Source organism: Microcaecilia unicolor, chromosome 3 (genome assembly GCF_901765095.1).
Source record: "Microcaecilia unicolor chromosome 3, aMicUni1.1, whole genome shotgun sequence".
NCBI classification, from domain to species: Eukaryota; Metazoa; Chordata; class Amphibia; order Gymnophiona; family Siphonopidae; genus Microcaecilia; species Microcaecilia unicolor.
In genome coordinates, this window is record NC_044033.1 from 107,435,712 (window position 1) to 107,545,575 (window position 109,864).

The window sequence follows — 109,864 nt, forward strand, 5'->3', positions numbered from 1 at the left end:
AAAGTATAGCTCAAGTTATCTGCAGCAGGGCCCATTTTATACCCCTTTAATGCATGGTTGAGATGATGGTGCAGGGATGAGGGATTTAGGTTTGATAGGAACTAGAGAACATTCTGGGAAAAGGGAAGCCTATTCTGAAAGGATGGACTGCACCTTAACCGAGGGGAAGTCGACAGTTGCCTAGGAGCACATGATTCAGTGTGGAGTATCCTTGAAAGTTACTACTGAAACAGGACGTTAACGGAATCCCAATAGAGAGGTTTCAACAACGGTGAAAGCAAGTCAGGAGTGTTTAAGGGAGAGCAGAGTAAAAGGATGCACGTTATCCCCATCAACTTCTAAGCAGCTTGTTAATGCAAGGAAAAAAATACAATTTTAAGTGTCTGTATACAAATGCTAAAAGCCTAAAAAATAAGATGGGATAGTTGCAGTAAATGATGAGGTAGATATAATAGGCATCTCAGAGACCTGGTGGACAATCAATAGGACACTGTGTTAACAGGGTACAAATTATATCACAATGACATAGTGGATCAAATTGGAGAGGGGTGGGTGTGCTATATGTTAAAGAGAGAATTGAGTCAAACAAAATAAACATTCTACATGAAGCATATAGCAGCGTGAAATCCTTATGGATAGAAATTCCTTGAGTGAAGGGAAGGAGTATTCTTGTAGGGCTGTACCGCCAGAACAGAATGAACAGACAGATGAAGAAATGTTTACATAAATTAGGAAAGCTGGCAAATTGGGCAACAGTATAATAATGGGTAATTGCAATTAGCCCAATATTAACTGGATAAATGTTGTATCAGGGAGCGCTAGGGAGGTAAAATTCCTAGAAATAATAAATGACTGCTTCTTGGAGCAACTGGTCCAGGAACCGACAAGAGGGGGAACCATTTTAGATCTAGCTCTCAGTGGAATGCAGGGCATAGTACGAGAGGTAACAGTGTTGGATCCGCTGGGAAACAGTGATCATACTATGATCAAATTTGAACTAACATCTGGAGTGAAGCCACAAAGGAAATTTACTGTAGCAGCATTTAATTTTCAAAAGGCCGATTATGATAAAATGAGGAAAATGATTAAAAAGAAGCTAAAAAGATCAGTTGCAAAGGTTAGGACTTTAAATCAGGCATGGGCATTGTTTAAAAATAGTATCCACTAAACGTAATTGAATTTAGAATGTGGAAAAACACACACAATCGCTAGATCTAAACAAACAATATCTTCCACGTGATGAAAATGTACTTGAATGCACTTTATATAAACTACTATGTATACCGAAGGAAAAAATGGCCTCACAGAGCTCCCAGATTAACACAATCTACTGGAGCTTAAACGGATCATGTTCATCATTGGGCCCCCTAAAAAACTTTTTTTCACTCAATGAATAGTTAAGCTATGGATCTTGTTGCCAGATAATGTGGAAACAGTAGTTAGTGTATCTGGATTTAAAAAAGGTTTGGATAAGTTCCTGGAGGAAAAGTCCATAGTCTGCTATTGAGATAGACATGGGGAAGCCACTGCTTGCCCTGGGATTGGTAGCATGGAATGTTGCTACTATTTGGGTTTCTGCCAGGTACTTGTGATCTGGATTGGCCTTTGATGGAAACAGGATACTGGGTTGAATGGACCAGTATGACTATTTTTATGTTATTAATACTAGCTTAACAGGTCAAATTCACGCCTATATTTTAATCGCAAGGACTTACACCAGCCACAGAGGTGGTGTAAATGCTGGTGCTTTGATTGCTGAAAACCATGCATAAATTATAGTATTCTACAATTTATGTACCTGTGTGCCCTGCCCAAGTTCTGCCTAGATTCCACCTATGTGAATGCCCGCCTTCAAAGTATGCTCCTTGGCGCCACGTTACAGAATAATGCCTAGCCAGAATATTGGCATTTTCATGTGTATATGCACATATATACCAGTAATCTTGGTGTATACATTTTGGCACCTTGGGTTGGATTCAGTAAATGCAGTTCAAAATTTGGCGTTGAACTGTATTCTATAAAAAGCCTTTTGGGATTGGCGTCTATAATGCGTAGCACCGGGATCCGCGCTCAGCTTTGGACACGAAGATTTACACAAGGATTTTCCCGACGCACAAGTTAGGTGCGGACCTGCACTATTCTATAACTCTGCACGCATCTTAAGGGAATGCCCCTGTCCCTCCCACTTAGGCGCTACTCCTATATGTGTGCGTGTGTTTTTGCACAGATCTGCCCTGTTTTGGCACCTTACATCCATCAGAATGCTTTTCTGCGCTGAAAACATGGTGCGCAATTAGTACCTAATGTTAGGTACCATATATAGAATTCCCCCGCTTTTGGCAGTGACGGTGTTAACCCCCACACACACACACACACACAAATACAATTTAGTAACAGCAGATAAAGACCAGCGTTGTTCATCTAATCTGCCTTGAGTCCTACCTACCACTCTGTGCAGAACATGCAAATTACTTCCTCAATGCCTTTGTTTAGGATTGCACCTGCCTCTCTGTGCAGGTTATGCTCCTCTATGTCATTTGTTTTGCTTTGATCCCATTCTTTTACTATTTATTGTCCCAACCACCTTCACCGGGAGGTTGTTCCAGGCATTCACCAGCCTTTCGGTGAAAAAGTATTTACAAAACAAAATAAGAGAGGCTTTAGGGTTAACAAGCATGTGAGAAAATGCTGTACATGCTTTCCTAAAAAACTCCAGAACGTCCATGCTGTCAAATAATGAAGACCACACGGCTCATTGTCTGCTTTGTCACTAGATCACTGGTCTTGTGCAAAGAATGATTTTATTTATTGACTACAGCAGCTTCCTTCTTTCATTTAGGCTTACAGTTCAATTCAAACTGGCCCCTGCTGGGGCAATGATTATTCCTTTGCAACTCCTCAGGTTCTCTCATCCATTTTTAACTTTGTCTAGTCTTTGTAGTAACAGTCCTTTGCCCGAGATGCACAGAATGCAGCAGCTTCTAGCACACATCAAGAACACGCTCCTAGTCAGCCAATGGCTGGGACTTTCCCCACTCCTATGGGATGTGAACTTGAGATTACACACTTCATTAAAGCAAGACATGATATTTTTACTGCCCCCCCCCCCCCCCAACACAACAAGAACTTGTTGAAAAGTGTACGCTTTTCCCTTCCTTCATTTGTAAGCTCGTGCATGTCTGTTCAGGGACTGGGTGCAAAAAGACACAGTAAAGTGTGTCTCATTAGGGTGACAAAGATTGTATGAGGCACATGTGTGTGTCTGAGGCTCTGTGCCTATGCTAACAGATGGAGAGACAGACCGTTGGATAGAGCCTTCCCAATGGGCGTTATCACTTGGGCAAAACATGCCTAAAAAATGCTGTAGGCTTTCTCTGCACTAATGCCACCTGAACCAGGGTAGCTGATTGAACCTAATTGTGGAGTTTTCAGTTCTATCTTCACAAAAGCAAGAAACACACATGAGGTTCCAACTGAGAGCCTTAACGACTCTCAAGTTCTATTTATGGGGTTACAGGGTCCAAAGAGTTACAAAAAAGCCTTGAAATTCCTTCCTTTACAGAGTAAGTTAGCTCTGAAGCATTTCTTGCTCTTAGACCTCACATGCTTTGAGCATGTGATCTGGAATCTTCGCCCTCAAGGCCCGACTGTCTTTACAGTATGTACCCAATGTGAAGAGAAGCAGACTCCTGGCAGGTGATAAAATGGCAGCTCTTGGCAATCAACTCAGTCTTGACATGAAACTTGTTCTCCTTGTCTCATCGTCGCAATCTCAGAAAGAATGCATGCTTGCATTCTTTGCTGTCCAAGGGGTAGTATTTGTCATAAAAATCCAAGATATACTCCTCAGTCTTAAATCCAAATTTCTGGTACAGCAGCATAGCAGGATTGCTTGCAGAAACGTGAAGGGTTACATCTTTACCCATGCAAGTCTGCCAAAGAAAAAAAAGACAATAAAAAAACCAGAACATGATAAAACAGACATATTAATGCAGAGAAAGTCCAAGCAGAAACAGGTTGAGAAAATATTGGTGAGCTCTTACACTATAGAAAGTCAGGGGCACTGAAAGGTGAAGACATATGGCACACATACAGAGAAATAATTTCAAATGTCAATTTGGCTTCTAGGGACTGAAATTGCTAATCAGCAAAAAGTACTTTTACAAGGAAAAATGACAATGTTCCCAATTTGCATTTTAATCTGCCTGACAAATCTCTGACTCTTCTTGAACTTCTAAGCTAATCAAGGCATATTGAAGGTGGGGACTGAAACTAAGACACTGTAGTCTGTCATTTTCATCTCATCTCGTTGATTAGCAGAAGATAAAAAGATGAGATGAGATCAACAATGAAAACAGATTCAGTTACTATCTAACTCCCTGAAGAAGCCAGCTGACAGTGAAACACAGTACTGCACTGGAGCTTTTGTTTGGGTACATGTAACATACATACGTATTTTCAAAGCACTTAGACTTACAAAGTTCCATAGGTTACTATGTAACTTTGTAAGTCTAAGTGCTTTGAAAATGAGCCCCATCGTAACATAGTAGATGACAGCAGATCAAGACCTGTATAGTTCATCCAGTGTGCCCAAGTAGATAAACTCATTTCATAAAGGTATGAGGTGATACAACATGTGTATACCTGATCTTGATATGTTCATTCCATTTTCAGGGCATAGACCGCAGAGGTCTGCCCGGCACTGTCCTTGTTCTAAAACTTCTGAAGATGTCACTGAAGTCCTTGAAAAGCTCCAGTCCAGCCTATCCATATCTATCCAGGCCACAATCAGGGCACAGACCGTAGATGTCTGCCTAGCAATGGCTTTACTTCCCAATTACCAGTGTTGCCACCTAGTTTCCACTAAGCTTCTTTGGATCGATTCCTACTTAACAGGATTCCTGTGTGTTTATCCCACACATGCTTGTTGTTATGGCTCTTGAAAGTTTTTGAGTTAAAGAAGAGGATAATTAACAGACTTAGGTAAGTGACCATTTTGTTTTGTTTATTCTCCGACTAGTCACGATATACATTTTCGAAATGGAGGAGGTTTATTCCATGCACAGTGATGATATATGATCAATATATTTAATTAGCCTTTTTATGGACATGGATGGTTGTTTTAAGAGTGCATGGTTTTTCCTTCATGAAAATTTATGATAATAATATTGGGATTTCTTTTGTGTTAAACTTTTGCCTAGAATGGTATTGTATTATGGCAGTAGTTTGAACACCTTTCCCTTTAAATTTTGGACACTCACCTGACTCAGCTTTTGCATATAACGCTGCTGCTGCAGAGCCACTGAGTACACCTGCTATATTTCTGAAACATCTTTCATCCAAACGAACACACTAAACTGCCCTGGAATTACTGCACACTGTAAAAAAATGTGCATCAAGCCACCAATGGAGTAGATGGCTTGACAGTACATTTTTGGATAATATTAGAGTCCCGCACCACTTAATATTTATTTAAATAACTTTACAGTACATGGCTGCTCATGGCATGCTAGTAAGCTGAGAACCTCTAAGAAAACCTATTAAATCAGTTCCATCATGAACTTTCAGAGTGTAGTGCATAAACACAGTGCCTCTGTTTTTCTACACTTCAATTAAAATAGCCAGTGCAGACCTGTTTATTCTTTCCAACCCAACGAATGTTGGAAAGAAAAATTATATATAAAGGGTTGAGAATGTGTTTGTGGGGAATGGGCTCAAATCTGACGTGGAGGGAATACTGGTGAAGAGAGACATTGAATTTGAAAGCGGGTCAAATTAACCCCAGGGGTGGAGAATTCTTGTCCCTTGGGTGCTAAATTTATTACACAGAGATTAATCAATTTTTTCACATCAAACAATTCAGATTGAGAAATGTCACAAAAAGCCAGTCCCACACACTGACTCCACTACTTCACCTTGACAAAAGCTATAGTAAGATGTCTAAAACATTAAAGGAGTCCATTTTATCTTATTTGATTTTTCTAAATGTGAATGACTGCTTATATTTTGGAAAGTACAGTAGTTAGTCCCTTAAAATTTACATGTCACATAAGACACCAATGAGCATAAAACGTCAGACACATGAAATAATGCACTAATAAATTAAAGGTAAACAATCTAATGACCCTTGTGGTACTTCTGGTGTTAAAACATCTTAATAGACAGCATAGGGTGTAAGCAGAGGTGGTAAATATACACAGATAAGATAAAGTAACAGATGGACAGAAATAAGAGTGACTAACTTAAGAAAAAATTGTAACTGAAGTCAGAAAAGGGGTGAGAAAATGGTTTCAGCCATAGTGGGAGCAGGGGCGTATCTGAACTGCGGCGGTAGGGGGGGCCAGGGCCAGAGTGAGGGGGCACATTATAGCCCCCCCCCCCGCCGCCGCCGCCATTGCCGATCCCCCTCCCCCCAGCCGCTACCATTGCCAACCCTCCCCCTCCGTTGCTCGCTTACCTTCGCTGGCGGGGGACCCCAACCCCCGCCAGCCGAGGTCCGCGTCCTCCTGCCGCTGCCGGCTGCCTTTGGTGCTTTCATTTGTCCATTGAAGCTGGCGCCAACTAAAGTTTCTTTTGACTCTGACGTCGCTGCACGTTGTACGTGCAGGACGTCAGACTCAGACAGAAAATGTTTCTGAGTCTGACGTCCTGCACGTACAACGTGCAGCGACGTCAGACTCAAAAGAAACTTTCATCGGCGCCAGCTTCAATGGACAAATGAAAGCACCAAAGGCAGCCGGCAGCGGCAGGAGGACGCGGACCTCGGCTGGCGGGGGTTGGGGTCCCCCGCCAGCGAAGGTAGGCGAGCAACGGAGGGGGAGGGTTGGCAGCGGTAGGGGGGTCCAGGGCGAAATCTGCGGGGGCCCAGGCCCCTGAGGCCCCACGCAGATACGCCCCTGAGTGGGAGTAGATAAGTAAGTCTTGCTCTGTATGTGCTCCTGATGCTAGTACTTGTGTGTGTGACTTGCTTGCTAGTTACTTCTTCAAGTAAAATCTTGGGAGAAAAGCCAAGCTTTCACCTGCTTCCTGAAGTACATATGGTCTTGAAGCCTTTCTGGGAGGGTGTTCCAGAAAGGCGGAGGTGGGGAGGGGAGCTACTGGAAGGGAAAGCTTCTTGCTGGGTGTCACTTCACGTGATTTCCTTTGAAGAGGGTGTGGTTAGGGAAAATTCACACTAAAATGCATTTTTTATACATCTGATCATGAAAAATGTACAAAGCACTGATACTCCTTCTTTCACCTGCTATCTACTGGTGATTGATCATTCTCAAATTGGCACAGTACTTAGCAGAAAACTGACATTCAAAATATTTCAAGAAATTCATGCAATCAGGTTGAAAACAATAGGGTTTTTAAGGTCATCATAAGTACATAAGTAATGCCACACTGGGAAAAGACCAAGGGTCCATCGAGCCAAGCATCCTCTCCACGACAGCAGCCAATCCAGGCCAAGGGCACCTGGCAAGCTTCCCAAACGTACAAACATTCTATACATGTTATTCCCGGAATTGTGGATTTTTCCCCAGTCCATTTAGTAGCAGTTTATGGACTTGTCCTTTAGGAAACCGTCTACCAAATGGACTGGGGAAAAATTCACAATCAGAAAAATCAGAACTTTAAAAACTGAATACACACATACATAATAGCATATAATACAGCAGTTGCCAACAAGTGCCGTACAGGTATACTGAAATGCTGCTTTAAATACTTTAGGATGTGATGTTGATTCCATTGTCTGGATAAACCAAGAACACATTTTTACAAGTCTGCCTCTCATCTTCCTGTTAAACTGAATGCCTGCCGTAAATTAATGATACATTCTTTACAAGAACAGAAGGAGCCACCCTTCATTACCTGAATAAGGTGGTAAATCATAAATGTTGCAATTCCTGCTTTCCTCCACTCGGGGTGAACAAAGAGGAATGAAATGTAAGCTTCGTTGTATTTGACATCTGGTACCATGAAGCCAAAAGCAATAATGACCTTCTTATAGAGGACGACAACGCTGAAGTCTGGATATTGAAGGCACTCTGATAGATCAACGCCTGAAGTGGAAAAAATACACTGCTTTACTATAAACTGTCAGCTCAAAGAAGAACCAAGAAAATCACAATGAATAACAGCATCCAACTGCTAGAGAGATTATGTGGTTCTAAGGCCTTCAGAATATATATGGCCTGAATTACAGAGTTTCTTCTCATTTCATGCCCAGAGGGATAGGAAAGGGGGGGGGATCTTTTACAAATATGGCACGTTTTTACTATTAATTATAAAATCTTTTCAGAAACATTTTGATTTCCCTAGTGAAGACAGTGCATCAAGAACTTATCTAATACTTAAGCTGTCTAATTGACTTTGGTGACACAATACTTTAAATGCCTGTTAAGGAAACAGCGTTCTCTGTATTTATGGGTTCAAAATGTGTATATTTTTGTGGTAGGAGTTCCCACCTGGCCACAAGAATTCCTGACACATGGAGTTGACAGCGGGGATGTGGCCAGGGCGCACATAACAGTAGTCGATGGGAGGCTCGGATTCAGGCACCCAATCAGCATTGTGCCTGTGCTGGTAAGCTCGGATCTCTGCCAGCAGCTGGAGTTTGAGGGGTTTTGTTTCATAGTCACGTCTGCATGTACAGAATCAAAAGGAACAAAGGTTTAAAACACATTCTAATTTTTTTTAAGTCTCTGTAATTTATTGAAGATTATTTAACAAACAGCAGAATATAAAGAAAGCAACTATATCAATACATGATAAAAGATAGGAACAAACTGACATAGCATGGGTTCCATATTGCAGATATATTTAAAGAACTATATTATTGGTGCTTGTCCTTATCTGAACATACAAATTACATTTTAGGGCAAGCAAGCTCTCTTTGCTTCCTTGATAACCAAAATAAATAGAGGAAAAGACTAGCAGTAATTATTTTACATTTTTTCAATTTTTCTTATACATGCTGTGTAAAATAATTACTGCTAGTGCGCTAGAGGTAGTAGAATAATGAGGATTCTCGCCAGCGTGAACTTAATATTGAGCCACTCCGGGTAGTGTCGTCAGCGGTCTTGTTACAATTAGGACCAGCTGGCGTGGAGTTTCTGAAGTCTTTTCCTCTATTTATTTTGGTTATCAAGGAAGCAGAGAGAGCTTGCTTGCCCTAAAATGTAAGATATATTTAAAGAAAATGTGTCATCTGTAATCAATATTATTATGTAAGCCGCATTGAACCTGCTTTAAGTGGGAAAGTGCAGGGTACAAATGTAATAAATAAATAAAAAATAAGCATGATAACATGGAAAGTTCAAAACTGACTTTCAAATTTAAGTGGAAATTAACTAGCATTAGAAATATAAGTTCTCATAGTAGACCATTTTTGAGAGACATTATTCGGTATTTTAGCTTTTTTTTAACTAAAGCGAATGCTACATACCTGTAGAAGGTATTCTCCGAGGACAGCAGGCTGATTGTTCTCACTGATGGGTGACGTCCACGGCAGCCCCTCCAATCGGAAACTTCACTAGCAAAGGCCTTTGCTAGTCCTCGCGCGCCCATGCGCACCGCGCATGCGCGGCCGTCTTCCCGCCCGAACCGGCTCGTGTTCGTCAGTCCCGTATGTAGCAAGACAAAGACAAGGGAAGACACAACTCCAAAGGGGAGGCGGGCGGGTTTGTGAGAACAATCAGCCTGCTGTCCTCGGAGAATACCTTCTACAGGTATGTAGCATTCGCTTTCTCCGAGGACAAGCAGGCTGCTTGTTCTCACTGATGGGGTATCCCTAGCCCCCAGGCTCACTCAAAACAACAAACATGGTCAATTGGGCCTCGCAACGGCGAGGACATAACTGAGATTGACCTAAAAAATTTACCAACTAACTGAGAGTGCAGCCTGGAACAGAACAAACGGCCCTCGGGGGGTGGAGTTGGATCCTAAAGCCCAAACAGGTTCTGAAGAACTGACTGCCCGAACCGACTGTCGCGTCGGGTATCCTGCTGCAGGCAGTAATGAGATGTGAATGTGTGGACAGATGACCACGTCGCAGCTTTGCAAATTTCTTCAATAGAGGCTGACTTCAAGTGGGCTACCGACGCTGCCATGGCTCTAACATTATGAGCCGTGACATGACCCTCAAGAGTCAGCCCAGCCTGGGCGTAAGTGAAGGAAATGCAATCTGCTAGCCAATTGGATATGGTGCGTTTCCCCACAGCCACTCCCCTCCTATTGGGATCAAAAGAAACAAACAATTGGGCGGACTGTCTGTTGGGCTGTGTCCGCTCCAGGTAGAAGGCCAATGCTCTCTTGCAGTCCAATGTGTGCAGCTGACGTTCAGCAGGGCAGGAATGAGGACGGGGAAAGAATGTTGGCAAGACAATTGACTGGTTCAGATGGAACTCCGACACGACCTTTGGCAAGAACTTAGGGTGAGTGCGGAGGACTACTCTGTTATGATGAAATTTGGTGTAAGGGGCCTGGGCTACCAGGGCCTGAAGCTCACTGACTCTACGAGCTGAAGTAACTGCCACCAAGAAAATGACCTTCCAGATCAAGTACTTCAGATGGCAGGAATTCAGTGGCTCAAAAGGAGGTTTCATCAGCTGGGTGAGAACGACATTGAGATCCCATGACACTGTAGGAGGCTTGACAGGGGGCTTTGACAAAAGCAAACCTCTCATGAAGCGAACAACTAAAGGCTGTCCTGAGATCGGCTTACCTTCCACACGGTAATGGTATGCACTGATTGCACTAAGGTGAACTCTTACAGAGTTGGCCTTGAGACCAGACTCAGACAAGTGCAGAAGGTATTCAAGCAGGGTCTGTGTAGGACAACAGCGAGGATCTAGGGCCTTGCTGTCACACCAGACGGCAAACCTGCTCCATAGAAAGAAGTAACTCCTCTTAGTGGAATCTTTTCTGGAAGCAAGCAAGATACGGGAGACACCCTCTGACAGACCCAAAGAGGCAAAGTCTACGCTCTCAACATCCAGGCCGTGAGAGCCAGGGACCGGAGGTTGGGATGCAGAAGCGCCCCTTCGTCCTGTGTGATGAGGGTCGGAAAACACTCCAATCTCCACGGTTCTTCGGAGGACAACTCCAGAAGAAGAGGGAACCAGATCTGACGCGGCCAAAAAGGAGCAATCAGAATCATGGTGCCTCGGTCTTGCTTGAGTTTCAACAAAGTCTTCCCCACCAGAGGTATGGGAGGATAAGCATACAGCAGACCCTCCCCCCAATCCAGGAGGAAGGCATCCGATGGCAGTCTGCCGTGGGCCTGAAGCCTGGAACAGAACTGAGGGACTTTGTGGTTGGCTCGAGATGCGAAGAGGTCTACCAAGGGGGTGCCCCACACCTGGAAGATCTGTCGCACTACACGGGAATTGAGCGACCACTCGTGAGGTTGCATAATCCTGCTCAACCTGTCGGCCAGACTGTTGTTTACGCCTGCCAGATATGTGGCTTGGAGCACCATGCCGTGACGGCGAGCCCAGAGCCACATGCTGACGGCTTCCTGACACAGGGGGCGAGATCCGGTGCCCCCCTGCTTGTTGACGTAGTACATGGCAACCTGGTTGTCTGTCTGAATTTGGATAATTTGGTGGGACAGCCGATCTCTGAAAGCCTTCAGAGCGTTCCAGATCGCTCGCAACTCCAGAAGATTGATCTGCAGATCGCGTTCCTGGAGGGACCAACTTCCTTGGGTGTGAAGCCCATCGACATGAGCTCCCCATCCCAGGAGAGACGCATCCGTGGTCAGCACTTTTTGTGGCTGAGGAATTTGGAAAGGACGTCCCAGAGTCAAATTGGACCAAATCGTCCACCAACACAGGGATTCGAGAAAACTCGTGGACAGGTGGATCACGTCTTCCAGATCCCCAGCAGCCTGAAACCACTGGGAAGCTAGGGTCCATTGGGCAGATCTCATGTGAAGGCGGGCCATGGGAGTCACATGAACTGTGGAGGCCATGTGGCCCAGCAATCTCAACATCTGCCGAGCTGTGATCTGCTGTGACGCTCGCACCTGGGAGACGAGGGACAACAAGTTGTTGGCTCTCGCCTCTGGGAGATAGGCGCGAGCCGTCCGGGAATCCAGCAGAGCTCCTATGAATTCGAGTTTCTGCACTGGGAGAAGATGGGACTTTGGATAATTTATCACAAACCCCAGTAGCTCCAGGAGGCGAATAGTCATCTGCATGGACTGCAGGGCTCCTGCCTCGGAAGTGTTCTTCACCAGCCAATCGTCGCGATATGGGAACACGTGCACCCCCAGCCTGCGAAGTGCTGCTGCTACTACAGCCAAGCACTTTGTGAACACCCTGGGCGCAGAGGCGAGCCCAAAGGGTAGCACACAGTACTGGAAGTGACGTGTGCCCAGCTGAAATCGCAGATACTGTCTGTGAGCTGGCAGTATCGAGATGTGTGTGTAGGCATCCTTCAAGTCCAGAGAGCATAGCCAATCGTTTTCCTGAATCATGGGAAGTAGGGTGCCCAAGGAAAGCATCCTGAACTTTTCTTTGACCAGATATTTGTTCAGGGCCCTTAGGTCTAGGATGGGACGCATCCCCCCTGTTTTCTTTTCCACAAGGAAGTACCTGGAATAGAATCCCAGCCCTTCTTGCCCGGATGGCACGGGCTCGACCGCATTGGCGCTGAGAAGGGCGGAGAGTTCCTCTGCAAGTACCTGCTTGTGCTGGAAGTTGTAAGACTGAGCTCCCGGTGGACAATTTGGAGGTTTTGAGGCCAAATTGAGGGTGTATCCTTGCCGGACTATTTGGAGAACCCACTGATCGGAGGTTATGAGAGGCCACCTTTGGTGAAAAGCTTTCAACCTCCCTCCGACTGGCAGGTCGCCCGGCACTGACACTTGGATGTCGGCTATGCTCTGCTGGAGCCAGTCAAAAGCTCGTCCCTTGCTTTTGCTGGGGACCCGAGGGGCCTGGCTGAGGCGCACGCTGCTGACGAGAGCGAGCGCGCTGGGGATTAGCCTGGGCCGCAGGCTGTCGAGAAGGAGGATTGTACCTACGCTTGCCAGAAGAGTAGGGAACAGTCTTCCTTCCCCAAAAAAATCTTCTACCTGTAGAGGTAGAGGCTGAAGGCTGCCGGCGGGAGAACTTGTCGAATGCTGTGTCCCGCTGGTGGAGCTGCTCTACCACCTGTTCGACTTTTTCTCCAAAAATATTATCCACACGGCAAGGCGAGTCCGCAATCCGCTGCTGGATTCTATTCTCCAGGTCGGAGGCACGCAGCCATGAGAGTCTGCGCATCACCACACCTTGAGCAGCGGCCCTGGACGCAACATCAAAGGTGTCATACACCCCTCTGGCCAGGAATTTTCTGCACGCCTTCAGCTGCCTGACCACCTCCTGAAAAGGCTTGGCTTGCTCAGGGGGGAGCGCATCAACCAAGCCCGCCAACTGCCGCACATTGTTCCGCATGTGTATGCTCGTGTAGAGCTGGTAGGACTGAATTTTGGCCACGAGCATAGAAGAATGGTAGGCCTTCCTCCCAAAGGAGTCTAAGGTTCTAGAGTCCTTGCCCGGGGGCGCCGAAGCATGCTCCCTAGAACTCTTAGCCTTCTTTAGGGCCAGATCCACAACTCCAGAATCATGAGGCAACTGAGTGCGCATCAGTTCTGGGTCCCCATGGATCCGGCACTGGGACTCGATCTTCTTGGGGATGTGGGGATTAGTTAAAGGCTTGGTCCAGTTCGCCAGCAATGTCTTTTTTAGGACATGGTGCATCGGTACAGTGGACATGGTGCATGGGTACAGTGGACGCTTCCTTAGGTGGAGAAGGATAGGCCAGGAGCTCAAACATTTCAGCCCTGGGCTCGTCCTCCACAACCACCGGGAAGGGGATGGCCGTAGACATCTCCCGGACAAAGGAAGCAAAAGACAGACTCTCGGGGGGAGAAAGCTGTCTCTTAGGAGAGGGAGTGGGATCGGAAGGAAGACCTTCAGACTCCTCGTCAGAGAAATATCGGGGGTCTTCCTCCTCTTCCCACGAGGCCTCACCCTCGGTGTCAGACACAAGTTCACGGACCTGTGTCTGCAACCGTGCCCGACTCGACTCTGTGGAGCCACGTCCACGATGGGGGCGTCGAGAGGTAGACTCCCTCGCCCGCATCGGCGAAGCTCCCTCCGCCGACGTAGTCGGGGAGCCCTCCTGGGAGGCGGCGGCAGCCGGTACCGCACGCGGCACCGACGCCGGAGACCTCACCTCGGGCGATGGGCCAGCCGGCGCCACGCTCGACGGTACCGGTGGCGCAAGCACCGCCGGTACCAGAGGGTTAGGGCGCAACAGCTCTCCCAGAATCTCTGGGAGAACGGCCCGGAGGCTCTCGTTCAGAGCGGCTGCAGAGAAAGGCATGGAGGTCGATGCAGGCGTCGACGTCAGAACCTGTTCCGGGCGTGGAGGCTGTTCCGGGCTGTCCAGAGTGGAGCGCATCGACACCTCCTGAACAGAGGGTGAGCGGTCCTCTCAGTGCCGATGCCTGCTGGGTGCCGACTCCCTCGGCGACCCAGAGCTCTCGGTGCCGACACGGGAAGGAGACCGATGACGATGCTTCTTCGACTTCTTGGAACGAAGCATGTCACCGGAGCTTCCCGGCACCGACGAGGAGGACGTAGAATCCAGCTGTCGCTTCCTTGGGGCCGAGGCCGAAGGAGGTCGGTCTCGGGGGGGCTGTACCGCAGGAGCCCTCAGCGTAGGGGGAGACCCACCCGAAGGCTCACCGCCACCAGCAGGGGAATGGACAGCCCTCACCTGCACTCCAGACGAAGCACCACCGTCCAACGACATCAGCCGACGAGGTCCCGGTACCACCGACGTCGATGCAGCTGTCCGATGTCTCAGCGCCGATGCAGAGGGCCGATGCCTCGATGCACTCGATGCACTGGCGGCCGAGGATGAAGTTCTGGACGCTGAAGACGTCGATGCACTCGATACCCCCGGTGCCGATGCCGACGAAGAGCCCGAGAACAAAACGTTCCACTGGGCCAATCTCGCTACCTGAGTCCGCTTTTGCAAAAGGGAACACAGACTACAGGCCTGCGGGCGGTGCCCAGCCCCCAAGCACTGAAGACATGACGCGTGCCTGTCAGTGAGCGAGATGACCCGGGCGCACTGGGTGCACTTCTTGAAGCCGCTGGGAGACTTCGATGTCATGGGTGGAAAAATCACGCCGGCGAGATCAAAAGTCGAAATGGCGGAAAAGGCACCCGAAAAACAAGGGGAAGAAAACTTCGACCCGAGGCCTAAAAGCGGCCTACCCCGACGACAAAAGAAAACTTACCAGGGCGAAAAAGCTGAAAATAGCGGGGGGAAAAAAGACCAAAGAGTCTTTTTCCACACAGAATGGTTTTTTTTTTTTGAAAGAACACGACGAACGCGCGAGGTCGACTTTGCGGGGCCCCACACAGCGAAAACACGACCGTACCGAGCGCAGACAAAAGAAGACTGACGAACACGAGCCGGTTCGGGCGGGAAGACGGCCGCGCATGCGCGGTGCGCATGGGCGCACGAGGACTAGAAAGGCCTTTGCTAGTGAAGTTTCCGATTGGAGGGGCTGCTGTGGACGTCACCCATCAGTGAGAACAAGCAGCCTGCTTGTCCTCGGAGAAATATAGTTCAAGTCTATAAGTTAAACATACCAAATTACACCATTTAGTGTGCTCTACTAGAGTCAAATCTTTCCAGAAGGCTACAACAATTTTGAGAGTGAAGGAAAGTAAAGTATCTAACAGGCGGTAGTCATATTCTTTAAGATTTTAAAAAGAGACATCTGTAGCATAGAGGATCCTGAATGCCAAAAATTACATATAGGGTCTCATTCTCGAAACAGAAAAATGTCCAAAAAAGTGGCACAAAGTGGCAGATGAACATTTTTTTTTCCAAAATGTCCAAAGCACTATTTTAGAAACCCATTTAAAAGATGTTTTTCTATGCAGTTTGTATGCAGTGCGTCCAAATTACAAGGGGGACATGTTGGGGGAGGGATTTGAGTGTTCCCAAAACTTGGATATTTTTTTTCTTTGCCATAATGGAAGAAAGCAAAAACGTTCAGGGCTAGAAGTTAGAAATTTTGGTCTAGACCTGTTTCAATCACTACTAAGTCACAAAAAGGTACCCTAAATGTCTAAATGACCACTACAGGGATTAAGGAACGACTAACAGTGGTCACTGACTCCCTCCCTCCCCCACCCCCAAAGATGTGAAAGAAGCAGTACATACCAGCCTCTATGACAGCTTCAGATATTATGGTCATGCCTATTAGAGCAGCAAGCAGGTCCCTGGAGTAGCCTAGTGGTCAGTGCAGTGCACTGTATAAGGAAACACAGGCCCATAATCCACTCTGTTACACTTGAGGTGGAAAGCGTGAGCCTCCCAAAAACCTATTGTACCCATATATAGGTGACACCTGCAGGCATAAGGGCTATTAATAGTAGTGTATAGTAGGTTTTTGATGGGTTTTGGAGGACTCATCCTACAATACAAGGGGTTAACAATGAGATGTGTACCTGGGACCTTTTATATGAATTCCACTGCAGTGCCCCCTAGGGTGCCCCACTGCTCTACTGGGATGTCTGTGTGGCTAGTCTACTAAGAATGCTGGCCCCCAATTACATCCCAGTGGCTTGTTTTTGTGCTTTTTTCCCTTAGACTTTTAGAAAATGTCCAAAAAGATAGACGCATTGAACACAAAAACATCTAGCAAAAGGCCATTTTAGAAAAAGATAGATTTTTTCTGGTTCAAAAATCACTATGGGACCTTTTTACCAGGGCCACCAAGAGACTGGGCCCGCTGCCGCTCCCCCCTTCCGGGCCAGGCCCCCTGCACTGAACTCACAGCACCTCTCACCTCCGTGTGAAAGCGCTGCAGGCAGCAGCAGATCACCTCCCTTCGGGCCTCCTTCCCTCCCCTGTGTCCCGCCCTCGCGGAAGTTAAGTCAGACGAGGGCAGGACACAGGGAGGGAAGGAGGCCAGAAGGGAGGCGATCTGTTGCTGCCTGCAGCGCTTTCACACGGAGGTCAGAGGTGCTGTGATTTCAATACAGGGGGCCCGGCTCGGTGGCAGACGGTTGATGACGGAGGGTGGCCCTGCCTTTTACTAAGCTGCATAGATGCCTACGCGCGCTCCAATGTGCGTAAATTTTGAGTTACCGCCTGGCTACCATGTGGCCCTTGTGGTAATTTCATTTTTGACGTGCGTCCGTTATGCGCGCCAGAAAATATTTTTATTTTCTAGAGTGCGGGCGGTAATCGGCATTTTACGAGTGTAGACCATTACCGCCTAGTTACCGCATGAGACATTACAGCCAGGTCAATGGTTGGCAGTAAGGTCTCAGACCCAAAATGGACGTGTAGAAATTTTCATTTTTGGCAAAAATTTTAAAAAAGGCATTTTTACAGGTGCGCTGAAAAATGATTCTGCGCGTGCCTAAAACACGCGCCTACACTACCACAGGCCATTTTTCAGCGCGCCTTTGAAAAAGGGCCCCTATGTTCGCCACTTGATTTTTGGACATTTTCAATAAATTGTCCAAAAATGAATTTAGACGTCATATCGAAAATACCCCTCATATCAGACCAAACTGACTTCCAAAATTTGTGTAAACAAGTACGATCAAAGATAAATGTTTAACTGTACCTAAATGACCTTTACCAGATCAACAATTTCTAGATATTGAGGGATCAATGTAGTGAGATTTTATAGGAGTCCCTAAGGACCTATGTGCAATGACGTACATCAACTGGACTACAGAAGATGATCTAGATGAGTGAAATACAAGTTTCCAAAATGACTTCCAATCATCATCAGTAAAGACATGTTCAGTTTCTTCTTCCCAACTTTTTCGCAGACCTGTGCACCTGGAGGGAGCCAAACCATTTAGAAGTTTACAAAATTGGGAAGCAATAGGACCCAATTTATGAAATTTTGTACAATAAGAAATAAAGATCAGGTATTTTCTTTAGGTCACAATATAGCAGCTCGTAGATGAAGCCACCTAAAAAATTGAGATTTTTTTTGTATATGAATGCAACCTTTTATTTTATTTATGATTTATTTATTTATATAATGTATTTTATTAGTTACTAGTAAAAAAGGCCCGTTTCCAAAACCAATGAAACGGGCGCTAGCATGTGGTTTTTTTTGTGTGTGTATGTGTCACCGAGTTATTTTTTTTGTGTGTGTGTGTGTGTGTGAGGGTGGGGTGTGTGTGCAGGTTGTTGATGTGTGTCTTTTTTTTTTTTTTTTTTTTTGCTTGGGGGGTTGGGGGATGTGCTGTGCTATGCTGGCAAAGTGGGATGGATTGGTGTGTGGCTTTGAGGGTGTGTGTCTGTTGTATTGTGTGTGTGTGGTTTTGTCTGTCAAGGAGGTTTGTGGAGGGTGGTCTTTCTGTTGGTGAAATGTAAATGTGGTTGTAGTGGGGTCAGCCTTTGCTGAGTGGTGGATTGTTTTTTCTGTTGTTTTTTTTTTTTTTTTTGTGTTGTGCTGAGGCAGCAGTGTTGTTTTAGATGGGCGGAAGGTAGAGGAGCACGTTCTTGGTCTGTCGGTATTTTTTGGCCATTTCAGGGCTGCTGTAGGGGAACACTGGAAGAGAAATGTGCTGTGGGAAGCAGCGCCATCTTTTTCCGTTGGGCTGGGGTTCTGGGCATCCTGGAGGTGGGAGACAGCTTGCCTGAGGACGGGGATGGTTGTTTTAAGTTGGCGGAAGGGAGAGGAGCACGGTCTCGGGCCATTGGGTGGTGATCCGGTATGTTCGGTCCATTTCAGGCCGGCTGCAGGGGATTGCTGGAACATGCGCTGCGGGAAGTTGCACCGTCTTTTTCCGGGTGCTCGGGGAATCCCCGAGGTGGGAGACGGCTTGCCTGAGGCTGGGGATGGTTGGGCACGGCCGCTTTGGCAAAAGGGGAAGAGGAAGGGGGTGGGGAGTTACCTGTAGTTGCGTGAGAAAACGGGTATTCTTTGTTTTATATTATTAGTTTGCATTTCTGTTGAAGAAAGAGTGGATGCCTTTTGAATGATGGAGGTGGTGCGTCGGTGTGCGGTTGTTTCGTTAGTTTGGCAGCCAGTCTCCAGCGATTCCTAGGCAGGGAAGGAGTAGGGAAACACGCGGAGCGTGTTTCCCTACTCCTCCCCCTTCCTTGATCGCTGTTTGCTGCTGGCTGGGTTGCGGGTAATCCTTCCAGCTGAGCTGCAGCTTGTCCTGTTCGCCCACGTCCCAGATGGTGACGGGCACGTTGTTTTCTGGCTCCTCTGACTCCATGTCAAGCGATCCCAAATATAGTCTTTGCTATGGGCCCTCTATTTTTGCACATACCCACAGCAGGAATATTCTTCTCTCGTTCCAGCGGTGGTTCTGTGCTCTCCGTGCTGCACAGATAATGAGCCATTCTGCTGGGGAATGCTCCTCCCTTATTGTCATGTAGTTTCCTCTGATTGGTCCGTCTTACATTGCCTAGTGTTGCCTGGGAACGGTGTGTTGTGATGGTCCTTTGTGTTTCAGAATGTTGAGGGTGTTTTTTCTGATTGGTCCGTCATGCAAGGGCGGGGCAGAGAGACATGGTCAGTGTTCTGGCTTCACCACCATGAATCCATGAACCCTTCAGGGAGTGACTGAGTGACTTCAGAACGTTGTCTTCAGAATGTTGAGGGTGAGTTTTATTATAGTAGATATTGCAACATATTATAGTATTAATATTGATTTATTATTGGATCCATACATTTTACTTATTTACTCTAATAGTTTGTATTTTCATGTATATATGTTTTTTTAAGTTTTATTGCACTAGATTTGTTGGCAAACTCAAAATATTGTTGTTTGAGCTTAGTTCTCATAAAATCAACCTCTGCCATTTGCAATTGTGATATTTCCCCTCTCACTTGTTTTAAAGGTCTGTTCATACCTGCGGTGTAGGGTTTCTTTTGTGCCGCTGTTCTAAATGCAATAACCTCTCCTGCAAAATCAGTGAGTGCTGCCCTTTTTCCCTTTTCTTGCGTGACCCCCACTTAATCAAGGCACCCTTCATCACTACCTTCAGCGCATCTCAAAACACCCCATCTGTCACTTCCCCATTGTCCAGCAATTTCTCCTCTCTCCCTGGGCCATGCCCTCCCATCCATGGCCATCCTTGTCCCTCTCTGCCCTGCCTTCCTCCATCCATATCCAGCAATTCTCCTCTCTCCCCTCCCCTCCATGTCCAGCAATTTCTCCTCTCTCCCTGGGCCATGTCCTCCCATCCATGGCCATCCTTGTCCCTCTCTGCCCTGCCTTCCTCCATCCATATCCAGCAATTCTCCTCTCTCCCCTCCCCTCCATTTCCAGCCATTTCTCCTCTCCCTGGGCCCTGCCCTCCCATCCATGTTCCTCTCTGCCCTTCCCTTACCTCAGCTCCACGCCGCCCTGGGGGCTTTAAATCTGAGCAGCGTCAGTGAAAGCGCTGCCAACGTCTCCAGCCTTCCCTTCGCGCTCACTCATTTGTTCCCTCAGTGTCCCGCCCTCGCAAGGAAATGATGTCAGAAGAAGGCGGGACAGTGAGGAAACAAACGAGCAAGCACAAAGGGAAGGCTGGAGACGTCGGCAGCGCTTTCACTGACGCTGCTCAGATTTAAAGCCCCCAGGGCGGCGTGGAGCTGAGGTAAGGGAAGGGCAGAGAGGGACATGGATGGGAGGGCAGGGCCCAGGGAGAGGAGAAATGGCTGGAAATGGAGGGGAGGGGAGAGAGGAGAATTGCTGGATATGGATGGAGGAAGGCAGGGCAGAGAGGGACAAGGATGGCCATGGATGGGAGGGCATGGCCCAGGGAGAGAGGAGAAATTGCTGGACATGGAGGGGAGGGGAGGGAAGAGAGAGGAAGGAGATGAGATGAGGGAAAAGGAAGAGAGGAGAAAAACTGCACATGGATGGAGAAAATAGGCAGAAGCTGGATCCACTGGACAGTCAAGTCTGCGGAGGACCCAGCTTTTACTTATGGATATAGAGCAAGAAATTAAGAAGAAAGGAGGAAAGTAAAGAAATAAATGGAAAGGAAGCCCTGGAAACGGAGTTAAGAGAACAGATAGCAGCAGAATCAGATACAGGGCCAGCATGATCAGAAAAAGTCACCAGACAACAAAAGTAGAAAAAAAATCATTTTATTTTCATTTTAGTGTTTGGAATATGTCCACTTTGAGAAGTTACATCTGCTATCTTATTTTGCAATGTATAGCAATTTGTTTCTAAGAATATTGCTGACAACTCCTGTCAGTGTGGCAAGTGGTGAGCGATCATTTTCACGGTTAAAAATCATAAAAAATTATTTGTGATCAAATATTTTGCAAGAAAGGCTTGTAAGCCTTGCCATGATTGCTATTGAGAATGATATATGTGCCCAGTTAGATATCAAAGATTTAATTACTAATTTTGTGAACATGAAAGCATGAAAAGCTAAGTGGTTGTAAACCCTCTACTTGTTGAGCAATCCCACAAAGATGCACTCCATCTTTCAGCTCCTATTTCCTTTGCATCTTGTGCCACCGGGGGGGGGGGGGGGGGGGGTGGGGGGCGGTCTGCAGGGGGGCACCAGAGACCCTAGGCACAGCCCTGGCTCCACTTTTAAGCTGCCATCTCGGTCCACGACTTCATTTCTTGCAGATTTTATTAAATTCTTATCAGTTGAATTTAATCTGAGCCGGGCACACTGTCCAGGCCCAGAGCTCTACCAGCCGTCGCCGCAGACCCCTCTCAAGGCCTGTGAACGATGCTGCCGGCGGAGCGCGAACAGCGGATCTCTGAGCACACGCGGGGTCCTTTCAGCTTCTCCTCGACCAGCCCCGCTCGTCCACTTCCACACTCAGCCTCTCCTTCGCTGCACACTCTGTTCCAGGCCCCAAAGATCAGGATCCCACCGCAGTCGTCGCTATCCCTGCGTTCCAGACTCTCCTCTGCTGCAGGGAATCCCCTGGGAAAGGGCCAGCCGCCTCCGGTGGTTCGGCCTCGCAGCTGGATTCTGGGCTGCCTACAGGGATCACCTTCCCACCTCACTCTGGGGATGGCGGCCTCCAATTCAGAGGGCCCAGTTCCTTTCCCGCCACCTGCAGTCGCCGCCCTGAGCCTCCACCACGGCCTACCAGACAGCTGCGCGCTCTCCCCAGACAGCGTGCAGCCGCGATCGCCGACTCCGTCCTGTCCGCTCCTCCTGCAATCGCCGACTCCGTCCTGATGATATTTAAAAAATTAATTTCCAATGCAGCCCGTCCGGAGCTTCAGCCCCGAGCTGCCATTCCTGGAGCTCATGATTGCGATTCTTGACAGACTTTCTGGTCAGAATCAATGTATAATTTAGATTCCAAAGCATGTATTTCATTTTCTAGTGATTCGATGGAGGAGCTCAGCTTTTTGCATTAGAAGGAAGAAAAGCTAATAACTCCCCCCCCCCCCCAAAACCAAGCTTTATAAGATTCCCAAATCGTAACCTAGGAAAGGTCGGGGTTCTGATTGCATACAAAAGTGATCAGATGCCTCATGGATGTGAGAGATAAATGAGTCATCTTTGAGCAGAGTAGAATTTAATCTCCGTGCTCAAGAATTAGGACATTCCTTTGACCAATTCAGAGTACAAGAGATGGCAGCATTGTCAGAAATAGATATTTCATGAATTTTAGCTGAATGAGGCATCGGAATCAGATCTCTGGACCTAATAAAGTAATCCAGTCTTCAACATGTATGATGTACATTAGAAGAGAAGGAATAGTGTCTTGCTGTCGGATGTAATAAGCACCACGACTCAGACCATCCATTTAGTTGCATAAGTGAAGTCACAGAGGCTCTCCCTTTTAGTTTAGCTGGATCCCATTGTCTTAAATGGGATCATTGGGTAAATTGAAATCTCTCCCAAGCAGTGTGTGAGCTGACAGTGAAGTGTTTCCAGGTATATTTAATTGCTGAAAGAAATTATGGTCATCGCTGTTAGGCACATAAACATTAATGAAAGTTATGGGTTTGCCTTGTATATACTGCCATCAATACGGGACCAGCAACCCCTCAGGGTCAAACAAATGACAAGAAAGATGAAATGAGAAAGATTTCCGTATGAGAGTGATAACATCATTTTTCTTTCCTTTAGCTGGAGCAGCAGAACACTGATCAAATCATCCTCCGTTGAGTTTATGAGCTTCCAGAAGATGTAGATGGGATTCTTGTAGGAAATAAAGCTTTTTCAAGTATAAAAGGATCTCCTTCTACTTAACGGGGATTGAGATGCTTTTTACATTTAAAGATGTGAGATGAATCTTCATCATTTTACAAAGATGTACGACTCATTATTCCATGTAGTATGCTGACACAATGAAAGCTTATTCATAATTTTAATAAGAACGCATGCTAAAAGAACAGCAATATAGATGAACACGGAACAACATAATCATTGGGCTCATGTGCATCCAGCAGAAGCAGGCTGAAAAATTCTGCCAGAGATAAAATATTGAGGAGTTTAGTAAGCCAATTTGCAGGAATAATGTCATAAAAATTTTACATTATATTATATTGGTCTTACATTCTGCAACATCTTCAGTTCAGTAAAAAAACAGCATATTCAGATAGGAATATACATTAAATGTATATAGTTCATTATATTATGTGTAATATAATGAACTATACATCAACCCACAGACTGCGCAAACAATGCAAACAATACTGCTTTAAGTTGCTTATGAAACAACAGATAATTAATTATTGAGAAAACAGCTACCGGAAGAGAATTCCTCAATGAAGCAGCCTGATAGGGAATGGAAGCAGAAAGTTGTCTAAAGTACCAAACTGATTTCAGTGACGGAAATTTTAAAGAAACCTGTCCTCTCAACAACTGTCTATCTAATAAAGGGAAAAGACATTAGATAAAAGGGTACGTTTCCCTACAAAACTGGAAAATTAGTGTACATAAACTGTGATTGGGCAATTATTGGTAACTAGTGTAACTTATAATAATAAAGCATAACAGATTCTTCCCTTCTCAAAGAAAAGATAACTCTAATTGCCATATTCTGTACTGTTTGTAGCCTCTTCATTATTAATTTTGTACAGCATATATACACGACGTTACAATAATCCATCTTTGAAAGTACCAACGACTGCACTATTAAACGAAAAACAGGCAATTCAAAAAATTTTTGTACAGATCTTAATTTTTTCAATAGCACAAAGGAATGTTTGACCACCTTATTTACCTGATTAATTATAGTTAGTCGCCTATCCACCTCTACTCCTAAGACTCGAGTTCAGAAATCACATTTAAACTGTAGGTTTCCCCTAGTAAAATTCTCTTTTCCCTTTATAACTCCAGATGGACCCAATCATAAAAATTGTAGGAGACGACATATCATGCATCCAAGAATGTCATTTAGAAATTTTTGCAGTGCTGCAGGGACATCATAATTCTTCATGGTGTAGTAGTATGCAACCCGCATTCTGGCAGGGTAGAACAGGCCATATTGAGCTCCTACTGCTTAGGATGCAGCTTTAAGAAGAGCTTACATTTCTTTACTGTAGATTTAGATAAATATGGGGAAAAGAACAAGTTGTATCCATTGAATTACAAAGATTTTTGTCGTAGCAGGCTGCAAAATTTGGAGCGATTGTGGGTAGTGAAGTAGTTTTATAACAATTGGTCTAGGGTAATATTTCCCTGTAATGGGCCTATAGGGGTTGTGATGAGCTCATTCTATTTCTAGAGGAGGATCGAATTTTTCAACCAGCAGCTGGGAAAGAAATGATCGTGGAAAGCAATCATATTCATACCTTCAGACAGGTCTGGAAAGCCCAATAGGTGAATATTGTTCCTCCTCATTCTGTTCACCATGTTTTCAATCTTGTTGTGTAGCAAATCAATTTATTTAAGTGACGCTGAACACCTGCGGCCTGTAAATCACGTGCTCTTCAAGAAATTCCATTTGTGCATTTAAATGTGTAAGTTGAGTAAACATCGCTACATTTTCAGATTTAATTTCCATGGTGTTTTAAAGACTTTATTGCATAAGCCAGTGGTTCCCAAACCTGGTCCTGGAGGCACCCCAGCCAGTCAGGTTTTCAGGATACCCAGAATAAATATTCATGAGAGAGATTTGCATGTAGTGGAGGCAGTGCATGCAAATCTGTCTCATGAATATTCATTGTGGGTATACTGAAAACCTGACTGGCTGGGGTGCCTGCAGGACCAGGTTTGGGAACCACTGGCATAAGATCTTTTATGGAACTTGTATCTTCTGATATGGCACATTCTTTTCTGGTGGGGAGGGGAGACGTTAAGGCCTTCTGTGGTGTAAGTAGCTCGTGTTTTGATCGTTTGGTTGCTGAGTGCACGGCAAAAGCAGCATCATTCTTGGAAGCTTTAGCAGACATTGAGGGCATTTTCGAAAGAAACGCCTAAGTTGGAATTTGGACGTCTTTGTAGGACGTCCAACTTCGGAAGCAGGGAAAAGGTCACTTTCGAAAAAAGATGGATGTCCATCTTTGTGTTCGAAAATACCCTGTACGTCCTTGATTTTCAGCCATTTTCGAAACCAAAGACGTCCAAGTCTAAAACATCCAAATTCAAGCCAATTGGACGTGGGAGGAGGCAGCATTTTTAGTACACTGGTCCCCCTGACATGCCAGAACAGCAATCGGGCACCCTAGGGGGCACTGCAGTGGACTTCATAAACTGCTCCCAGGTACACAGCTCCTTTACCTCATCTGTTGAGCCCCTCCAAACCCAGTACCCCCAACTGTACACCACTAACATAGCCCTTACGGGTGAAGGGGGGCACCTATATGTCAGTACAGAGGGTTTCTGGTGGGTTTTGGAGGGCTCGCTGTTTCCTCCACAAATGTAACAGGTGGGGGGGGGGGGGGGGGGCCTGGGTCCACCTGTCTGAAGTGCACTGCACCTACTACTAAACTACTCCAGGGACCTGCAAGCGCTGTCATGGACCTGAGTATGACATCTGAGGCTGGCATAGAGGCTGGCAAATAATATTTTTGATCATGTTTTTTTGAGGGTGGGAGGGGGTTTGTGACCACTGGGGGAGTAACGGGAGGTCATCCCCAATTCCCTCCAGTGGTCATCCAGTCATTTTGGGCACCTTTATGTGCCTTATTCGTAATAAAAACAGGTCTGGGTGAAATTTCCAAGTTTTAGTACTGGACGTCTTTGATGTTTTCCATTATGGCTCAAAGATGTCCAAAGTCTTAGGAACGCCCAAGTCCCGCCTCGACCACGCCTCTGATACGCCCCCTTGAGATCTGGACATCCTTGCGACGGACTTCAGAGAAAGACATCCAAAATCGGGTTTTGATTATACCGATTTGGACGTCTCTGTGAGATGAATGTCCAAATGCCGATTTATGTCACTTTTTGGACGTCCATCTCTTTCAAAAATGAGCCTGAAAGTAATAGAGATGTGATAGAGCCAATTTGTGACAAAACAAAAAAAATAGCGTCTAAGAATGATTTTACTAGTAGCTGACAGAAGAGATCATCCTAAGTGTCCATGCTGAGACTGGTCATGTGGCTTCCGCCAAAAGACATTCTAATTTTAAAACAGTGTTTTTCATCGCTGATCATTCATTTCATATAATCTGTTCACTAAGCTTGTGAGCTATTCCTAAGTACAGCATGTTATTTAGAGCAAGCTAAATGAAATAGCATGTACTAATCTAAAATAAAATAATACAAAAATACACATCTCCATTCACCAGATAGCATAGGTATATCAGAAAGGGGACAGTATATAAATAAAATTTGCTGATCAACTGGAATACTGTATTATTCTGTTTGTCTATGTATTTTTTTATTTTTAATTATGCATGTTGATTTTGTTACCCGCCTAGTTGTAGGCAGGTTAGAATTTTGTAAATAAATAAATATCGGATCTAAGTCAAAAGCCATTTCTACTTTAAAGGGGTTGAAGAACATCAAGGAATTCTACTGCACAAAAAAGTATACGATAAGAAAATCTAAACACGTCTCAATGCACTAAGAGCCAGGAACCAGACACTGAATGCCATGGGCCCCTGAAAAGCACAGGCCTCTAACAGATAAAGGTCACGCGGTATTAGAGGGACCCACATAAGGACAATTCTTTAAGAAAGATTCTAACATCTATGCTCCCATCTATGCTACTCTGTAACTACCCTTTTAACTTATAGTGGGTATTTGCAAAGGGGGAGGCTCCCACTTATGCAGATTACCTACAGAATACTGTACATGTATATACCTGGTTACACTACCATAGTAGTCTATAAAGGAAAGTATGTGCCCACACTCCTTTATACAATAGGCTCCTAGCAGGCGCACTGTTACAGATTTGCCCTCATGTTGGCTATGTTGTTGGACTGTCGATTTTTATTTATTTATTTATTTGCTGCACTTGTATCCCACATTTTCCCACCTATTTGCAGGCTCAATGTGGCTTACAAAATGTTACAACGACATATACATATTATAGAATAAGAATTTCGGAACATAGATACAGATAGGTACATAAGAATATCATAGCAATCATATTAACGGAATAATAATTTTACAATTGTTACAAATAAGAGTGCATGAGTAAATCACATTGGAATAGAAGTGGATTGATATATAAACATAGCATAATGATATCAGGACAAGATATAATATTCAGTCATGAGGATGTAATTAAGATGAATAGGAGGGCTCCGTAATAGTTATAATAGGAATAATGGGAATAATTTTAGGGTAGCTCTGCTCTGTTTCATACTGAAAATAATTTTTTGGAACTTAACTACTGCACAATAAACATGCATTAAGCCTTAGGACAGTGATGGCGAACCTTTCAGAGACCGAGTGCCCAAACAGCAACCCAAAATCTAATTATTTATCGCAAAGTGCCAAAAGGGCAATATAACCTGAATAACAGCAACGTGGGTTTTAAACTGGTTCCAGCCAGTTTAGAACGCAAGTAGTAAACCGGGGACATGCACAAAAGGGCATTTTCCTGTCACAGTAGCAGCCAACGAAAATGGTATGCAAATGAGCAAATTAGTATTAAAATACTAATCCGATGCGATGCACTACCGTTTTCCGAGGAAGTCACTGTGGAAAACCTAACGGGAGGTCTGCACCTCCCGTTAGGTTTTTCTTGTTGGGGCTGCTGCCCTCCCGCTTGCCCTCCCTCTCTCCCAGCACACCAGGCATCCCTGCATCCCTCCCTCCCTCCGAGCACCAGGCAGGCCCTCCGAGCACAAGGCCGCCTGCCTGCCCGCCCGCCCACCCTCCCTCCGAGCACCAGGGCCCCCCTCCGAAACTTAAAAGTCATACCTGCTCGGGGTTAAGGCAGCGTCGGCAGCGGCAGTGAAAAGTGCTGGCTCGGCGAGCTTTCAGCCTTCCCTTCTGTCTCTCAAGCTCTGGTCCCGCCCTTGCGGAAACAGGAAATGAGGGCGGGACCAGAGCTTGAGAGACAAAAGGGAAGGCTGAAGGCGCGCCGAGCCAGCGCTTTTCACTGCCGCTGCTGCCTTAACCCCGAGCAGATATGACTTTTATTCGGAGGGGGCTGGAACTGGCTGAGGGGACGGCGCGTGTGCCAACAGAGAGGGCTCTGCGTGCCCTCTCTGGGTTCGCCATCACTGCCTTAGGAACTGACATTACCAGGCAGTGTCTTTCTAGTGTCTGATATCAATGCCTGAAAGAATCAGAACTCTATTTACACTATACCTTGATACCAAAACTAAAAGAAACCTGCTTTTAAGACAAAGCTCCCCCTTTTTCACCTTCATCATGGTATGCCTGGGTGGTTCTGGGAATCCTCAGTGGCCACATGTGTCTCCCCTAATGTGCACCATCAGCCATGTGTGTCACAACTGGAGGTGTGGGGCCACAAGAGCCCTGAGCTCATCAAATTTTGCCACCAGCTGCCTCATTCTCTTACCTGCAAAGCATAGGCACAGTTTATTTGTTGGGGGGGGGGGGGGGGGGGGGGAAGAAGGAGCAGGAGTGAGGAACAAGGGTTTCTCTCCTGCCCAAATGGTCCAGACATCCTCCCTACTTGCATTCTCCTCAAACCTCGGTCTCTGCTACAGCTCCGCCAGCATGGTTGCAACAGCATTAGCAATACAAGGACCGATTAAGGGGCCCCAGGGCCTCAGTGTTCAGGGACTCTACCAAGCTCTGTTGGCCCTGCCCCTGTGACGAACATTTCCTGCTACCATAGGGATGGGGCCACATAAAATTCAATGGCGGGCCACATTTGGCTCATAGACTGCAGGTTGCTCGCCCCTGAATTAATATGTAAGCCCTTTTGAGCAGGGAAATAGCTGTTATACATGAATTGTGCAACTCACCTTGAGCTTGGATTTGGACTAGATGAACAGTTAAATCTACCCTACCCCCCATTAAAAACAAAACCATAATCCTCTCCCTACAAAAGTCTCTCCTTGTGTTAGGTTTACCTGATATAAGGCTTCAGAACTCGAGCTGTATAAGGACTGACAATGCTGTGGTCCGACACCATTTCTTCTGATCCAACCAGTCGATAGAGAAATTTTGTAGTTGGTTCCCGGTATCCCTTCACAGTGGGCAGTGCTGTCTGTCAAACAGGGGGTGGAAAAAAAATCAAGAAGCTTAAAATGTAAGGACTGCATTCTCAGCAGATGAATACCAGGAGATTATATGATGCTCAAGATCAGAAACTGCATAGCCATATGGTTTCTCTACATAAACTGGCAGTGCCACACAGGTGTTAAATATTATTATATAGAACCTTTCCACACACTGAATCAAGAAGCTGTACTTAGGACATCAATAACTTACTTCCTTCTATTCATATAAAAACTATAAGGGAGGGGTGCCTGATTTACCTGTAGGATGTGACCTGGGCAACCAGTAGGACCCCTTCAAAAATGTAATAAGTAAGGTTATGGACAGTGGTAGTACCTGGTCCGGGACCTACAGAAGAAATGGATTTAATTTTCAGATCAGATCTTCTGCTACTTGGGCTGGCTAGGGGTTGAGGATGCTGTGAAAGCAAAATTCACAACCATTGGGCTGCCTCCCCCAATTGCAACAGCGGCATCTAGTAGATGGATTTATGGTCTACATTAGCATTAGGCTCTGGAAGAGGCTGTGCTTGGTGCCTGCCCCTCCACCCCATTTAATGCAGGCATTTATAATCTGCTTAACCATCAAGTTCAAAGCGAAGAACAATTTCACACTATAAGAAGGTACTATCTCTGTCCCTAGAGGGCTCACAATCTCAGTTTTTGTACCTGAGGCAATGGAGGGTTAAGCTACTTGCCCAGAATCACAGAAAACTGCTGTGGGAATTGAACCCAGGATGCCAAGATCAAAGCCTGCTACACTGACCATTAGGCCACTCCTCCCATAGGGCTTTTAAGGGCTTTTGCTATGATGACTGGGAGGAATGAGATAAAAAAAAAATAGGGGGACATCCATAGTGCAGATGAAGGTTTGTGGCAAAACAGAGGTCAGTTCAGATTTAGCTGTCAGCCTAAAGGAGCAAAAAGGAAAGTACCAGGCCATAAACATATCTAATGTGGGCAGCAGTACTCCTGAAGATGAGCCTTCAACCATTTAGCTGCCAAGTCTCAGCTTCTACCATGGCAAATCTAGGCCAGAGATCTGTCTGGATTTGATATTACAACTTAGAAAATGTATATTTATTTATTTGGATCTAGTAACTGACTTTTCATTATGAAGAGATTTACCCAAGGCAGGTACAGCATGACATAAAACAATTTTAACAGCATAATAATAAACCAAATATAAGCATAAATACAATCAATGAGGTCAACTTGGAAATGACAAATAGAATCCCAGAAATAGGACTATAGCTGTGTCCCCGGTGTGTCACCTATTATGACCTGACTAGGCCAAGATCCATCTTTTCTGAGCAAGACTGACATGGCAGCCTGAACATTTCCTGCGTCTCAGCCAGCCCAAGGACACTGACAGCACAGAGAACATCTTCTGCACTCCATCTTTGGGAGTGAAGCTGGTAACAAGCCAACACTAGTATGTGATAAGACTCGTGGTCCCCTTGGTTGGCGCCAGCTCTCGCAGGGAGAGTGCTGGTATTAACACTGGACATGATTGTATTCAAGGCCTGCATTTCATCTGCCGGAGAGGACGATCTCATTGGGCCAAAACAGTCACCTGAGGACGGTGGACAGAGGTCTGAAATGGGATTTTTGGAAGACAGAGAGAAGAGTTTTGATAGCTCTGGAGAGTGTCTCTTAGTACCTAAGTCCACAGCCTCCCTGCACCCTCTCTAAGGGGAAGTAAGCTAATAATTATGGCTGCTAAATTGAGCTGGACATAGCTGTCTGGGCTGTCATCTCTCTATACAGACCAGATGCATTGGTAAGCTTGCTGTACAAACAGCTTGAGATGGAATAAGGAATCCTGCCTCTGCCAGAGGTCAGCTAAGAAGCAAGTGTCTTATGGTGAGAATCTGGGATTCATTCCTATAGCTTGGGGAATAGTTATTTCTAGTTGCCATAGGCTGCGTTAGATCATTAGCATGGTTTATTAGCCGAGATATATTTGGCGTTTGGTATTCTTAGGTATAATTCTCAGCACTGTAACAGATATATATATATACAGATTTCTATATTTGTGTTATTCTTAGTGATATCTATATCTATCTATATAAATCTCTGGTGTAATCCTAGTGGTAGCTATTTTGTGTTTGCTTGCTGTTTCACTAATTATTATTATATAATAAAGATATATATATTTTCCATATTGCTTCATTGGGTATTACCAGTCGGAAGACAAATCCCATTTGGTTCTGTAGTATCACCCCTAGACCGAGTCCAGATAATTGCTATACTAGGTGAGCTCTGTCTGTTGGCAATTAGCTGTTCTTTTCACGTTGCTCAGCAATTACAGGCATTCAATTCTGGTCGCCGTATCTCAAAAAAGATATAACGGAACTAGAAAAGGTTCAAAGAAGAGCGACCAAAATGACAGAGGGGATGGAACTGCTCTCATATGAGGAAAGGCTAAAGAGGTTAGGACTCTTCAGCTTGGAAAAGAGACAGTTGGGGGGGGAGGGGGGGATATGATTGAGGTCTATAAAATCCTGAGTTGTCTGGAGCAGATGGCGGTGAACTGATTTTTCACTCATTCAAAAAGTATAAAGACCAGGGGACAGTCAATGACATTGCATGGAAATACTTTTAAAACAAATAGGAGGAAATATTTTTTCACTCAAAAAATAATTAAGCTCTGGAACTCATTGCTGGAGGATGTGGTAACGGTGATTAGTGCATCTGGGTTTAAAAAAAGGTTTGGACAAGTTCCTGGAGGAAAAATCCATAATCTATTATTGAGATGGACATGGGGGGAGCCACAGCTTGCTCTGGGACTGGTAGCATGGAATGGTGCTAATTGGGTTTCTGCCAGGTACTTGTGACCTGGCCACTGCTGCAAGAAGGACACTGGGCTAGATAGACCACTGGTCTGACCCAGTATGGCTATTCTTATGTTCTTATGATACAGTATCAGAAATATACACATTAAATAACCTACAGTAGAATAATCATATAACAGAAATATGATGTCATCAGAATAAGAAAAGTGAAAGCTTAAAAAAAAAAAAAAAAAAATATATATATATATATATATATATATATATATATATATATATAAATAGATAGATAGTATTTTTAATGCTGAAATTCAGTATATATAGAGGCCTATCTTCAAAGCACTTAGACTTACAAAAGTCCAAGTGCTTTGAAAATGAGCCCCTTAATGTTTTATATTGCAACTTGCCTAGAGCTGTTTTTCGTGAGGAATGTCCACAAATAAAGAAAGTACAGTAATTGAGATGATTCTCACAATGTCAGCACAATACAAATGAAACCCCTTAAAAGAGGCACACATTAAGAACTTCAGACAAAAGATACGATGCAATTGCTGTTCGTACACCAGTCTCCTAAGCTAGAAGCACACTATAAACCTTTTCTTTGGCTGTTTTAGCCACAGTATCTCCAGTGTGGGAAAGGACCTGCCAGCTTCAATATGCCTATGTTCTAGAACAGTGATATACAGAGAGGAAAGTGGGAATGAGAACCAGGATTTCCAAAGACAGGACCACAAAAGTAGTGCAGTGAAAGGGGACAACCGGCGGTGAGCCGCTGATGGCCAGCGTTTTATCCCCTGAGCAGCAAGCGTGGGACCGCTGCGTGACGAACTGCCCACAGATGAAAGGGTTGACGAGTCCTTTGATTAGCGCCAGCGAAGGAGCGTCGACGCTCTTGGACCTGGAAAAAACAACTCCATCGCTCCTGAATTATTCAACCACCATGCCCAAAGGAGTGGAGGAGTGAGTTAGAGGTATATGCTGAAACAGAGGACGGTACAGCAGAACCCGAATCGGCGGAACCACTCCTAAACACCTATGAGAAATCAACTTGGAGTTTTTGGCTCCCGTGGAGGTTACATTGAATACCATCTGGAAGGTGCTTCGGGACCTAACGGTGGCAGTAAATAATTTTGTTTCAGATATAATTTTATTATTCATCTGAACCCTTTGAGAGTAAAAAATTGATATAACAAATGATTCTACATGAGCAAGAAGTGGTTATGATTTTGAAAATGATAATAGACCAGAAATTTTGAATAATAAAATGAATATTATTATAGATGATTAATATCGAGATTATTGTTTTTCCCATAGTTCCGGGTATGACTCCAGTTTTCCTCAGAAATATTTCCTCAAATTATTACTTTAAAAGGAGTGAAGCCTGTGAAAACTGGGATTACTTTAATCAGTGGGATTTGAATTAGAGACTTAAGTATATGTATTGTTAAATAACTTCTGTTTTTTAAAAGAGAAAGAATGCAATCAGATGTATTATTTCTAACTAATATTGGATAATAAGTATGTTTTCAATGAAATGATTTGACTATACACCGTATTGGCCTTGAAGAAGCCAACCAGATGATCAATGTGGAATAATGAATTAGACGAGTAATATCTGGGGATAATCAGGTTAATACCACGGGGTTTTTTTTCTGTTTACTGTTTAATTGATCTCCTTATCTTGTTTCACTCTCCCTATTTAGTGGTCAAAGGAAGAGAATAGAATTACCTGACTGAAATAATTCCTACATATTACTTTCTCTGTATTTCCAGCAAGTTGTTTTAATCGCTTGTAAAAATTTAAATGGTTATAAATAAAAAATTAAAAAAAAAAAGTAGTGCAGTGAAGCAAGGTTTATTAAAAAACAAAATGACTCGACACAACGTTGTGTTTCGGCCGGAAGGCCTACATCAGGAAGTCTGTATGTTTGATTGAAAATGAAAGGCCAAAAGTGGCAACAATTGATTGTACTGGTCTTTAAAAAGACCGTTGATGTAAAGTCTGGCTGGATCGCGAGTAAGGCAATGTAGTCAGCAATGTTGAAAGACCATTACAAATCAATCGTTGCCACTTTTGGCCTTTCATTTTCAATCAAACATACAGACTTCCTGATGTAGGCCTTCCGGCCGAAACACAATGTTGTGTCGAGTCATTTTGTTTTTGAATAAACCTTGCTTCACTGCACTACTTTTGTGGTCCTGTCTTTGGAAATCCTGGTTCTCATTCCCACTTTCCTCTCGGTTTGAGTTTCTCCATGGGACCTCTTGAGTTCTCTACGCACGTAGATTCTCTTTTGCTAGACCAGTGATATGACATGAAGGCCAAATTCTAAAAGATATTTCCACGCATTAAAGGTGTGTGATAACACAGAAATAAGCTTTTATAAATTTGCCCTCCTGCTATGTGGAATATGTGCATAAGCTAATTAATTAGAATGAGTGGATGCGTTACTAGGGGTGAGGTTGGGCAGGGTTAGCGATTATATGCATACTTTATGTATGTGTGTCCGTAAATTAAGCTGTAAAATATATGCACACCACACAGCAAGTGTAAAAGTGCATAAATTTGCTGGGTTCATTTTCAAAGCAAAAGTGTGTGCATGCCTTTGTTTTGAAAAATTGCCAGTATCTGTACAGGGAAAGTTATGCATGTACTGTACATGTATAAGCACAATTATCAAATTACCCCAATACTTATCGGTAGGACAACAGGAAACATGCAATCAGATTATGGAACAACAGAATTCAAGCTTGTTTACATTTATAGATGGCCTTTCCAATAACAGCTCAAGGTGGTTCACACCTTAAAATAAAGAAAAGGGAAACTTATCCAGGATCGGTTTAGGATCCTTAAAAAATGAACACTTACCTGGTACCTATCGAGGATCCTGAAGTCCTGGCTAGTTGTCCGATACATTGTACTTGTCAATGGTAACCTGCTACTTCCTTCCTTAGCACCATAAACCCCTCCAACCAATAAAAGTGTGGCATTCACGGCTTGATCTAAATCAAAGAGTGGAAGGCCCCTCTCCCTCTTAGCTTGTCTGACCAGCAGCTTCCGCCGGAGCCTCCTGGCTTCAGGAGTTGCAGCTACAGCCTCAGAGCACCTCTCCAGCCTCTTCAGCAGAAGATTTTCTTCATAAAGATTGAGTGGGATGTCCTTGGGTGTTCTGGGCTTATCAGCTCTCTCCGGTTGTGCCTTCCTCTTGTCTCGTGCACGGGCCTGCAGAGACAAATTCGAGCCCTCGGAGCTTGAGCAGTCAGCAGCCATCCTTGCCAGTTTTTCCTCCTCACTTTCCATCTCTTGTTTGATTTGCTCTGGGGCTTTCATCTTCTTTCTGTTCATGGACATAGTGCCCCCACCAGCGTGGGATGCGCTTGGAGGAGGAATATATTCTATTCCAGGGTCAATCATCCCATCTCCTTCCATCTCTTCATCATCTGTAACAGACAAAAATGGTTGTAGAAGTCAGCCAATGTAAAAATTACAGCACTGTCTGTGTTTCCTGTGGCTTCACACACTCCGAAAGCCATTTGAGATCATGATCTCACAACTCTTTTTAGATATTTTCTTTTTGAGGATTATTTAACCCCCAACAACAGACTCTTGTGGTTAGAACTATTCAGGTATGTGCATCAAAAACCCATATATTATAAAAGTTTTTAATCTTTACTTACTTGCTATTCTTTTTACATAATTGGGGTGTTTTAACTAAACAATTAACACACATGGGTGGGTACTTTCATATATTTCTCATTAATAGCTATTGTTGAGTAGCAATATAAGTACATAAGTACATAAGTAGTGCCATACTGGGAAAGACCAAAGGTCCATCTAGCCCAGCATCCTGTCACCGACAGTGGCCAATCCAGGTCAAGGGCACCTGGCACGCTCCCCAAACGTAAAAACATTCCAGACAAGTTATACCTAAAAATGAGGAATTTTTCCAAGTCCATTTAATAGCGGTCTATGGACTTGTCCTTTAGGAATCTATCTAACCCCTTTTTAAACTCCGTCAAGCTAACCGCCCGTACCACGTTCTCCGGCAACGAATTCCAGAGTCTAATTACACGTTGGGTGAAGAAAAATTTTCTCCGATTCGTTTTAAATTTACCACACTGTAGCTTCAACTCATGCCCTCTAGTCCTAGTATTTTTGGATAGCGTGAACAGTCGCTTCACATCCACCCCGATCCATTCCACTCATTATTTTATACACTTCTATCATATCTCCCCTCAGCCGTCTCTTCTCCAAGCTGAAAAGCCCTAGCCTTCTCAGCCTCTCTTCATAGGAAAGTCGTCCCATCCCCACTATCATTTTCGTCGCCCTTCGCTGTACCTTTTCCAATTCTACTATATCTTTTTTGAGATACGGAGACCAGTACTGAACACAATACTCCAGGTGCGGTCGCACCATGGAGCGATACAACGGCATTATAACATCCGCACACCTGGACTCCATACCCTTCCTAATAACACCCAACATTCTATTCGCTTTCCTAGCCGCAGCAGCACACTGAGCAGAAGGTTTCAGCGTATCATCGACGACGACACCCAGATCCCTTTCTTGATCCGTAACTCCTAACGCGGAACCTTGCAAGACGTAGCTATAATTCGGGTTCCTCTTACCCACATGCATCACTTTGCACTTGTCAACATTGAACTTCATCTGCCACTTGCACGCCCATTCTCCCAGTCTCGCAAGGTCCTCCTGTAATCGTTCACATTCCTCTTGCGACTTGACGACCCTGAATAATTTTGTGTCATCGGCGAATTTAATTACCTCACTAGTTATTCCCATCTCTAGGTCATTTATAAATACATTAAAAAGCAACGGACCCAGCACAGACCCCTGCGGGACCCCACTAACTACCCTCCTCCACTGAGAATACTGGCCACGCAATCCTACTCTCTGCTTCCTATCTTTCAACCAGTTCTTAATCCATAATAATACCCTACCTCCGATTCCATGACTCTGCAATTTCTTCAGGAGTCTTTCGTGCGGCACTTTGTCAAACGCCTTCTGAAAATCCAGATATACAATATCAACCGGCTCCCCATTGTCCACATGTTTGCTTACCCCCTCAAAAAAAATGCATTAGATTGGTGAGGCAAGACTTCCCTTCACTAAATCCGTGCTGACTTTGTCTCATCAGTCCATGTTTTTGTATATGCTCTGCAATTTTATTCTTAATAATAGCCTCCACCATCTTGCCCGGCACCGACGTCAGACTCACCGGTCTATAATTTCCCGGATCTCCTCTGGAACCTTTCTTAAAAATCGGAGTAACATTGGCTACCCTCCAGTCTTCCGGTATTACACTCGATTTTAGGGACAGATTGCATATTTCTAACAGTAGCTCCGCAAGTTCATTTTTTAGTTCTATTAATACTCTGGGATGAATACCATCAGGTCCCGGTGATTTACTGCTCTTCAGCTTGCTGAACTGACCCATTACATCCTCCAAGGTTACAGAGAATTTGTTTAGTTTCTCCGACTCCCCCGCTTCAAATATTCTTTCCGGCACCGGTGTCCCCCCCAAATCCTCCTCGGTGAAGACCGAAGCAAAGAATTCATTTAATTTCTCCGCTACGGCTTTGTCCTCCTTGATCGCCCCTTTAACACCATTTTCGTCCAGCGGCCCAACCGACTCTTTGGCCGGTTTCCTGCTTTTAATGTATCTAAAAAAGTTTTTACTATGTATTTTTGCTTCCAACGCTAATTTCTTCTCAAAGTCCTTTTTTGCCCTCCTTATCTCCGCTTTGCATTTGGCTTGGCATTCCTTATGATCTATCCTGTTACTTTCAGTTGGTTCTCTTCTCCACTTTCTGAAGGATATGTGGTGATTCAAATTTTTATTTAAAAATAGTACACTATTTGTTCAACATTTAACCCATTGTGTAATACAGTAATTTAGTATCTCTAGGTTTAAAACTTTATGTAACATTTATATCCACTGTATATCTATTCAAAAATGTTATAGTTCATTCGGCTTTTTTTGTTTGTTTTTTTTATCTTTTGCACATTTTTTTGATTGTCTTTGCATTTGTGGTTCTAGATTTTTGTGACTCCTAATGCAGGCAGTTGCGCCGAAACATATCATCGTGTCAAATACTTCTTCTGAACCTCCACTGCTTTAGGAAATTGTTTACACAGACCTGTTGGTCTATTTTCTATCATAATTAATTTTGTGTTTGTCATTCCTTGACTCCTAAGTTCCTCTTTTCATAGATTTTTCATTGGTCCTCCCCTACGTTTTTCCTCCTTTTGGGGAATCATTCCGTTGTAAGTAATATGGACTACTGCCCCCCTCTCCATTCTCCACTGTTCACTGTAACCCCTGCTGCCAGGAACCATCATGGTCATCCCCATACACCACTGCATTCATTACAATACACTTCCTAGTTTCATTCTGGGCATTTTATATGTTTCTTTCCATTGCAAAGAGATTACATTTTAATATAAGAATTTTGTATGAAAAGTTTAAGCATAAAACTTCAGGAGCATGGAAATCACCAGAGACTTTGTGTGTCAGATATAGTAGATTAGGATTCTCCTGTAACTGAACTCTGGAAAAGAATTCCAGATATGCAGGTGAAGACCCTACAATAAAACAATTTGAAATTGCACTTCATGTTCACAATTACCTGACTTTAAATAAACTGCAGCATCCAAGGTTTACTATTTGACAGTATTAAGTCCAATTATGCATTTTTACAGAATTGTTCTGGGAAGGGGTGGCACTGAGGTGATCATAACTGCTGAGTTTAATTACTGAAATGCCAGAAAGAAGTTCTGGGAGCCCGAAAGTTAACTGAGGGTTGCACAAGGCTGAGAGCTATCCTAGGATGCCTAATACCCTTGCACTGTCCCTGGCCTTGGTGTATAGCCCCCCCAGGTGAGGATTCTCACTGCAGTGACTGTAATTTAAGATATGTAATGCAATGCTGGAATGCGGAGAGCCACCAATGACTGGCTTGAGCCCATCCTGCTCTGGGTTGGCCTAGGGTAAGTCCCCAGGGATATCATTTGCGTGCATAATTTTACCATAAAGCTGCAGATAGGAGAACCTTGCTATGGGAGGGACATAAGGTCTCAATTCTGTCAGATCTGGCGACATTACAGAAGAGATGGGAACATATCAAGACCTCCAAGAAGAATATGGATTACCCCCACACCAGGTCTTTCGTTATGGGCAAATTGGAGATTATATCCTAAGGAAAGCCCAAGGAAACATTAGTTTAGATGAGACTCTCTTAGACAGTGCAATGTATGATGGTAGGGGCGGGGCTGTATTTCTTGCCTCTATCAGGCCTTGCTTTTGGCTTATTCACCTTTAGATTCTTATATTCATCGCTGGAAACGTGACCTAGGGGACACGTATGAGGGGAAGAAATGGGAAATGAGTTTCAAATTTCTACTTAAACCATCTGTCAGTACTGCACTAATTGAAAATTGACAAAAAAATGTTGTACAGTTGGTATTATGCATCACAGCGCCTGTTGCAACTTTTTAAATACGGTACGGGACTTTGTTTGTGTAACTGCAGACTGCCAGGGGATATGTACCATATTTGGTGGACTTGTCCCCTTGTCCAACCATACTGGCAGAATGCTCATTCTTTGGTGCAGCAGCTTTTAGGGGGTTCTTATCCTTTGAAGGCAGAACACTGTTTGTTGCATCACAGACCTTTGGGGGTACAGCCCTTGCAACATAGCTTGGTGATTCATCAGTTCACAGCAGCACGACTAGCTTTGGCAGCAGCCTGAAAGAGTTCAACGATACCAGCTTGCTCATTATACCTGCATAAATGGGATTATCTTTGCTTAATGTCTGAGTTAACAACGATTAAGAATGGCCAACTTACAAAATTTCATAAGATCTGGGACTGCAATTGAACATGAAGGTACAACCCACAGAATCGAGGATGACTGAAACCCTGTTTACTTGGATTATATCCCCTGGAGCAATACATACAGACTGAGTGCTTTTGTCTTAGGAGAGAGCCCTACTGGGGTATTTTGGGGTGGGGGGAAGAGGGAGTTTGGGGATTTGTTTCTTATAGCTGTTGATCTTTAGATTCTATTGGATGTATTATTAATAACTATTAATAAAGTTTTTTGAAAATGGAATTTAAAAACAAAACAAAACAAAAAACTAAAGAGATGGGAATTTAGAAAGATTATTTCTAAGTTCCAGAGTGAGAAGTACCAATGGCTCTTTCCATGTGGGCTGGCTTTTACTATCTAGGGGTTACTAGGATAGTAAAAACTGTTCAAGAGGCCCTGATAGCAGTGAGGGAAGCTGGGATTGAAGGCCTGGTACTGCCTCTCTCCAGAGAACTTGTGAGACCCCAAAGGTTAGAGACTAAATGACAGAAAGTGACCAGAGGAAAGAGAATGAGGAGGCAAATCAGGTAGCAGTGAAGATTTGGAAGCAGATAGAAGATCTCACACCTGAGACACCCAGAATTTGAAGGCACCTAAGGACAGCAGTGGAAGAGCAACTTAGGAGAAACACATACAATGGAATGAATGGGGGGCATATGAACAGGGAATATTGATGGTAGAATGGAAAGGCAAGGAGTGTGTATGGAAGAGTGAATGGAATGGTGCAAGGGGTTGGGGTAGGAATCACTGTTGGGGCTATGGTTGAGAAGACTGGGTTAGGTAACAGATCCTCTGGAGAAAAACCTGCCAATGTTTGGGTTGAATATGGGAGGGGAGGAGAGGGGCAGAAGAAGTAGAGGAGACGAGGATGCAGGGGAGAAGAACAAGACTATTGGCAGGACATGGAGGGGAAGGGGGGAGGAGAATTATAGATAGAGAACCCAGCATAAATGATGGGACATAAACTAGGACAACACACAATTTTTGACAATGTAAAGGGGTTAAAATTGGGGTAAAAGGCAGCGTCTGGAAGAGCAGCTGATGAGTATTGCTAAATAACAAGGCATAACCATATAAATAGCAGTTATTTAGAACCCCCCCCCCCCCTCAAAAAAAAAAAAAAAAAAAAAAAAAAACAAGGATACGAATTCGGATAACAAGGAACGGATGGTGAATTTACTACTAGCTAAAAGAATGTCACAAAAAAATGGGTGGGTGTGTCTTCTTCATGTAGACACACTGGTCTCAACTCATCCCATGTTCTTACTTGTCCCTGTTTTGAAGCATGAATATCCCTGGTGTCACTCCCCACTGTGGGGCCACCAAGTTGAGGTGGCTAACTGCCTGCCAGAAACGAGACACCCACTTACCCACCCCAATGGGGCCTGAGATAAGCTGCCACATTGCTAATCTTCCTCTGAGCCTGTCTGCCAGCATTCAGCAAAACAAACCAGACTCCCACAATTCCTCTATTCCCTTTTACATACAGAGAATGATTCATACATGGCTTTGCATAATTCTTATGCTGATTCAATAACAGGTATCAGAGGTTGCAAAAAAAAAAAAAAAAAAAAATCAGTATTCTTCAGCACCAATACAGCTACTCAAATTCTACATCAGAAAACATATATCAATTAGGGCTAGGCAGGCCAAAATGTTTATTTTTGTTTCTTGTGTTGTCTGTGTGATTTTTCATTTTATTTGTTTCACTTTTTTTCCCCATTTTGGAGGCAGTGTTTTTGATATGTCACTCTACTGCATAATAGTGTGAACTACTGACAAAAAAAGTGACACCTCCCCAAATTTTGCTTGTGTCATTTCAGGTTAAAAACTATTGTCTCAAATGAATTCACATCCCTTTAATTATCTATACACTTTTCCCCTTTCTCTTATGCTAGATCTATTATAGAAAGGCACACAAAATATGGGGAATGAAGTGCGCTCTTACCGTGAAACAAGGCTTGTGGCGGCATCACATCTGGTATGAGATCAGCTTCAGACAGCAGGCTAGGAGTGGCTGAATGAGAAGCTGGTGTGCCTGGAGCAGAAAAGTCCAAAGAAGGAGAAGGAGAGGGGCTGGTCATAGGTGTGCGATCTGAGGAGCTCATGGAGGAGAAGTCTATCACCTCTCCCCTCTCCAAAATCATGTCTGGCCGACGGACACGGCTCATGAATTTCACTGGGGTGGAGGACGTGCTGCGGTCAAGAAAGCTGGCTGCCTCCTTCTGTGCACGACGGATGTCTTTGGCTTCCTGAGTGCGGGACCTCTTCTCCTTCAGCTCCATGGCACATTCTACTGGATTGCGACTTCCTCGCTTCCTCAGCCCTTCCACTGTGATGATGGGATCCAAGGGCGGCTTGCTAGCTGTTGTAGAAAAAGGATATCGATTATCTCAAGAGGCTCCCCCACCCTGCCCAGAGATGAGGTTTTTTTTGTCTTTGTTCCCCCACCCTTCCACCTACATCCCTAATCTTGCTTTCACTGGAAAATCACATAAGATGAGCTGCAGAAAGTTGGGTGAGGAGTCATTAGCTAGCTACCTCCCTCCACCCTTATCCCTTCTTAAGCTGAGCTCATTTGTGTCAGTCCACAGCCAGCAGAGCCAAAGTCAGCTATAGTCCTCCTACCATATCTAGAAACATTATTCCCCTTTGTGAATTATGTCCCTGGAACGTGGGTGCCTAACCATACAGTTTTTATCTCAGATTGTCTCTGAAGCAATAGCAGGGATGTTTTCTTCTACTGCCTTCCTCAATACCTTCCCCTACAGCTGAACAAAAATCAGAACATAGAAAGAGAACAGCATAGAGACAAAGGCAGCTTATTTTCATATGTGGGTGATGTCCCCAGTGTGGACATTGAATTGCTAGCACTAGAGAAAGTTCTAGCAGTGTCCCACCGTGCATGCGCTGGTGCCTTCCTGCCCAACGCTCAAGCACGGGTCTCTCAGTCAGGTGAAAAGCACATAAGAGTACAACCGAAACCAATTCTTAGGGGAGGTGGGAGAGTATGTGAGAATAAGCTGCCTGCTGTCCTTGGACAACATCAGCTACAGGTAAGTATCTTTGCTTTCTCCGAAAACAAGCAGGCCACATTATTCTCACATGTGGGAATTCCTAGCTACTAGGCTCACCGAAAACAAAAAAGCTAGGATAATGAAGTCTCGAAACAACAAGACTAAAACTTAAATCAACCTGAAAATATATACATACTAGCTGTGTAGGTGCAGCCTGGAACAGAATAAAATAGGGCCTAGGAGGGTGAAGTTGGATTCTACACACCAAACAAATTTGGCAGAACTGCCTGTCCAAACCAACTGTTGCATTGGGTGTCCTGATCCAAACAGCAGTGGAATGTGAATGTGTGGTCTGAAGACCACTTTGCAGCAGGGGCGTAGCCAGACTTCGAGATGAGAGGGGGCCAGAGCCCAAAGTGAGGGGGAACATTTTGGTCTGCCTCTCCGCCCCCCCCTCCCCCACCTTGCCGCCCCCCACCCATCCACTGCCACTGCCGCACATACTTTGGTTGGTGGGGGTCCCCAACCCCCGCCAGCTGAAGCACCGCCACCGTCACCGCATATGCCTTGGTTGGCAGGGATCCCCAACCCCCGCCAACAGAAGCGCGTTTTCCAGCACTGGTCTCCCACGCCACCACATTTCCTGCCCTGGCTGCTCTCTCCTTCCCTCGCATCATGTCCGGCATGCTCGTTTTAATGAAATTGAGCAAGTGCACATGCTCAGTTTCAGTAAAACGAGCATGCCGGATGTGAGAAGAGAGTGCAGGGCAGGAAATGCTGCAGTGCTGGAGACCAGCACTGGAAAAAACGCTTTAGTTGGCAGGGGTTGGGGACCCCACCAGCCAAACCAGGGGCACAGATCCAGTTTGGGGGGGGGGGGGGGGGCCCTCGTAGCTATGGCAATGCTTTGCAGCCTTGCAAATCTCCTCTATGGAGGCTGATCTCGTGGGCTACTGATGCAGCTATGGCTCGGACATTGTGAGCCATGACATGACCCTCAACAGTCAGCCCATCTTGGGCATAAGCAAAGGAGATGCAGTCTGCTATCCAATTTGAAAGTGTCCATTTGCCGATGGCCACCCCCAACCTGTTGGGGTGAAAAGAAATGAAAAGACAGGTGGACTGTCTATGAACTTTAGTCTGCTCCAGATAGAAGGCTAAAGCTCGCTTGCAGTCTAAAGTATGTGTACACGTTTGCCAGGGTAGGCATGAAGTCTGGGGAAAAAATGTTGGAGGAACAACTGACTGGTTAAGATAGCACTCCGACATGACCTTAGGAAGGAACTTGGGGTGCACGGGGAGGATGTGATGAAATTTAATATATGGAGCTCACTGACTCTGTGAGCTGAAATGACCGCCACCAGAAATACAACTTACCAGGTCAAAAACTTCAGATGGCAGGTAGCCAGAGGCTCAAAAGGAGCTTTTATCAGCTGGGTGAGGACTACGTTGAGATCCCATGAGTCCCATTGAAAGCAACGGAAGTAAAACCCAGACTGGCTCAATCTGTCCTCCTTTTTCTGGAGCCATATGCTAACCCTATCCATGACAACTGGAGGTTTGATAGGAGTTTTGTCAACAACAAACCTCTCATGAAACAAACAACTAAAGGTTGTACAGAGATGGACTCACCTCCTATGATTAGCAACTACTGCATTAAGCTGAAACCTTACAGAGTTGGTTTTCAAGCCAGACTCAGAGAGGTGCAGGAGGTACTCAAGCAATTTTTGTGTAGGGCAAAAGAAAGGATTTAAGGCCTTGCCCTCACACCAGATGTCAAACCTTCTCCATTTAAAAGAGTAACACCTCTCAATGGAGTCTTTCCTGGAAGCCCGCAAAATATGGGAGACACCCTCAGGCAATATTTGAGTTCTACGCTCTCAACATCTAAGCCGTGGGGGCCAGAGATTGGAGGTTGGGATGTAGAAGGGACCCCTCGCTCTGCGTGATAAGGGTCGGAAAACAGTCCAATCTCCACGGATCTTCTGACGACAACTCCAAAAGAAGAGGGAAAGGGAACCACGTCTATCACAGCCAATGAGGAGCAATCAGCATCTAGTGCCTTGGTCTTGCCTGAGTTTCAGCAAGGTCTTCTCTATCAGAGGTACAGGAGGATACGCATATAGAAGTCCTCTTCCCCAATCTAGGAGAGAGGCATCAGATGCTAGTCTGCCGTGTGATTCAAGCCTGCAGCAGAACTGAGGGACCTTGTTGTTGAGATGAGTGGCGAAAAGATCCACCGAGAGGGTGCCCCACTCTCGTAAAATCTTTTGGGCTATGTCCATATTGAGAGACCACTCATGCGGTTGCAATATTCTGCTGAGTCTGTCCACCAGGCAGTTGTTCTTGTTGGGCAGGCTCATCTCATGAAGGAGAACCCATTGCCACATATCTACCACTTCTTGACACAAGGGTAGGATCCTGTACCCCCCCTGCTTGTTGAAATAAAACATCACAACCTGGTTGTCTGTCTGAATTTGGATAATCTGGTTTTGGAGTGGATCTCTGAAAGCTTTTAAAGCATTCCAAATGGCCCGTAGCTTGAGAACATTGATTTGAAGATGAGCCTCCTGAGAGGACCACTGACTGAGTGTGAAGCCCATCCACATGAGCTCCCCAACCTAGGTTGGATGCATCTGTTGTCAACACCTTTTGATGTGGTGGAATTTGGAACGGAAGTCCCAGAGTCAAATTGGACTGGATCACCCACCAGAGAATGGCGTAAGCCAAATCTGACGGGATGCGAATGAATCCGTTAGGTTCCCTGTGGCTTGAGACCATTGGAAGACTAAGGTCCACTGGGTCACTCTCAAATGGAGCCGTGCCATGGGAGAGACCTGTACTGTGGAGGCCATATAGCCCATCAGTCTCAACATTTGCTGAGCTGAAACCTGCTAGTTGTTGCAGATCTGCGAGGCAAGCACTACCAAGGTATCCGCTCTCACTAGAGGAAGGAAGACCTGAGCCCATGCTGTGTCTAGCAGGGCTCCTATGTACTCCAATTGTCGTACTGGATGGATACAGAAGTTGGGATAATTTATGACTAACCCCAGTAGCTCTAGCACCTGAATAGTAAACCTTAATGACTCGATTGCCCCCTCCTGAGATGTGTTCTTCACCAGCCAATACAGTAACATAGTAACATAGTAGATGATGGCAGAAAAAGACCTGCACGGTCCATCCAGTCTGCCCAAAAAGATAAACTCATATGTGCTACGTTTTGTATATACCTTACCTTGATTTGTACCTGTCCCTCCCAGGGCACAGACCGTACAAGTCTGCCCAGCACCATCCCCACCTCCCAACCACCAGTCCCGCCTCCCACCACCGGCTCTGGCACAGACCGTATAAGTCTGCCCAGCACCATCCCCGCCTCCCGCCACCGGCTCTGCCACCCAATCTCGGCTAAGCTCCTTAGGATCCATTCCTTCTGAACAGGATTTCTTTATGTTTATCCCACGCATGTTTGAATTCCGTTACCGTTTTCATTTCCACCACCTCCCGCGGGAGGGCATTCCAAGCATCCACTACTCTCTCTGTGAAAAAATACTTCCTGACATTTTTCTTGAGTCTGCCCCCCTTCAATCTCATTTCATGTCCTCTCGTTCTACCGCCTTCGCATCTCCGGAAAAGGTTCGTTTGTGGATTAATACCTTTCAAATATTTGAACGTCTGTATCATATCACCCCTGTTTCTCCTTTCCTCCAGAGTATACATGTTCAGGTCAGCAAGTCTCTCCTCATACGTCTTGTAACGCAAATCCCATACCATTCTCGTAGCTTTTCTTTACACCGCTTCAATTCTTTTTACATTCTTAGCAAGATAAGTAACACATACACTCCCAGTCTGCATAGATATGCTGAGACTACTGCCAGGCACTTGGTGAAAATTCTGGGGGAACATGCAAGGCCAAATGGTAGAATGCGATACTGGAAGTGGCATTTCCCCACTCAAAACCTAAGATACCTCCTGTGACTGGGAAGTATCGAAATGTGGTTATAAGCATCTTTTAAGTACAGAGAGCATAGCCAATCATTTTCCTGAAGGAGAGGAAGTAGGGTGCCCAGGGAAATCATCCTGAACTTTTCAGTCACCAGAATATTTTTCAGGGCCCATAGGTCTAGGATGGGCTAGAATCCCCCCTTTTCTTGATCACAAGAAAGTACTGGAATAGAATTCCTTTCCTTCCTCCTCTGGTGGTACGGGTTCGACCACTTGAGCCTGCAGAAGGGTGCAGATTTCCTGTACAAGTACTTGCTTGTGCTGAGAGCTGATGAAAGATGTACCAGCGACGGACTATTTGAAGCACCCAGTGGTCGGAGGTTATACGAGGCCATCTGTGATGCTAAAAAGTGAGCCTGTCTCCAATTTGTAAGTCATCCAGAAAGGATACTCTGCGCAGCTATGCTCTGCTGGAGCCAGTCAAAAGCCTGTGCCCTGCTTTGCCTGGGGAGCCAGCTGGGATTTCTGGGGATGGGGATGGCAAGGCTTCGGACAGGGACCTGAGTCGCTTGAGTAGACTGAGCAGAAGGCTGGTACCTATGCCTTTGAGTAGTAGGACCTGCGCCTCTGCACAGTCAAAAATTTTCTTGTTGAAGAAAATGCAGATGGAGGTTGCTGAGAGAGCGTGTGAACACTATCAGAGTGCTTTTTTATGAGGTCAATGACCTCTTCCACTTTCTCTCCAAATAAGTTGTCCCCTCGGCAGGGCATGTCCGCCAACTTCTCCTGAACAGCCTGTTCCAGGTCAGAGAAACGCAGCCTTGAAGAGTCTGGATGCAATATCAAAAGTATCATAAGTGCCCCTGGCCAAATAATGCCAACACTCTGCTTACTGGCCAACTGGTGAAGCTTGGCGGCCTGCTCCACAGGGACAGAATCTGCCAGATTAAATGTACTATTAACCAGAGACTCCAAGTAAAGGCTCATGTAGAGCTGGTAGGACTGGATGTGGACAACAAGCATCGAGGCCTAAAATGTTTTCCTCCCAAAAGAAACTAAGGTTTTGGCCTCTCGCCCCAGGGGCAACAAGGCATGAGTTCCAGAGTTCTTAGCTCGATTGACAGCGGATTTGACTACCAAAGAGTGGTGAAGCAACTGGGCCCTCTCGAATCTGGGAGCCTTCTAGATAAGATACTGCGTATCCACCTTCTTGGGTGCTACCTACACTGAAAGATGAGATTCCTAGTTCCTCATCAGTACATCCTTAAGGATAGGGTACAATAGCACAGTGATCCTTTCCTTAGGAGGAGACCTATAGCCCAAGACCGATAACATCTCTGCCCTGGGCTCCTCCTCCATCTCCAACTTAAATGGGATGGTTGCAGCCATCTCCCTGACAAAACCAGTAAAGAAAGAGCGCTTCTGGAGGAGATTTTCGTCTCTCTTGAGGAGGTGAGGGATTAGACGGGATACCATATGACTCCTCCTCTGAGAAGTAATGTGGATCTTTGTCTGATACCCAGGAACAGTTCCAGTCAGACTCCTCTTCCTCTTGAGAATCAGGAGACTGAGTCTGCACCAGCCTCAATCTACCTCCACGCTCTGAGTGTCAAGGTACAGCCCTTTTCTCCGACTACGAAGAAGCTTCCTCCCCCAATGTCAGAGGGAACACTGCCTGCTGAGGCCTCGGCTCAGACACCCTGCGAGGTGCTGGTGTCAATGTTCTAGATACCAGCATCAGTGGAGCTTCAGAGAGGGGCTGGGGCGCAGGCACCCTCGATGTCAAAGCAGGAGCTCTCTGCAGCAACTGTGCCAGCATCTCTTGGAGAATGCTCTGGAACCGCTCATAGAGGGCGAGCATTGGCAAAGGCATGGGAGCTGGGACGGAGGCAACTTGCAAAGTCATCAGTGTCAAACCCATGATGGGGTCCGGGCCACTTGATGACTGGCATACTAGCATCTCTTCAAAGGAGGGGGAGCGCTCCTCTTGATGCCGGTACTTCTCGGTAATTGGAGAGTCCAATGCCCCAGAGCTCCCAGAACCGTGCGTTGGAGGAGGACCAATGCTTAAGGTTCCTGGGCTCTGTGGTATTCCCTGCATGGTCGCGCCTGACGCCCTCTGATCATAGGCGCTGTGTAAATGCGGGTGCTACTGGCCTCTAGCGCCCACATTTACTTTTGATCATTGGGTTGCTGGTCCAGGAGGCACCCCAGCCAGACAGGATTTCAGAATACCCACAATAAACATTCATGAGAGAGATTTAGGGGAAATGGGACTTGATATACTGCCTTTCTGAGGTTTTTGCAACTACATTCAAAGCGGTTTACATATATTCAGGTACTTATTTTGTACCAGGGGTAATGGAGGGTTAAGTGACCTGCCCAGAGTCACAAGGAGCTGCAGTGGGAATCGAACTCAGTGCATGCAAATTAATATTCATTGTGCATATACTGAAAATCTGACTGGCTGGGGTGCCTCCAGGACCAGGATTAGGAACCACTGGCTTTTTGCAAAAAGAAATCAGGCCCAACCTGAGTAAAACATTAATGAGCTGAATCGCATACATATGCATACAAAGCAGCTCACTGCTATGGAAATGAGAAAGTTCAGGCTAAACTTCAGAACCTCCACGGTTCTAGGACAGTTAATGACACCTCAAGATGTGCCAGCGACACCCTTCTTCCACAGCATCACCAGACTAAGGCTAAAAGGGCCAAAAGGCCTAGAAATAAGCTCTCCTCAACCTCTGAACCAAAGGGGAGCAGTGGATCAACCAACACTATTTCGTATAATGGCTATCGAGGGCCAGAAGCAAATGGGGGATGTTCCTGCCCTTTTTTTTTTTTTCACTGCTGATTTTGAGATAAACTGAGCAGCTACAGCAAATGAGGTGATTTGACAAGGGGGCAGGGCTTAATAAAAGACCACATATTTTATAATTATGTGTAGGCGGCTCAAGGACATTTATTTTACTCCAAGCCACAAGGGAATCTGGACAAAGAAGTGTGACAGTGAGATTTCTTACAGCGCCTTGGGGCCCCTTTAACTTGGGCTGCTTTTCCTTATTGCCACAGCCAGAATGTGATTTTTCTGGCTGTGGCAATTCAACTACACTTCCCAAGGATTTACCAAACTAACAGTAAATCTTATAGGAAATAACTTATGGCAAAAAAAAAAAAGCATTAGAATATTTTATCATGGGTGGGTAAAGAAACCCTATGCTTTTCTCCAGAGCTTTTAGGGGTGTCCCGTTGAAATCCCGAGAGGCTAATTTCCCAGTGCTGCTGTTTTTCATGCAGGAGTAATGATATGCAATCAGATGAGCAAGCATTGAACAGCCTTTATAAAACACAACAATTCAGAGTTATTCCAAAGGCCTCATCCTGACTCTTAGAACTGTACGGTCTGGCGCCGCCCTGCACGGTTCAAACGATAACTGGTACCTTTGGTTCTGAGGGCAGATACAGAAAGCTTTTCTGCTTCAGGCTTCAGGGTGGGAGGCCTGTTGTGGACGAGTTTCCACCACCCTGGTTCCCCAAACTCCTGTGCTCCTGAGCGAAAGAGCAAGGGGCTACCCACGGAGAGGCAACCAGCCACAGTGCTCCACCAAGTGGATGTCTTCTTCCTACATTTAAGACAAAAAGCACAATTCAATGACATATAGGCATGGGACTTCTCCCAAATAGGGCTGGTGGAAGGGTATTAGACATCCAAGACAAATCAAAGCATTCCTCCCCTCAATTAACTCAATCATGTTCACCCTGATACCACCCCTCCTAGGACAATCTTGTAAAAGTGCATAGTGGGATGTCACATTGCTAGATATTAAACAGGGTATGCACTTTACACACAGTTTAATATTTCAAAGCATGATGCCCTGTTAAGCATTTTTACAAAATAATTGTACACACACACATTAAACAGGGTATGCATTTTACACACAGTTTAAAATTTAAAAGCATGATGCCCTGTTATGCATTTTTACAAAATAGTACAAAATTGAACACACACACACTCATATTCAAATATATAAGCGATGAGGGCAATTTCTAAAAGCCATGTACGTAAGTATTGCAATACTGGGACAAACCGAAGATCCATCAAGCTCAGCATCCTGTTTCCAACAGTGGCCAATCTAGGTCACAAGTACCTGGCAAGATCCCAAAAAAGTACAATACATTTTATGCTACTTATCCAAGAAATAAGCACTGGATTTTCCCCAAGTCCATTTGAATAATGGTCTATGGGTACCTGGGTCTTTGAAACAGAAGTGTAGACAGGTTGAAGGCGCTGGAGGAGCACAGAGCGGACTTCCGACAGCACGTTTTAAATGCGACAGATCGCATAAAAATAGAACCGCGCACTGTCAGAGGTCCGTTTGGGGGAGCAGCTGCTCCCCTGGTGCCCCCCCCCCCCCCCCCCAGCTACACCACTGCTTTGCCTGCTCTCCCTGTGGGTAAAAGTACATGATGATGGTTACATTAGTGTGCTTGATCTACTTCTCTAATTTGACTGCCCAATGGTTAAGCCGGTATCCTGCAGCAAAACAGCTCCTCAACAAGCAGCACAAGACACGGACTCAAAATCAGAGTTGATGAAACAATATACTCGCATGTGAGACAATTAAGTTTAAATAGGAGGCCATCAGTTCGCATTGTTCAAAACAACATTATCCAGCTGCTTAAAAAGCCACTGCGTCTAAAATATTTATACAAAAGCTTAGCTTCAAGGGACGACTTTCAATAGATTGCTCTGAAGTAGTTGCTCTGCCATTTACAAAACCCTGACCCAGAATCAGGTTGTCTATGAATGATTTATAATATAAGGGGTCCTTTTACTAAAGCTTAGTGCATGCTAAATGCTGCCTATCCTATTTTATATCTATGGGCCACCTGGCACTTAGCGTACATTAAGCTTTAGTAAAAGTGCCCCTAAGAGACTACAAAGTCAGACTGTTTGTGTTAAACTAGGTTGATACACATCATAGGTCTGCCATTTATAGTTGTGTCTTAAGCCGCTGAAAAATGCTGCTTTCTAACTGGTGGTCTCCTTTTAAAATCTAATTGTCATACTTCTGTGTATATTATTTTATCAACACTGTTTCTGAGTCAGTATCTTGTGCTTCTTGTTGTTCAGGAGCTGTTTTGCTACAGGATTTTGGAAATCTCCTCTTGGGAAACTGGTAATGGTTAAGCCGACCATGCATCCTAAAACTGCAGACAAGAGTCAGTTAGCCGCCTGGTTTCTGGTCTTTTGGGTCAAACCAATGGAATAGTTTGTGCCACTTGCTGAATTGTTTGTGTGTCCCTGTACGGGGGCATTATAAAAACTGGTTGATCTTGGGACAAAACTCCTTCTGAAACCGGGTCTTCCACTGCCCACTCCCCGAGCCCTTTCACGAGAAGCATTCCATTTCTTAGATATCCGTTTTCAATTTTAACGACAATCCCCATTCCAGTAGCTGAATAATAACTGTACAATCTGAAAAGCACTACAAAATAACAAGCTTTCACATATTTTAGTCTAAGTTTCACCATGATGTTTTGTTGGACCCACTGAACATACCTGGCTCCTAGTAAGAAAGTCCAGTGTTTTTCAATAAAAGAACAAATATCTTCTTTCCATCGGAAGTAGCCTTGACGACCTGTTCCTTCTAGGGAAAGGTTATACATCGCCAGCATAACAACCTGCCACAAAAAAAGACAACACTTAATTAAGTATGTCGTGTGCTTCTTGGCAGAAACATACTGCCTCAGCAATACAATCCCCTATCGTGTATTTCTTACTTCTTTATCACCTCCAATGGAATTCTGCACAAATAATGTAAGACCTGAGCACTGCCAAGCAGCATGGTTCAGTAATGAGCCACAAAATGAAAAACACACTGATGCCCAAAGAAACTAAAGAGCCAAGGAAGACTGAACAAAACTTGGAGAGAAAGATGTGAGCATCGCTGCCTGAAGGCATGCACTGACAGAATAATTCAGTATTAAAGACAGCCATGCCAAGGAACAGGGTGGCTAAGATAGAAATGGTAGAACCCCTACTGGTAGATATTCAGCCTGCAGTGGTCAGCAGTTTTTAAGCTGCTGACAGCTATGGGCAGAATTAAGTCTGGATATTTAGTGTCAGGTCATGTCTGGACATTAGCACTGAATATCTGGGATCAGGAGGCGACCTGGAAGTTATGCAGGTGCTGGCCAATATTCGGGGGGGGGGGGGGGGGGGGGGGGGAGAGAGATACTCAAAGCAAATCGGGCTTGCAACGTTTCATTTACACTGGTTTTAGCCAGTGTAAATGAAATCTTATTTTGCGGCTAATGCACAGAGGCTTTTGGCCATTGCTTTACTGTGCATGGAAGTAGTGACTGAAAGTCCTATGCTAATGAGATTGCTAGGATTAAAATGAGCTCACTGGCAATTCCTGCAATGTACAGAAAACTAGCTCACAAAAACCCTCTGCTCTAACAACTAGAAACTACCGACAGCTCTTGAGCTGTCATTAGTGTCCCGTGCTAACTTTTCTGTCAGCATGCTATGGCCTCTTACCCTCAAACCTTTCCCCGAGCCCAAGCCTTCCCCTGCCAAACAAACAAAAATCTCTTGTGGTCCCCTACCGACCTCTCCAAACTTATGGTGGAATCCCACCCCTCACATACTTTTGGTAGGAAGCAGGAGGGATGCCTACTCCCGCCTACCTTTGGGCCCACCCTCTTCAAAATGGCAGAGCCCCGCCCCTGCCTGGCACCAGGGTGGGATTCCACTAGATCACCAGGGCCAGTGATGACTAGGGAGTTGCGCTCAGCCTGGTTGGGGGCCAGCACATAACCAATTATGTTGCGTAATGGCAGCATAACTGGTTACCTTTGCAATCTTGGAAACATAGCCAGTTATTATCCTGACCAGTTTCTTTTGCCACTTTGGCGCTTGGGGGGGGGGGGGGGGGTACAAAAACCACTAGGGGATTAAGGAGGCAACCCCCCCCCCCAGTCCCTCCAGTGCAGCACTGCTCAATAACAGCTGTTTAGCAAGTCCTAAATGTGCTTGGTAGCAGTTGCAACTCTCAATGTTGATCTTTTAGGATACAGATTTTTTGTTCCCTTTTCAAATGGGGAATAAATGTCTTGCCACACCCTTGTCTGCCCAAAACACATCCACACCATGCCCTTGCCATCTGAATTTGATATGTGTATATATTGGCTTTTATAAAATGGAAACTTAGGGGGCCCTTTTACAAAGCTGTGGTAGGCAAAAAGTACTGCTGCAGGATACACAGAGGCATCCCGCGGTAGTGTGCCCAACAGCGCACACTAATCCCGTCCTAAAAAATATTTTTTTATTTTTCAGCACGGGAGGTGTGAGTATGGCTGGACAGTAGACATGCCCTGCACTAATTGGGTAGCACGGGCACATTGCTGTGCACTGCCCGATTACCGTGGGGTTAGTATGGTAAGGGCTCCCGCAGTAATGGCCACATGCTAACTGGGAAATTAGTGCGTGGCCATTAAAGAAACATATGGAAATGTGGCCATTTTACTACTGTGCTAAAAGTGGCTGCAGCATGCGGAAACTCCACGCGCCAACTTCAGTGTTGGCCACTTCTTAGCGTAGCTTGGTAAAAGGGGCCCTTAGTTATTTATGCAAGATAAATGTTTTACGTGCCAGTTTATCTGGGTATCAAATGCAAATAGGGCTTGTAAAATGAGGACCACAATGTCCTAAGGGATATTGAAAGCCACTGAAAATTTCCTACAGCCTTCCCCAATGTGAGTCTTTGCATAACTTCCTTTCAGTGACTACATATTCAGCACATTTAGACCTTTGCTTCAAATTCACTTCCTATAACAGAATCAGCCCAATTCTTCACCCAGGAGTATTTGAATCAGCTCAATGACTGTGACTGGACAGAGGTAGGCTCTATTTAATCTTACAATGAGCCTTGTTAAGGCAATTTTTGGAACCAGAGCTAATTTGGATTTGCTACAACAAACATGTGAAGACTTTATGGTTTCTTGTTCTTCTTAATTACTTTTTAAATATATAATGGATGATTCATATTCAAAGTGAGTATGTTGTGTAGATCAATGAAAAACTTTTATCCTACTTTAATGCACTTTGAATATTATTTTTTTGGACAGAAGAATGGGGAAATCAGTGTACAAGGGTGTGATATCTTTTGCAAGCCACTATGTATGATCATTTAAAATTATAATCTGGAAGTTCTTAGTGGTCCAATTATCCAAAGAGGAATTTCAGCTTTACTCTCTTAGATTATAATGTGAATTCCAAATAACTGGGACAACAGCAATCAGGTCATGTAATGAATTTTTACATAAATCACCCATAAATGTGAGGCTGTAGTTACTGAAAAGCTAGCTATTTAAACATTATAAGATTTGGGCACTGGCTGACAGGTTTGCTGTCAGATGAAAGAACAGACTGTGCTCTATCAAAAATATCATGTATTATCCATGTAGACTATATCCAAGTATGCCAATTTTGTTTTTTTCTGTTCAAAAATTGGCTAAAATATTTGAATTATAAATGTCTCAACAATGAATCACTGAAAATTGATCAGCATTATTTAACAGATTTAAGGCTGCAATTTTTTTTTAATTTGCGATTCTCGATATTTTATATTTAAAATGCACACCAATCCAACCTCTTCCTCCTCCAGGAACTCTCAATCGAAAGCACGAGTATGAAAGAGTGTGCATAATGCCCAGATGCACTTTCTGACACTCCAATCCTTTCCTTTTACTTCTTCACGCGTGAAAGAGCTTCCACTTACTTGCTGCCACGTGAGTTTCAGTCGATCAAACCGCTCCTTCTTATCCTCGGAGCAATCAGCGCAAGTAAACCTGAAAAAATTGTCCCCCTTGAGGTAGCTGGGCTGTTCTCTCAACCGGCCTATCACAAGAAAGGAACAAGAGTGCCTTTAAAATGAAACTGTAAACCGCATATGTCTAAGCAATATATAAATACTTGAATGAATGAATGAGGTATAAATTGAAGAATAGTCCTACAGGTAAACACAGCAGGTTCCATGCAAACAATCTTTGGAAGTATTTTCACTTTAGCTGCTTTGTCACGCTTCAAAAAAAACAAACATAAAAAGTCTACAGAAAGTTCAGGGGAAGGGTTTTCTGAACGTTATTCCACTGGACTGTGTCTCACTTGAAAGCAGGCCTCCCATCACATTTTGCTCATCTGTGGGTTTAGCAGAGCAAGGCAAGTGTTTGAGTGTTAAATCTGAAAGTTGGTGGATCCTGGAATACAGCATATCTTTGCAGATGAGCTGGTGCTCAAACATGCAACTCTTCAAAAACCCAGGGCCATAAATACTAAGCATTTTACTATGGAAAAATGAAAGAAAAAAAATAAATGGAAATGTCAAGTTCTAAAAGATTTTACCCAGGTAAAAATCCAGGTCTGAAAATCCTGCTCCCCCTCTACAGGTAAAAGCACCCATACTGATGGAGATGTATCCATGAATGGGGACTCTGCACCTGCAAATGTCTGTTGGGGAAGGTTCCCTTCATAAATGTGCTTGTAATTGTTGCAGGTAGAGAATGACACAGGGGCAGGGACCTACAGTAAACGTGGGAACAGAAATATAAAAATGTAACAAAAAAAAAGAAATAGGGACAGGGCAGGGACAGAGCCCGTGTGGATGAGGTGGGAACAGGGCTCATGGGGATGCCATGTCATTCTCTTACTTTGAAGGCTGTTAATGAATTCAACAGTTATGTTTGAGTGATGCAGATGACAATGTTTTCATTTTTTGTAAAAAACAAGCAAAAGTGCTGGCCACAACCGGCAAAATATGAAAGGGAGATCCTGTGCATTCCTGCTACTAGCATATCTTCTGAGAAGACATTTTCTATTGCAGGAAGGACAGTGGTAGACAGGAGAGCTAGACTGAATCCTGAGATTGTTGATGACTTATTATTCATCTACAGATTAAAAAATCATAACAGTGCTTCGTAGGGCATATTTCTCACCCAATAGGGCATAGGGTTGTATTTTGTACTCCTGGGTAGAATAGGGTTCCTAGGGGTAGTAGAAGTCAGCTATTGTTGAGGTTGGAAGGGCAGAGGGTGGTGGTTGGGGGAGGGGTTATTATACTTGCTCGTTATTTGTTTTCTATTTGTGATTTATAAACAGTTGCACAGAATATTGTTCCTTTTTATACTTTAATAAAAAGATTAAAAGGTGTTTGAGGTTTCTGCAGATGAGGACAGAGCCCATGGGGATGGAGTGGGGACAAATTTTGACCCCATGTCATTCTCTAGTTGCAGGGATTAAAAACTGTCCATATTTGGCTGGCGCTCCTATTACACCATGACCTGCATGTATGTCTACAGAGTGTCCCAGATCCCTCTACTATCGCAATCCAGTCCTCGAAGCATACTCACAGTGAGTCAGATTTTCAGAATACCTACAATAAAGGTGCATGAAGTAGATTTGTATGCAACTGAAGGAAGTGATACAGATTTCTCTTATGCATATTCATCACAGTCATCCTGTAAACCCAACTGGAGAACTGGATTGAGAAACACTATCCTATTAACACTTGGTTGTAGCACTGCAGCCTGTCTTAGGCTCCCTTTCATTAATGGAAAGCCAAGTGTTACTATCACACAATGCACAGAACTTTAATACAATTAGAAGACGCAAGATAGTTAATGCAGAAGGTGGGTTAGTGAATTAAGTTTTATGCTGTCAATTTTTCTATTGTAACTTGCTTGGCGATTTGCAGATAAGAGTGTAATTAAGTTTAAGCAAATAAATACATTTTCATCAAGATGGCTGTGGCATATTTCCCTTTCTTCTTTTGGAGTTTGCCTCTTTCTGACTCTTTGCCTTGCAAATTTTGGTTTCAGAGTCTGCATAATGTGTGTGTTGGATAAGGTTTCAGGAAGTGTATCATCTCTGAAGCTGACACACTGCCTTGCCAGATAATTAGGGGGAACTTTGAAAGAAGTCTTATGATCTGTGTTTTCATAAGAATAACAGAGACATACAACACAGGTGTAGCAATTACAGCACTGTGTCCGGCTGTGCTTAGTTAGGTAACAACCCAATCAGGCTGTGTTTTATCCTGACGTGGACACCTGGTAACACCTAACACAATGGTGCACACTGGTATGAGACAAAGGGTTGGAACACTAGTGCTACAAATATTACCTCCCTGACATTTCCAGTGAAGGTTATTCTGTGTTTCCACTTTCAGTGGCTTGTCTAAACTCTGTTAACATGTCACAACTGATGGGGCCAATGCATTAACCCTTGCATTAGAGTTTTGTGCTAAAGCTCACTACATGTTTTCCCAACATGCATGTAAAGAGAAAGTTTTGCATCTGAAAGTAGTAACCAAAATACTAACAAATGAGAAGCAGACAAAAAAGGTGCATAAACATGGAAGAGTGCACCAGAAGTATGTGCACATGAGTCTGTGCTAACAGTAGCTACATTTTAGGGCCAAAAAAAATATTCTATTGACAGATATACCAATGTGCTCAAGTACTATTCTGTAGATTAATATGAAGCTCAGTGTTTTCCCATTCTTAGCTGTGACACTTCCTACTCAGCTACTCATCCGCTGCTGTGTTTTGTTTTTATCAATGAACTTCCACAACTTAAGGAAAACCTGTGGGCTCTTCATGCTCGCAGAATGAAGAACAGACATGAAATCCCCAATAATGCCAGGCACAAACGAATGAGATAAGAACTTTTCAAGACAAATTTACCTTTACCTGATAACTTCTTTTCCTTGAGTCCTGCTAGACCAGTCCAGACTGATGGACTATGTCCTCCTATCAGTAGGTGGAGGCAGAGATATCAAGATTCCGATGACATCATCAATATAAGCAGAAGAAAGGAGGTGTTGACATCCCTGTACAAATCATTGGTGAAGCCCCACTGGGAGTGCTGTGTTCAGTTTTGGAGGCTGTATCTTGCTAAGGATGTAAAAAGACTTGAAGTGGTTCAGAGAAAAGCGATCAAAATGATATGGGGTTTGCATCACAAGAAGTATGAGAAGAGAGTTGAGGACCTGAACACGTATAGCCTGGAAGAAAGGAGAGATGGGGTGATATGATACAGACATTCAAATATTTGAAAAAACACACCTTTTCTACAGATGGGAAGGTGGTAGAACTAGACGACATAAACTGAGATTACAGGAAGGCCAAATCAGGGCTTTTTCAGAGACAGTGTGGTATATACCTAGAATGCCCTCCTGCAGGAGGTGGTGGAGATGAAAATGTTAACGGAATTCAAAAAAACATGTGGGATAAACATAAAGGAATCCTGTACAGAAGGCATACAACCAAACAAACTTAGCGGTGATTAGACGGCAACACCAGTAATTGGGAAGCAAAGCCAGTGCTAGGCAGACTTCTATGATCTGTGCCCTGATTATGGCTGGACAGATTCAGCTTCAGTAACTGGACCGATAGACCAGTGCCAGACAGATTTCTACTGTCTATGCCCTGATTGTGGCTGGACAGATTTGAATGGGCTGGAGTGGGGCTTCGATGACAACTTCAGAAGTTGGAGAACAAGACCAGTGCTGGGCAGACTTCTACGGTCTGTGCCCTGAAAATGGCAAGGAAAAAATCAAGATCAAGTATACATATGTAGTATCACATCATACCTTATGCTATGAGTTTTATCTTGTTGGGCAAACTGGATAGACCATACAGGTCTTTATCTACCGTCCTCTACTATGTTACTATGTAGGTGGTGCAGCAATGAGTATTCCAACATGCTAAAACCAAAGCTAAGAATTAACTAACCTACATACACATGGAACCCATTATCAACTGGGGAAACCCTACGCAGATCCCAGAATAAAGAAAACTATGTATAATGAACAGGAAAGGGCAGCCTAAAGCCCTGGACTATGAGGACTCAAGACATCCCCTGGATGGGTCCTGGACTGGTCTAGCAGAATGATCAAGAAGGAGAAATCTATCTTACCTGATTATTTCCTGTCCTTGAGTCCTGCTAGACCAGTACAGATTGACAGGATGTACCAAAGTTTATCCCACTGTGCAGAAGACAAGGTACCCTATACACTGCTTATTTCTAGAATCTGCAGCATAAAATGTATTGTACTATTTTGGGATCCTGCCAGGTACTTGTGACCTGGATTGGCCACTGCTGGAAACAGGATGCTGGGCTTAATGGACCTTTGGTCTATTCCAGTATGGCAATACTTATATACTTATGTAACAGTTCGGCCAAAGGCAGTATCTCCTCTGGCCAGAACATCAATCTTGCAATGTTTCACAAACGAATGCAGTGAAGACCAAGTGGTTGCTCTGTAGATATCCTCAGGGCTGATTGCTCAAGCTCCCACCAAGAAGTCACCTGAGATCTAGCTCAGTGAGCTCCGAGACCTGCTGAACCCTCTTTTTGATTAAGAAGGTAACTCCTCCTATGGTTTCTTATATCCAGTGGACATTAGTAGATTTTAAGACAGTTTCGCCTTTGTACTGCCCATGAAACAATATGAATAGCCTACCTGACTTACTACATGAATTTGTGACTTTCAAGTAACCCAACTCTCTACATCCAACTTGTCTGACTCCGAAAAAGGGGGAGACCATCTTCAGCAGAAAGGATGGTACCATTCTAATGGAAACAGAGTCAGCTAAAAGAGACAGATAAGAATTTCTGCAATTTGGATACTCTCTACTCTCCTGAGTGAACAAATGGCCACTAGAAGGACTGTTTTCAATAACAAAACCTCCAGAAAAGAATGCTTCAAAGACTCAAATGGACAGCTTGGAAATAGCCATTAGGACAAAACTAAAGTCCCAAGGGGGATCCACATCTTACAATGGGGGACAAATTTGCTTAACCACCCTAAAGTTTAAAAAAAAAAAAAAAAGGCCAACATCTGGCTGAGCATCCACAAAGAGACCATCAATCCTGGCCTTTCTGAAGCGGAGTGTTGACCTTGAGCCTAGTCCTTACTTTTCTAAAGGTTCAGGGCCAGGATTGATGGCAGATCTGCGCTGTACAAACTTCAAACACCTGCAAGCATAGACATATAGCAGAGATATAGAAGGCTGACAAGCCTGCAGCAAGGTTGCTACGATAGAGGAATGGTAGCCTCTGTATTTCAGACATAGCCTCCCAAGGGCCAAGCCATAAACCAGAAGGGATACAGATTCTCCATGAGGACTGTCCCTTGCTGCAAAAGTCTGAGTCCCCTTGGATGTAAAAATAGGGACCCCGCAAGTAGCCAAATGAGGTCAGTGTACTACGGCTGATGGGGCCAATCCAGTGCTACCATGATTAGCAGACACAGAAGCTTTGCCACCTTACGAAGCACCTGGTGAATTAGGGCCCTGAAGGGAATACACAGATAGGCTCCACCTTTGGCTAAAACTGAAGCAGGGCATTGATCCCCACCGAACCCCCCTCTTTTCTGCGGCTGAAGAAACACAAAGACTTAATGTTCTGGCTGGAGGCCATGAGGCTGATGCAGTGAATGCCCCAAAAATCTACTAGGATATGAAAAGTAGATGGAAACACCCACTCCCCTGGATCCAGGACTGCCTGCTGAGAACATCTGCATTAATATTGTCTACTTCAGCTATGAGCTGCCGAGCTTGTCACCAGAATGGCATTCCACCCAGGATCTAAATTCAACCTATCTCCAAAGATATTGCTGTAATCCTGGTCCAGCCTTGCTTGTTGAGGTATGCCACCGCCACTGCATTGTCCAACAGTACCCTGACTGCATTTTCAACTGCTCTTACAAGGAAAGGCAAAGTGCCAAAGGTCCTGGTCTCCAGATGACTGATATTCCAGAAGGTCTCCTGCACAGTCCAACACCCCGTAACACGTGACCTAGACAACAGTGGGCATCCCAGTCCACCAGACTTGCACCCATGGAAGCAACAACCAGTCCGAGGTGTCCTTGAGGAGATGATCTGAAAAGTCCCACTGTACCATACACAGCTTCAAATTCCAGCAGGCTGGGAGTCAAATATTGTTTCATTGGAATATAGGAGACCAGTGCAACATCAGCATCCACTGAAGGGGGTCCCATGTGGACTCTCACCCAAGGAACTACTTTGAACATCACTATCATGGACTCTAGAGCTGCAGGCAGTCCCAGACCCATGGTGCCTGCTGCACACAGAACAACCTTTCCTGTGCCTCAAGATCAACCCTGCTTGGTGTCAAAAATAACACTGAGGTATTCTAACATATAAGAAGGAACTCTTGGCACAGTTCACTACCCAGATCAGGGAATTGAGCAGCCAAATCATCTGAGAGGTCACTAGCCTCAACTCCACCTCAGAATCAGCTAAGATCAACCAATCATCCAAGTACAGATGGATACAAGGTGGGCCAGCACAACTACCACTTTGGAAAGGTTCTTAGTGCTGTCAGCAACACAAACTGCAGGGCCCAAAGCTGGAAGTGCTGACCCAGAACACTAAATTGGAGAATTCTTTTGTAATAAGTTGTGATGATAATGTGGAAATAGATCTCTTTGAAAGTGGGAGACCTGAAATGAGACACTGACTTCCTTCAGATTCAGAATAGGCTCGAAGGAACTTCCCTTAAGAACATATGAATAGCCATAATGGGTCAGACCAACTGTCCATCTAGCCCTGTACCCTGCTTCCATCAGTGACCAATCCAGGATACAAATACCCAACTGAAACCCAAATAGTAGCAACATTCCAAACTACCAATCTTGGGGCAAGCAGTGACTTCCCCCCATGTCCATCTCATGCCCTTCTTGGGCACCATGAAAAAAAGTAATAACGGCCCTTGCCTATGTCTTGGTTTGGCACAGGCTCCACTGCACCTAACTGAAGCAACAGTTGCCGCCAAGCAAAAACAAATAAGCACAAGGTTGCAAAAAGAATCTGTCAGAAAGGCTGCACCAGACACAAACCTAGTCAGCTCCAGAGAGGTGGGCATTTGCTTCATCCACCACAGAACAGCCCTAGCCACATCACTGCCATAGACATAAGCTTGTAAGCCAAGAACTGAAGTGTTAAAGGTTTGCTTGAGAAACAATTTCACTTTGTAATCATAAGCATCCGTAAGGGCTGATCCACCTTCCAGCGGGATAGTTGGGATTTTTTTTGTGACCAACCACTTTATGGAGACGGTGAAACCTGTCAAGATCCTCCTGTAGAAGGAGATAGAGCCTGCCCAAGAATTTAATGCCCCAGAGAACCCTGTCTACTAATACCATCTGGCAGAGGACACAATGAAAAGGAAAGGTCTAGAATGGTTTCCAGAGACTTTTAAGAATGGGATCCCCATCCATAGGGGCAGAAATGCAGAAAGCCAAACAGACCTGCTTAATTAAGGAAGGCAGCTCTTCCCTACAAAAGAACCTCACCACTGTGGAGTCCTCATTTTCCTCTGGGCACAGCTCCACTCCTTCAAGGGAGGCATCCCCCAAGAGGAACCCACCATCCTCTGTGTCATCTACACCTCACGTTTCTCGTGGAGAACAAAAGCAGGACTAGCCCCCATGCATGATCAGAGATCTCACTGAGCAGCCTGTCCCACCTGCAAACTCAGTCACGCCCTCTGAGAATGTTGGCCCTCAAGGGGACCCCCTAAGGCCCTGGAAAAAATACAAAAATAAAACTTTAAACTCCTCTAATCAGTTGGAGCATGTAACATATGGAGCCCTAAATTACCCCTCCCCCTCCCCAACAGGGGAAGAAGAAAGTCCTACAGAACCTAGCCTGAAAGTCTCTGAAACAAACTGTTGGCAGTCCAGGGAAAAAATGGTCACCAAAATCGGCTCCTCATTAACAGCTGCAGGGGCCTGCTACTAGACCTCCACAAGTAGTCCCGCTTTATCCATGAGGACTGCAAGGATGTTCATTGAAGAAAAGTGTTCTCTCTCATCAAAAATGGGGTTGCAGGAGCTGGTTGTACTACTAATGTGCTGGCTCTCTCGTGCCCCACTGCGTGAATGCTGCCTCAGCTGCCTAACAAATAAATCTTCGCTAATAAATAAAAAAAAAATTAAAAGCAGCTAGGACACCTAGCATAAGCCTGCTCCATCAGCCCCTTACCTACCTGTTCAATAAATTAACAAGCAGCTTACAGTTACTAGCACTCTGCTTTCTTTCTTAGTTATTTATTTTTAACTTGAAAAAGGTAGGAAATCTGATTTAAAAAGTACACCCCATCTCAACTCCTTTTTTTTTTTTTTTAAGTTTGCAGGTGGGAAGTGTCCCAGAGGATAAAATGGGGTGGGGATAGGGGAATGTTACTCACCTCTGCCAGGCGAGGCCCCGTAGGATCACCACTGGCTGGCCTCACAAGGGAAGCCCATAAAGTTTGGGGCCCTAGAGGGAAAAGCACCTCCATGCTCAACTAGAGGATGGTCAGGGGACCACTCCCTAGGAGCAATGCCTAGACCAAGGCTCAACCTCAGGGCTGAGAAGGCAGGCCTGTTTAGAAGAAATCCTGATGCACCAGTCAATCTTCACCATCTGCTGGAGGTACAGAAATTCTGGAATATTCCTGACTACACCACTTGTTTTACTGTTGTCATCGGAACCTTCAAGTTTGTGCCTCCATCTGCTGATCGGGGATCATAACCCTGGACTCATCTAGCAGACTGGTAAAGAAATTTTATGTTGCTCTGAGATATTCATACAAAACAATCATTAAGACATGCTGATGGACTGAAACTTTTGGTGTTTTTTTGTTAGGTGATGACTATTTTAAAAACATTCTTTCATCTGCAATTATTTGCAATTTTCTTATTTGATACTTGTAAAAAAGGCCCGTTTCTCACACAAATGAAACGGGCGCTAGCAAGGTTATCATATAATGGCAATTATGTTTTTAAGGGAACCGTTAGGAGAAACATTCTGTCATGATAAGTAAGGAAGGGTGTATAATTTATTTGTTACATTTATACCCCACATTTTCCGACCTATTTGCAGACTCAATGTGGCTTACAAAGTATCGTAAAGGCGTTTGCTATTATGGTTGGTAACACATACAAGATTGTGTTGTGGTCACATGAGGTAGAAGTATATCAGGCGTCATGGGGTCAAGGGGGAAGAGGAAGTAAATTGTCCAGTACGATCTTTGATTATATTGTGTTGCTGGGTGTGGGGATTTATGATGGATCGGTGGGATAAGCTTTTTTGAAGAGGTGGGTTTTCAATGATTTCCTGAAGTTTAGGTGGTCATGTATTGTTTTCACTACAAACGGGAGTCCATTCCATAGTTGTGCGCTTATGTAGGAGAAGCTAGATGCGTGAGTTGTTTTGTATTTTAGCCCTTTACAGTTTGGGTAATGTAGGTTTAGGTATGATCGTGCTGATCCGAGCCTGTTTCTAGTTGGTAGATCAATGAGGTCCGTCATATATCCTGGGACTATGCCGTGAATGATTTTGTGGACTAAAGTGCAGATTTTGAAGATGATTCGTTCTTTGATTGGGAGCCAGTGCAGCTTTTCTCGAAGGGGTTTGGCGCTTTCGAATCGTGTTTTACCATATATCAGTCTGGCTGCTATATTTTGGGTGGTCTGGAGTTTTTTTGTGAGTTGTTCTTTGCAAACCGCATAGATTCTGTTGCAGTAATCAGCATGGCTTAGGACCATTGATTGTATTATTTTACGAAAGGTATCCCTCGGGAAGAAAGGTTTTATTCGTTTGAGTTTCCACATTGAGTAAAAAATTTTCTTTATTATGGATTTTACTTGGCTCTCGAGAGTGAGGTTGCGGTCGATAGTTACTCTGAGTATTTTTAGGCTATCTGAAATAGGGAATGTGTGTCCTGGGGTGTGTAAGGCTGCGGGTTTGAAGTTATGTTGAGATGAGAGGATAAGGCAGTGAGTTTTTTCAGTGTTCAGTTTCAGTTGGAATGAGTTTGCCCAGGAGTTCATGATGTTCAGGCCATCGTTTATTTCACTGGTTATTTCAGTCAGGTCATGTCTGAAGGGAATGTAGATTGTGACATCATCTGCATAGATGAATGGGTTAAGGCCTCATTTGGATAAGGACTTTGCCAATGGGATTATCATCATGTTGAAGAGCATTGGTGATAATGGTGATCCTTGGGGTACTCCGCAGGCTGCTTTCCACAGTGGTGATATGTTTGAATTTGATTTTACTTGGTATGTTCTGGTGGTTAGAAAGCCCTTGATCCAATTGTGTATGTTTCCAATAATCCTGAAGTGGCTGAGGAGTCTTAGTAGTATATTATGGATAACCATGTCGAATGCGCTCGATATGTTGAATTGAAAGAGGAGTATGCTTTTACCTATGGCTATTTCCTGTTTGAATTTGGCCAGGAGAGTGACAGGACAGTTTCGGTACTATGGTGGGAGCGGAATCCTGATTGTGAGTCATGTAGTATTGATTGCTTGTCCAGGTATTCCGTAAGCTGTTCCGTAATGAGTAATATGCTCCAGGGGTATGAGATACGGATTGTTTTATCTACGTTTTTTCTTGTTTTAATCTTTCTTTTTTTGTGTGATTTTTATTTATAGTATTTTTTAAAAGATAAAGACTACGAAGACTCCATCCATGTCCAGCATTTCTCCTCTCTTCCCTCCCCTCCATTCATGTGCATCTCCTTCCTGACTTCCCTCCCCTCCATCCATCTATGTCCAGCAACTCTTCATTCTCCCCTGCCCTCTCCTCCATCCACCCATATCCAGAAAACTTCCTCTCCCCTGCCCGCTCCATTCATCCATCCATATTCAGGAATTCTCCTCTCTCCCCTGCCCTCCCCTCCATCCATGTCCAGGAACTCTCCATTCTCCCCTGCCATCTCCTTCATCCACCCATATCCAGCAAATTTCCTCTCTCCCCTGCCCCATTCATCCATCCATGTCCAGCAATTCTCCTCTCTCCCCTGCACTCTCCTCCATTCATCCATGTCCAGCAACACTCCATTCTCCCCTGCCCTCTCCTCCATCCATCCATATCCAGCAAATTTGTTCTCTCCCCTGCCCCTTCCATCCATCCATGTCCAGCAATTCTCCTCTCTCCCCTGCCCTCCCCTCCTGTCCAGCAATCTCTTCTCTCCCCCTGCCCTCCCCTCCTGTCCAGCGATTCTCCCTGCCCTCCCTCAGCTCCCTGACAGCCCTCCTCTCCATTCCTCTCCCCCCCCCCTCCTTTTACTTTCAGGCACAGCGGCGGCAGTGAAGAGGACAACACAGCTTCTCCCTTCCCTCACAGTGTCCCACCCTCGCGGAAACAGGAAATGCATCACCGCAGAAGGCGGGACACTGTGTGAGGGAAGGGAGAAGCTGGAGGCGAGCCCGCTGTATTGTCCTCTTCACTGCCATCCCTGCGCCTGAAAGTAAAAGGGTTAAACACGTGCAAGGGGGGGAGGAACGGAGAGGAGGGCTGTTGATCGGGGAGCTGAGGGCGGGAAGAAGCGGAGGGACCGTCCGAGACCTGCCTGGCTGCAGCGCTGCTGCACCAGGCAGCCCTGTGTTGGGGGGGGTGGGGGGCAGCAGCCAGGGGAAGGTCACGGTTGGGCTGGAGAGGCTTAGCCTCCCCAAGCCTCTTATATGGGGAGCCTATGACTGTCCTCCCATCCCATCCATTTCCATCAATTCTCCTCTGCCCTGCCCTCCCCTTCCTCCCTCCGATGTCCCGCGATTCTCTCCTCCTGACATCATCTTGCCTCCAGCGTTCCCTTACCCCTCACTGTTCCGCCCTCTGACGTCATTATGTTTTGACGCGAGGGTGGGGCAATGAGTGGGAATGGATGTTACGAACCCAGGCATCCAGACGTAGAATGTTGGAGGTGCAAATTATTATATAGGATAAGCATATCTTTTTCCACCTTAGAAATTCATGGTAAGTAAACAATTTTTTGCTGGTTTCTTTTTTTTTTTTTTTCTGAGCTGCTATTGAGTAATTCTATAAGCGCTATCATGTATACTGGCCTATTTATATTGGCTTATTTATAGTTACAAGTGGTTTAACCTCATAAACTTGAGCCATGACACATTTATTGAAAAAGAAACCTGATGAATGAATACAACAGCTGAAACTAAATCTGCCTGAAGAATACAAAGCACAGACAAAATGTATACATACCTGCCGGCGTCCATTTCTGACACTTGTCACAGTAATAAGATATTTCCTCCATCCATGGTGCATCTCCCTCATCTCCCAAGTCACTGTTCAAGGAATCACCACTCTGGTCATGGGACAGGTCTACCGATGTCTGGTCCTCCGACTCAACGATAAGCAGGGTCTCACCTTCCACCTCACCCTCCTCCAACCCTTCCGAGGTGGATGTCCTTGTGGCCTCATCATCTACATGTCGACTCATCATATGACTCATATGGACAGTGTTTTCCATCTCCCTCCAGACAAGGAATAATCTCAGCCCAATCCAAATTCTAAGACAGTCTACAAAATTGTCTATGCCAGCCTCATATGCAGTCTCTTACAGAGATTTACAATGTGCATAAGGTTATTATAAAAAGAATTACGGAGATCTTTTGCCAAGACACTGTAAAATCAACTTCATTTTCATTGGTTTATGTGAAGTGGAGGAACATAATCCCACCACAAACTGTATAGGAATGAATACCAGAAACCAGTTTATGGACTCTGAACACTTGAATTTAGTTCTATGACATCAAACTTGTTTGGATTTTGGGTATTCTTTGGATTCAAGTGTTTTCTCCCTCTCTGATTCAAGATATCTGGTCAAAACAATCTGCTCTTCAAGAAGGCGAAGGTTTTCTTGCTTCCGAATTTGTCTTTCGAGATCTCGGACCACCCCTTCACGGAGTCTCTACAAAAGAAAGACAAAAAACTGTAAGTACACTCTAAATTGCTGACATCCAATCTTATGATGAACCGCATAGTAGCTCGAAATAAAGGAGTTCTTAGCTGAACAGTTCCAATTCCGCACTCTGCTGTATAAATCTATTTGGGATTTTGCTCACACCTTTTTCTGTAGTAGCTCAAGGTGAGTTACATTCAGGTACACTAGGTATTTGCAAAGTCAAATATATAAGCATAAATTACATAGTAACATAGTAGATGACGGCAGAAAAAGACCTGCACGGTCCATCCAGTCTGCCCAACAAGATAACTCATATTTGCTGCTTTTTGTGTATACCCTACTTTGATTTGTACCTGTGCTCTTCAGGGCACAGACCGTATAAGTCTGCCTAGCACTATCCTCACCTCCCCACCACCAGCCCTGCCTCCCAACCACCGGCTCTGGCACAGACCGTACAAATCTGTCCAGCACTATCCCCGCCTCCCAACCACCAGTCCCGCTTCCCACCACCGGCTCTGGCATAGACCGTATAAGTCTGCCCAGCCCTATCCCCGCCTCCCAACCACCAAGCCCCACCTCCCGATCGTGACTAAGCTCCTGAGGATCCATTCATTCGGCACAGGATTCCTTTATGCTTATCCCACGCATGTTTGAATTCCGTTACCGTTTTCATTTCCACCACCTCCCGCGGGAGGGCATTCCAAGCATCCACTACTCTCTCCGTGAAAAAATACTTCCTGACATTTTTCTTGAGTCTGCCCCCCTTCAATCTCATTTCATGTCCTCTCGTTCTACCACCTTCCCATCTCCGGAAAAGGTTCATTTGCGGATTAATACCTTTCAACAGAGCTTACAATCTAATCAGGACAGACAAACAGGACAAATAAGGTATAGGGGAATTACTTAGGGTGGGAATGACACAACAGACATAGGTACTGAACAAGTGAATAGGAATTAGGAGTTAAAAGCAGCTTCCAAAAAAAAAGGTGGGCTTTTAGTCCAGATTTGAAGATGGTCAGAGATGCAGCTTGACGTACTGATTCAGGAAGTCTATTCTAGGCATATGGTGCAGCAAGATAAAAGGAACAGAGTCTGGAGTTCGCAGTGGAGGAGAAGAGTACAGATAAGAGAGATTTATCCAATGAACAGCATTCCCAGGGAGGAGTGTGGAGAGGTACTAAGGAGCTGCAGAGTGAATGCACTTGTAAGTCAGTAACAGGAGTTTGAAATGTATGCGGAAATGGATAGGGAGCCAATGAAGTGACTTGAGGAGAGGGCTAATATGAGCATAGCGATACTGGTAGAATATAAGTTGTGCAGCTGAATTTTGAATAGATTGAAGGGGAGACCTTGAGAAGCAAGTTGCAGTTGTCTAAGCAAGAGGTGATAAGAGTGTGGATAAGGCTTTTGGTAGTATGCACAGAAAGAAAGGGACAAGTTTTTTTTTTTTTTAATTTATATTTATTAACTTTTTCCATTATATTACAAGACATTTCTTGTTCAGGTATAGTATACAGTAATTAAAAAGAAAAAACATGAAAGTAAACCTTCACTAAGGAAAATTTATACTCAAGTCCATAAATGTGATCCAAGATTTCAGGAAAATTACGGAGACAAAGTATAAGGAATTAATAAAGATTATACAGAAGCTGCTAAGAAGAGCACAAATATTATTAACGTTTTTCCATTTTCACTGAGGTTATAAGCGAAGACACATGCGACGGCTGTGTAAATACATATTTTCTTTCTTTAAACCTTATTATGCACTTGCAGGGGTACCTTAAAAAGAAAGTACCCCCCAAGTGCAACACCTCAGGCCTAAGAAGTAAGAATTGTTTCCTTCGTCGGCGAGTCTCCTTAGAGACATCAGGAAAAAGTAAAACTTTTAAACCCAAAAAGGGTTTATCTTTATTACGGAAAAACAAACGAAAGAGCAAATTCTTATCTGGTAATAATACCACTGTGGCGACTAGCGTGGCCGCAGTCGCCAATTCAGTATCAGAAGTTTCAAGTAACAAGGAAATATCAATCGGGGCTTCAGGTACCGGGGTTCCTTTCCCAGGAATGTAGTAAACCATAGACATTGGAGGCAGATTCTGTTCCGGAATTAATAAATTTTCACGCATATAGCGTTTCAACATATCTATTGGAGTTACATTCTGAAGTCGAGGAAAATTAGTAAATCTAAGATTATGATTTTTAGTGTAATTTTCAAAAATTTCCATTTTGTCTCTAAGACTAGTCAAGTCTTTCACCATAATAGGTTGTAAGGTTTCAATCTTCAGAAGTCTCTGATCCAGGTTAACTATTTTACCATTTAAGTCTTTAATCTGTTGATCTTGTACACCTAAGTTACTTTCCAAAGATTTCACTTTAGGTTGAAGGTCATTGATCTGCTTAAGAAAAACTTGACCAAGATTGGAAACCAAGTCCCACAAAGCCTCTAGTGTAACATCTTTAGGTTTAGTCATAAACTCTACTGGTAATTCAAACCTCACAGGCAGATCAGCGTCCTCACTTCGCCCCTCAGCTTTTCTCCCCTCAGTTTGCAACGATTCCACGGGCAAACTGATCTCCAGTCCCTCCTCGGTCGCAAAAGAGGCTTCGATTCGGCGTTTTTCTTCTGGGCCCCTAACCTCAATGGGAGTAGACCCTGTCGAATCCAGAAAGAAGGAACTGGCGCCAATCGGCTGGGGAGGAGGTGTGCGTTCAGCGGGGCTAAGAGTAACTTCAAGTCCAGAGAGCGCCAAAGTCTCCGTTTCGCCGGCGCTTACACCTGGTTGCAACCCGCTTCCATTATGGGCTCCTTGCGGTCTCAAGTAACGATCCATCGGACCAGGTAAGGAGGGTGGTAACGGGGAAGCCCTGCCCGCTATTCTTCCTCTTCGTTTCGGCATGTTAGAAGCTTGAGTCAACGCGACCTAGCAGTTTAGCGCCATCTTGGCGAAAGGGACAAGTTTTAGTGATATTATAGAGAAAGAAACGACAGGTTTTTTGCAGCCTGTTGGATATAAGCTTAATCCTAATGCCATCTCCTACTTTCACTAACTAAGAGAATAAGACAAGATACAATAGAAAACAAAATAATAAAATCAGATTTTAAATACAATTAAAATAAACCCCACTGTATGGTATCATACTGTAAGTGGCCCATCCATCAGCCCTTTCATTGCCCCAGGTCCCCAACAGCTTTCAAAGGAGTCCCATGGGAGCAGCTGTTAAGTGCCTCCTCCCTGAACCAAGATGATGCCAGAAGGGAGGGGGTAAAACTAGCCAGGGCCAGCGGCTGAAACAGCAAATGATTCAGCAGCAGGCTGGAACAGAACTCAGTCCAAAAGCTCCTTGTGAAAAACAGACTTCTCTCCCTACAGGGAAGATTGCTTATATAGCACCTCCCACCTTCAGAATGATAACATTCTGGTTTGGTTCCTCAGCTATGGTTATTTGATTTTGTTCATTGCCAAAACAGTATTACAAGTAAAATAGGTTGGAGACACAAGGGCAGCCATTTCAGCTTATAAAATGTCTAGGTCTTGTGACTTTGCGCTCCTAGTACCAGGCACAGAAAGGTATCATTAGAGAAGCAAATTATTCTACTACAATAGTTGATGCAAGAAAGGATGAAATTGCAGCATTAGATAACCACACTAAAAAAGAAAAAGTCCATAGACCGCTATTAAATGGACTTGGAAAAATTCCGCATTTTTAGGTATAACTTGTCTGGAATGTTTTTACGTTTGGGGAGCGTGCCAGGTGCTCTTGACCTGGATTGGCCACTGTCGGTGACAGGATGCTGGGCTAGATGGACCTTTGGTCTTTCCCAGTATGGCACTACTTATGTATTTATGTACTTATGTACTAAGCTTAAAAAAAAAAAACAATGAGATATTGTGATTCTTACAGGCTCCTGTTTGAACAAATACTTTTGTTCAGAAAGTTTTTTCCTACTGAAGCTTTTTCTCATTAATCTGATACGAAGGCAGGTGGGTAAAAACGTACAGAAACATGAATACTCCAAATAATTATTACTGAAGGCTTATGCATCAACAGTGGACTCTCCAGAGATTGGGTTATTTTAAAATCTTGTTGTGCAAGTGTTCTGGTTGGAGTGCATATACTTGAAGTAATATGAGTGGTGATCTCAACCTTCCTATAGATTTACTTCCAGATAATATGCAAAACAAAATAAAACCTTAAAACACATGCAATTTACACATCACCACATCAAGTACACTCCAGAACAGATTTTTTTAAATATAATATTTAAATGCCTTAGGATGTTACCACAGAGATATAAAATGAACTTAGTTCAGACCAAGCAGCAATCAGTCCTACTAATGTTAAATGTGGTGCTTCTCATCATTAAATAACTTGGAGGTTTAATCCTGGGTTTCTTTGAGCTCCTGAACTTCAGAATGTAATTAGAACAGCCTGTGATGAATATTTTAAATCTGATACCTTACTTATGGTTTCCACATCTATTTCGTGGGATTCTTTAGAGCAACTCTGAGACAGTAATTATAAACCACTCAGCTGGGACAAATAGGAAATGATGTAAAGAGCTAGAGGAAATGTATAAAGAAATAAAAAAAATTAAACACACAACAGTCACGAGGAGGGGGTGTCGGTGTCATGTGACAGTGCATCCGAATAAGACGTACCTGTTTCGAGTTACCAGGTTTTGCGTCAATATTACCAAATATCACTTCAACAAAAATTGAATTTTGGGATAAACCTAGAGCATCTCTAATTAGAAAATGGAAGTTATAAAAAAAACCTAAACGTAAATGACTGCATGTGTGTGGATGTGTCAAGTGACACTTAGATGGCGAATCTGGCTGTGATGAACTAGGGCCAATACCGGGAGACCTATATGGTTTGTGTCTCACATATGGCAATCTGGTTTAAGATGGGCTGGAAAGGGCTTAGACAGCAACTTTAGCGGCTGGAACATGAGGACAGTGCTGGACAGACTTTTACGGTCTGTGTCCAGCAAATGAGAAGATAAATAGGCTGGAGTGGGCTTCGAGGGCAACTCCAGCATTTGGAACATAAGGATAGGGCCAGGTGGACTTCTATGGTCTATGTCCCAGAAACGCCACAGAAAGACCATAATCGAGTATTTAATATCACATTCATTGTTGATTTAATCATAAATTGATAATGATTATGTCTATTGGGCAGACTGGATGACCGTTCTGGTTTTTATCTGCTGTCATTTACTATGTTACTATTAATTCTCTCTGCTCCTGGATTGATGCGCAGACCTCAGCTCTGACAGACATGAGCATCAGATGTCACCTGACCTACTGGTGTGTGCATTTGGCGATCTCTTAGCACACAGTGCCAGTGAATCAAAGAAGTCTTACATGTATGCACCAGAATGTTTCAACTTCCGTTCCTTCCTTGCCTGCAATGCTGCGGCTCAAACCCAGGGAGCAGACAGGAATTTTTTTTTTAATGAACCATTAAATTCTTGCGGGGACGGGTTAGATTCTCTACACGGACAGATTCCCAGTGTTCCAAAAGTGGAGCTGAAACCACATTTCTACTGAGGTAACTATGGTGTTCTATTAACCGAGTCTTAACTATGCGTGATGTTTTTCCTACGTACAACAACAAACAAGGACACTGAGGGCCTCTTTTACAAACCCACGCTACCAATTCTTGGTATGGAAAATGAGAGGAAGACCATTCAATTCCTATGGGCTTGATGTGGCACTGCCCAATTACCGCAAAATACATTCCAGCACTACAAAGATTGAAGTATTTCTGCAGCACCAAAAAATGGCATGTGCTGGGGGAGGGAACTATCACCGGGCTGCTGTGGTAGCCCAGCGATACTTCCCTTTTAGCGAGCAGTAAACCCGCGTTGGACTTACTGCCGCTTCGTAAAAGGGCCCCCATAGTAACCTATGGAACTTTATAAGTCTAAGTGTTTTGAAATGAACCCCATATTGTAGGTATGACTGGATGTTGAACAGAGAGAAAATCTCTCTCTTTTTTTTGTGAAGAAACCTCTCTGCATACCTAATTCTAGTAACTCATCAATTTCATCCTTCAGTTGAAAAGTAGGATCCAAGTTTAGAGGTAAACAGTACATCCTATCATCAAGTTGTCTATTTATTTCAGACATGTAATCATGTCTATTTAGAATTACTATTCCACCACCTTTGTACGCAGGTTTAATAGCGATATCAGTATTCTTTTGCAAAGTACCAATTGTTAGATGCGCTTTTCTATTTAAGTTACAGAAACATTGTCTCGTATCAAAGCGAACTCCCAGGTACTCCAGAACCTGAGACAGAAACTCATGACCTAGACCAGGGCCTCCAGGAGGGAGATCGGTGGTCTGACTGGCATCTGCTGCTGAGTTCACCCGAAATCAGCCAGTCATCCAGGTAGGGCATGAACCCAAAGCCCCTGGTGCCGAAAATGCGCTGTCACCACCGCCATCACCTTAGAAAAATTGTGTGGTGTTGTAGCCAGGGCAAAGCCTGAAACTGAAAATGCTTGCCCAGCACACAGAAGCACAGATATCGCATGTGATGATCCACAGTGGGAATACGTAGATAAGCCTCTGTGAGTTCTAGGGAAGTCAGTAACTCCCCTGGCCGCACCAATGCTATGATTGAGCGCAATGTCTCCATCCGAAAGTGTTAGACCCTGAGACAAGCGTTAATCCCTTTGAGGTCCAAGATGGGAAAATAAGAGCCACCTTTCTTCATGACCACGAAATATATGGAGTAACATCCCAGTCTGTGCTCCGCTGGAGGTACAGGATCCACCACCTCGAAAGCACACAGGTTCTCAAGGGTGGAACCGACTGCCTGTTTCCAGAGCTGAGCTGCAGGGCGAGGCAACGAAGGCACTGGACAGTAGATGGGCTATATCCAGAGAATGTCTCCTGTCAACTACCTCCAGGACCCACTGATTCGAAGTGATATTGGCCCACTCGCCCCAGAAGAAAGACAGTCTGCCTCCCACCCACACCAATGAGGGGCCTGGCACACCCTCATTGGGCAGAAGGGGGGCTACGGCTCCACAGAACAAATGTTTTGGGGTCTTTAAAGGACCTGCCCTGGCCACCTCCCTGAGACATAGAGCGGCAGGCAGGTCAAAACCACCCTGACCCTCTAGTGCGTCCCTTGGAAGCAGAGCCTTTCTGAGCCAGAAGAGGCCATGCCTCCCCTACATCTTTCACCTCTCTAAACAGCAACTGCCCTCTAAAGGGCAGCTGACTCAACAGCTTTTTGGAGGCTGCATCCACCACCACCCAGTGGCAAAACCACAACCACTAACACACAAACACTGAAGTGGCCATTGAGCGGGAAGCTAAGCGGACCAGATCATGTAGAACATCTGCCAAAAAGGCTGTCCCAGACTCCAAGCAAGCCACCTCTGGGGACTGCTGCAACCACTGCACGGCCCTTACTAGATAACCGCCACAAATGGCAGCCTGAATACTGGACACCCCCACAGAAAAGGCCAGGCGAACTGCAGCACCACCTTCTTGTCATGAAGCTCCTTCAAAGCTGAGCCCCCTGGACCAGACAATCAGTCGCCTTAGTGACCACCATGACCAGAACATCCACCATAGGAAAGGATGAATACTTTTCAACCTCCTCTGGAGCAAAGATATAAAGGCGATCTAGAGCCTTGGCACCTCTAAGGGGGTCCACATCATCATATGGATAAGAGCCTTGTGAAGAGAGAAATGCTTAGGGGCCCAGCGAGCCTCTCCAGCAGCAGATCCTCCTCAACAGAATCTGCAGCCATAGTCTTAAGCATAGAAAGGGCCTTAATAACCTTGTCAATGAGACAGCTCCTCTCGCTGACAGAGATGAATCACATGGGACTGCTCATCCTCAAGACAGGGGAGTCTCAGACTCACTCTATGGTCTGAGAGCACAAGAAAGCCTTGGAGCCCTGGAAAACTGAATTTGATTCCCACTGCAGCTCCTTGTGACTCTGGGCAAGTCACTTAACCCTCCATTGCCCCTGGTACAAAATAAGTACCTGAATATACGTAAACCGCTTTGAATGTAGTTGCGAAAACCTCAGAAAGGCGGTATATCAAGTCCCATTTCCATTTCCCCCGCCTCCTCCAAGGAAATCAATGCCTCTGGCACCCTCCCCTCGATTCTACGCCTTTTAGAACCCAAACCAAGTCCCACCAGAGGGGGAGGGGTTGTCTCCTGTCCAACTGCAACTGCTGTCGGACCAACTGTGCTAAGCTTTGGAGCCAAAAACCTCCAGGGGCCCCATGTGGCCCCCTAAATGGACACAAGGGGGGAAGGGAGGTAGTCTCCCCACTTCCCCACCCCTGAAGTGGAAGGTACAGGTTCTTGCTGCTGAGAAGCAGAACGAGAATAAATCTTCAAGGGAGACAAAATGGCCATGGGTCCCGATGTCTTGGCAGGTGGGGGGAGGGGGGAAACACATCAACTCTGAAGGCCCCCAGGCCACTTCCGAAATCGAAAACGGTCAATCACACTGTGTGCAGACAGAACCGTACAACTCGGAGGGCATCCTGGTCATGTGTCAGGAAGGCGCAGGCCTGACAAGCTGCCCAAATCTGCACTGTCCCGGGTTCTCTGGGGGTGCTAATTAAGGAAATTCCATGCTCTGCTTTTCCCTTCCCCCTTAAAAAGACAGAGAATAAGGCTTTTTTGTTGCGCCTAAAACATGAAAAAAGGCTGCCCAGGACAATGGGGAGAAGGGAGATTTAAGTACCTGGGAGACACACCCAAACAGGGTGAACAGGCAAGAGGTGGGGGAGATAGGTCCACAGACCCCTCAGGACCAAGCTAAAGCCTCACCTAGTAGCATTAAGGAGTTTTTTTTCCACTGTTCTTCTCATTCTATTATAATCTCCTTTTTGAAAGTTAAATGTTAATATATTGGATTTCCTGTGTGTACTTACTCCAGAGCCGATATCAAATCTGATTATATTATAGTGAGGAAAGTGCAAAAACTAAAAATTGCCATAAAAAAAACACTGCATGTCTTTTTAATCATTTTCTGTGAAATAGTCTTTTAGAGACACCATGAAATAGTTTCTTAAATACACAGTATAATACTGCTTTGAAAACCGCTGTACAGTTTTGTTCTATACTGAGGGAGCATTAACAATAAGCAATTACATTTTTTATACTGATTAACATTATCAATCCTATTAAAAATAACTTCTGATAAAAATGAGTCCTCCTTACTAGATGGTAGTTGTCCATAGTGTCCATATTCATATGACAGGGACTGACTGTACAACCGTCATACACGATAACTTAATTTCCAAATAAAATTCTCACAGTATAGACTTCTTGCCTAATCAACCCGAATTCTGCACAAAGGAGCACTTCTTTGTCACGCTCCATCATCAGCACAACACCTCTGGCTCCTGTCCCAGGCTGATAAAGGCTACCATGTATCCTAGTGATGTCACTAGTGGGGCGGTGCCAGTAGTGGTCCAGGTCTTCAATTAGGTACAGATGTTCCCAGGTGAGAACTGCACAGATGTCACACCATGTAGATGATACCAGAATGCCTTAGAATGTCACACAAATATAAATGGATACCTAAGTTTAGTAGAAAAAAGCTGCTTGTTAATGCAATTCTCAATGAAATGGTTCCAGACTTCTGAAATAAATGCAGATTTACCTATCTTCAACTAAACCGATCTTTTGATTTTATGTCAAACTGCGCATATCATAAAATTTCCTGGAATCTGTTTTATGGCATAGTGTTAGCAAAAAAATCTGTGTCCTTACACAGCTGACCAAAGACTTGCCACAGGAAGGCCATTTGTGTAAATAAAATCACAATGAAGGCATCAAGATCCTTGAAAGAAATTATCGAGTTGTCATCTTGGAGCTGTCTGCCTCAGTTACAGTACACTTTTCTGTAAGGTGGAGGATAGTTTCATTAATAAGCAACTGCCATGTATGCCATGCTGCCTTCTTTTATTTCATGTTTGGCATAGAGTGACAGTCCAGGGATTTCTCAAAATACATCTTGTTGGGCCTGTCTTCCCAGAGCAGAAGTGATGACAATAACTTCCCATACAGTTCCGTCAGAGCCAACCAACTTTTCACCTTTCAACATTTAGAGAAATCCTCTTCAATCACTAACCTTCACAAAAAAAACTCCACTCTTCTTATTCATGAAATACTTGTACACACACCTTTAACAATACAATAAGCTAGAGGCTGATGTCTACGCCATATATGCGGTGAAATAAACTTTAAAGGTGTTCCTTTAAAGAGATTTCTCCATGGTTTCTGAAGTCTTTTTCTCCACATTTTTTCATGAATAAACGTGAATTAACACCTTCAATACAGGGTTTCATTTAGTAGAATTGTGGAACCATTATTTTGATATATATTCTACTTATTCCTTCAACGTATATTATTAATAGTTCTTGTGTCCCAATCTCATCAATGAGGATCCTGAATCATATTCCTCACTTTCTGAAAGTTAGCTGCTGTCACTATTAAAAATGGTTCAGTCAGGCATATAGTCCTCATTGATCTCGAAATCTGATCCATAGCTATTTATGTTTTCTTTATCCCTTTCTTAGTCATCCAAATCTTGAAGTCGTTTTAGAATTTCTTCAACAGCAAAAGGATACCACAAGACCTACTGAAGGGGGCTTTAAACTAGAATCATTGGGGCAGGGTGATCAAAGCTCCCAGGTAAGTACAAGCCCTCAGGTAAGTAAAGCATTAAATACCTCTACACAATGGGAAAAAGGGACAATGTCTGGAAAGTAGTATACTGTAGGGGTATCCCTGTATCTCACCTTTTGGAGGCCTGAATAGGTCATGAACCATCTTTTCTCAACCATTCTATCATGAATTCTGAATGTCTTCCTGGCAGTACTGTGCTAGCTCACTTCATCCAAGGACATGCAGTCCACTTGCACTAGCTTCCAGACTATCTCATGGGAAGCTGCGGAGAAGAGAGTTTCACAGAAATACAGCGCCTTCCAGTATCTTGTGTGATACTGTGGAGGAGAGTTTCACAGAGACAAGGTCATGCTTGTTATTTATCTCGCTGGCGAGACATCCTGTATTACTGATAAGATCCTTTTCGAAGTGGTCCTTCTCAAAGCACAAAGGCCCCTCCATTGTGGTGACTGTATGACACTTGCTGGACAGATATATACGGTTCCTGATTGGTCCCGGATCGTTGCCTGTGGACTCTGGGGGCAGTGCCAACCTGGGGGCTTGAGGAAGAGTTGGGTGAGAAGAAAGGAAGAAGATCTGATGGTGTATACATCTCTCTGAGGAGAGGGACTGAACTGTCAGTAACACCTATGAACTTTATCTTTCTGTGCTAAGTTCAGCACAAGGAAAGATCCAGGAGCTGTTTTACAGTTGCTACCAGACTGAGAATACAGTTGCCTTTGCACAGCAAGGACATGTTGGACTATACTTTTATTTGCGACATTTATATCCCACATTATCTCAAACACGTTTGAGTTCAATGTGGCTTACAATAAACAGTACAGGACACATAACAAACAATAATGCATACTTGATACTATCAGGTGCGGTTCGCTAGGGAACCAGTCGAACCCTGAAGAGGAACAAATTCATCACTCTACAGACCTCTAAGGGTGAGAGAAACGGATTTCCTTTATGGTTCAGGGTTAGCCAGCTACTGTTGTTTTGATAGCAAAGGATTGGTTATTACTCAGATACATGGTCTATAGCCTAAGTTGTCATTTCTTCTCAGGAGAGTAATGTAGTTGTGTAATTACATTTATTATATATAAATATATATATATACCCATATATCTATTTTGTGTAATCCTCAGTATGTTTTTGCATCTTGCTTGCCATATTTGCTTATTTTTATTATCTATATATATGTATATACAGTGCACTCCATTTAAGTGCACGTCGGATAAGCACATGCTCTGTTTAACTGCATGCCGTACTTCGGTCCCGTTTTTGGAACCATCAATTTATATGGGGACAAACTTCGGTTTAGCGCACCACTGATAAGTGCAAGATTCGCTTATATGCATGGTTTAAGACCGCTCCTCTGCAGAAAAGACTCCGCATAAGGGCGTGCACGGAATATGGCGTGTGAGAACCAGATTTCAAATTTACCGCCCCTTTAACTGCCAAAGGCAGAATAAGCGAAAGAATGTTGTTAGAGTGTACACTGGGGTCGCCATCGTCGCCGCAGTGGAACTGTAAGACTTTAACACTGGCTGAACGAATAGAAGTTCTTAAAAAATTAGAAAACAAACGAAGCCAAGTATCTATTGCTAAAGAATATGGTGTCAATCCCAGTCAAATTTCACGTGTCTTGAAGCAGAAAGACCAGCTTCTGGAACACTGGCAAAACCATACAAAGGGGAGATATGATAGAGACATTTAGTAGTAGTAGTAGTAGACATTTAAATACCTACGCAGCATAAATGCACAGGAGGCGTATCACTTTCAACTGAAAGGAAGCTCTGGAACGAGGGGGTATAGGATGAAGGTGTAAGGGGATAGAATCAAAAAGTAACCAAAGGAAAAACTTCTTCACGGCAAAGGTGGAAGCAGTGGAAATGAAAACAGTATCTGAACTGAAGAGAGCTTGGGACAAGTACGATCTCTAAGGGAGTGATATGGAGATGACATGGATGGGCAGACTGGATAGGCCATATGGTCTTTATCTGCCTATATTTTTCTCTGTTTACCCTCCCCCCCTCAAAAAAAAAAAAAACCACCATAAGGTGTGATATTGGTCAAACACTACAGAGTACAGATTATTCTAAACAAAAAAAACCTGTCAACTAATAGGATAAAAGAAGAGTGTGTGACTCAAATTTTCTAGAAGAAACTAGTCTAAGCAGCAAATGTCAAAGCGACAAAGAACTCATACAAAAGGAAAATCTAAGACCAAAAATCAATTCCTAGGACCAACAACTTCACTGCTCAAATTATTCAGTGACCAACAGTTTCACCACTTTTTCTTCAGGCTGAATAAAGACCCCCCCCCCCTTCCATTTCCTCTGGCGGCAATATATTTATTAGACAGAGATAACTGAGTTTTCCTACATCAAATAATCCAGATTGAGAAGTGTTACAAAAAGTGTCCCACACACCCTGAAGAAAGCCACACAAAAATGGCTGAAACATCAAAGAAGACAAGTTGACCCGTCCAGCCAGCGAAGTGGCTTGGGATCTGCTGTCTGTTATCACACTTTATTTTACTTTGTTATTCTTTTCAAAACAACGGAGAGGCAAAAAGAACTGAAACATTCCAACACAGACCCACATAGAGACAACAAAAATACACATCCATGCTCATGCCCAGAAATTATTATTATTATATTCTTAGTACAACCAAAGTAGTTTACATATTACATTAAGGACACAACTGGAAACAATGCCACGATCATGCTCTGCATGTATTCTCCACTTGTTTTCCTATTCATACACACTATTTGTAAAACTGGCTGAAATTACCCCACTTCAGCCCTTTTATTCTTGCTGCCTTGCTTTCTTTACACCACCCAGTCCAATCCCAATTATATATGTTGACGGAACTTGAAAGAATGCACAGCAGCAGAACTATTCAAACTACAAGGGATTAAGTAAAAGCTGCTTCCTCTGGATGCAATAACCTTAAAAAAAGCCACAGGTTTTGGCTCTATTAAGATGAGTAAAAACCTCATCCACCTACCCACTGTGTGTTTTCTAGAAAAAAAGGTGCCACTACTCAAATGCCAGGCCATTGTTCGGAGGTGAGGTCTCCTGCAACCAGCCACAGAATCTATGAAAAAGCAGAATTGGTATGCAGAGTCTGGGCTCTTTCATGAAAACCTAGAGACCATGGCTCAATTTTAGCAGGTAGTGGAAAAGGTGCAGGTACTCAGTACCCCCCCCCCCCCCCAAGTGCCTCCTGAAAAAAAGTCCTGCACCTACCCATCTTAGTACAGCTGGATCTAATGCATTTCACATTAAAGGAGATGCCTAACCTGCAGCTTCCAGTGGATTTGGAGAATTTTGCTTTAATCCATTTTAGTAGAGAAGTTTGTGTGGTGCAAGCAGTTTCAAAGTCAGATCCTCCACATTTGATGCATTCCATTTTAAAAGAGTCAACAGAAATGCAGCTTCTAGAAGATCCAGCTTTTGCCCATCTTAGCAAACCCGGATCCATTATGCTCCACATTAATGGGGCTGCCTTAAGATGGCCAAAAGCTGGATCCTCCAGCAAGTACAGGTTCAGCAGCAACTATAATGTGGAATGCATCAATCTGTCCGATCCAGGTTTACATAAATGAGTAAAAGTTGGATCCTCCAAAAGGATTTCCCAAGAATTTATAGGTCTGGCATCTTTTAAGGTGGAATGTGCTCCAGTTTTCACCCACTTTCTGATAGATAGATCAGTTTTAGAACATCCATGAGATAAATCTGCATGCAAATGCCATCATCACCATGTATGTAAATTTACCTCATCCATATTCACTATGGCTATCCTGAAAAACAGACTACCTTGGAGTTCTCCTAGACATACATGGAGCTGCTATATTAACAATGCTAACCGGATCCAGATTCAAAGCACAGGGTTGATCCAGTCTTGGGTTTACCCCATTGCATGCAGGGATTGTAGTTCGGATACTCATTACATTCCCTTAAAAAGCAAGACTACTACTCCCAACATGCACTGGGGTAAACCCGAGACAGGAATGGATCAACCATGACCTCTGAACCTGGATCCAGTTGGCAGCCTTAAGAGGTACACGTGCAACTGTAGTTACCCACAACATCCTGTACTCCCAAGAATGTACCATAAATCTCTGTGCTAATGACCTCCAAAACTAGCTCCTTAAATCTTCAATTATTTTTATTTCCTTCCACATACAAAACATAATTGCACCTAAAATAAATCTGCTTTATAGAGTGATCGAGGAGGCAGAATTGGTTCTTAACCTATAATGCGAGGGTCCTTCCCCCTGGGCGCCCCGCACCCACCTCTCTGTCCAGTTTCTGCTTCACGTGTACGCCCGCCACCGTGGCTACCGTCAGCAGCAAGGACACGCCCAGCACTGCCTTAGAGACCACAGACATGCCTGGCGGTGGTACTCGGAGAGAGCCCTCCACCGGTAACGTAAGCATTCGGAGGACAGCCGCACTATACGTGTGCTCGCTGCGTGTATGCACACGCACGCAGGCACAGGCAGCCGTTCTCCGACTCCTACTACCCCGCCCCACGCTCACTCTCCCAGGCAAAAGTAATCGATCATCACCGCAATTCTCTTCCTAGTGGCTCGCCGAGCTTGGCGGTTCTCAGATAGGTTTAATATTCTAACCTTCTTGTACGCTCTAGGCAGCGTCAGACTCAGGGCGCGCTTCTCTCCCTCCGCGCAGTTCAAGAAGAAGAATGTAAGTGAAATCTTGGTGCTGCTGGCCTGGGTGAAGGGCCTGCTGCGTGCTACTATTGGCCGGAGCCAGCGCATGCCTATAGAGGCGCGAGTTGAAGTGGGCGGTTATGCTCGTGGCTCCTCCAGTTCTGTGGGGAAAAAGTAGGTATAAATACGAACACACAGCAGAGCGGGTGAAAAGGCTGGAGACTGACTTTCACTATAACTCGACGCGACCGTGTTTGGGGTGAAAGGCCAGTGTCAGGACGTAGTCAGTACAGTTACTACAAAATAGTATTTATGTGCAGATGGAACTGGCATTCAGTCACCAACCTTACCTGTAAGTATCCACTTCAAAAACCAGCAATATACATTCTAAACTAGAACCCAACAAGGTGGAGAACTCTGAGATCCCATGGAAAGTAGCAAAGCAAGAAGAAAAGTGGAAAGTAGACCACGGGCTTCAGAGTTGAGACAAGTAAACTTGATACTTAAGAAGATTTATTATGCAAAGACTGGACACAGTACCCTGTTTCGGCCTATGGCCTGCATCAGGAGTCTAAAAACAAATATATTTAAAAAATAAATATGAGACAAAATAATACAAATGGGAATTTTAAAACAGAAAAACAATAGATATCTAGAAAACCTTTTTAAAAATGTGATGAACATTGAATATATATATATATATATACTAGTAAAAAAGGCCCGTTTCTGTTAGAAATGAAATAGGCGCTAGCAAGGTTTTCCTCAGAGTGTGTATGTTTGAGAGAGAGTGTGTGTGAGAGAGAGAGAGTGAATGTGTGAGTGTGTGTGACGGAGTGAGACGGTGCGCGTGTGTGTGAGAATGAGAGTATGTGCCAAGGTCCCCCTCCCTCCCACTAATCCAGAGGGAAGAGGGTGGTGGGCTGGGCCAGGTCAGAATAGGGGGTCATGAACACCAGGCATATTTTTTTTAGGTGGCAGGAAAAGGTGGGGGTAAGCATGCTGTGGCATGTGTTTTTTTTTTCTTTGTTGTTATCAATGAAATGGGCGCAAGCAAGGTTTTCATCGGAATGTGTATGTTTGTGTGAGAGAGAGACAGAGTGAATGTGAGGTTGTGTGTGTGAAAGAATGAGAGTGTGTGGCAGGCCCCCCCCCCCCCGTCTCCTGACAGAGTGAATGTGAGAGTGTGTGTGAAAGAATGACTGTGCGTCAGGGGGCCCCCCCTCCTTCTCCCGCCCTCTTTCCCCATCCCCTGTCTTCCCCCCCCCTTCCTTCCCTTCCCCTGTCTGTTTTCCTGCCCTCCCAGTTTCAGGGTCGTGGCGCCCCCCCCCCCCCCCCCAGTGGCCTGGTTTTCCCTTCCTTGGGTGTCTTCTGTTGGCCAGCGCGCGCGGAGATGGGGGGGAGTGGGGGTGGGCGCGAGGGTACAATCTTCGGCCACTGCCTCTATTTGCAGGCACCCTCTTGCTCTCACGCGCCAAGCACGCCTCTTCATACGGGGCCCTTAACCCACTGTGTTTACAGTCTCTCCCTTTCTCTTCCGCTCCTCCGTTCTTCCCCATCCACGGTGCAGCACCTGTCCTTCATTGTCTAAGTCCCCGACCCCTGTTCCACTTTCAGACTTGTGTATTATGTCGCTCCTGATGTACCCCCGTTTTCCACGTCTAGCGTCCTACCGCTGCCACCCCCTTTAGAACGAAGGTTGCACTGCAGGAGCGGAGTGACTCCCGGTCATGTTGGGGGAGGGTTTAGACGCCGAGGCTACCGCTGCATTGCCACCGCCCCGCGGGCGTGGAGGGGAACGGGGCGGCGGACTGAGGGCATTGCGTTGTCTGGCTCGCGCCCTCCCCGGGAGCACAGGATACCGACAGCAGCTCCTTTCAGTGGGTGCACGAACGGCGCTGCCGGGCCCCTGCCCATCGCTATAACGGGCCGGGGGGAGGGCCGCTCATTTGCATGGCGAGCGCTGATTGGTTCCTGGCTCAGATTGCAACACGCATAATGCCTCGTGACGTCAGCTATGGCTTCAGAGACCCAAGGTACAGACACCAGGCAGCCAGGTTTTCGAACGTTGGAGGTGAGAATTATTATATAGGATATTTTAAACAAAAGAACATTATCTCTTAAAAATACATATGTTGTATAATGACAAGAATATAATTTTAACAGTAAATATAAAGATAAGAATGTGTAGAAACCTGTTGATAGAATAACAGAATCTCTAAAAGCATATCTTTTCTATAATAATAATACAAAGAGTGGGTCTACAAAAGATACATCATAAAATTTCAGAAATCATCTTATACATTACACAATATTGATAACATCAATCAAACATATAAATGGCGAGTGACCGTACTCACTCGCAAATGCGCAGTAGAGACTTCCCTCTCTGTCCCGCCCCCGCGTCAATACGTGATGACGGGGGGGGAGCGGGACAGAGAGGGAAACTGCGCCGCCGAGGTTGCTACCGCTCCCCCCCCACTCGGAGTCGCCGCCGCCACCCCTCCACCCGGCCCGGGCCGTCTCTTCCCTTCTGAACTTACACATCCATTCGCCGAACGCAGCAACGCACATCAGCTGAGCTGCAGTGAGCCCTTCCTTCTTTGCCTGTGGCCCCGCCCTCCTGTGTCGTAACGTCAGCGAGGGCGGGACACACACAGGCAGAGAAGGAAGGGGCAGCTCAGCTGATGTGCGTTGCTGCGTTCGGCGAATGGATTTGTAAGTTCAGAAGTGAAGAGAGGGCCCGGGCCAGGTGGAGGGGTGGTGGCGGCGGCGGCGGCGACTTCGAGGGGGGGGGAGCGGTGGCGACTTCGCGGGGGGGAGGGGAGCGGTGGTGACCGCGGGGGGAGGAAAACCTCAATACCAGCCCGTTTTTACGGGCTCAACGGCTAGTGAGAACATAAAAAATAAATTTTATACTCAGAGGAAATGTGACAATGAACACAGAATCTAGAATCTAACCAAAAAAGTGTATATGCGTATACTCCAGGGGTGTACCCAGACCTCGAGGGAGAGAGGGGGGGGCACATTTTGATCCGCTGGTCTGCCACCGCTCCCCACCCACTACAGTATATATCTTGGCTGGCGGGGGTCCCTAATCCCCGCCAGCTGAAGCACTGCCGCTGCAAATATCTTGACTGGCGGGGGTCCCCATCCCCCACCAGCTGAAGTCTTTGTCCAGCACTGGTCTCCAGCGCCACCACATTGCCTGCCCTGTTCTCTCTTCCCCTTATATCTGGCACGCTGGTTTTAATGAAATTGAGCAGCCCATCAGAGGAGGATACCCCCTGAAGTCCAGGAGGGGACCTGCCCTTGGAGTTCTCAGTCAGAGTCTGGACATGAGACCAGTGGTCTAAGGTGGGCACAGAGTCTGCCTTCTAGTGAGGAGTATTTTGCTCAGTCTGATACAGACCACTCTTGGGTGTCTGAGGTGGAACCAGAGGATCTCTTAGAGGAGGGATCCCTTAATATACCCTCCGACTCCACTTCAGGAAAGGAGAAAGCCTTCACAAGACGAGCTCTTTGTCTTTTTTATTGAGGGAGATAGCTAGGTCCATCCTATTAATTTGGAGGTTGAGGATGAGCCCAGGCCCATGTTGATGGGCTTCATACTTGGTCCGCTCATGAGATTCATCTGCACATCAATCTTCTGAAGCTGCAGGCCATCTGGAAAGTTCTAAAGGCTTTCAGAGATCAGCTAATGCACCAAATTATTCTGATTCAAATGGACAATCAGGTTGCAATGTACTGTGCAGAGAATGATACGGGGATAAAATCTGTCTGTGTCCCTGCCCGATCCCCGTGGGTTCTGACTCCATCCCCACCTTATCCCCGCGGGCCCTGTCCCCGTCCCTGCCCCATCCCTGTGGGCTCTGTTCTCATCTGTAGTAGTCTCAAACACTTATGATTCTATATTTAAATCTTTTGATTAAAGTATAAAAAGGAACAGTATGCTGTGCAACTATTGTGTATAAATTACAAATAGAAAACAATAACAATGAGCAGCTATAATAAACCCTCCCACCACCACCACCGCCCTCTACCCTTCCAACCCCAACAACAGCTAATTTCTATTACACCAAGGAATCCTAATCCACTCTGTTAAAATGTCCAGTGATACAAAATACAACCCATTCTGTATTCCCTAGAGGAGAGAAATATGCCTTATGAAGCACTGAATTTTTAATCTGTGGATGAATAAGGAGTCAACAATCTCAGGATTCAGTCTAGCTCTACTGTCTTCCATAGTCTCTTAGATTGTAAGCTCCTTGAGCAGGGACCGTCCCTCTATGTTAAATTGTACAGCGCTGCGTAACCCTAGTAGCGCTTTAGAAATGTTAAGTAGTAGTAGTCCCTCCTGCAATAGACGATGTCTTCTTTGAAGATGTGCTGGTGGCAAGATGTACAGGCTCCCTCATGCAAATTTTGCTAGCTGTGGCCAGCATGTTTGCTTGTTTTTCTAAAAAAAATTAAAACATTGCCGTCTGCATTAATCAAACAGAAATAACAGTCCAGTTCATTAACAGGCTTCTGTCAGGATTGCTGGACATACTTAGATTAATATGAAACCAGCTTCTGATAACTCCCCCCGCTCTCAGGAAGCCCTGAGGATGGCAGATGGACCAAATGTTGCCCAGCTGCCTGCTAGCCCTTTGTTTTCTCAAGTACTCCTACTTAACATACCTTTGTCCTCTCTGGGCATCTGGGACCAGGGCTCTCTGAGAATAATGAAAGCCAGACAGATAGGCTCCAAAACTAGGGACTTGAAAGATTAAAACTTGTGAAAGTGCTCACCTTCCTTACATCAGGACATTAAACTGGAGTTTGCAAAGGAAATAACTGATAACAAAGGCTGGGAAGGAAAGGAGTTATTTGATCCCTCTCTGTTCCTGTTAGGGATATATAAGTCAGAGCACATGGCTCTGCTCGCTTCTTCCTTTCTTCTTCTCTGTACACCCCCATCTCCAGCCACCAGAGCCCCTGGTGCTGGCCCCTTTTCTCCTTCAGCCCTACCCCGAAGCTCTCGCTCTCTTTTCTTCTGAACACCCCCTATCCTTACTTTTCTCTCATTGATTCTCATCTAAACACACTCCCAGATACAGCATTGCAATATTTATACTAAGTGCTGTGAGCCTATATATATGCAAATATAATATATTTTCTATCCAAACCCGTGTGGATTGTGCATTATTGGGAACCCACTGCCTCTACAGACTGGACTCAGGACCATACCTAGACAACGAATGCTGACAGCTTCAAAGTAGAAAGTGACACTGGGACAAAGTTTGTCCCCGTCCCCGTGTCATTCTCTAGTACTGTGTAAACAAGCAGGGAGGCATGGATTCATACCTCTTGTATCAGGGAGCAGTCAGGATGTTGCATTGGTCCCCAGCCATGGCATGGTACTTAGGGCCACATACCTGGCAGAGAAACACAACAGACTGGTGGACAGACTGAATAGGGTAATGCAACCACACGAGAGTGGTCTCTCAGCATGGGTGCTGCCTGGGAGATCTTCCAAGAATGGGGCACCCCCTTAGTGGATCTCTTCGCCACTCATCTCAACAACAAAATCCCTCAGTTTTGTTCCAGGCCAAGATAACATGTTAGGCTAGCATCAGATGCCTTTTCTCCTTGATTGAGGGAAAGGTCTTCTATACACGTATACTTTGATGCCTCTCATGGGAAAGACTTTGCTGAAATTCAGGCAGGACCAAGAAACCTTGATTCTCATTGTGCTCTACTGGCTGAGGCAGATATGGTTCCCTCTACTTTTGGGGGTAGCCTCGGAAGATCCATGGAGACGCGACTGTTTTCCGACCCTCATCACTCAGAATGAGGGATCTCTTCTGCATCTCAGTCTCCCATCCCTAGCCCTCACAGCTTGGACATTGAGATTGTGGAAATTGCATCCCTTCAACAGCACAAGGGTATCTCCAGGTCACATAATTTTAATTAGGGCAGCACATTAATTGCGATTAATAATTAGCCGCACTCCCAGCCCGGCATCTCTTGCTTCCCTCACCTCCCCTTTGTTTACCTCGTTAGTTGTCTTGCAGTAAATCTTCGGCCAGCAGCGTATTGAAATGCTGCCTTGGCCTGCACCAGGGCTTTCCTTCTGACCCGCCCCACCCCCTTCTGACGCAACTTTCTATTTTCAGAAAGGTGCGCCGGGGTCAGAAGGAAAGGCCCAGTGCAGGCCAAGGCAGCATTTCAATATGCTGCTGGCCGCTGCAGGGTGAAGATTTACTGCAAGACAACTGTGTGGGTTCCAGTGCAGTGCCTCACTGCTTGTGTATGTGGGTTCCAGTATTACACCTTGCTGTTGTCTGTATGGGTTTCAGTGCAGTGCCTTACTGCTTGGGTGTGTCGGTTTCAGTATTTTGCCTTGCTTCCTGTGTGCACAAGTTCCAGTTTGGCCTTGTGGCCCTTGTGGGTTGGCTCCTGGTCTGTTTGACTTTGTGTGTACAGGTTCTAGTTCGGCCTCGCAGCCCTTGTGAGTGGGCTCCTGTTCTGTTTGACTTCCTTGTGTCCTCGTGTTCCAGCTCAAGCGTTGCTATTTGTGGGATTGGATTCTATTGCCCTTTGGGCTTTGTCTTTGCCTGGCTGCCTGCAGCCACTTCTCTTGTCTGCCTGTGGGGATTCAGTCTTTTGTAGACTTGCCCTATGTACTAAGGGCTTACTACCCAGAAATATAACAAGGCCTTTCCTCTTTTCTTTCAACAGGTACAAAATCTTCTACAACTGAAGTATGGCTGGAAAATATCAAGTCACCAAAGCTGCTGTTCTGGTTACAGCGTCTGGCTTTGTCTAGACAGAAAGCATGATCCAAGGTGAGGGACTGCTTCCATGTACGAGATGTCTGCAGGTGGAATCCCTCATGAAAGAAGTGGAGAAACTGAGAGAGGAGGTGACAAGTAGGGCTGTACCAAATGTTCATATTTGATTCGGCCCCAAATAGTGCCCCGGATACATTATTCGTATTCTATTGAAATAAACACTTCATCTCTGATTTTATGTTGCTTCTTTTATTATTTGTTATGTTAAAGTTCAATGCCCATTATTCATATTCGGCCAAATAGTAAAATATGCTATTCAGTACAGCTTTAAAGGTTAAGACACATCTACGACAACAAGAAATACATAGATGAAAAGCTTCATGAGGCAGCAAGGATCGCCAGCAGAGGAGAAGCAGCAGCTATGCTGAAAGAAGACAACTGGACATGGCTCACCAGAACCTGCAGAATCGATACCCTGATTCCACCTGCCCTTGAACTGAAGAACTGGTATGCAGCCCTGGAAGGGGAGGAGGTGAAAACATCTCAGGAACAGAAGAATCAAAAGCTCAAAATACCAAAAGTTGAAGGACCACTGACCATTAAGGAGTGAAGATTAGTGGTGGTTGTTGATTCCCTTCTAAGGAGTACAGAGGCATCCATCTGCTGACCTGCCATGACATCCCCGGGGTGTCTGCCTGGTGCAACACATTTCCCTAATAATCCATGAATTTTACATCTTCAGTGGAATTAAGAGGCACTTGTGCTTCTGCAAAAGAATTCACCAACTGAGCTCTAGGTGGAAAATTGTATATAGAGTTTTCATGTTCACTTTTTTCCGTCATTATCCTCAGTTCACTCTAATGGCTGACACCCCTGGCTTCTCCAAACACACTTGAAGTCCTATTCTGCACAGAAGCTCCACAGGGGAAATGGGACATCCCAGATTTTACAAAAGACTTTAGCGAAGGTGGATGCCAACAAATACACATGTATATGCCAGCCCATCAAGCAAGAGCAACAATTTCACAACAAACCATGTATTAAAAAAAAAAAAAAAGGCAGCATCACTTGGCAGGTTCAACAATCTTGCAATGTCCACACATAAGTGCCAGCACTTATATATGTATAGTGGCTCCATTTCAAAATATTAGACATATAGGGCTAGATTCTGTGTATGGCGCCTGATAATTCCGTGTGGGGAAAAAACTGTGTGCCTATATTTTATAGAATAGGCTTAAATTTCCGCACGGTATATAGAATAGGCCAAGCATTTTTCCATGCAACCAAATTTAGACGCAGCCATTTATGCCATGTTTTACTTGGCGTAAATCTCAACGCCTAAATTAGGCACAGAGTGGGTGTATTCTATAACAACGCACATAGATTTTAGAAAAGCCCATGCCCCCTTTTGAATATGCAACTTAGAATTTAAGTGCACCATGTTACAGAATACGCTTAGCGAGTTATGGCATAAATGTTAATGCCAATTAATGCTGATAATTGCTTGTTGATACCCAATTAACTGCTAATTAGCTAGTTTACCAATTATATTTGTGCATTGTTCTAGAATACGCTTCAATTTCTGCACAGAATTAAGGCACCATATATGTGGGATAATTGGTGCCAATTAGCATGGGAATCCACAGCTTTTTTACATTAACAGGAGATTAAGAGCATCAATACCTTTAGTTTCTCATTTTGAGCCCTGACTACAAGAAGTACTTTTATAAAAGTTGTGCATGCTTTAGAGGAGGTGCAAAAGCCAACGGGAAAATTAATTGAAATATACATTCACTTGTATAATCAGAAAGACATATTTATGTGGTCCAAACCATATCCGTGATATGTCCCTTTGAATCTCTGTGTCCTGGCCACCTACATGCATAAAAAGCTGTCTGAAATCACTATACATCCAGCCAATCTACACACATAAATGCCGCTATGTACACATGTAGATGCTTCTAAAATGACCTCCTTGATGTCTCCGTAGCTGATGTCTCAAGCAATAGATGCACTTTCCTTTGCAGTACTGTTTTATCAGCATCATTGTTGACCTACCAGCCAACAACCCACTGCATGTGTGGCCTGGAATCGAAAGGGGCTCCTGATCGAGGGTACACAAGGAGACCACATGCTTAAGCTGAGCATCTACTCATTTGTATGTCCCGTCAACAGAGACCCCCCCAAACATTGTCAGCTTAACCGCTAGGCAGGCTAGGTGGGCACCTAGGACAGCAGCTTCTGAGGTGAGGAAGGGGTGGCAAAGGGCAGCTACATTCAAGGTGAAACAATAGGTACTGATAGTTATGCTAACACAAAGAACCATGAGTTTGTACATTTATCCACAGGGAGGATGGGTAATTTTCAAATAGTCACTTCACAGGTGCATATCCATCATTGCAGATCAAATACACTGTGGGAAACTATTATTGCCAAATCTATATTTTCCAACTCAAGTGAAGAAAAAAGGCCTCGGTCATAAAAAGAGCAATGTCTTCAAACACTGAAATAGCAAGTTCATATTCTATCATTGGCCAAAAAAAACTCCAGACCTTTAAAAAAACAAACAAAATAGTTCAAAAAAAAACAGTGATATTGCTTGTTAAACTACATATAGTTAACTGCAAAAAAATTTTAAATTATACTCCTACAACATTCCAAAAGAAACAGGAAAACTTCATACTGCTTATCTCTTCTTGTGCTGAAGCTTCTCATGTAAATATTGAGATTGATTTATAGATGTGGCATTAATAGTTTCCCACAGTGTATTTGATTTGCAATGATAAAATAGACTGTATATGTACTTGTGAAGTGAATATTTGATATCCATCTATTCCTTTAAGTTGTCATTGTAATTTTCAAATAGTCCATTTATCTGGATAAATGGCTTTTGGAAATTGCTTTGTGTATGTTTACATATTGAGAACAAAGTATGATATCCATTTTGTGCAGGACTTTTCTCTAAAAGGGTAATATTGGAGAATTAAAGCTGTAGCAAATAGCATATTTTACTATTCGGCCAGATACAAATAATAAAAAATATTAGCCAGTTGAATACGAATGCCAAATAAAAATAATTGGAATGTGTTTATTTATTTGTTTGCTACATTTGTATCCCACATTTTCCCACCTATTTGCAGGCTCAATGTGGCTTACACAGTACCAAAAAGGTATTCGCCAAGTTCGGTAGAGAAAGAAATACAAGGTGACATTGTGGTTGGATAAAGGTACAATGGGGGTTGAGAGGGGGTAAGGTTATATAGTTTCCATTACGAGCTTTGGTTTTGCTGTGTTGCAGAGTGTAGATATTTATGTTGGGTCGTTGGGGGTATGCCTTTCTGAACAGGTTGGTTTTTAGTGATTTCCTGAAGTTTAGGTGGTTGTAGGTTGTTTTCACCTCTTTTGGCAATGCGTTCCATAGTTGGGTGCTTATATAGGAGAAGCTGGATGCATAGGTTGTTTTGTATTTAAGGCCTTTGCAGTTTGGGTAGTGGAGGTTTAGGTATGTTCGAGATCTGGTTGTTTCTGATTGGTAGGTCTATGAGCTTTAACATAAATAATAAAAGTAGCAATGTGAAATCAGAGATCAAATGCGTATTTCAGTAGGATTCCCGGATTGTTCATATTCAAATTTAAATCACTATTCGGCTGAATATGAATAATGTATTCAGGCTGAATTGAATACAAATATTCAGTATAACCTTAGCTGGAGTGATCATGGCTGTTGAGTTTAATTATTAAAATCTTGGTGGGAGAGAGGTGAGGGACTTGTCAGTTGATGCATCATCAGCGAAGACAACAAGCCATAAGATTGGATGCTTTCGACCTATAAGAAAATTGCAGGAAAAGCAAACAATCTGTCATATGGAATCTAGAGCTTAATGCAGTAGAAGTTTCATTCAGCCTTGGGCTCCTTGGAGTGTGCAGTCTATTATGTCAGATTCAAAATGTTAAAATTCTTTTTAAAATGGCTTACCTCAGTAAGGGGCCCTTTTACCTAAGCAGTGGTAAGCCTACCGTGGGCTTACCGCGCAGCAATACAGAACTACTACTGGCGCAACACGAGCGCCATTTCCTGTTCTAGGGAAAATAGGTCCCTATTTTTTACTGTAGCAGTTACCCGGCGGTAATCAGGCAGTGCTGCATGCTGCCCGGTTACCTCCAGGTTAACTTGAGAACCCTTCGGTAAAAAGGGCTTCAACAAGCGGCAAAAATGGCTGCCGCTGCTAGCACAGAAACCCTTTTACATAGCTTAATAAAAGGGCCCCTAAGTGGCTGGCTATAACATTATTATTCACTACTTAGACAATTTTCTTTTTGTCGCCCTGGGACATCTTGGGTTTGAAACCAAATGATGCAAGATCGCTAGTTAGTAGGGCTGTACTGAATATTCGTATCTGATTCAGCACCGAATAGTGCCCTGAATGCATTATTTGTATTTGGCCGAATAGTGATTTAAATTCAAATACGAATAATCTGGGGCTGTACTGTGCTAAATCCTACTGAAATAAACGTGATCTCTGATTTCATATTGCTTTTATTATTATGTTAAAGCTCAATGCCCGTTATTCGTATTCAGTATTTGTATACAGCTAATATTTTTCATTATTCATATTTGGTTCAATAGTAAAATATTCTATTCGGTTCAGCTCTACAAGTTAGTCACTGAGGGTATTCCATTGGCAAATATCAAAACAGAGGGTCTGACAAAAGTACTTACATTTTAATGGATAGAAATAGACACAGCATGGATGGTGTGTTGATTATCTGAACCATTGGTTAAAGTCCATGGACTGCATTATCTTTAATCAATATCAAATATGGTACTTATTTACCGCTATATCCAGTGGTGTGCTGGAGCCGGCTCGCAAGAGCCGGTTGTTAGATTTATTGGCATCTTGCGAGCCGGCTCGCCTCTGCTCCCCCGCTCGTCCATCTTCTGTCTGCCCTCTGCAGCTCTGCTCCGCGATAGCCCTGGTTTCTTGCCTGCACCACTGCCCTGCCTTTAAAAATTTTATTTTCCCTCGAGGCGCGCCGGTGTTGAAGCGAAGGCAGCAGGCTCAGCTGTTCGGTTCCAGCCTGTTCCCTTCCTTCCAAACATTGGAATTCATTGGAGTCCTATTGAACACGAGACAGCTCGAGCTTATCTTCCCGAGACAAGAGAGGACAACCTTTTGTCCCTGGTGTCCATGGTTCGAGCGTCTCAGCAGGTCAAGGTTCGGCAGATGTTGAGACTTCTGGGGCACATGGCCTCCACAGTTCATGTCACGCCCATGGCACATCTACATATGAAATCTCATATGTAGATCTCAATGGACCCTAGCTTCCCAGTGGTTTCAAGCTGTGGGGGATCTAGAGGATGTAATCCAACTGTCCACCGGCTATTGGAATGCTCTTCACTGGTGGACGATTCGATCCAATTTCACCATGGGACAAACATTCCAAGTTCCTCAGCCACGAAAAGTGCTGACGACGGATGCAGCTCTCCTGGGGTGGGGAGCTCATGTAGATGGGCACCACACTCAGGGAGCCTGATCCTTTCAGGAAAGAGGTCTGCAGTTCAACCTCTTGGAATTAAGAGCGATCTGGAACACTCTAAAGGCTTTCAGAGATCGGCTGTCCAACCACTACTACTTATCATTTCTATAGCGCTACTAGACGTATGCAGCGCTGTACACTTGAACATGACGAGACAGTCCCTGCTCAACAGAGCTTACAGTCTAATTAGGACAGACAAACAGGACAAACAAGAGATAAGGGAATATTAAAGTGAGGATGATAACATAAGGGTTATGAACAAGTGAACAAGAGTGAGGAGTTAAAAGCAGCATCAAAAAGGTGAGCTTTTAGCTTAGATTTGAAGACGGCCAGAGACGGAGCTTGACGTACCGGCTCAGGAAGTCTATTCCAGGCATAAGGTGCAGCAAGATAAAAGGAATGGAGTCTAGAGTTAGCAGTGGAGGAGAAGGGTGCAGATAAGAGAGATTTACCCAGTGAACGGAGTTCCCGGGGAGGAATGTAGGGAGAGATGAGAGTGGAGAGGTACTGAGGAGCTGCAGAGTGAACGCACTTGTAGGTCAATAAGAGGAGTTTGCGGAAATGGATAGGAAGCCAGTGAACTGACTTGAGGAGAGGGCTAATATGAGCATAACGACACTGGCGGAATATTAGTCATACAGCAGCATTTTGAACAGATTGAAGAGGAGAGAGATGGCTAAGTAGCAGACCTGTGAGAAGCAAGTTGCAATAGTCTAAGCGAGAGGTGATAAGAGTGTGGATGAGGGTTCTGGTAGTGTGCTCAGAAAGGAAAGGGCGAATTTTGGTGATATTATAGAGAAAGAAACGGCAGGTTTTAGCAGTCTGTTGAATATGTGCAGAGAAGGAGAGAGAGGAGTCGAAGATGACCCCAAGGTTACGAGCTGATGAGACAGGAAGGATGGGAGTGTTATCCACAGAAATAGAGAATGGGGGAGGAGGAGAGGTTGGTTTAGGGGGAAAGATAAGAAGCTCAGTCTTGGTCATGTTTAGTTTCAGATGGCACTGAGTAATCCAGGCAGCAATGTCAGACAGGCAGGCTGATACTTTGGCCTGAATTTCGGCTGAGATTTCTGGTGTGGAGAGGTAGATCTGGGAGTCATCAGCGTAAAGATGATACTGAAAACCATGGGATGAGATCAGAGTACCAAGGGAAGACGTATAGATGGAGAAGAGGTCCCAGGACAGATCCCTGAGGTACACCAACTGACAGTGGGATAGAAGTAGAAGAGGATCCACTAGAGTATACACTAAAGGTACGCTGGGAGAAATAAGAAGAAAACCAGGAAAGAACAGAGCCCTGAAATCCAAGTGAGGACAGCGTATCAAGGAGTATTCTTAATTCAGACAGACAGTCAGGTTGCCATGTTTTACACCAACAAGCAGGGGGGCACTGGATCTCGCCCTCTGTGTCAGGAAGCCATCCAGATGTGGCTTTGGGCTCGCCATCACGGCATGTTTCTCCAAGCCACTTATCTGGCAGGCGTAAACAACAGTCTGGCCCACAGGTTGAGCAGGATAATGCAACCTCACAAGTGGTCTCTGAACATGGGCGTAGTCCGCAAGATCTTCCGAGTGTGGGGCACCCCCTCGGTGGATCTTTTTGCCACTCAGATCAATCACAAGGTCCCTCAGTTCTGTTCCAGACTTCAGGCCCATGACAGACTAGCATCAGATGCCTTTCTCCTACATTGGGGGACAGGCCTTCTGTATGCGTATCTTCCCATACCTCTAGTAGGGAAGACTTTGCTGAAACTCAAGCAAGACTGCGGAACCATAATCCTGATTGCACCCTTCTGGCTGTGTCAGATTTGGTTCCCTCTTCTTCTGGAATTGTCCTCAGAAGAACCGTGGAGATTGGACTGTTTTCCAACCCTCATCACTCAGAACGAGGGGTCGCTTCTGCATCCCAATTTCCAATCTTTGGCTCTCACAGCCTGGATGTTGAGAGCTTAGAATTTGCCTCCTTGGGTCTTTCAGGGAGTATCTCCCAAGTCTTGCTTCCAGAAAAGATTCCACGAAGAAGTGTTATTCTTTCAAATGGAGGAGGAGGTTTGCCATCTGGTGTGACAGCAGGGCCCTAGATCCTCTTTCTTGTCCTACATGGACCCTGCTTGAATACCTTCTACAATTGTCAGAGTCTGGCCTCAAAACCAACTCAGTAAGGGTTCATCTTAGTGTGATTAGTGCCTATCATCGCCGTGTAGAGGGTAAGCCTATCTCTGGACAGCCTTTAGTTGTTCGCTTCATGAGAGGTTTGCTTTTGTGAAAGCCCCTTGTCAAACCTCCACCAGTGTCATGGGATCTCAATGTCATTCTCACCCTGCTGATGAAAGCTCCTTCTGAGCCACTGAATTCCTGCCATCTGAAGTACTTGACCTGGAAGTCGTTTTCTTGGTGGCTGTTACTTCAGCTCGTAGGGTCAGTGAGCTTCAGGCCTTAGTAGTACATGCACCTTATATCAAATTTCATCACAACAGAGTAGTCCTCCGCACGCTCCCAAAGTTCCTGCCAAAGATGGTGTCGGAGTTCCATCTGAACCAGTCAGTTATCTTGCCAACATTTTTTCCCTGTCCTCATACCCGTCCTGGTGAAAGCAGTTTGCACACCTTGGACTGCAGGAGAACATTGGCCTTTTACATGGACTGGACAAAGCCCTTTAGACAGTCCGCCCAGTTGTTTGTTTCTTTTGATCCCAACAGGAGGGGAGTTGCCATCGGAAAACGCACAATCTCCAATTGGCTAGCAGATTGCATTTTCTTCACTTACACCCAAGCTGGGCTGACTCTGGAGGGCCATGTCACGGCTCATAATGTTAGAGCCATGGCTGCGTCAGTGGCTCACTTAAAGTAAGCCTCCATTGAGGAGATTTGCAAGGCTGCAACGTGGTCATCAGTCCACACATTCACATCGCACTACTGCCTCCAGCAGGATACCCGACACGACAGTCGGTTTGGGCAGTCGGTGCTGCAGAATCTGTTCGGGGATTAGAATCCAACACCACCCCCCTAGACCCATTTTTGTTCTGTTCCAGGCTGCACTTGTTAGTTGTTTATGGTTTCAGGTTAATCTATGTTATGTCCTTGCCATTGCAAGGCCCAGTTGACCAATGTTCATTGTTCTGAGTGAGCCTGGTTGCTAGGGATACCCCACATGTGAGAACAAGCAGCCTGCTTGTCCTTGGAGAAAGTGAAGATACATACCTGTAGTAGGTGTCTTGTCTGTCTGTATTATTTAGATTGTAAGCATTTTTGAGCAGGGACTGTCTCTTTGTATCAGGTGTTCAGCGCTGCGTGCGTCTGGTAGCGCCATACAAATGCTAATAATAAATAGGTATTCTCTGAGGACAGCAGGCTGACTGTTCTCACAAACCCACCCACCTCCCCTTTGGAGTTGTTGTTTGTTATTTGCTTTTTGATTAAACTGAGCGGGAACGCTCACACGACGGGCGAGAAGTCATCCACGCATGCGCGGTGCGCACGGTTTGCGCGCTAGAAGGCTCTGGCAAAACTTTTAAAATTTTCCTATAGAGAAATTTGCCGTTTCCTGGGCCGCCGTGGACGCCAACCCACATGTGAGAACAATCAGCCTGCTGTCCTCAGAGAATACCTGCTACAGGTATGTATCTTCGCTTTTTCTGCACATTATCTGCTTCAGCAACTGGTAACCATCAGGCCCATTATCAATTTGAATCATAACAGCCAATACGAGAAGGTCTGGCTATTGGGCAACAGTTCTTAGGCATTACATGGCACATTACAGTGGCAGGCTGCATTGATTTTGTGCTGTGATCTTGACATTTTCTCAGACACAGGGTATATGTTTATATTTACTTAAAACTTGTTCTGTTGCCAATCTTGGCCATAGCCAAATTGAGATGATGTACAAAAATAAAATTAGAAAACAGAACTACATAGGTAAAAGAGGACAGACTCACACATTCCAAAGATAAAGATACATTCATACACTTTCCCCACCAGTGTCACCATTGTCCTTCCCCCAGCTCCCTCGTGGCACCAAAGGCTACATGGAAAAAGTGAATTTTCAATTTTACCTTAAATTGTTTGTATGATGGTTATGACCATAAATCAATAGATCATTTCAGAGATAGGTGGCCAATAAGATAAAAACACTATCAAGTCTAGTTGATTCCATGTTGTCACGGAGCATGATGTATATGGATGTCACCAAGAACAATCACTTCTCTCAAGTTCCTCCCAATTGTAGAAGAATGGTGCATCTGGTACTCATTTTCTGGTGCAACAATCTGACAGCTGTGCAGATCACCAACTGGCAGTCTGCTAAATAAGAAGTTTCATAACTATAAGTGTTTCTATTTCCCTTTAGTTTATATACAGACCTAAAGCTTCTGAATAAACTTCTGCTAATTATATCTCTGCCTTTCCTCCCTCTGTGTGATGACACAGCAGTGATTAACACAGGTTTAAGCAGGAGATCCAGGTCTACACATGTTGCATTTGAAATACCAAGCCAAAGAAAGCCAAGCCCTAGAGGTGTACACGTACATCTCAACTAGAAAATACTTTGCTGCCACACAGTGGCTGAAGTTAGTAGTACAGGCCAGGTTGAAAATATCACAACTTGAAAAGAAACAAATTATAATTGAAAAATGTGTGATGGAATTCATTATGCATTAATCTTAAGGAGCTGAACACAAAGGGGCTCATTTTCAAAGCACTTTGACTTACACAGTTACATAGGTTACTATGGAACTTTGTAATTCTAAGTGCTTTGAAAATACACCTCAAAGTGTATGGCCATTTTTCAACAAGAAGAAAGTTTTTTGTGAAAATCAGATGTTTTTTGAAGTCAAATGCATCAAAAGTGTTTTTGCAGATCAGCTACAGACAGTGCTACATTTTGCACCTTTACTATTACAGTTGGATCCTACTTTTTATTATAAGAAATTGATTAGGAATATGTCCAGTACTAGAAAATATTCAGTAGGATTGTTCATCAAATCAAAACTATAAATGTTGATACAGATATTTGACAGATGGGGCCAGCCAGTTCAAAAGAACTTAATGTGCAATTCAGGATGGCGTTGGACCAAACCAGGCAAGGTAGGCTTCAAACTAAACAGTGGTAAACTAGTAGAAATCAAGTTGCATCCTCTGAACTCGACCTTCCACTTTTCTTCTGTTTCAACAAAGTTGATTTTTTTTACAGTCCACAATTTAGCAGACAGAATATTTTCTAAAGCATCTGTATTTGGGAAAGAAGAGGAGGTAATAGTTGAAGAGGTGACTACAGAGATGCCAAGGGTGAGTCATCCTAAAGCTGGAGACTTTCCACTGCTATGCTGGATATTTAAGGCCAATGAGTGAGATTTCTCTTGTGGGTCCCAGCCATGTTTTAAACCAGTTCTAGCATATGTACATTCCAAAAGCTGACATATTCTATCAATACATAGAAAATAAAATTACTTTCCCTACCTTTGTTGTCTGGTTTCTGCTTTCTCCTGTTTTCTCTTGCCAGGGTCTCCTTGTCCATTTGGCATTTCTTCTCTGTGTCCATCTTTCATCTTCCCACTGCATCCCTATCTGCCCTGTCCAGTGTCTCTGTTTTCCTGCCCCTGTCTTCCTGCTATGTTGCATATGTCCCTTCTCTGCCGTTATTCTGGCCCTGTTGATCATCATCCCTCTATGACTATATCTCTCTCCTCCCTCCCCATGTCCAGCATCGCCCTTCTGTGTCCTTATCCCTCCCCATATTCAGCTTCTCTCATTCTTTTCTTCCTCCACCCATCTCTACCTCTGGGGCCAGGATCTCTCAATCTCTCTTCCTTCCCTCCTGTCCCCCACCCTATCCCCAGGAGTCAGCATCTCTCATCTTTCCTTCTTGTCTTCCATCCTCAGGGGCCAGCAACTTTCTTCCTGTCTCCCTCAACTCCCATACACCAGCATCTTCTTTCCTTCCTGTCCCCACCCCCAGGGGCCAGTATTTCTCTTCCGTCCTATCCCTCAGCCCCCACCTCTGGGGGTCACCAGCAGGCTTGATTATTGTAATTATATCAAGGTGTCAGACTTGTGAGTTCTTGTACCAAGTAGAGCGCTGCTGAGCCCGGTACTCAGACCAGGTTCTGCTTGGCAGCTGGACAACCCCGGGTTTCACCTGTGCTAACCGCCATTCCCCAGAGATTAAGCCCCTAGGTGCGGATGGCCTGTAGGACTTACGGGACAGAGCTGGAAGCGGGGTGATGAATGTATCAACCAGGCAGGCGGCAGGCTAGAGAGTAATCCAGGTACAGGCGAAAGTCAGTAGGCAGGCGGCAGACAAGAGAGTAATCCAGGTACAGGCGAAAGTAGGCAGGCAAGAGAGTAATCCAGGTACAGGCGAAAGTCAGTAGGCAGGCAGAAGGGTAATCCAGGTACAGGCAAAGTCAGCAACGAGGGACCAGTAGATAAGAAGCAGACTACAGAGTTAGAAACACCTACCAAAGTAGAAGCCGAAGCATGGAGTCCAGGGAGAGCTCAGCTGATAAAGTGCTGGCATCTGACATCAGCAGGGAGAAGGGGCATAGCCATAGGACAAGAGCAGGGGAAGGAGGAACCGGAAGACCAATAAAACCACTATTTTGCTCGGCACCAACATCAGGCTAACTGGTCTAAAATTTCCCGGATCACCCCTAGAACCCTTTAAAAAAATCGGCATCACATTGGCCACCCACCAATCTTCAGGTACTATGGACGATTTTAACGACGGGTTACATATTACTAACAGCAGATCAGCAATTTCATGCTTGAGTTCTTTGAGTACCCTTGGATGTATGCCATCCGGTCCAGGTGATTTACTACTCTTTAATTTGTCAATTTAGCTCAATACATCTTCCAGGTTCACCGAGATTTCTTTCAGTTCCTCCGCATCATCACCCTTTAAAACCAATTCTGGTACAGGCAGATCTCTTACATCTTCTTCTGTAAAAGAATTCATTCAGTTTCTCCACTATGGCCTTGTCCTCCCTGAGTGCCCCTTTTACTCTTTCATGATCTAACCATCCCACGGATTCCCTCACAGGCTTTCTGCTTCTGATGTACCTGAAAAATTTGTTACTGTGAGTTTTACCCTCTGCGGCAAGTTCCCTTCATATTCTGTTTTAGCCTTCTTTATTAATGCTTTGCATCTGACTTGCCAGTGCTTATGTTGCTTCTTATTTTCTTCATTTGGGTCCTTTTTCCATTCTTTGAAGGGCAATCTTTTAGCTGCAATGGCCTCTTTTACTTCACCTTTTAACCATGCTGGCTGACGTTTTCTCTTCTTTCCGCCTTTGCAAATACGTGGAATGCATCTGGACTGGGCTTCCAAGATGGTATTTTTGAATAACATCCACACCTGATTTAGTGTCCTAACCTTTGCAGCCGATCCTTTTAGTTTCTTTTTAACCATTTTCCTCATTTTATTATAGTCGCCCTTTCAAAAATTAAATGCAGCTACAGTAGATTTCCTTTGTGGGTTTATCCGAGATAGTAGCTCAGACTTGATTGTGTTATGATCACTGTTTCCCAGGGGACCCAACACTGCCATCTCTCGCACTATGCCCTGCACGCCATAGTGTCGTTCGATTTGGGACTGAGTTGCTTCAATTTAGTTAATGCTCATTTCTGGTGGTTATCGTTTGGGAGCCACACTATTAATTGTTTTCTGGTGCTAGACCCTCAATGTTTATCCATGAGTGAGTTCATACTCAGTCTCGTGGACTCACTCCCTCAAGAGCAGGCCACAGAGCTTTGCCAATTGGCCAAAAAACAGATGAAGTGCAGGACATAGCTGGCCAGGGGCACTTATGACACCTCTGATATTGCATCCAGACTCTCTGCTGTGGGTGTGGAGATGTGTAGACTCTTATGGCTGTACGTCTCTGACCTGAAACCAGTGGTTCAGGAGAGGTTAACAGATGTACCATGCTGAGGTTATAATCTTTTTGCGGACAAGGTAGAGGATGTCACAGGCCTCATTAAGAAACATATTGACACCATTCAGTCCCTCTCTTGGCAGTCTCCAGCTTCGTCCTCTTCTACTAGGAGGTCTTCAAGTGGGCCTAGGCAGCAAACTATTACTTTCAAAGGTGTAAGTTTCCACTGCCTTCCCGCTCTACCCAGCAGCCCCAGCCCCAATGCTCCTGACCACGTCAGTCCCATCTGCAGAAGACCCAGCTGGCTCCCTGATCAAAACAAGGAATGAGCTTTTGACTGGCTCCAGGGAACACAGATGCCATCCATGTAATTGTCTCAGGTGGTCTAATGGTGGGGGAGAGACTTCAGATCTCTCCACAGTATGGAAACCGTCCTGGTAACTCTCCTAGCCAAGTTCAAAAAGGAAATTGCATTAGGTAAAAACATACTCCTCTTGCAATTCGATTTGTCAAGTGCATTCGATATGGCTGACCACTATATACTATTAAGCATACTCGACAAGATAGGCATAGGAGGGAATATACTCAAATGGATCAAGGGTTTCCTAACAACGAAATTCTATCAAGTAAAAGCAAACTCAAACATATCACCATCATGGAGTCCCGACTGTGGAGTACCCCAGGGTTCACCTCTCTCACCCATATTATTTAATCTGATGATGATCCCCCTTGCTCATGCCCTATACAAGCAAAATCTTAATCCTTTTCTGTATGTGGATGATGTCACCATTTACATACCGTTCAACTATAATCCAACAGAAATCACTGTTGCAATAAAGACTAGTTTAAGCTTAATGGATGCCTGGGCATCGGCATTCAAACTCAACAAGGAAAAAAATCACTGCCTTATTCTCTCTTCTCACCACAAAACAAACCTCCTTTCATCCATAAAAACCCCGAAACATACTCTCCCAATATCGGACAAACTGAAGATCCTTGGACTTACTATAGACACCAACCTAACCCTGGAGAGCCAAGCCTCTGCCACCACGAAGAAAATGTTCCATGCAATGTGGAAACTCAAACGGATCAAACAATTCTTCCCTATGGAAACTTTCTGTAACATAATTCAAACAATGGTACTATCACATGTTGATTACTGTACCGCCGTGTATGCGGGATGCAAAGAACTCCAGACCACACAGAACACGGCAGTAAGACTTATTTTCGAAAAGACAAGATTTGAAAGTGCTAAACCTCTACGTGAAATACTGCACTGGCTACCAATCAAGGAACGAATAGCCTTCAAAATTTGCACTCTGGTCCACAAAATAATCCATGGTCTGGCCCCAACCTACATGACCGAACTTATCGACTTACCAACTAGAAACATCATCGAATCATCAAGAACGTTTCTAAACCTGCATTACCCAAACTGTAATGGACTAAAATACAAATCAACATATGCATCCAGCTTTTCCTACATTTGCACCCAGCTCTGGAACGCATTACCTATAAACATTAGAACTGTGAACACCCATCTAAAATTCCGAAAAGACCTCAAGACTCACCTCTTCCGGAAAGCCTACCCAGCAGACCTGAACTAATTCATGAACAATGCATCACATCTATCGAACTAAGAAATTAACAATACCCCTTCCACATAATCCTATTACTTCAAACTATGTATTTTAGCACTCCAGTTATAATTAAGTGTACTTCTACCCTAATCCTACTCTGTATTGCTCACTAGAAGCTGTAGTCTCATCCCTGGAGACTTAGCAGCCTCATTGGGATTACTTCTCTCTCTATTTGCTACTATATATTCGTCCCAGAGTTGTATTCTCTTTTCCGGAACCTTATCAGCTTCCTCGCACCTACTGTTACTCTATTTTCCACTCTGTATATATTCCTGGAGTTGGTACTCTCCTCTCTGGAACCTGTAAGCCACATTGAGCCTACTGCTATGCAGGAAAATATGGGATACAAATGTAATAAATAAAGAAATAAATATTGACTTAATACAACTACTACTACTACTTAACATTTCTAGAGCGCTTCCAGGGTTGCGCAGCGCTGTACAATTTTAACACAGAAGGACAATCCCTGCTCAACGAGCTTACAATCTAATATACTGCCAAGTAAAATCTAAGCGGTTTACAATTTAAAATGAAGGAACAAAGAACAGTTAAACAGACTAAGACAAATAAACAAGAAATAAAATGGAGCAGACAGACGGAGAAGCCAACATAAAAATAACACAAAAGAAACTGAACTATAATATTGAAGTATCAATGAAGTGGGAGGAGAAATAAAGGAGGGGGAAGCCATAAAAGTAGTTGGTCAAGTTGCTGCTCATCTCAAACAAGGCAAACCAGAAAGGAAGTAAAAGTAAATTAATGCCTTGGAAAAGTCTGACTGAAACAACAGGTTTTCAGAGTGCTTACATTTCTTGAGAGGACTCAAGTATGAGATAGATAGGTAAGCTATTCCAAAGCATTGGAACAAATAAACTAAGGGGTCTTTTTACAAAGGTGCTCCAGTGTTTTTAGTGCATGCTAAAACTAAGCATGTGCTAAACATTAGAGACGTCCATATATTTCTATGGGTGTCACTAGCGTTTAGCGCGCAAAAAAAATACTAGCTCTCCTTTGTAAAAGGACCCCTTAAAAGAGGAGAAGCAGGTGTATTTGAGCCACATTTTCAAATGAGAGGGAATAGTTAAAATATTATATTGAGAAGAGTGAAGAATTCTCTAAGCAGTATAAGGGATAAGCAAGCTAGTAAAAAGAGTGGTAGACAAGTATTTTTAAAAAATGGTATATAGTGGAGAGAATCTTAAATGGAATCCTAACAGGGAACCAGAGTTTGGCATGGAACAAAAGAGTCACATGATCAAATTTCTTCTTATTAAAGAGTGGTTTAATAGATATATTTTGAACAGGTTGGCATTCTCAATACTGTCATATTTAAGCTTTGATTAAATGATAATATAATTATAGAATTATAGTAAGTAGTAGTGGTAATAACTGAGTTTAGAAATTACAAAAACATGAATAAGGATAAGCAAGGATGATAAAAATCTGGCAGAGGATTTTGTCTCAGTTCAAGAAAGCCTTTATGAACACCACTAGAGATCTGGAAATAGTGAAATGTTTGAATGTAATGTTTTCTTAATATGTATTTGTTGTTGAAATGTTATGTTGAGCTATCTCTAGATGATGTACTGAAGAAACAACTTGCATTACAGTTTATTACATACCACTTATCTCCAAAAGTTTCAGAGGGGTTTTTTAAGGAAAGCTGTAGACCGGGGGCGTAGCCAGCCACACAGTTTTGGGTGGGCCTGGGCCCAAGATGGGTGGGCAGAACCCTGCCCCATCTCACAGGTGATTTGCCTGCTCATTTTCGAAAGAGAAGGGCGCCCATCTTCCAACACAAATTGGGAGATGGGCGCTCTTCTCTCAGGTGCGGCGAAATCAGCATAATCGAAAGCCGATTTTGGTCGCTCTCAACTGCAATCCGTCGCAAGAGCGGCCAAAGTGTAAGGGGGCGTGCCGGAGGTGTAGCGAAGGTTAAGAGATGGGCACCCTAGGCTGATAATGGAAAAAAGAAGGGCGGCCCTGACGAGCATTTGGCCAGTTTTACTTGGTCCATTTATTTTTAGGACCAAGCCTCAAAAAGTGCCCAAACTGACCAGATGACCACCGAAGAGAATCGGGAATCACCTCCCCTAACTCCGCCAGTGGTCACTAACCTCCTTCCACCCTAAAAAAACGAACTTTAAACACTTGTTTTGCCAAACTCTATGCCAGCATCAAATGTCATACTCAGGTCCATCGCAGCAGTATGCAGGTCCCTGAAGCAGTTTTAGTGGGTGCAGTGCACCTCAGGCAGGTGGACCCAGGCCCATCCCCTCCTACCTGTTACACTTGTGGTGGTAAATGTTGAGCCCTCCAAACCCCCCCCCCCCAAAACCCACTGTACCCACATGTAGGTGCCCCCCTTCATCCCTAAGGGCTATGGTAGTGATGTACAGTTGTGGGGAGTGGGATTTGGGGGAGGCTCAGCACCAAAGGTAAGGGAGGTATGTACCTGGGAGCAATTAATGAAATCCACTGCAGTGCCCCCTAGGGTGCCCGGTTTGTGTCCTGGCATGTCAGGGGGGCCAGTGCACTACGAATGCTGGCCCCTCCCACGACCAAATGCCTTGGATTTGGGCGTTTTTGAGATGGGCGATCTCGTTTCCATTATCGGCGAAAACCTAGTTTGCCGATCTCTAATGTCGACCTAAATGGGATTTGGGCGGCCTGGACCGTATTATCGAAACAAAAGATGGGCGCCCATCTTTTTCGATAATACGGTCGGTTCCGCCCCTTCCCTAGTTCACCCTTAGAGATGGGCGCCCTTACAGATGGCTGCCCATGTTTGATTATGCCCCTCTTGGTCTCTCGCCTGCATGCCATGTGAAGGGGCATTTTCGAAAGAAACGTCTAAATCAGAATTTAGACGTTTTACAAAGACATCCAAATTCCAAACAGGAAAGAAGGTCATTTTCAAAAAGATGGGCATCCATCTTTTTCGTTCGAAAATACTATGGACGTCCTGTGATTTGGTTGTGTTTTGTGATTTGGACGTCTTTGTTTTTTGGCCATTTTCGGGGAAAAAAAATGTCCAAGTGTAAAACGTCCAAAATTAAACCATTGGGACGTAGGAGGAGCCAGCATTTTTAGTAGACTGGTCCCCCTGACATCCCAGGACAGCAATATGACACCCCAGGGGGCACTGCAGTGGACTTCATAAAATGCTCCCAGGTACACATCTGACCACTGCTCCCTTACCTTGTGTGCTGAGCCCCCCAAAGCCCACCCAAAACCCACTACCCCTGACTGTACACCATTACCACAGCCCTTACTGGTGAAGGGGGCACCTATATATGGGTACAGTGGGTTTCTGGTGAGAGGGAGAAGTAGGAGGCTGGGTCCACCTGTCTGCAGTCATCCACTACTAGACTACTCCAGGGACCTGCATGCTGCTGTAATGGACCTGAGTATGACATCTCAGGCTGCCATAGAGGCTTGCAAGTAATGTTCTTCAACACACTTTTTGGGGGGTGGGTGGGGGTTAGTGACCACTGGGGGAGTAAGGGGAGGTCATCCCTGATTCCCTCCAGTGGTCATTTGGGGCACCTTTTTGTGCCTTATTCGTAATAAAAACAGGTCTACCTCAAAACATTGAAGTTTTAGTGCTGGACGTTTTTGCTTTGTTCCATTATGGCTGAAAGACATACAAGTCTTAGGAATGCCCAAGTCCCGCCTTGA

General features: G+C 44.6%; 2 protein-coding genes across 3 annotated transcripts; both read right to left on the bottom strand.

Annotated features, from left to right (window-relative positions):
- Positions 1–1,584: 1,584 nt before the first annotated feature.
- KAT14 (lysine acetyltransferase 14) lies at positions 1,585–68,592 on the bottom strand. Its single transcript, XM_030196244.1, has 10 exons — positions 68,299–68,592; positions 56,004–56,122; positions 52,778–52,899; positions 50,656–50,837; positions 42,201–42,617; positions 35,232–35,803; positions 29,421–29,557; positions 8,451–8,626; positions 7,855–8,045; positions 1,585–3,932 (listed from the first exon to the last, which is right to left on the bottom strand). Exons 1-10 carry the CDS (start codon positions 68,564–68,566, stop codon positions 3,759–3,761), a joined length of 2,358 nt encoding a protein of 785 aa, XP_030052104.1. The 5' UTR covers positions 68,567–68,592; the 3' UTR covers positions 1,585–3,758.
- A 234-nt stretch (positions 68,593–68,826) lies between these two features.
- LOC115465629 (protein PET117 homolog, mitochondrial) lies at positions 68,827–84,527 on the bottom strand. 2 transcript variants are annotated; one of them, XM_030196245.1, is made up of 2 exons: positions 84,321–84,527; positions 68,827–69,007 (listed from the first exon to the last, which is right to left on the bottom strand). In XM_030196245.1, exons 1-2 carry the CDS (start codon positions 84,465–84,467, stop codon positions 68,849–68,851), a joined length of 306 nt encoding a protein of 101 aa, XP_030052105.1. In that variant the 5' UTR covers positions 84,468–84,527; the 3' UTR covers positions 68,827–68,848. The 2 variants fall into 2 exon arrangements, with proteins under 2 accessions (XP_030052105.1, XP_030052107.1); XM_030196247.1 differs by lacking the exon at positions 84,321–84,527 and adding an exon at positions 83,983–84,108.
- Between the last annotated feature and the right edge of the window lie 25,337 nt (positions 84,528–109,864).

Excerpts from the sequence above, each read along its gene's own strand:
- KAT14 (XM_030196244.1), bottom strand. The coding sequence starts at position 68,566 with ATGGAAAACACTGTCCATATGAGTCATATGATGAGTCGACATGTAGAT. Across the intron at positions 8,627-29,420 it reads GTTCTGAAGCCTTATATCAG|ACGTGACTATGAAACAAAAC; the intron begins GTAAACCTAACA and ends CTGTACATGCAG. Across the intron at positions 3,933-7,854 it reads TGATTTACCACCTTATTCAG|ACTTGCATGGGTAAAGATGT; the intron begins GTAATGAAGGGT and ends TTTCTTTGGCAG.
- LOC115465629 (XM_030196245.1), bottom strand. The coding sequence starts at position 84,467 with ATGCGCTGGCTCCGGCCAATAGTAGCACGCAGCAGGCCCTTCACCCAG. Across the intron at positions 69,008-84,320 it reads TGCCTAGAGCGTACAAGAAG|AGACTCCGTGAAGGGGTGGT; the intron begins GTTAGAATATTA and ends TTTCTTTTGTAG.